Source organism: Oncorhynchus kisutch, linkage group LG3 (assembly GCF_002021735.2).
Source record: "Oncorhynchus kisutch isolate 150728-3 linkage group LG3, Okis_V2, whole genome shotgun sequence".
NCBI lineage: Eukaryota > Metazoa > Chordata > Actinopteri > Salmoniformes > Salmonidae > Oncorhynchus > Oncorhynchus kisutch.
The window spans coordinates 40,122,546-40,245,050 of NC_034176.2; the positions used below are offsets into that span (position 1 = coordinate 40,122,546).

At 42.2% G+C, this 122,505-nt stretch overlaps 5 protein-coding genes across 9 annotated transcripts; 2 read left to right on the forward strand and 3 right to left on the reverse strand.

The window, feature by feature from the left end:
• Nucleotides 1–10,485: 10,485 nt before the first annotated feature.
• LOC109882759 (A disintegrin and metalloproteinase with thrombospondin motifs 12) lies at nt 10,486–62,720 on the reverse strand. Its single transcript, XM_020474851.2, has 25 exons — nt 61,895–62,720; nt 61,229–61,590; nt 36,290–36,473; nt 35,949–36,078; nt 34,419–34,512; nt 34,221–34,304; nt 33,483–33,607; nt 33,148–33,297; nt 32,866–33,009; nt 32,457–32,601; nt 32,273–32,365; nt 32,003–32,148; nt 31,695–31,864; nt 31,316–31,449; nt 30,502–30,622; nt 27,388–27,632; nt 27,126–27,267; nt 26,638–26,764; nt 17,145–17,355; nt 14,177–15,430; nt 13,198–13,350; nt 12,421–12,597; nt 12,134–12,280; nt 11,796–11,946; nt 10,486–11,611 (listed from the first exon to the last, which is right to left on the reverse strand). Exons 1-25 carry the CDS (start codon nt 62,007–62,009, stop codon nt 11,496–11,498), a joined length of 4,920 nt encoding a protein of 1,639 aa, XP_020330440.1. The 5' UTR covers nt 62,010–62,720; the 3' UTR covers nt 10,486–11,495.
• A 4,414-nt stretch (nt 62,721–67,134) lies between these two features.
• On the forward strand, nt 67,135–88,528 carry LOC109882767 (glycerol-3-phosphate acyltransferase 3-like). The gene is made up of 14 exons (XM_020474859.2): nt 67,135–67,271; nt 79,282–79,449; nt 80,138–80,204; nt 81,740–81,888; nt 82,987–83,132; nt 83,366–83,440; nt 83,578–83,667; nt 83,852–83,945; nt 84,982–85,097; nt 86,685–86,740; nt 87,015–87,100; nt 87,230–87,358; nt 87,444–87,523; nt 87,688–88,528. The coding sequence occupies exons 2-14, from the start codon at nt 79,306–79,308 to the stop codon at nt 87,800–87,802; spliced, it is 1,347 nt and encodes a 448-aa protein (XP_020330448.1). The 5' UTR covers nt 67,135–67,271; nt 79,282–79,305; the 3' UTR covers nt 87,803–88,528.
• A 2,513-nt stretch (nt 88,529–91,041) lies between these two features.
• LOC109872399 (myosin regulatory light chain 2, atrial isoform-like) lies at nt 91,042–94,371 on the reverse strand. Its single transcript, XM_020463609.2, has 7 exons — nt 94,289–94,371; nt 92,183–92,284; nt 91,934–92,009; nt 91,733–91,837; nt 91,562–91,640; nt 91,424–91,472; nt 91,042–91,254 (listed from the first exon to the last, which is right to left on the reverse strand). The coding sequence occupies exons 1-7, from the start codon at nt 94,289–94,291 to the stop codon at nt 91,150–91,152; spliced, it is 519 nt and encodes a 172-aa protein (XP_020319198.1). The 5' UTR covers nt 94,292–94,371; the 3' UTR covers nt 91,042–91,149.
• Nucleotides 94,372–95,452: 1,081 nt separating this feature from the next.
• LOC109882794 (hexokinase-4-like) lies at nt 95,453–103,859 on the reverse strand. 2 transcript variants are annotated; one of them, XM_020474878.2, is made up of 10 exons: nt 100,506–100,688; nt 99,653–99,815; nt 99,244–99,398; nt 98,988–99,107; nt 98,755–98,850; nt 98,505–98,604; nt 98,139–98,322; nt 97,179–97,334; nt 96,776–97,009; nt 95,453–96,683 (listed from the first exon to the last, which is right to left on the reverse strand). In XM_020474878.2, exons 1-10 carry the CDS (start codon nt 100,584–100,586, stop codon nt 96,536–96,538), a joined length of 1,437 nt encoding a protein of 478 aa, XP_020330467.1. In that variant the 5' UTR covers nt 100,587–100,688; the 3' UTR covers nt 95,453–96,535. The 2 variants fall into 2 exon arrangements, with proteins under 2 accessions (XP_020330467.1, XP_031661870.1); XM_031806010.1 differs by lacking the exon at nt 100,506–100,688 and adding an exon at nt 103,528–103,859 and having other exon boundaries at nt 95,785–96,683.
• A 3,155-nt stretch (nt 103,860–107,014) lies between these two features.
• On the forward strand, nt 107,015–112,580 carry LOC109882802 (synaptobrevin homolog YKT6). 4 transcript variants are annotated; one of them, XM_031806025.1, is made up of 9 exons: nt 107,075–107,130; nt 107,169–107,177; nt 107,556–107,726; nt 107,939–108,021; nt 108,113–108,213; nt 108,383–108,487; nt 109,677–109,742; nt 109,932–110,033; nt 110,236–112,580. In XM_031806025.1, the coding sequence occupies exons 3-9, from the start codon at nt 107,623–107,625 to the stop codon at nt 110,269–110,271; spliced, it is 597 nt and encodes a 198-aa protein (XP_031661885.1). In that variant the 5' UTR covers nt 107,075–107,130; nt 107,169–107,177; nt 107,556–107,622; the 3' UTR covers nt 110,272–112,580. The 4 variants fall into 4 exon arrangements, with proteins under 4 accessions (XP_020330476.1, XP_031661883.1, XP_031661885.1 ...); XM_020474887.2 differs by having other exon boundaries at nt 107,015–107,260; XM_031806023.1 differs by having other exon boundaries at nt 107,020–107,177.
• Nucleotides 112,581–122,505: the final 9,925 nt, after the last annotated feature.

Sequence of the window (122,505 nt, forward strand, 5' to 3'; positions counted from 1 at the left end):
TTATTTTATTTTACCTTTATTTAACCAGGCAAATCAGTTAAGAACACATTCTTAACTCTTTAGTCATATCACAGTTGACCTATTTGCTTATGGTTTTGCCTACACCTGCTTTTTAAATTATATGAATAAAAAAAGATACCATTTTGTTTGGAACGGCAAGCCAGACAAAATTAAAAGGGCCTCTTTATATAACGAATATGAATTTCGGAGGGCAGAAATTATTAAATATTAAAGCATTAGACCTCTCACTAAAGGCATCAGTCATACAAAAGTTATAGTTAAATCCAAACTGGTTCTCTAGTAAATTGGTAGGAATGTCTCATCCTATGTTCAAGAATGGCCTTTTTCCCTTTATTCAGATTACACCTGCTCACTTTCGGTTGTTTGAAAAGGAAATAATATATAATTATAATTATAATAATATAATTAGTTTTTAAACAAGCCTTAGAAAGTTGGTTGCAATTTCAGTTTAATCCACCTGAAAAGACAGAACAAATAATACAACAAATATTGTGGTTAAACTTAAATATACTAATAAAAAAATTGTTTGCGTATTTTTCAAATACATTTTTAAAAAATGTATCATTTTAGTGAATGATATCATAAATAGGAGTGGTGGAGTTATGTCACACATGCAGCTAACACAGACATATGGAAATGTCTGCTCTACCCAAAATTACAACCAATTAATTGCAGCATTACCACAAAAATGAAAGAGGCAAGTAGAAGGGGTAAAAAGTAAGGAACTTGTATGTCGGCCCTGTATTAAAGAAAATAAATGGTTAAAGAAAAGTGTGATAAATAAAAACATATACCAATTTCATTTAAGGACCAAAAAACTGACAGCTGTGCCATATAAATTGTAAAATAGTTATGAAGAGATTTTCGATGTACCCTTTCCATGGCACATGGTTTATGAATTGACACGCAAAACAACGCCGGATTCAAAACTTCCAATTTTCAATTTAAATTACTACACAAAATTCTTGCAATCAATATAATGTTATATATATGTGGGATACAATCTTCCCAGCTCTGCAGATTTTGCTGCAAGGAGGCAGATTCATTAGATCATTTATTTTGGTATTGTCCATATGTAGGTCGTTTTTGGTCACAGGTCCAGGGATGGCTGAAGAATTGCAACATTTGCCTATAGAACTAACGCAGCAGATAGCAATACTGGGTGATTTGAAAATAAATAGTAAATCAATAATATAATAATTATTTTAGCAAAAAAATATATTTTTAATTTACAATCTGTAGAAGCTATGAGAATAGAAAGGTTCATAACTTTTGTGAAGCATCATAGCACAGTTGAAAAATATATGGCAAATAGAAATCCAAAATGGATGATGTTGAGAGACAGATGGGTGGGGTTCAATGGAGCTGAAGGGTGGGACTAATAACAAGATAACCAATGTGAAACATACAGGGTCTGTAAAATGTATATAGGTTCACAAATTTTGTGAAATGGCACAGTTGCAAATAGAAATCAAACTGGATGGACAGAAATAGAGGAAGGACTAAAAACAAACAAAATATAACTATTGTAAAATAGATTGTGTCTGTAAAATGTATATAAGATGTATAAACTGAAGGTAGAAGCCTAAGTGTTTATTAGTTTACTCCAATTGGGGGAAGGGTGGTAGGGTTTGAGGGGAATAATAAAGGTACATTCTTAAAAAAGTATGTGTATGTATATATGTGTATATGTATGCATACGTGTATGTATATGGATTTATATATTTACAAAAAATATATATGGGGGATTGGAAATGATGCAGACAATTACATTGATGGAAGCAACAATCTTTCCGCAATATTAAGCTGATCCACCCCCTAAAAAAAGTTTCAAAAAGAAGACTCTAGGCTGTAATCGCTGCCAAAGGTGCTTTAACAAAGTACTTGGTAAAGGGTCTGAATACTTATGTAAATGTGATATTTCCATTTATTTTTTAAAAACATTTTGGCCCAAAAAAATCTAAAATCCTGTTTTTGCTTTGTCATTATGAGGTAATGTGTGCAGATTGATGAGGTGGAAAAAAATCAATTTACTCAATTTTAGAATCAGGCTGTAACCTAACACAAAATGTGGAAAAGGTCAAGAGGACTGAATACTTTCCGAAGGCACTGTACCCTGGTCTCTGGTGGGCATATCTCTTTTTCTAGGTAAAGGTGACGTTTTTTTTAAAGTATGGTGATACTCCTTTCTATCGAGTGTTTTTTCTTCCCCTTCAGACAGAGGACACTGTCCTTTGCAGGTGCATCCGAGCTGAGAAGCGGAAGAGCAAATTCGAAGAGCAAATTCCTTGTAAATGCCACCATGCCTGTGTTTTTTTCATCCTATAACAATATAAGTAGGCTTTGGAGTTACTGGAGAACGGCCAGGGTCTCATCTCTCTCCCTGGATGTAGTGTTTAACCCTATCTTTATTGATCCATCTCAGAGTATTGCTTTTGAAGTTCAAAAAGCAAAGACAATGCAACAGGCCAATGTGTTTCTGATCTCCAGCTGAAGGCTGCAGCAGCTGGCCCTGTACCCTGCAGAAACAAAAACACCATTACAAAAGAACACCGAAATGGAAAACCACCTTAGATACACATCAAATAGGATTTGAGTTGACACGTTCCTCATACCAAAAGTGGATTTGAAATCAGAGCGGAGCATTTATGGAATGATTCCGATGGACTGTTCAAAAGGACAATGTCAGCGATTTGACAGGTGGGCAATATGTTCTCTTCGCTAAAGGAACAGGGCTGGTACAGTACAGTACAGACAGGGATGCCTGTGTTACTGTGTAGGTACACAGTCTGATTGGCCCAGATGGGAGGGACTGGGCTACACCTCGGTGTCCAACGCATCCATTCCTATACTCACCTCACCTTGATAGGCGATGGATCGGCCTGTGAAGTTGGCCCCTAATTGGTTTCCATTCATTTTGAACAGAAGACACTTCCCTTGGCAACTGTTCTCCTATGTTTGTAGGTGACCTGAGGCCCCTTTTAGCCAGTCATCAGATGTAAATATTTGATGTGTCCCAGGCCGGTGTGCGGCGGTTGGGTGTCTGGTAACCCAAATGAGGTCCCGGTCTTATGCTGAGCGATAGATGCTTGCCATGTTATCTCACATCCAGGATGGGACACTTACATTATCAGCATGGCCGCCGCCCACATGCAGCAGGCCAAAGGAGTTTATTTACAGGTCAAAAACTGGATCCGCTCACCTGTAACGAGCGGTAGTGGTCATTACCTCGGGTAACTTTATTTTATTTATTTATTTTACCTTTATTTAACCAGGTAGGCAAGTTGAGAACAAGTTCTCATTTACAATTGCGACCTGGCCAAGATAAAGCAAAGCAGTTCGACAGATAAAACGACACAGAGTTACACATGGAGTAAAAACAAACATACAGTCAATAATGCAGTATAAACAAGTCTATATACAATGTGAGCAAATGAGGTGAGAAGGGAGGTAAAGGCAAAAAAGGCCATGATGGCAAAGTAAATACAATATTGCAAGTAAAATACTGGAATGGTAGTTTTGCAATGGAAGAATGTGCAAAGTAGAAATAAAAAATAATGGGGTGCAAAGGAGCAAAATAAATAAATAAATAAAAATTAAATACAGTTGGGAAAGAGGTAGTTGTTTGGGCTAAATTATAGGTGGGCTATGTACAGGTGCAGTAATCTGTGAGCTGCGCTGACAGTTGGTGCTTAAAGCTAGTGAGGGAGATAAGTGTTTCCAGTTTCAGAGATTTTTGTAGTTCGTTCCAGTCATTGGCAGCAGAGAACTGGAAGGAGAGGCGGCCAAAGAAAGAATTTGGTTTTGGGGGTGACTAGAGAGATATACCTGCTGGAGCGTGTGCTACAGGTGGGAGATGCTATGGTGACCAGCGAGCTGAGATAAGGGGGGACTTTACCTAGCAGGGTCTTGTAGATGACATGGAGCCAGTGGGTTTGGCGACGAGTATGAAGCGAGGGCCAGCCAACGAGAGCGTACAGGTCGCAATGGTGGGTAGTATATGGGGCTTTGGTGATAAAACGGATTGCACTGTGATAGACTGCATCCAATTTGTTGAGTAGGGTATTGGAGGCTATTTTGTAAATGACATCGCCAAAGTCGAGGATTGGTAGGATGGTCAGTTTTACAAGGGTATGTTTGGCAGCATGAGTGAAGGATGCTTTGTTGCGAAATAGGAAGCCAATTCTAGATTTAACTTTGGATTGGAGATGTTTGATATGGGTCTGGAAGGAGAGTTTACAGTCTAACCAGACACCTAAGTATTTGTAGTTGTCCACGTATTCTAAGTCAGAGCCGTCCAGAGTAGTGATGTTGGACAGGCGGGTAGGTGCAGGTAGCGATCGGTTGAAGAGCATGCATTTAGTTTTACTTGTATTTAAGAGCATTGGAGGCCACGGAAGGAGAGTTGTATGGCATTGAAGCTTGCCTGGAGGGTTGTTAACACAGTGTCCAAAGAAGGGCCGGAAGTATACAGAATGGTGTCGTCTGCGTAGAGGTGGATCAGGGACTCACCAGCAGCAAGAGCGACCTCATTGATGTATACAGAGAAGAGAGTCGGTCCAAGAATTGAACCCTGTGGCACCCCCATAGAGACTGCCAGAGGTCCGGACAGCAGACCCTCCGATTTGACACACTGAACTCTATCAGAGAAGTAGTTGGTGAACCAGGCGAGGCAATCATTTGAGAAACCAAGGCTGTCGAGTCTGCCGATGAGGATATGGTGATTGACAGAGTCGAAAGCCTTGGCCAGATCAATGAATACGGCTGCACAGTAATGTTTCTTATCGATGGCGGTTAAGATATCGTTTAGGACCTTGAGCGTGGCTGAGGTGCACCCATGACCAGCTCTGAAACCGGATTGCATAGCAGAGAAGGTATGGTGAGATTCGAAATGGTCGGTAATCTGTTTGTTGACTTGGCTTTCGAAGACCTTAGAAAGGCACGGTAGGATAGATATAGGTCTGTAGCAGTTTGGGTCAAGAGTGTCCCCCCCTTTGAAGAGGGGGATGACCGCAGCTGCTTTCCAATCTTTGGGAATCTCAGACGACACGAAAGAGAGGTTGAACAGGCTAGTAATAGGGGTGGCAACAATTTCGGCAGATAATTTTAGAAAGAAAGGGTCCAGATTGTCTAGCCCGGCTGATTTGTAGGGGTCCAGATTTTGCAGCTCTTTCAGAACATCAGCTGAATGGATTTGGGAGAAGGAGAAATGGGGAAGGCTTGGGCGAGTTGCTGTTGGGGGTGCAGTGCTGTTGTCCGGGGTAGGAGTAGCCAGGTGGAAAGCATGGCCAGCCGTAGAAAAATGCTTATTGAAATTCTCAATTATGGTGGATTTATCAGTGGTGACAGTGTTTCCTATCTTCAGTGCAGTGGGCAGCTGGGAGGAGGTGTTCTTATTCTCCATGGACTTTACAGTGTCCCAGAACTTTTTTGAGTTAGTGTTGCAGGAAGCAAATTTCTGCTTGAAAAAGCTAGCCTTGGCTTTTCTAACTGCCTGTGTATAATGATTTCTAGCTTCCCTGAACAGATGCATATCACGGGGGCTGTTCGATGCTAATGCAGAACGCCATAGGATGTTTTTGTGTTGGTTAAGGGCAGTCAGGTCTGGGGAGAACCAAGGGCTATATCTGTTCCTGGTTCTAAATTTCTTAAATGAGGCATGTTTATTTAAGATGGTTAGGAAGGCATTTTTAAAAAATATCCAGGCATCCTCTACTGACGGGATGAGATCAATATCCTTCCAGGATACCCCGGCCAGGTCGATTAGAAAGGCCTGCTCGCAGAAGTGTTTCAGGGAGCGTTTTACAGTGATGAGTGGAGGTCGTTTGACCGCTGACCCATTACGGATGCAGGCAATGAGGCAGTGATCGCTGAGATCTTGGTTGAAGACAGCAGAGGTGTATTTAGAGGGGAAGTTGGTTAGGATGATATCTATGAGGGTGCCCGTGTTTAAGGTTTTGGGGAGGTACCTGGTAGGTTCATTGATTATTTGTGTGAGATTGAGGGCATCAAGTTTAGATTGTAGGATGGCTGGGGTGTTAAGCATGTTCCAGTTTAGGTCGCCTAGCAGCACGAACTCTGAAGATAGATGGGGGGCAATCAGTTCACATATGGTGTCCAGAGCACAGCTGGGGGCAGAGGGTGGTCTATAGCAGGCGGCAACGGTGAGAGACTTGTTTTTAGAGAGGTGGATTTTTAAAAGTAGAAGTTCAAATTGTTTGGGTACAGACCTGGATAGTAGGACAGAACTCTGCAGGCTATCTTTGCAGTAGATTGCAACACCGCCCCCTTTGGCAGTTCTATCTTGTCTGAAAATGTTGTAGTTTGGAATTAAAATGTCTGAGTTTTTGGTGGTCTTCCTAAGCCAGGATTCAGACACAGCTAGAACATCCGGGTTGGCAGAGTGTGCTAAAGCAGTGAATAGAACAAACTTAGGGAGGAGGCTTCTAATGTTAACATGCATGAAACCAAGGCTATTACGGTTACAGAAGTCGTCAAAAGAGAGCGCCTGGGGAATAGGAGTGGAGCTAGGCACTGCAGGGCCTGGATTCACCTCTACATCGCCAGAGGAACATAGGAGGAGTAGAATAAGGGTAGGCTAAAAGCTATGAGAATTGGTCGTCTAGAACGTCTGGAACATAGAGTAAAAGGAGGTTTCTGGGGGCGATAAAATAGCATCAAGGTATAATGTACAGACAAATGTATGGTAGGATGTGACTACAGTGGAGGTAAACCTAGGTATTGAGTGATGAAGAGAGAGATATTGTCTCTAGAAACATCGTTGAAACCAGGAGATGTCATTGCATGTGTGGGTGGTGGAACTAATAGGTTGGATAAGGTATAGTGAGCAGGACTAGAGGCTCTACAGTGAAATAAGCCAATAAACACTAACCAGAACAGAAATGGACAAGACATATTGACATTAAGGAGAGGCATGCTTAGTCGAGTGATCAAAAGGGTCCGGTGAGTGGAGAGGTTGGTTGGTGATTTAGACAGCTAGCCAGGGCATCGGTAGCAAGCTAGCATAGGATGGAGGTCTGTTGTTAGCCACCTCCTGCGCTCCGTCAGTAGATTAGTGGGGTTCCGTGTGGTAGAGGGGATCAATCCAAATCACACAACAACAAAAATAAAAACAATAGATATAGTTATAGAGGCCCAAGAAGAAAACATAATAATAATAATAAAAAAATACAAAAAATACAAAAAATGTCCGATTGTCTATTCAGATAGCAGCCGGTAAGACAGCTAACGGTTAGCAGGCCGCAGATGGGCGTTCAGGTAACGTCGCGACGGAGGAGCCAGCCGAATAACTCCTTCGGGTAGATAACGTCGGCAGTCCAGTTGTGAAGGCCCGGTGGGGCTCCGCGAAGGCAGCAAACCGGGTCCGGATAGGCGACTGCAGCCCAGGTGCGATTGATGGAACTCAGGAGTGATTGACGGAGCTTGCTAGCTCCGGAACAATTGATGTTTGCTCCGGAATCGACGAAGGCCGATAGTCACACGGATAGCAGCTAGCTAGCTGTGAGATCCGGGCATGAATGTCCAGAGAGCAGTCGAAATCCAGGGACATGGAGAGAAAAATTGGTCCGGTATGCTCCGCTCCGAGCCGCGCTGCGCCGTACAGAATTGGCGATAGACTTTCGAGCCAAAGGATAGCCGATGACCACAAACCGTGGTTAGCTGAACACCAACGACTTGCCAGTAAAGGAGCCAACTAGCTTCTGAACTAGCTTCTGGATTAGCTTCTGGCTAGTTTCAGGCCAGCCTCCTGGAGTTTCTGGCTAGCTTCTTGGAGGATTACAGATCTGAGGTAAATAATACTTTTTTATAAATATACATTGGTGAGGCGGGTTGCAGGAGAGTGTTTTGAAGATGAGTTGATGGAAAATAAAAATAAAATGTATGTGAAAAAGTTGTAAATATATATATATATACAGGACACGACAAGACGAGGACAAAAGACGTCTGAACTGCTATGCCACCTTGGATAGAGGACAAGAGGTAATAAGAGGTAATGACGCAGTAACATTAACACAGACCCCAAACATGAATCGCATCATCAGAACTAAAATGGACAGGCCAAGGTAGGATAATATTATTTACTGAAAATGAGGTATGATGTGCAGTAATAATGCACAAAAGATGATAACATCTACAAACTAAAGACAATATCTAACCATAACGGGCTGGTTCCCAGAGCCAGATTAAGCCTAGTGTCACGTTCTGACCTTTATTTCCTTTGTTTTGTCATTATTTAGTATGGTCAGGGCGTGAGTTGGGGTGGGCAGTCTGTTTGTTTTTCTATGATTTGGGTATTTCTATGTTTCGGCCTAGTATGGTTCTCAATCAGGAGGCAGGTGTCATTAGTTGTCTCTGATTGAGAATCATACTTAGGTAGCCTGGGTTGCACTGTTTGTTTGTGGGTGATTGTCTATGTTAGTGGCTTGTGTCAGCACAGGTCTCATTTGTAGCTTCACGGTCGTCATTGGTTTATTGTTTTTGTATAGTGTTGCAGTGTTCAGTGTTTTCTTTATTAAAATTCACTATGAACACATACCACGCCGCAATTTGGTCCTCTGATCCTTCTCGCCTCTCCTCTTCAGATGAAGAGGAGGAAGACCGTGACACCTAGTCCTGGACTAAATGGCACAAATACATTTTGCAGGTCAGGACTAGGCTTTTAAGATGGTTCTCGTATTCGCTTGGAGTGCTAAAGTGTAATTAAGGTTAAAAGGAAAACAGACAGAGTTTATTTCCATTTTGCAATTACTAGCCTACTGACTCCAATTAGACAATGAACTATGGCATGACGTCAGTAAGAGACGTGGTTAGGTAGTAGGCCTAATCACACATGAAGAGTTTACTTCTAAAGTGCTATAAATGCTATAGCCACTTTTTTTTTCATCAGGAATGATTGCTGGGTACCTTCGTGTGTGTACAATATTACTGTTCTCAGATTTGGATTTTCTTTCGCAAAACGCTATACATTCATTGAGCTGGAATGTAATGTTTGTATCCTGTATGTTTGACTGTGATGTGGTTCTCTCACCTAGCTTTCTTAAGATGAATGCATTTTAAGTTGCTCTGGACAAGAGCATCTGCTAAATGACTAAAATATCAAATGTACATGTTTTACAGATCTCATCTTAATGTATTGAATCAAGTCATAACTTTAGGAACAAATACAAATATGTCGTTGAACAACCTCATGCCATGATTAGATAATGAAAAAACACAGCAATCTCTTTCCCCAATTTTTCTGAAAATGGATATATAGCATTTTGGAATAAAACTCCTCTCACTCACCCACCACACACACACAACACTGTGCTCCACATTGGGCCGGTGTTCCATTACTGCTGACTAATTCGTGTGCGCGTGTGTGTCAGCAGCAGAGAGCAGTTTTCCAGGTTATCTGGGCCAGTTCAACATGATCCCTGAAACATAAGCTGGCACTACAGTACTGAGTGTTATACAGCTAGTAGCTAATCACCCGCTGGGAATATTCACCTCTCCACGGACATAGGCCATGTGTGGTGTGGCTGAGCTGAGTACGGGCTCCACATCAGTGGTGGGTGTGTTACCTTTTTCTCTAAAGACGTGTGGTAAATCGGTCCTATCCAATATCATGCTACAGCATGTAGACCAAGCGGAAGGTATTTACATAGTCAAGTGCACATACTATATACAGCGGAGTCCTAATTGCACTTTTTCAGATGAATGACAGCTTCGGTCCCAATTTCATCACGTTAAAGCAGCAATCCGCAGTAGAAACAATAACAACGCGTCCTCTCCGTCCCCGTGTCAGTAAAAAGGGATGGGGCTTGAGAAATGTAACCACTCAAATTCGTAGACATAGCATGTTTTGAGGCTATTCAGTGTTTGTTTACACTTACTTTTGTTTACAAACATTGGAGTAAAAACAACAACAACAAAACACATTTTGGGTTCTGATGGGGTGCGACAGTTGAACTGAGCTCCCGGGGCATTTACAAGTTATATTCTTCAAGAATCAAGGGGTACATATCATGAATGTAGAAGTTCAAAGACTGACGTGGCAACTTCTGATTTGCCTCTTTAACCACTCCTTTTTAGCATGCAAAGTCATTGCAGTAAATTATACTAGACAATGTGCCACGCCACAAAACACCTCAGTGAAACAGAAGAGGGGAGGAGCCATGTCCTATAAAGTATCTGCTTACGTTACCAAGTATGAAGCCAGTTTTGGTTGATAAGAGTAGCTGGTAAGAGTGTTAATTCCCGACTGTTTGAGGATATTACCACCATGTCTTGCTTCTCTTCATTTCCTCCTACAAAAAAAACATTTCCCACTACACTCACGTTAAAGGCTGCGTCGTCATCTGAACTAACACCTACTGAGGATGTACTGCAGGGGAATAACAGTGCAAAGTGATGATACAATCTCGTTGGACATTCAAAGCAAGAATGAGTCACGCCGCATGCTTCTTTCATCATTGCATTTATTGCTGAAAGCTTTTTATGAAGACGATAGCATCTGTACACTATCATATCAACACAGTGTCCATCTTAACTGAGGGATGACCTGCAACGCCTCGTTCTCATTGGCCAGCCTAATAAAGGGGAGGAGCACCACTGAATAGACACACAGCACCAGAGTAGGAGGAAGTTACCCCTGGTCAGGTGTATGATTTCCCCTTAATGTTAAAGTTAGGATTTGAGGTGCGTAAGCTGATCCCAGATCTGTGCTTGAGGGAAACAACTGTCCAGAGTCACACTACCCCCGAGAGCTCTGAGAACAAGAGCAATAAAAACACAATAACACAACAACAAAAAAACACTACAATTAAAAACAAGAATCTTTATTGTAAAGTCTACTATTTACCAAGTATTTTCTTAGAAGTGTCATAGTAAAATGTTCATTACATAATAGTTACCGTATCATTAATAATTCATGTTTTGGGGGATTCATTAAATCCAGCACCATTAAAGTAAGCGCCAGAAAAGACCCATTGTCACCACATAATTTATGTGTAAATACCAGGCAAATACCAGCTGAAAGGGGGTGTTACTGGCTGTCACCATCATTTCTGTATTAGTGGGGGAACTTAATGCACGCCAAACAGGCTTTTACACAGCTTGACATTCTGACTGACATTCAACCGTATTGGAAAGCAGGTGGGACATGGGTGAGAAGTTCACATAACTAAGTCTTTAGAGGCTGTTGGAGGCCCGATACCCTGGGATACACAGTATGAGCTGGGAAGGTGCAAGGCTCAGACCAACTGCATACAGCAGCAATATACAGTACTTTAGCTTCTCGAATTCCCACCCCATATAGGTAACGGTCTGCGGATGTTATGACGATGATGAGGAAGAAGAAAAGGCTGTTGCCAGCTGATTGCACTAGAGATGAGATCCACCAATAGGATCGCAGTGTGGATGCCCTGTATGTATGCGTTTGAGGTCCATGAGGCAGGTAGTGCGTGTCAGAGTTACCCTCTACAGGTGATACAGCACTGTTTCTGGATGGACCTGAGGGAGCATCGGCCCAGCAGCTTCAGCTTGTCACAGAACCGAGACGACATGCTGTTCTTCCTACACAGCGGACCTACACAATCACAACGCAGGAGAGGACAGGACAGACCACTGGCTCAGTTCAACTGCAATATACGGTACGTCGATCAACAGCATACATCTCAAACAAATATAGCTTCAGTAGGAACTATTTCTTTATCTTATGGTGAAATGTCTTTGCTAAATAGCCAACAGGGAGGGATGGGTGTTTGTCTTACCGGTGTTAGTCTGACACTCCTGCATGTGGCATTTCCTGAGTGTGTCAGGCCTGCTGCTCGGCTCACACAGACTGTTCTCCACAGAGTCGGAGTCCTCAACAACACACCGCACCACACGATGCTGCAACCCCTCACCACAACTCACAGAGCACTGACACACACACAGAAGACCACCGACATTACTAACACACACAGACACACTAGTCCCCACTGACAAATCGCACCATGCAACGCACACTCTGAACATGCAACAGTCACAGAGTCTGCACATACTGTAGGGAAATAAATATGCTGCAAGTCATGAACTGTAAGTAAATATGTTCCCCGGGAACCTTTACCTCCTCCCAGTCCTGTGGGTCCCAGTAGCTGCAGGGCTGCAGGTTGCAGGTCTCTGTGTCGTTTGGCCTCTGGGTGGCGCTACAGCGCTGCAGCTCAGGGCAGTATACCAGCCGCTCCCTCAATCCACCACTACAGCTACGTGAGCACTGGCGATGAAAGGAGTTCATATCTACAATCATATTCAAACTCATTTATTCTTATTAATACTAGAAAATAGCATATGGACCAAAGCCAGTCAGCATGTGTCAATATATGTGTGTCTGTGTCTGTGTGTGTGTATATGTACCTGACCCCAGGGGGAGGTTCTCCAGGGCTGGCAGGGTTGGAGACGACAGGACAGGGTGCTGGGCGGCCTGGAGGACAGGACTTGGCAGTGGAACGGTCTCAGTGGACGCCCCTTCTGCTCGTCCACACACTGCACCTCACGCTGCCTCCTCCCCGCCACCTCACACCCCTTTGGACACTACAGAGAGAGAGGGAGAGAGAGAGTGAGAGTGAGAGAGAGCGAGAGCGAGAGAGAGAGAGAGAGAGAGAGGGGAAAGAGAGAGAGAGAGAGAGAGAGAGAGAGAGAGAAAGAGAGGGAGAGAGTTAGTATAATACCTTATCTGTTCTTCTTATTATGTGATTTGTAGGTTTTTATTTTAGAGTGGTCCTCGCCTCGGGATGTAAAGGACATCGCATTTCATATGGCTATTCAATAATGTCACTAATACACATTTCATATGGCTATTCAATAATGTTACTAATACACATTTCATATGGCTATTCAATAATGACACTAATACACATTTCATAGGGCTATTCAATAATGTCACTAATACACTTGCTTCTGCTGTAGCTGACGTGTTGCTGTCTTGCGTAGTTTCACAAGGCAAGTTGTAGAAACTTGTAGAAAAGTTACCCACAGGATTGTGGGTAAAACTCCCCGGGACCAGCCATATGTAAAATATATGCACACATGACTAAGCCGCTTTGGATAAAAGCGTCTGCTAAATGGCATATTATTATTAGATGAGCTATAGAAAGCAGAGACAGCCAGGTACTGTGTATCCAGGCTACTGACCTTGCTCCAGTCGCCACTCAGCCAGGTGGCACAGGGGCGCAGGTGGCAGGTGCGAGCTGGTTCTGGTCTCTTCAGGTTGGCACAGTCCGATTCCTGCTGGGAGCTACACAGCACTGGCCTCCACACTGCCCCCAGGCCACATGACGTCGAGCACTGGCCCAGACAACAGGTGAGAGAGGAAGACGGAAAGTATGTAGTACAGCATAGAAACATTTCTGCCTTGGGATTGTTCACTACAAGGGTGTTGATTGTTACATCAGCGATTCTAATAACCAAAATGCATTGTATGATTATAGCAGGGATGGGCAACTGGCGGTCCACCCCACCTTTTGAAGGCCTTCGGGTCAATTCCCACACCCCCAGGAATAAATCAATTATACAAATAAAAGAAATGTAGCAACTCAGTCGGTGTCTCAACTTACTGTTGTGAGTTAGAATAGTAGAATACGTAAGGTGCCATTTAGAAACATGTCAGCAGTTTTTCTCTTATTATTGCCGGTCACTGACAGTCATGTCAACTAAATATTTTTTAGATTGCTAAGTTAGTTTAGTGGCCAGCTATCTAAACTTTTTATCATGGTCGAATTACTGACCGGGGCCCCCGTTGATTTTATTAGCCAGTTTCACTCAGATATCATATTTAAAATGGCAACCTATATCAAAATGTTTAGAATTGCATGAAATTTGTTATACAATTGCAAAATCTTCTTTCCGCCCCATTTAAAAATGTGTAGAATTGCAGCAAACTTGCTTTAAAACTGCAAACATTTTCTCTACAGCCCATGGCAAAATGTGTAGATTTGCACGAAATTAACTATGGTATGGGCGTGGGTACGCAGATCCACCAGCAACTGCGGCCCCTCATGATGAGTTCAGATTTTTCTTGTGACCCCCCATCCCCATCAAAGTTGCCCAACCCTGGCCTATAGGGTCATCAACAAGCTCATAAACACAGAGGGTTATTTTCATCTGTACTCACCTCGCTCCAATTACCCACCAACCAGAACACCTCCATGCTGATTGGCTCTTGGGCGTTCAGGTAGCCATAATCACTGGCGAAGGTCACTACGGGACTTCCTGGTCTCTGCTCCTGACCTTTTCCCTTTGAATGTGGGCCTGGCTTGGGGGGTGCAGCGCTGCCAGTCTTGGGGGTCTTAATGGGCTTCTTCCATTTAATGATCCTCACAGTGGGGCTGGGGGCCTCTGGGGTTGGGCTGCTGAAGTACGGGGCATCGCTAGTGTGGAAAATGCCTTCTGTATTGGGATACAGTCCTTGTGTAGTGTGGTAAGGTGCTATAAGTGTACTCCTCATCTCCGCTGTGTGTGCCCGGGGTATAGGGGTGGTGTGGGGCACCCTGGTTGTCCGTTTGGTGAAAGGGTTGATAGAAGGGGCGGTGTTGGGGGGAGTGAGGGTGTAGTGGCTGGTGTTCATAGCCCAGTGCGCAGTGCTGGTTTGTGGGGTTGAGGGGGAGGTAGTGAGGGGTACTCTGGTTGTGTGTTTGGTTGTACGTGATGTTGTTGGGACACTTGTGTGTGGTATGTGTGGTGTGGATGTAGGGTGTAACCTGGCGGTGGTCACGGTGGGCGGTGATTGGATGGGGGTCCTGAGAGAGGATTCCGTGGTAAAAATGTCCAGATCTGTAAGCCCCTCCTCTTCTGCAGTCACATCCTCCACTACATAGTCATACCCCGGGGTGTACGTAACCCCCACATCTGGAAACACAAAATCAGCTGCACTCCCCTCCTCCTTTTTCTCATCCTCCTCTTCTTTCTCTCTCATGTCCCTCTCCCTGTTCTCCGTGTCAGTAGGACTGGTCGTAATAAATGCCCCGTCCTTGTCCTCCACACGGCCATTCTTCACCACATGGTCATCGACGTCAATGATATCAGTGGCTGTGGAGGACCGTGGGAGGGGCTTGGTGGTAGAGGTGGTGATGGGGGTTGTAGTTCTCTCAGTCACTGTAACAGTGCTGGTCCCGGGTGTAGCGTTGCTGGTGCTTTTGGGGCTCCAGGTGTGTGTAACTGGCTGCCTGGTTGGGTGTCTCTTGGGCAGGTAGAAACGGCGGTATTTAGGGGGTGGTCCCGGGCGCCGTCGGAGGCCTGCGCTTGGGCAGCTCTGCAGGGCACACAGCGACTTGGAGCGAGGCATGGTTTTGATGTCACACTTTTTTGGGGGTGCGGTCAGGCAGGTGACCTTCCGGGTGCGCACACTACCACCACATGTCACTGGGCACTGAGAGAGAGAGAGAGATTAAATAGGTTATTAACACAACAAGGAGAGAGAGAGAGGGATTAAATAGGTTATTAACACAACAAGGAGAGAGAGATGGGGATTAAATAGGTTATTAACACAACAAGGAGAGAGAGATTAAATAGGTTATTAACACAACAAGGAGAGAGAGAGATTAAATAGGTTATTAACACAACAAGGAGAGAGAGATTAAATAGGTTATTAACACAACAAGGAGAGAGAGAGAGAGAGAGAGAGAGAGAGAGAGAGAGAGAGAGAGAGAGAGAGAGAGATTAAATAGGTTATTAACACAACAATGAGAGAGATTAAATAGGTTATTAACAGAACAAGGAGAGAGAGATTAAATAGGTTATTAACACAACAAGGAGAGAGAGATTAAATAGGTTATTAACACAACAAGGAGAGAGAGAGAGAGAGAGAGAGAGAGAGAGAGAGAGAGAGAGAGAGAGAGAGAGAGAGAGAGAGAGATTAAATAGGTTATTAACACAACAATGAGAGAGAGATTAAATAGGTTATTAACAGAACAAGGAGAGAGAGATTAAATAGGTTATTAACACAACAAGGATAGAGAGAGAGATTAAATAATTTATTAACAGAACAAGGAGAGAGAGATTAAATAGGTTATTAACAGAACAAGGAGAGAGAGTTTAAATAGGTTATTAACACAACAAGGAGAGAGAGAGATTAAATAGGTTATTAACACAACAAGGAGAGAGAGACTAAATAGGTTATTAACAGAACAAGAAGAGAGAGAGATTAAATAGGTTATTAACAGAACAAGGAGAGAGAGATTAAATAGGTTATTAACACAACAAGGAGAGAGAGTTTAAATAGGTTATTAACACAACAAGGAGAGAGAGAGATTAAATAGGTTATTAACAGAACAAGGAGAGAGAGATTAAATAGGTTATTAACAGAACAAGGAGAGAGAGTTTAAATAGGTTATTAACACAACAAGGAGAGAGAGAGATTAAATAGGTTATTAACACAACAAGGAGAGAGAGACTAAATAGGTTATTAACACAACAATGAGAGAGATTAAATAGGTTATTAACACAACAAGGAGAGAGAGATTAAATAGGTTATTAACACAACAAGGAGAGAGAGATTAAATAGGTTATTTTTAAAACAACAAGGGGAGAGAGAGATTAAATAGGTTATTAACAGAACAAGGAGAGAGAGAGATTAAATAGGTTATTAACAGAACAAGGAGAGAGAGATTAAATAGGTTATTAACAGAACAAGGAAAGAGAGAGATTAAATAGGTTATTAACAGAACAAGGAGAGAGAGATTAAATAGGTTATTAACAGAACAAGGAAAGAGAGAGATTAAGTAGGTTATTAACAGAACAAGGAGAGAGAGATTAAATAGGTTATTAACAGAACAAGGAGAGAGAGATTAAATAGGTTATTAACAGAACAATGAGAGAGAGAGATTAAATAGGTTATTAACAGAACAAGGAGAGAGAGATTAAATAGGTTATTAACAGAACAAGGAAAGAGAGAGATTAAATAGGTTATTAACAGAACAAGGAGAGAAAGATTAAATAGGCTATTAACAGAACGGGGAGAGAGAGAAATTAAATAGGTTATTAACAGAACATGGAGCGAGAGATTAAATAGGTTATTAACTGAACAAGGAGAGATAGAGAGAGTGGCAGAGAATGGTAGAGAAAGGAGAAGAAGAGAATAGTACCATGCTCCAGTTGCCCGCGGCCCAGTCGGGTCCACAGAGCTGGTCTCTGTTGCAGGGAACTACAGGTTTGGGTTTGAGCAGCTGTTTACAGTCCCCAGGGTGGAGCACCCTCTCCTCCCCGGCCACCGTGCGCACACACAGCACTGTGCGATTCCTCACCCCTCCCGAACCACAGGTGGCAGAGCACAGCTGCCAGCCCCCCACCCACCACCTACACAGGGGGAGAGGGGAGAGAGTGTGAGATAAGGGCCCTGAACAAATTTGCGTTGGTCTGATTTGCTTCTGAAATGAATAGCTGTCAAAAGACAACAGGGCCAACAGTCATAACAGACACTAATAACACCTGTTGAGTTACAGCGCTTTTTAACTGTATTTATTTGAGATCAGCATTAATATTGCAGATAGATTGTGGGTTCCATCAGTTTAATTGTTTGCGTAATTTCTAATCACATTTATTTACATGTTTTATTTGTACTCCCCTCCAACCCTACCATACCTACCCTGATTGGAGTAAACTAACGGACAACAATACTTCTACTGCTACTTACAGCTATTTTCGCTCACATCTACGGTACCTGTAGTTAAATAATTATACATACAGTGCCTTGCGAAAGTATTCGGCCCCCTTGAACTTTGCAAACTTTTGCCACATTTCAGGCTTCAAACATAAAGATATAAAACTGTATTTTTTTGTGAAGAATCAACAACAAGTGGGACACAATCATGAAGTGGAACGACATTTATTGGATATTTCAAACTTTTTTAACAAATCAAAAACTGAGAAATTGGGCGTGCAAAATTATTCAGCCCCCTTAAGTTAATACTTTGTAGCGCCACCTTTTGCTGCGATTACAGCTGTAAGTCACTTGGGGTATGTCTCTATCAGTTTTGCACATCGAGAGACTGTCATTTTTCCCATTCCTCCTTGCAAAACAGCTCGAGCTCAGCGAGGTTGGATGGAGAGCATTTGTGAACAGCAGTTTTCAGTTCTTTCCACAGATTCTCGATTGGATTCAGATCTGGACTTTGACTTGGCCATTCTAACACCTGGATATGTTTATTTTTGAACCATTCCATTGTAGATTTTGCTTTATGTTTTGGATCATTGTCTTGTTGGAAGACAAATCTCCGTCCCAGTCTCAGGTCTTTTGCAGACTCCATCAGGTTTTCTTCCAGAATGGTCCTGTATTTGGCTCCATCCATCTTCCCATCAATTTTAACCATCTTCCCTGTCCCTGCTGAAGAAAAGCAGGCCCAAACCATGATGCTGCCACCACCATGTTTGACAGTGGGGATGGTGTGTTCAGGGTGATGAGCTGTGTTGCTTTTACGCCAAACATAACGTTTTGCATTGTTGCCAAAAAGTTCAATTTTGGGTTCATCTGACCAGAGCACCTTCTTCCACATGTTTGGTGTGTCTCCCAGTTGGCTTGTGGCAAACTTTAAACGACACCTTTTATGGATATGTTTAAGAAATGGATTTCTTCTTGCCACTCTTCCATAAAGGCCAGATTTGTGCAATATACGACTGATTGTTGTCCTATGGACAGTCTCCCACCTCAGCTGTAGATCTCTGCAGTTCATCCAGAGTGATAATGGGCCTCTTGGCTGCATCTCTGATCAGTCTTCTCCTTGTATGAGCTGAAAGTTTAGAGGGACGGCCAGGTCTTCGTAGATTTGCAGTGGTCTGATACTCCTTCCATTTCAATATTATCGCTTGCACAGTGCTCCTTGGGATGTTTAAAGCTTGGGAAATCTTTCTGTATCCAAATCCGGCTTTAAACTTCTTCACAACAGTATCTCGGACCTGCCTGGTGTGTTCCTTGTTCTTCATGATGCTCTCTGCGCTTTTAACGGACCTCTGAGACTATCACAGTGCAGGTGCATTTATACGGAGACTTGATTACACACAGGTGGATTGTATTTATCATCATTAGTCATTTAGGTCAACATTGGATCATTCAGAGATCCTCACGGAACTTCTGGAGAGAGTTTGCTGCACTGAAAGTAAAGGGGCTGAATAATTTTCAGTTTTTGATTTGTTAAAAAAGTTTGAAATATCCAATAAATGTCGTTCCACTTCATGATTGTGTCCCACTTGTTGTTGATTCTTCACAAAAAAATACAGTTTTATATCTTTATGTTTGAAGCCTGAAATGTGGCAAAAGGTCGCAAAGTTCAAGGGGGCCGAATACTTTCGCAAAGCACTGTATATTCCTCATTTCTTATTTCTTCAAGTGCTCGATTTTCACCCACAGCGGCCAATCCACCATTCATTCTGATTTTAACTCCAACCCTCCCGATGTCCACAGACGAACCCATCTTTCCCAGTATAATGTAATTTTGTTATTTCATTTTTAATACATTCCTCCATTTTACTATGATGTCTTATTAGGGTACTGAACCTCCTTATTTGTAACATTACCGATATTGCCCTAAAAATAAATACTTTACCCAAGAGTATAATAATATTTCCCATTGACGGATCGTGGTTTTTCGGATCCTGTAACAATACAGTCTGCATGTTGATCTGAACCCTGATATTACGACATAACAACCATGCTTGGACCTGACTCTGCAGAGTCTGCACAAGGCTGACTGTTCAATGGCCCATATATTGAACATTATTTTTGTAGCAAGTATTTTATATAATAGCGTAAATTAAAACAAATGGAATTGTGTCAATTGTTGATTTATATGTCAGTTCATAGACGTGTTTTGCCAAGGTATGACAACATCAAAGACCTGTTCCCAACTGACTTGAATGTTATACAGCATTGCTATAAAACCTTTTGACTTTAAGTGATTTATGCTAATCATTTTTTGCCATTTATGATTTTTAATGGAGAGACAATTTGTCAGAGAGATTATTATTTATTTAATTATTTAATTCCTTCTTTAAGTAACAGTCTCTTCCAATCAATCAAATGTAACAATCAATCAAATGTATTTATAAAGCCCTTTTTACATCAGCAGATGTCACAGTGTTTATACAGAAACTCAGCCTAAAACCCCAAAGAGCAAGCTATGTAGATGAGTTGATTATAATGTATTGAGCATACACATCTATACACTGTTGTTAGTTGCTTGTATGACATCATTTTACCGTCCTTGTTTAAAATGTTCTTCATAAATATTATCCCCTTCTTGTACACTTTTGTCCAATATATATATATATATATTTTGCCATATTATTTGCTGTAATACTTTTAAACATAGGATGGGCCTCTCTTTGTAGCTTGCTTGAAACCCAGTTTGGATTTAGATACAATGGAGACTTTAAGAGAGAGGTTTAATGCCTTAATATTTAATAGTTTTAACTCTCCAAACCCTTATGTTCGTTACATAAATATGTTCGTTTAACTTTGTCTGATTTGCCATTCCAAAAAAAGTTAAATATTTTTTCCTGATTTGAAAAAAGATTATTCTGGAGTTGGTAGTGTCACGAATCCCGTTTCCTGAGTCTGTTTTTTTGCCAGTGTTCTGTCCTGGAGTGTTTTTTCCGGCGTCCTGGAACGCACCCTGTCTGGTTGCCGGGCAATGTAGCCAGTTGGGAGTTCTGATTACCCGCACCTGTATCCCATCAGCTATCTGCACACCTGGTCCTGATCATCATCTCTCCTCTTCATAAGCCCGGACCTGACAACCATTCCCTGCCGGATCGTTAGCCATGAACAGTATGTTGTGCCAGAGTGTCAGCCTCAAGTTGGATAGAATTTGTTTAGTTGTTTTTTTACGTATTGCTTGCCTTAATCTTACCTCCGTTTGTTCTGTCTTCAGTTACTCACCCGGATCATTTACCCCATTCCCGCCTGGTCGTCGGAGGATTCCGCTAACCCATTGGATCCACCTATTTACTCCCATCAACTCACCACCGCTGCCCGCTACGCCACCTGGATATATCTACCCATTCTCATTCACTTCATAAATACTCACCTTCTTCCTACTCTCCTTGTCCTGGTCTGCTTCTGGGTTTGATTTTGAAGAAACGTGACAGAACGATCCGGCCAAGGATGAACCCAGTGGACCTGGATTCCGTTTGCCATGCCATTACCCAGCAGGGGAAGACACTGGGACAACACAAGACGGCGCTACAGGAGATAGCGGGTGCAATCCAGAATTTATCTGCTAGCTTGACACAAATCCAGGATCAGCTCAGTTTGCTGGCGATTCATTCACCACCTGTTTCACCCATCTCACCTGCCGTGTCTGATGCGGTTTCCTTCCGTGAACCCAAGGTACCGACGCCTGATAAATATGAAGGGGATTTGGGAAGATGCCGTTCGTTTCTTATGCAGTGTGGGTTAGTGTTTGATCTGCAGCCCCATTCTTACGCCACTGACAAGGCTAGGATAGCCTTTGTTATTGAACTGCTGCGTGGAAGAGCTCTGGAATGGGCTTCAGCCGTTTGGGAACGACAGGAGACCTGCATGGCTTCATACCAGGAATTCACGGGAGAGATGAGAAGGCTTTTTGACCATCCAGTCCGAGGTAAGGACGCAGCTAAACGTTTGTTCACTCTTCGCCAAGGAGCTCGCAGTGTGGCAGACTTTATGATTGAGTTCAGGACATTGTCTGTGGAGAGTGGTTGGAATGAGGAGTCACTACAAGCGGCTTTTTACCAGGGGTTGTCGGAGCAACTCAAGGACGAGCTGATATCTTATCCAGAGCCTAGTGACCTAGACAGTTTGGTCACTTTATCTATTCGGGTAGATAATAGAGTCCGAGAGAGGAGGCAGAAGCAGTGGGGCCCATCCAATCAATCAGCAACTCGGTTACCATTCGGTTCAGGAAGTGAACCAGAACGTATTGATCGTTATTCCCCACACGGGATTAGTGGAGGGGTCTTGCCACCAGATCCTGAACCAATGCAAGTGGGGAGACACAGGCTAACTAAGGAGGAGCGCCAACGTAGACGTGACACCAACAGCTGTCTCTACTGTGGTAGCTCAGGACATTACATCTCCGCTTGTCCACAGCGCTCGTTAAATTGCCCGGCTCGCTAGTTTTAGGAGGAATTTTAGCGAGCCAGTTTCAACCTCTCAAGAATCCTGTCAGACCCCGTTTTCCTGCGACCCTTATGAATAAGGATCAGAGCTTAGAGAGGAACGCTTTTATCGATTCAGGTGCCGATGGCAGCTTTATTGATGCCGACTTGGTGGAACAGCTGGGGCTTTCCAAGGAGCAATTGCCGGAAGCCATTGAAGCAACCACTCTGAACGGCAGTAGTCTGGCACGGATCACTATGAGGACTGAACCGGTTAAGATGTTGTTGTCGGGGAATCATTCAGAGTTTATCTCCTTCTTCATTCTGTCCTCGCCCCATGTTCCTCTGGTTCTTGGTTACCCCTGGCTGAAGGAACACAATCCCTCGTTTGATTGGGTGACGGGTAAGATAACTAGTTGGAGCATTGATTGTCATGCTAACTGTCTTAGGACTGCCTGTTCTCCTGCCGTTTCCAGTCAGGTCAGTGCCTCTGCTCCTCCTGATTTGTCCCTGGTTCCAGAAACATATCACGAGTTGGGTGAAGTATTCAGTAAACAGAAGGCTCAGTCCCTTCCTCCCCACCGACCTTATGACTGTGCGATTAATCTGTTTCCTGGAGCCGCCTTTCCCAAGGGACGGTTATACAGTATCTCTCGACCTGAACGTGAGGCCTTGGAGACCTACATCAAGGAGTCTCTAGCTGCAAGTCTCATTCGGCCCTCGTCATCACCTCTGGGAGCAGGATTTTTTTTTTGTGAGCAAGAAGGATGGCTCTCTTCGACCGTGTATTGATTATCGGGGTTTGAATGATATTACGGTCAAGAACAAGTATCCCCTGCCCTTGATGAGCTCGGCTTTCGATTCTTTACAGGGTGCTACGGTTTTTACGAAGCTTGATTTACGTAATGCTTATCATTTGGTTCGGATCAAGGAGGGGGACGAGTGGTTGACTGGGTTCAATACTCCGATGGGACATTTCGAGTACCAGGTGATGCCGTTTGGACTGACCAACGCTTACCTGGTTGATATCCTCATCTTCTCGAAAAAGCTTTCTAGCCACGTTCAGCATGTCAAGCAGGTCCTGCAGCGGTTATTGGAGAACCGTCTGTTCGTGAAGGCTGAGAAGTGCGATTTTCACGCCCACACGACGTCCTTCCTCGGGTACATCATCTCCAGGGGAGAGATCAAGATGGACCAAGAGAAGGTTCGGGCGGTTCGGGATTGGGTCCAGCCCGGTACGAGATTGCAGCTCCAGAGATTCCTGGGGTTTGCAAATTTTTATCGGAGGTTTATCCGTGATTACAGCCGGGTGGCCGCCCCTTTAACTGTACTGACGTCTTGCACCAGAAAGTTCTGTTGGTCTCCTGAGGCAGACCGAGCATTTCTAGATTTGAAGAGCCGATTCACCAACGCCCCGATTCTCTCTCAACCTGACACTTCCCGTCAGTTCGTTGTGGAGGTGGATGCGTCTGATGTGGGGGTGGGCGCCATCCTGTCCCAGCGTAGCTCCACTGACGGTAAACTCCATCACTGCGCCTTCTACTCTTGTCGTCTTTCTCCAGCTGAAAGAAACTACGATGTGGGTAACCGGGAGCTTCTCGCTGTGAAGCTCGCCTTGGAGGAGTGGCGTCACTGGTTGGAGGGAGCGGAGCAACCGTTTGTGGTCTGGACTGACCACAAGAATCTGGCTTACGTGCAATCGGCTAAACGTCTCAACTCCCGTCAGGCCCGGTGGGCTTTGTTTTTTGGACGCTTCAATTTTTCCCTGACGTTCCGACCTGGGTCGAAGAACGGGAAGGCGGACGCCCTGTCCCGGATGTTCTCCAAGACGGAGGAGAGTGGGGCCAAGACTGAGACGATTCTTCCCCAGAACGTTGTCGTGGGAGCCGTTACGTGGAGGATTGAGGAGGAGGTGATGGCGGCTCTTCGGACACAGCCCGGGCCCGATAACGGTCCACCCGGTCGGTTGTTCGTGCCTGAGTCGGTTCGTTCTGCTGTCCTTCAGTGGTCCCACGCCAGCAAGATAGCTTGTCACCCTGGTGTTGCTCAGACTGTGGCGTTACTGCGCAGACGATTTTGGTGGCCTGCCATGGGAGAAGATACCCGGAGGTTTGTTGCCGCTTGTCCTGTTTGTGCGCAGAATAAGAGTACCAATCGGGCCAGCTCTGGGCTTCTTCACCCCCTACCTATTCCCCGGCGACCTTGGTCGCATCTGGCCCTGGATTTTGTCACGGGGTTGCCCTCTTCTGTTGGTAACACGGTTATTCTGACCATTGTGGATAGATTCAGCAAGTTTGCCCACTTTGTTCCCCTCTCCAAGCTGCCTTCTGCCACTGAGACGTCCGAGATCCTGGTTAGGGAGGTGTTCAGGGTCCACGGGTTGCCCTGTGACATTGTTTCTGACCGTGGTCCTCAGTTTACCTCTGCTGTCTGGAAGTCCTTCTGTTTGGCCATTGGAGCTACAGTCAGTCTCACATCTGGATTTCACCCCCAATCTAATGGTCAGGCGGAGAGAGCCAACCAGAAGATGGAGTCCACGCTGCGCTGTCTTGTTTCCTCTGATCCCACCTCTTGGTCCTCTCAATTACCCTGGGCCGAGTATGCTCATAATACTCTCCCTTCATCTGCCACTGGGATGTCTCCCTTCCAGTGCCTGTACGGTTACCAACCTCCCTTGTTTCCTTCTCAGGAGCGGGATCTCTCGGTTCCTTCTGTCCAGACCCACATTCGTCGTTGCCACCGCACCTGGCATCGGGCCAGGAAGGCCCTCCTTAAGGTTTCTGACCGGTATCAGATCCAGGCGAATCGTCGCCGTATTCCTGCCCCCGCTTATACCATTGGAGATAAGGTTTGGTTGGCTACACGGGATCTTCCTCTACGGACTGAGTCGAGGAAACTGTCACCGAAGTTCATTGGTCCGTTTGTAGTGGAGAAGATCATTAATCCTGTTGTGGTCCGACTCAAGTTGCCTGCTACACTAAGAGTACATCCCACCTTTCATGTCTCCTGCCTCAAGCCGGTTCTCCTCAGTCCTCTGTTGCCCCCTCATCCTCCTCCTCCTCGGATGATCGGAGGTGGTCCTGTCTACACGGTGCGCCGCATCATGGACTCCAGACGGCGGGGTCAAGGGTTCCAGTATTTAGTGGATTGGGAAGGATATGGTCCTGAGGAGAGGAGTTGGATTCCTCGGCGTCAGATCCTTGACGATGACCTGCTTCGTGACTTTTACCGCCTCCACACTGGCGCTCCGGGTAGTCCGCCCGGTGGCGTTCGTCGGAGGGGGGGTACTGTCACGAATCCCGTTTCCTGAGTCTGTTTTTTGCCAGTGTTCTGTCCTGGAGTGTTTTTTCCGGCGTCCTGGAACGCACCCTGTCTGGCTGCCGGGCAATGTAGCCAGTTGGGAGTTCTGATTACCCGCACCTGTATCCCATCAGCTATCTGCACACCTGGTCCTGATCATCATCTCTCCTCTTCATAAGCCCGGACCTGACAACCATTCCCTGCTGGATCGTTAGCCATGAACAGTATGTTGTGCCAGAGTGTCAGCCTCAAGTTGGATAGAATTTGTTTAGTTGTTTTTTTACGTATTGCTTGCCTTAATCTTACCTCCGTTTGTTCTGTCTTCAGTTACTCACCCGGATCATTTACCCTATTCCCGCCTGGTCGTCGGAGGATTCCGCTACCCCATTGGATCCACCTATTTACTCCCATCAACTCACCACCGCTGCCCGCTACGCCACCTGGATATATCTACTCATTCACTTGTAAATAAATACTCACCTTCTTCCTACTCTCCTTGTCCTGGTCTGCTTCTGGGTTCGATTTTGAAGAAACGTGACAGGTAGAGCCATGAATAAATATATAAACTGCGATATCTCTAGAGAATGAATCAGTGTAATCTTCCCGGATGTGGATAGGTGTCTATTTTCCTAAGTTCGCTAGTTGCTAGATCGCTCAACTTTTCCTGGATATGTACACCAAGTACATAGACTTTACTATCCACCCATTTCATCAGGAGGCCACATGGCAATTTAAAAGTTTATATCTTTTACAACCCATAATATAGTACACTTATCATAGTTGGGTTTGAGTCCAGAGAAACTGGAGAAATTATCCAGGTCCTCAATGAGGCCCTTCAAGGTTGAAGACTGAGGACTCAAGAGAATCACTTGAATCATCGGCGTACATTGATACTTTCGTCTCTAATCCATACATTTTTAGCCCCTTAATGTTATCATTAGATTTTTAAAGCTAACAGTTCATAATAAATAGGTATGGTGACAGAGGGCAACCTTGTTTAATGCCTCTTGACAATTCAAAGTTCTCAGAGAAGTAACCGTTATTTCATATTCTACATAAAGGATTGTTGTACATTACTTTTGCCCATGAGAGATTATCCATAGTTATTAACAATGTAACTGAGTTAGTGTTAATAACATAGTACTATAGTAGAAATAAGACAGGTGTTATAGAGTATTCGTCATAGTAATCAGGAAACTAAGGAACCTGGCGGGGCAGTCCATGTTCTTGCACTTGCGGTGTCGGTCCTCCGGGCGGCTCTCTTGGTCACAAAGAGCCTCATCGACCACGCCCACCTCCAACTCAAAACACCTGACAGGCTGCTGCTGCTCACCTGGACGTCACAGAACACAGGCAGGGAAAGTTTTCGGTAGATGCTAAGTGGGATCCGTGGGATGACCCTACCTTAAACCCTGACCTTAATCCCTACCTTTACCTAACCCTAACCTGTTAAATGTAAACTTCAATGGGGTTTGTGCGTCCCAAGCATCCCACTTAGCATATATAGCAAAAGGTTTCTGTCTGAATAATCACACTGTATGCTCTGACACTCAATACTGCTCAACTGTCTGATTAGAATGTAATAAGTCCAGACCATCAGATTCCAACATCCACAACTCTCAACATATGACAAGTTAACACAGGGACTAGAAATAAAAAGCATATCATAAGTTGTTTAAAAGACAACCCCTCACCAAGCCCACAGGTGGTGCTGCAGTCTGTCCAGGCCCCATGCCTCCACCTGTACTCTGACTTGATGACCTCATTTCCTGTCTGGCGGTTCCTCTTGATGGTGTACTCATACTTTATACCTGGATTCTTTTCCTGGTACAGCAACTGGACAACAGGAAACACACACTAAACGGTTAGGCTGTGTGTATCATATCTGAATCCTGATCTAGCTGGTCAATATCTAACTGGATTTTTTCATGTGTATAGTGTGTATGGTGTGTATACCTGGATCATGACTGGTTGTTTGGTGGGTCCAGGGGAGGTAAGGTTCTCCAGGTTTCCGCTGCGTTCGTAGTAGAAGGTAGTTCCGCCTGCCTTGTACTCTCCATTCCATTGGATGATGTACTCACCATTCAGGAAATACTCCTCTGACCCCTGACCCCGCAGAGCCAGAAAGTTCCCCGCCTCCTCCATTTCCTGGACCACAATGTCACGTGCCCCCTCTGGGATCACTCCCACGTCCACGTAGCCTGTGACAGGAGGAAGGAGAAGAAGGCAAATCAGTTGTGTTAGTGCTGGGCTGGAATAAAAGCCTGAAAACCCTGTGGGACCCTAAACCTACAATGGTATCAAAGCTAAAGAAATGAAATGCAAGCAGAGGCATGACAAATACACTGTTAAACACAGAATGAATCATGGTTGCAGGTCGCAACGTGGGAGAGGCCAGAGCTTACAGAGAGGCCACCATGGCAGCCAGCTATATGGTTACACCAACATCCAGACTTCCAGTCTCTCTGTGATCTTTAATAGAGGGTGGGAGAGTGGCGTGTGTGTGTGTGCCTTGGGTGGCGGGGTGGGGTAACCCTTTCTCTCGTCTGTAACAGTGTGTGTGGGAGGGCACTGCTCTGTTAGGGTCCCTGGTTTTTTAATAGTGTGTGGATGTGTGGGGGAGGTGTTGGTGTGTGTCTGTTTGTGAGGGTAAAGGGGGGGGGGGGAGCATTACTTTGGATCTCAGCTCTGCCCTTTGAAGTTTCATACATCTGAGCCGGAGGGTGTCTGTAAAAGGGCACTGGAGACACACACACACACACACACACACACACACACACACACACACACACACACACACACACACACACACACACACACACACACACACACACACACACACACACAAACACACACACACACACAGTGGATGTTTGGGAGGTAAGGTTGAGATCTGGGTCTGCATTCCAAACATAAAGCTCACTCCCTTCTCCCAGCCCTGGATGACTTGTCCTACCAGATATGAAGGGATCATGCGGCCAGCACTGGAATGGATCTGCCTACTACCTGCAGGTTGAAAGCTTATGTCCTGCAATTCTACACTTTTTGCCATGGGCAGAGAGAAAAATGTGCTGTTTTATAGCTCATCTAACGCTATTGTTCACATTTTGCCATGAGGCTGAGAGAACATTTTGCGGTTTTAAAGCTAATTTCATGCAATTATACACAATTCTATATGCTATCTGGGGGGCCCACAACCCAACCCGGGTCTAAGGGGTCAATTGGGGACTGGGCCCTCCAAAGTGCTGAGTGGAGTTGTCGCCATATATTCAATGCTTGAATAACATCTGAATGTGACATATGAGGAACAGCTGCTTGGAGATTTATTATAAATAAAAACGGTGACTTCAGGTGAAGGGGGCAGATCAGGAATCTTTGTTGGAATGTGGCCCTCACAATCAATTAAAATAAATAGAGCAAATAATCAGGGAATGATTCTATTCTGTCATGGATGATAATAATGAATACTGACATTTGGCGGTGTGCAAACATATGATCATAATCCTTTTCAGTTATTTTATTCTATTTTTTTGCAAACATTATGATCATCATTTTCACTATCATAAATCAGTTCATCTATTCATTTCATACCTGCTCCCAAAAAGGCTATTAAATTTGCATCTTTATTTACAAATCAAAACAAATGACATGGATGGACATTGACAGGAATAAAACCTAATATTGACACGGTTGTACAATTCTAATGCACCCTCACAGGGCAACTTTGATCCACATAGATACTATAATCATCAAGGCCACAGGGATTGGTGGAAGTCATTTTGGCATTCATGTAATGATGGCACTGAAGTGGACACATTGAGCGCAAATTTGGCATGCCAAAGCTTGTACTAATTACATACACCACCAACAAAGGTGATGGACACAATTTTGGATTTGAACTTTCCTGACTGGGACAATCACTCAGTACTGGAATCTAAAAGAAGTCCAGAAACCCTGGACATGTGAGTAGATGTGAGTGGCTTTTGACAACTCAGTAACTGAAAGTATGGGTGCACGTCCCACTGACAAGAGATTGCATGTGTGGTGTAACGTTACTCATTCAAATAACCCATGGAATGTCGTAATAAAATGACAGGGATTATATTAATTATAAGGATAATAGATTGAAGATAGTATAAACTGCTGATAGCCTCATATGGGAGCAGGTAGCACAAATCTATCGATTTGTGCTAATGCTAGCTAGGTAGGTTTTGACATTTTTTGTCGGGCCGTGCCAGTTCTAGCTAGGTGGCAGTCGCTGGCTAGAAATGGTGTGCGTGTGGTACAGATTCAAAGAAACCATCAGATTAAATCTCGGAATATAATTCATTATAGGGCTAATAGATTGAAATTGGTATCAATTGCGGATCTCCTCTCATCGGAGCAGGTAGCATTGTTAGTCTATGTTCGCTAGCTAGTTAGTGTCATATAGGTTCAATTGTATCACTTTCAAAATAGAATGATATGATACCAAGGTAAAAGGCAGTAAATGCTCCATTTACCTTGGTTTCACAGTAACTTCTTGCAGTTACTGCTAATATGACCCCCATTTTCTTCAAAAACACAATACAATAGAGGCAGGATACTAGTCCACATGATTAAGCATATATTTTATGTAGCGAAAATGACAACAACTAATTTTTCGACCATATGAGCAGTTACTGCCTTTTTGCTTGGTAGGACAGTATAGTAAGCTACAATAATGTCCTACTCTGAAGAGAACACCTATCAATCTATCTTTCTCTCTGGCTGTGAGGTCACGGAGGTCACTAGTGAGTCATTCTCTCAAAAATGTAGTTGTACTGGAGTCAGACAGTGAAATATGCCAAAGACAGCAAGACAAATAACTGTACACACACACACACACACACACACACACGGAGGGTAGCTGCCAAAAACAGCAGAACAGCTGTATACTCCCATACAGAGCGCTGCCATGACAACCACATGGCAACAACACAATGACAATCTTGTGACCAGTGCGTGAAGACGTTGTGGGAGATGTTTTGGGGGTATGAGAGGAGAGATGAGATCTCATGGAGATATTTAGGAAGGAGATAGGAGACTCACCGAAGCTATCCCCCCCATCGAAGGTCATCTGGACAGTCTCACAGGAGGAACCATCGCCCAGGCACACTCCACAACGATCCTCTACAGCGTTAGAGTCTATACCATAGTCACAGCCCACCTCCTACACACACAGGTCAAGAATGATGCATGCGTGCGCACACACACACACAGACACACACACACACACGGATAAGGTAAAGATTCAAGGTCATCAGATCAGGTACACACAGAGATACACAGACGGAAGGGAAAAAACGAACAGATTACCTCTCAACTCCAACAGGCATAGACCCTATCTTAAATCTATCTCAGGCCCAAATGCTCTCTACTTGCAGAGCCAGGACTTATGCTGCGGTCATAACATCTCGTAAATATGAGCATACGACTGGGAAAAAAAATCCCTCCAAATCGTAAATACTAGTGGAAAACTCATCTATCATCCCTGAGCGCCGACTTCTCCCACACGCTGACCTCTGACGTCACCTACTAAGGAAATGACCTCAGCAGTTAAATGCAACAACAAAACATTCTTTATAAAAAGCATAGTATTAATATGGTTTTAAACACTATCATTTGTTTACAAGCATGATAGCTGTACTTCTAGTTTATGGTTGAAGAGGCGTGTTTGCCATTAGCCAATCGGCATTTCTCAACAGGTTCAAAGAACGTGAATGCATCCAACTTGGATTTACGACTTCACAACTGGTAATTACCACATTCCCACATGGTTATGAAGGCAGCATAATACCTACTTTCTTCCACCCTCCCCTTTCCCCCCTTCCCTCTGTCTCTCTCTCTTACCCAGCCACACTACCTTGCACACTCCGTTGACACAGAGGCTTCTGGAGTTGTTGTTCATGAAGCAGGGAGTTCCATCTGTCACAGCATCCAGCATCTTCTCAGAGAAATGCTCATCCACAGGACGACAATGCAGCTCACACGGACTCGCTGGGCAAGGCACGGAAGAGATAAGAGATGGAACCAGGGAGGGGGGGTTGGATCAGTCGAAGTATTGAAAAGTTTAATTCCCTTTTCAGTTTTGGAATAGTATTGGAAATGCATGTATATGCTGCCCCCTGCTGCTAGATACATATAACCACAACTCTTGGAATGATGTCTGTGTATATATATATATGTGTGTGTGTCTCGGTGTGTTTACTGTGGTATGTGTGTGTGATGATTTTAGCTCTTACATAGGCTGGCCACAGGGACCCACTCGTAGAGTTCGTTCTGGTAGGCCACTGTGTCAAATTCACTACACAGCATTTCTCTGAAGGTGGGTTTGGCCTTTTGGCATGGTTTGGTGTTACAGATATGGTAACGCCTCCTCTCGCCTGTACAGTACTTCCCACCAAACTCTGGTCTGAGGGAAACAAAGGACCACACATTTGAATCAAATATGGAAAGACGGGAGGTGGAAAAAGGAGAAGAGGGAAGAGGAGATAGAGGAGAGAATAAGCGAGGATAGGAAAGGAGAGACAGATGTGGGATCAGTTCTTACTTGGGGTGGTTACACTCCCTGTGAGCAGACTGCACCCCGGCCCCACAGGTCCTGGAACAGTGAGACCAGCTACTCCACTGTCCCCAGTTCCCATTCACTGTCTCCGGTAGCTTCCCTATGATAACACAATCCCCTGAGATACACCACTGACAGAGAGAACACATACACACATAAGAGAGGACATTCTAAACACCATCGCAAACTTGCCAGTGAAACAGTGCCCCACAACACACACGTGTACAAACACACAGATACACAGTCTCAACCTACCTTCTCAGGGCCACAGCTAGTGCCATCTATGGGGGAGTCCAGTTTAGAACGGCAGGACCCATTCACTGAACACCACAGGATCTGGCACACATTCTAGAAGGAAGACAAACCCAGGCTAAGTAAGTTCCCATCCAGACTAGGAAGTGCTGGTGGTGGTGTGTATGTGTGTGTGTGTGTAACTCACGTCGATTTCGTGGCAGTAGGTGGCATTGGGGCCGTACTGTAGTTGACACTGATGCTGTGTGGTGTAGCGGACCCCCAGACGGGCCAGTGGGGTGGTCAGATCCTTCTTCGAGGGACGGTCGTCCAGACAGAAGCCCCAACCACGACTAGGGAATCAGAGAGAATCACCTCATCCACGTTAGCATCAACAAACTACACAGAGGTGAGAGGGTGAGACAAAGAGAAGGAGAGAGAGAGAGGAAGAGAGAAAGATAGAGAGAGACAGACAGACAGGGAGGGAGAGAGCCAGACAGACAGCAGACAGGGAGAGAGACAGACAGACAGACAGCAGACAGGGAGAGAAAGAGACAGACAGACAGCAGACAGGGAGAGAAAGAGACAGACAGACAGGGAGAGAGACAGACACTCACTCTAGGAAGCGTGTGATGTAGTCTTTAGAGCAGGAGGACCAGGTAAGTGGGGAGGTGTCGTACATTAGCTGTCTGGACATGATGAAGGGGTGTCTGCCGTCCAGCTCACAGTCATTCCCCTGACCATCATGGTGGATCCCAAAGCTGAGGAAAACAAAGACGAGAAGGTCCTTTTGAATTTGACCTATCGAAGCAATAGGCTTAGATAAGAAAATAATTCTTAGACAGTCTTGACTTAGATCGAAGTAGAAATGGGTAATAAACACACACACAGCCACAAACCTGTGTCCCAGCTCGTGTGCAACGGTGAAGGCTACAGGTAGTCCTGAGTCTTCGTTGATGTTGCAGCTACGGTGAGGCTGGCACATCCCTGACAGATGGGACAGACCAAGGGTCTCACACGGCTCGTTGAGCCCTGCACAGATGTCCTTCCTGATGGTCAAAATTCACACACACACACACACACACACACACACACACACACACACACACACACACACACACACACACACACACACACACACACACACACACAGGGACCTTAGCATCGTCATACACAATCCACAGTTGTACAGTGTAGTGTATGGGTGTACATGTGCGTACGGCTGCAGTCTTGCCTGGTGACCAGCACTGCCACGTCGTGGTGAGCAGGGTGTGTGTCACTTAGTGGGTTGAGTTTCTTCTGCCAGGCACAGAAACTGGCCAGAGAGGTGTCTGCATGGTGGATGATCTTCAGCCCTTTCTAAAGTAGACAACATGAACAACACCATCATCATAGAGGCACAGATAAAAGGCAACACAACACATCAGCTGAAGACTTGGATGTTTGAGTTGTTTTTGATAGTGTGCATTTCCATTTGAGTCATTCAGCAGACACTGTTGTCCAGAGCGTCTTACAAGAACAATTAGGGTTAAGTGCCTTGCTTAAGGGCACATAAAACATAATTTTTTTCTAGTCAGTTAATGGATTTGAACCAGCGAACTTTCGGGTTACTGGCCCAAAGCTTTTAATTGCAAGGCTACCTGCCACCCTGGTGCACTCCTCTTATATGAATTATGTAAATCCTAGAAATGTAGGATTATATGTCAACAGACATATGCTGAGTTCTAATTTGCTAACTGGCTAGCAAACCTAGCTGGCTAAAAACCTGGTAACTTGCCCAGTACGGTTTAAGAAAGCACTGGAAGAAAGAAAAGGGGCTGGATAGCTAGCTCAAAAGATGGGATTCCAAAAGACCTAATACATTTTTCTGGTGCACCTATAGGCTACCGTTTGGTGCTCCTAACTTTTTTTTTGTTGCCAATGAAAAGAGCCTTCATCGTATGTCCGGGTTAACGTGAAGTGTTGATTTTACCTCCTCGCCCTGCAGGAGGATCAGGCGGACCAAGGTGATGTGGATGGCATTTCCTATACTGGCATCATGGAATATCCCTGCCACCTGACACAGACAGACACACACACACACACACTGCTGTCATGACATGACACTGTTGCTGTGTATATGTCTTGTGTGGACGGAGTGTCAGGTAAAGGGTTGACCCTCCCTATTCACCATGTTCATGATGGTGAAGATGTAAGACTCAACGTTGTCACTGCCGTGGTAGTCGATCAGTTTAGTGTCTGCCACCACCATGGTCTCTACCCACCTTCAAACAGGACAGAGAAACACAAAGAAAGAGAGGTTGATTTCAGTTACAGACGATTATCAAATCAAATCTAACAACAGGTAGACCTTACGGTAAAATACTTACTTACAAGCCATTAACCAACAATGCAGTTTTAAGAAAAATACCTAAAAATATAATAAATGAAAAGTAACAAATAATTAAAGAGTAGCAGTAAAATAACAATGGCGAGGCTATATACAGGGGGTACCGGTACAGAGTCAATGTGCGGAGGCACCGGTTAGTCAAGGTAATTGAGGTAATATATACACATGGGTAGGGTTATTAAAGTGACTATGCATAGATAATAACAGAGAGTAGATGCAGCATAAAAGGGGTAAGGGGGGGGGGGGCAATGCAAATAGTCTGGTTAGCTATTTGATTAGATGTTCAGTAGTCTTATGGCTTGGGGGTAGAAGCTGTTGAGAAGCCTCTTGGTCCTAGACTTGGCGCTCCGGTACTGCTTGCCGTGCGGTAGCAGAGAGAACAGTCTATGACTAGGGTGGCTGGAGTCTTCGACAATTTTTAGGGCCTTCCTCTGACACAGCCTGGTATAGAGGTCCTGGATGGCAGGAAGCTTGGCCCCAGTGATGTACTTGGCCGTACACACTACCCTCTGTAGTGCCTTGCGGTCGGAGGCCGTGCAGTTGCCATACCAGGCAGTTATGCACCTCGATGGTGCAGCTGTAGAACCTTTTTAGGGTCTGAGGACCCATGACAAATCTTTTCAGTCTCCTGAGGGAGAATAGGTTTTGTTGTGCCCTCTTCACGACTGTCTCGGTGTGCTTGGACCATGCTTGTTTTTTGGTGATGTGGACACCAATAACTCGAAGCTCTCAACCTGCTCCACTACAGCCCTGTCGATGAGACTGGAGGCGTGCTCAGTTCTCCTTTACCTGTCCACAATCATCTCCTTAGTCTTGATCACGTTGCATGAGAAGTTGTAGTCCTGGCACCACACGGTCAGGTCTCTGACCTCCTCCCTATGGGCTGTCTCGTCGTTGTTGGTGATCAGAACTACCACTGTTGTGTCATCGGCAAACTTAATGATGGTGTTGGAGTCGTGCCTGGACATGCAGTCAGAAGTGAACAGGGAGTACATGAGGGGACTGAGCACGCACCCCTGAGGGACCCCCGTGTTGAGGATCAGCGTGGCGGATGTGTTGTTACCTACCCTTACCACCTGGGGGGGGGGGGGGGGGGGGGGGGGGGGGGGGGGCGACCCGTCAGGAAGTCCAGAATGTCGGAAAAACAACACATTCCAAAAAATGCCTCATTTTCAAAGAATTCCAGGGGAAAAAAAGATGCACCAGTCACCTAGTTTGATTCCTACTGGCATAAAATGTGTCAATAGAAGCCAAACTCTTTTCTGCCACCCGACCCGCCTATACAATGGTAGGAGAAACAATGCTGTGCACCTATCTCTGCTGATGGAGCGTTGGGAGCGATGTTGAGCCGTCTCCTCCTCTCTCTCCCTCTCTTCTTCCTGCTGTTCCCTCTCCCAGTCCTCTCTTTCCCTCTCCACCACTAGGGAATCACCTGGTGCGTCTGCAGGATGGACAGCAGCACAGAGATATGAGATAAAACAATCGACTGTATTAGACAAGAGGAAAAATAGGACCTTGAGCACTCCTCATGCTCGTACAAAACATTTACAAAAGCCAAACCAATCTAACAAAACAAACTCTATTCAATTATATTATATTTCATTGTGTTCAAGTCTATTTAATTGAGTTATGTTCTAATATATTCTACTCACCTCTGACCCCACAGAGGCTGTGTGTGTCCCGGGCCTCAGAGCTGCGTCGGTATCTGTGTGGTGCCGTGGTTACGCTGGGATAGACCACATGGAGCCCTGGTCCCTCCCTTTCGACAGCCCCATCAGTGGACCCCTGGACTGGTTGAATGAAGTGGGGTCCTTCAGGCAAGGTAAAGAGTCCTTTCTGTGGGGGGGAAACACAAACAAACGGTATACAGTATATGTACACTGCGTGTGTGTGGACAAGCTAAACACCTTCTTCGCCCACAGTGCCACAGACGCATCCCGTTACCAAGGACTGTGGGCTCTCCTTCTCTGTGGCCGACGTGAGTAAGACATTTAAGCGTGTTAACCCTTGCAAGGCTGCCGGCCCAGACGGTATCCCTAGCCGCGTCCTCAGAGCATGCGCAGACCAACTGGCTGGAGTATTTACGGACATATTCAATCTCTCCCTATCCCAGTCTGCTGTCCCCAAATGCTTCAAGATGGTCACCATTGTTCCTGTAGCCAAGAAGGCAAAGGAAACTGAACTAAATGACTATCGACCCGTAGCACTCACTTCTGTCATCATGAAGTGCTTTGAGAGACAAGTCAAGGATCGTATCACCTCTACTTCCTTACTTGTCACCCACCTCAATTTGCATACCGTCCCAATATATTCACAGAAGATGAAATCGCCATCGCACTGCACACTACCCTATACCATCTGGGCAAGAGGAATACCTATGTAAGAATGCTGTTCATTGACTATAGCTCAGCATTCAACACCATAGTACCCTCCAAGATCATCGTTAAGCTCAAGGCCCTGGGTCTGAACCCCGCCCTGTGCAACTGGGTCCTGGACTTCCTGACGGGCCGCCCCCAGGTGGTGAAGGAGGGAAACAACACCTACACCTGCTGATCCTCAACACTGGGGCCCCACAGGAGTTCGTGCTCATCTCCCTCCTGTACTCCCTGTTCACCCATGACTGCGTGGCCACGCACGCCTCCAACTCAATCATCAAGTTTGCAGACGACACAACAGTAGGCTTGATTACCAACAATGACGAGACAGCCTATAGGGAGTATAGGGAGGAGGTGGGGGCTCTGGGAGTGTGCTGCCAGGAAAATAACCTCTCACTCAACATCAACAAAACAAAGGAGCTGATCGTGGACTTCAGGAAACAGCAGAGGGAGCACCCCCCTATCCTTGTCGATGGGAACACAGTGGAGATGGTGGAAAGCTTCAAGTTCCTCGGCGTACACATCACGGACATACTGAAATGGTCCACCCACATAGACAGTGTGGAGAAGAAGGCGCATCAGCGCCTTTTCAACATCAGGAGGCTGAAGAAATTTGTCTTGGCACCTAAAACCCTCACAAAATTTTACAGATGCACAACTGAGAGCATCCTGTCAGGTTGTATCACCGTCTGGAACGGCAACTGCACTGCCCACAACTGCAGGGCTCTCCAGAGGGTGGTGCGGTCTGCCCAAAGCATCACCGTGGGCAAATGACCTGTCCCCCAGGACACCTACAGCACCCGATGTCACAGGAAGGCCAAAAAGTTAATCAAGGACAACAACTACCCAAGCCACTGCCTATTCAACCTGCTATCATCCAGAAGGCGAGGTCAGTACAGTGCATCAAAGCTGGGACCAAAAATAGCTTCTATCTCAAGGCCATCAGCCTGTTAAATAGCCTTCACTATCCCCTTAGAGGTTGCTGCCTTATATACATTATCTTGAAATCACTGGCCACTTTAATAAATGGAACACTAGCCACTTTAATAATGTTTACATATTTTGCATTTAAAAATGTAAATAAAGGAGAGCCGCACACTCTAGGAGCTCAGATGCAAAAATATTTATGTCCAACGTTTTGACAGATAAGCTGTCTTCATCAGGGTATGACAAACACTAGAGGATGACTCATTTATATAGTGTCAAAAGACACACACAGGTGTCTGTGATCATGGCTGGGTGTTGCCTGATATCATTGGTTAATTCTCATGTTTTAAAATAGAAAACCAGCAGCACCTAGCCAGCACCTCACCTAAATAGGTGTGCGTTTCTTTCGCCTCTACATATTTTGCATTACCCATCTCATATGTACAGTGAGGCAAAAAAGTTGTTAGTCAGCCACCAATTGTGCATGTTCTCCCACTTAAAAAGATGAGAGAGGCCTGTAATTTTCATCATAGGTACACTTAAACTATGACAGACAAAATGCGAAAAAAAAATCCAGAAAATCACATTGTAGGATTTTTTATGAATTTATTTGCAAATTATGGTGGAAAATAAGTATTTGGTCAATAACAAAAGTTTCTCAATACTTTTTTATATACCCTTTGTTGGCAATGATAGAGGTCTTCACAAGGTTTTCACACACTGTTGCTGGTATTTTGGCCCATTCCTCCATGCAGATCTCCCCTAGAGCAGTGATGTTTTGGGGCTGTTGCTGGGCAGCACGGACTTTCAACTCCCTCCAAAGATTTTCTATGGGGTTGAGATCTGGAGACTGGCTAGGCCACTCCAGGACCTTGAAATGCTTCTTACGAAGCCACTCCTTCGTTGCCTGGGCGGTGTATTTGGGATCATTGTCATGCTGAAAGACCCAGCCACGTTTCATCTTCAATGCCCTTGAGTGAAAACCTCCTTCCATCAGCAAAATCTCACGATACATGGCCCCATTCATTCTTTCCTTTACACGGATCAGTCGTCCTGGTCCCTTTGCAGAAAAACAGCCCCTTAAGCACGATGTTTCCACCCCCATGTTTCACAGTAGGTATGGTGTTCTTTGGATGCAACTCAGCATTCTTTGTCCTCCAAACACAACGAGTTGAGTTTTTACCAAAAAGTTATATTTTGGTTTCATCTGACCATATGACATTCTCCCAATCTTCTTCTGGATCATCCAAAGGTTCTTTAGAAAACTTCACACGGGCCTGGACATGTACTGGCTTAAGCAGGGGGACACGTCTGGCACTGCAGGATTTGAGTCCCTGGCGGCGTAGTGTGTTACTGATGGTAGGCTTTGTTACTTTGGTCCCAGCTCTCTGCAGGTCATTCACTAGGTCCCCCCGTGTGGTTCTGGGATTTTTGCTCACCGTTCTTGTGATCATTTTGACCCCACGGGGTGAGATCTTGCGTGGAGCCCCAGATCGAGGGAGATTATCAGTGGTCTTGTATGTCTTCCATTTCCTAATAATTGCTCCCACAGTTGATTTCTTCAAACCAAGCTGCTTACCTATTGCAGATTCAGTCTTCCCAGCCTGGTGCAGGTCTACAATTTTGTTTCTGGTGTCCTTTGACAGCTCTTTGGTCTTGGCCATAGTGGGGTTTGGAGTGTGACTGTTTGAGGTTGTGGACAGGTGTCTTTTATACTGATAACAAGTTCAAACAGGTGCCATTAATACAGGTAACGAGTAGAGGACAGAGGAGCCTCTTAAAGAAGAAGTTACAGGTCTGTGAAAGCTAGAAATCTTGCTTGTTTGTAGGTGACCAAATACTTATTTTCCACCATAATTTGCAAATTAATTAATTAAAAATCCTACAATGTGATTTTCTGGATTTGTTTTCTCATTTTGTCTGTCACCTATGATGAAAATTACAGGTCTCTCTCATCTTTTTAAGTGGGAGAACATGCACAATTGGTGGCTGACTAAATATTTTTTTGCCCCACTGTATATACTGTATTCTATACTATCTACTGTATCTTAGTCTATGCCGCTCTGTCATTTTTCGTCTGTATATTTAGATGTTCTTAATTACATTCCTTTACTTAGATTTGTGTGTATTTGGTATATGTTGTGAAATTGTTAGATGTTACTTGCTAGATATTACTGCACTGTCGGAGCTAGAAACACAAGCATTTCGCTACACCCGCAATAATATCTGCTAAACACGTGTATGTGACCAATAACATTTGATTTGATGTGTGTGTGTGTGTGTGTAGACAGAGTACCGATCCAACACATTGTAACTTGCTATGACTAAAAAGGAAAATGTGAGGTACGACATTCCTACAACTCTGATATATAATCTCTGAGCCATGAAAGTCAGTAAAGAAGCTAGTGCTGCAGTTCTGTATCTTTGTCTGTATTCTTCACGGTCCCTCATTAAACACCTACAGCTAAGGTCAGGGCAGAGTTATTCACTCGAGGGAGGCATCCACCACTGCCCTGGGGCACATTCCCTCATGCAGAGAGTGCAAAGTGTGTGTGTGTCAAATGTATGTAACTAACAAGCCCAAACTGAACATGGGTGTGCCCTTCTCTGCATCTCCAATTCAACATGCAAAAAGAAAAAGAGGGCGCGAGAGAGAGGGGGGGGGGGGGCATCCACTTATGACCAATGGAGGGCAAGCGTTGCCATCCACTCAAGTCCACTCATCCAAGTGCTGTGCTGTTCTGCTCTTACGCATCCTGCAGTCTACTGCACGCCTCTATCTAGAAAATCTGCTACTCTCTCCAGCCAAGTTTATGTCTCAGGAGGCAAGGTTTGAGTTTTCTAGTTCCTGTGCGCTGAGGGTTCCGCGAGTGCAAAATACTTTAGGCAATAGTCCTTCAGCAACCACTATGTCAGAGCACCTGGCTCTGTGCTTATGGCGGATCCCCCGGTCAGGGACACAACAAACACAATCACAGGTATCACAGGTGAACCATGGTCAGAGAATCCTATAAAGGAATAGCAATCCATTCACCCATTCACAATGATTGCTTCAAATGTATTTCTGATTCTAGCGGTTCAGGTGTCCAGTTTGGTTGCCAATTCTGTGAACTGCTATTCGTCAAAGTTAACCAGAGAGGATGCAGCCTGGTCACCTGTGATACAAGTCAGTATTAGACGTCCATCCATGTCCGAGGACGTCGGGAGATGACGTGGAAACCGGCTACTAGGGGCAAGCGCTGTTACCTTCAAATAGGTTTCCGTTTAGCTAGGGTGTTGTGGACAGGAATAAAAAAATAAAAAAATAAAGATCCATTATTTTACCAGGTAAGTTGACTGAGAACACGTTCTCATTTACAGCAACGACCTGGAGAATAGTTACAGGATGAAGGAGCCAATTGTAAACTGGGGATTATTAGGTGACCATGATGGTTTGAGGGCCAGATTGGGAATTTAGCCAGGACACCAGGGTTAACACCCCTACTCTTACGATAAGTGCCATGGGATCTTTAATGACCTCAGAGAGTCAGGACATGTTTGTTGCATGTTGCATGTTTGTTTTAAGCCTATCCCAGACCTTAACCCTTACCTTAACCATTCAGAGTTAATGCCTAACCTTAAGATTTCAGAGTTAGGCCTCCCGAGTGGCGCAATGGTCTAAGTGCTAGCTGTGTCACTAGAGATTCTGGGTTCAAGTCCAGGCTCTGTCGCAGCTGGCCGTGACCAGGAGACCCATGGGGCGGCGCACAATTGGCCCAGTGTCGTCTGGGTTAGAGGAGGGTTTGGCCGACAGGGATGTCCTGTGACTCCTGTGGTGGGCCGGGCGCAGTACACGGTTGCCAGGTGTACAGTGTTTCCTCTGACACATTGGTGCTTCTGGGTTAAGTGGGCATTGTGTTAAGAAGCAGTGCAGTTGGGTTGTGTTTTTTAGAGGACGCACGGCTCTCGACCTTCACCTCTCCCGAGTCCGTACGGGAGTTGCACAGATGAGACAAGACTGTAACTACCAATTGGGGGTATAAATAAAAGATTTCAGAGTTAATGCCTAAACTTAACTTTGAAATTTGACCCTTTGAATTTTTACATTTGTGAAACATGGATGATTGTCTAATTCTGACGTGAGTCGGTGAGAGCTTTTTGAGGCACGAACATGGCTCTCACAGACTTGTTTGATGTCATCTGGCACCATAACACTTTTTGATTGGAATCACAATGGCCAAACCATAGATACCTTTATCTTTATACATTTCTCTGAGCCAAACCCTCCATGTATATTTGGCTCTGACTGTGTTCTCTCTGATTAGTGGTTAGATCAGCATTTCCCAAACTTGGTCCTGGGGATCCCAAAGAGGCGCACATAGGTTTTTGCCCTAGCATCACACAGCCGATTTAAAAAAATGAACTAGTCAACTAACCCCACTTCTTGGAGTCCCCAGGACCGAGTTTGGGAAACGCCGCAATGGTTAGATCATGGGAGTGATTCAGTTCTACCAAGAGCTCTGCAACACTGAGCCAAAGAGAGTGGAAGCAAGCCAGGGCTCTCACAGCTCAGTGGACTCATTGAGAAAGCATGCAGTGACTCAGTCGGTCATAGTTATATGGTCAGTTACGAAGCCCAGATGAATGCTGGTGTTTTGACTGTTTCTCTGTGTTGTATCTATTTCTATAGATACCAAAATAAACACTTTATAGACTAATACATGCTTGTTTGTTTTTTTACCTCCAGCACTCCATATCAATCTGGGTTATGGATTGGAGGCGGTTTCCTCTAGATGTTTCCCTCAATCAGTTATTATTTCAGTCCCAAAATAAAAAACTAGATGGAGGGTTGCAGATCAGCTGGTAAGGAATCAAGAGAGGCCCATCCAAACATTCACCCTGACTCAGAAGTGATCTGCATAGGGATCAATGCATGGTACTACCTGTAATCCTTAAACTACCATCCACAAGCTGTCAAGGCATCTATTACTCTACTAACATTCAACAACACAGAACATGAAAGGAAGAAATAATAGCGATGTTCCTCATTCAAAGTGCCTTCAATGTACTTTAAGAGAATTTCAGGAAACAAACATGGATATTGAGAACAAACAAACAAAGAGATCAACTCAGAAAGTCCTAAACTCATTAGGACAGACTGGGAGTCCTAAATTGCTCATAGTAAGTTCTGCCAACTGACCCAGCCTGCCTTCTCTAAGCCTCACCATTTCCTCCTCCTCTTCCTCTTCCCCCTAATCCTCCTCCTCCCCTTTGAGTATCTGAGAGGAAGTGTGTGTGTTAGTGTGAGGTGCCAGAGCCAGGGAAGCTGTAATACAGTAGCCATGTGGAACTGTTTTAGCTCTGCTTCCTTCTTCTGCTGGGCTTTGGAGTGCAGGCCAAGAGGGACGGGCGGCCAGGGGTAAGCTGCCTCCTGCCTGGCTGGCTGCTTGACTGCTGTAACAGAGTGTGTCTGTGGCCTTCCACTCCTTACTGGGACACATGGGGAGGGGGAGGTGGGGACTGGGGAGGGATGGTGTGGACGATGATTAAACACACAACTTTTCTTTCCAGCTCACCATACCCAGCTAGCACATTAAGTTATGAGAACTATATGTTTCTTAGAGCTTGGCGAGAGTGTGGTTTTCCTATGGTTATTTTGCATACAACCTTCCAACAACTTTCTGGGAATGGTGCAGGATAGTTGCTTGACAAAAAAACTTTTGGTATTTCCTATTGTCCTTACTTTAACAGAACGTTTCCTAAAAGTTCAAACATTTAATTTTGGTAATGTTCTAGGAACGTTCTCCAACTAGTTTGACATTGGGAATGTTGTCTGTCACACCATGATCGGTTTCACCTGTCTTTGTGCTTGTCTCCACCCCTCTCCAGGTGTCGCCCATCTTCTCCATTATCCCCTGTGCATTTATACCTGTGTTCTCTGTTTGTCTGTTGCCAGTTCTTCTTGAGTCAATCCTACCAGCGTGTTTTTCTTACTCCTGTTTCTTTGAGCCCGTTTTCTAGTTTTCCCGGGTTTTTGATCATTCTGACTGCCCTGAGCCTGTCTGTCGTTCTGTACCTTTTGCCACTGCCCTGGATTACTGACCTCTGCCTGCACCCGACAGACACTGAGTCTGCCTGCCGCTCTGTACCTTTCGGACTCTGACCTGGACTACCGACCCCTGCCTGCCCTTGACCTGTCCTTTGCCTGCCCCCTGTTTATATAATAAATGTCCTTTATTTGAACAGTTTGCATCTGGGTCTTTTCCTTAGCTGTGATAGTTCTGAGAACTTTAAGAAACTTTATTCTGTTGGAATTTCAGTACTTCCAGGTTTCCGCACAGTTCTATTTCAAGTCATGTTCTAAACATGTTCCTAGAACGTTAAGAAACAACGTTCTTCTGTGGGAATTTTAGTACTTCCACAGAACATTCCACACAAGTTCACATGTGGTTCTGTTGAATGTAATTTTGGGAAAGTTCTCAAGTGATATTCTCCGAACGTTCAGGGAATGTATGGTTCTCTTTTATGTCTGTTCTTGCCAATATTATGGTAATGTTCAAAAAAATGTAAATGTCCACAGTAGCCCTTTATACTCATAGAGGGTATAAATAGCATATTTTGACACTGATAAGCACCTTCATTTGAATGTTGTAACAGAGTGTGTACTTGAGAAGACTGAGCCCATAGACTTCCTGCTAAAATGCAAAAAGGGGTACTTCAGGGGTGCTCCGGGCAGTACTTCGGGTACTCTGGTTGGGAACCACTGCTATACATGACATCAGAGCTTAGTGTCTCCACGCTCTATATGGGTTTTGACTGACAGCCGTTCTGAACTTGAGCACTGCGCGTGACAAGAAGTTGCCCTCATCCCTCCGCTAGGCTTTTGCAAATGTTTTGTTGTCCGAGTGAGGGAAATGCTGTAAATTACAAGGATTATAATAAATACCACTTTGATGTCATAAAGGCAAGCCAAACACCCATGAGTCCAAATGTGCACTTCACATTTCCATATCATAAAACTCAAGTAATATAGAGTGTTAATGTTTATGATAACTATGTTTGATGTACAGTTACAAGATGGGATGGCATTATACCCTGGGTTGTCCTGAACAAAATGAGCCTGTTTGTTGTATTGTATAGAAAATACGGCGCAGACCACACATCTGAATGAACTCATGAGCACCAAAATGACCTGCTTCTCTGAATTGCCTTGTGAAAGCCTAACACTATAAGATCATATTTTATGAATGTCGCTAGTCATGTTGGCCATAGAAAAAGCTTTCAAATTATGCCCAACTGACCCAGATTGCAATTTATAATGGACTGTTCTTTGGATCGCATAAACAACAGTAATTGTGTACAAGCCTTAAAACAACTCCAAGTGTGCTTTCACTAGTTCCGCAATAGCACAACTAGGGGAGATCAAAAAAGCACCTTATAGTTGAAGACTCTTAGGGAACAACAACCCCCCCCCCCCCCCCCCAGATGATCCCACAATGTCCACTGGTGGACATTCCTGCAGTCAGCGTCCAATTGCACGCTCCCTTAAAACTTGAGACATTTGTGTCATTCTGTTGTGTTACAAAACTGCATATTTTAAAGTGGCATTTTCTTTTCCCAGTACAAGGTGCACCTGTGTAATGATCATGTTGTTGAATCAGCTTCTTGATATGCCACACCTGTCAGGTGGATGGATTATATTGGCAAAGGAGAAATGCTCACTAACAGGGATATAAACAAATGTATGCAAAACATTTAAGAGAAACAAACTTTTTGTCCATATGGAACATTTATGGGGGGGTTTTCAGCTCATGACACATGGGACCAACACTTTACATGTTGAGATTACATTTTTGTTCTGTGTAATTTCTACCATGGTTATGCTTTCCATATTTCTTCTGTAAGAAATATTTCAATTTAACCCTATCCATATAGTCCAATTCGCCAATTCCCACGAGCGTCAATAAGAACTTAATTACGTTCTCAGAACATGAAGAAAACCTTACATTAAAACCACAAGAAAACTTTAACATTCAGAGAACATTCTAAGAATGTCATTAAAAAGCATATATATTCCATTCTCAGAATGTGAATAAACACAGACCTAGAAAACAACAACAGATGCTATGTGAACTGATTCCACCATTGAAACCAAAAACAAAGAAAATAAATTGATAATAAAACTATATGTTGAGATTCAGGTTGGTGATTTTGAGGTGAAAATTCTAAACTTCAGAGGACTTTTAACCTTGAATACATTGCAAGTTTGCCCTTGCAGTGCCACCATCAGATCATGAATTTATATTTAGGTTTAAAGTCATAGGCTAACCCTAACCTTAACCACACTGCTAACCTTATGCCTAACCATAAATTAAGCACATTTTTGTTTTCATTAAATTTTACAATAGCCAATTTGGACTTTGTGACTGTGGTAACTAGTGACAACCGTGAGAAAGTGAGGATGATTTTGATAGTTGGCACTGGTCTGAATGACTCGTCTGCCACTGCATGGAGAAAAAGAGAACATTTCAATATATCTAAATCAAAATAGCCCACCCATTTTTACCTACCTCATCCCCATACTATTTACTTTTCTGCTCTTTTGCACACCAATATCTCTACCTGTACATGACCATCTGATCATTTATCACTCCAGTGTTATTAATCTGCAAAATTGTAATTATTCGCCTACCTCCTCATGCCTTTTGCATACAATGTATATAGACTCCCCTTTTTTTTCTACTGTGTTATTGACTTGTTAATTGTTTACTCCATGTGTAACTCTGTGTTGTCTGTTCACACTGCTATGCTTTATCTTGGCCAGGTCGCAGTTGCAAATTAGAACTTGTTCTCAACTAGCCTACCTGGTTAAATAAAGGTGAAATAAATAAAAATAAATTTAAAAAAAGGCTCATTTGAATTTCCTGATGTGCAGGATATTTTTCTCTGACAAAAGAGTGTTCAAATTAAGATCTGACATCTGTAGCTCCATCCTGGTGGAGCAGTATAATCATTCCATGGATAGAGAACACAAGATCATACGTTCGAATCTCACTTACGCTGTGCCACAATAAAAAAAAATATGTTTTTGCATGATTCATATCTAAGGAAATTAATTTCCATGTGTACTATCTGTGCTTAGAGTTCAAAAAGGTTTCCCAAAATAATCTAGCAGTGTAATTAAGTCTCATTGAAAGATTTAGTGTCACGCCCTGGTCTTAGTATTTTGTGTTTATATATTTATTTGGTCAGGCCAGGGTGTGACATGGGGTTATTTTGTGTTGTGTTGTGGTATTGGGGGTTTTAGTAGGTATTGGGATTGTGGCTGAGTAGGGGTGTCTAGCATAGTCTATGGCTGCCTGAGGTTCTCAATCAGTGTCAGGTGATTCTCGTTGTCTCTGATTGGGAACCATATTTAGGTAGCCTGGGTTTTACTGTGTGTTTGTGGGTGATTGTTCCTGTCTCTGTGTTAGTTGTCACCAGACAGGCTGTATAGGTTTTCACTATTCTGTTTGTTGTTTTTGTATTGTTCGTGTTCATCGTTATTAAAGATGTCTTGATTTAACCAGGCTGCATTTTGGTCCGACTCTCCTTCGACGGAGGAAAGCCGTAACATTTAGTTAAAGTATTAAGGAAGTTATTCAAAAACCTCCAAATGACCTATAATTTGCAGGGAACGTTAATAAAAACCTCCCAGCAACCTAAAATAAACATTCCCAGAACAGGTGTAATTTTCTTTTCTGTTCTCAGAACATTTAAAAAAACGTAAAATTTTACCGGTCAGGAAACGTATGGCTTCATTCCAACAACCAATGTCAAACCAAAAACATACGTTCCCATAATTTCCAAGGAACCAAATGTGCTAGCTGGGGAATGACTATGTGGCTTTAGACAGCATGAGGAGATAGGCATTTCACAAAAGATAATGTGCCGAAATAATGGCACTGAACATGCAAATACTTGTTCCTTGTAGTGCCTTGGGGCGACCAACACCTCCATTGAAAAAGCATTAGGTTTGGTTTGACTACTGAGCTGGAACACAATTTTTTTTTCAACGGCTATGTCTTGTGATTTTCTCTATATGACATTGCCTGCCTTTACACAGACAGTCCAATTCTGGTCTTCTGCCCAACTATTGGTCTTTTGACTAATCAGATCTAATCAGATGAAAAATAAACGTACCCTGGCAACCAACTCCTTAATTGAAAAAGTATTCTGATCTTTTTGCCCATTTATTGGAAAAGATCAGAATACTTTTTGGTTGCCAGGGTACGTTTAATTTTTAGGTTGCAGGGAGGATCTGAGAACATTTAACTGGTTCCTTCATAGCTTTCCTGAGAAGTTATATTAATGCTCTCAAAACGGAAATTATAGTTTAAAAAATAAATAATTCTAACTTCAATATGACTTAATAACACTGCTAGTTTACAACTTTTTTCAACTCTAAGCACAGATAGGACACATGGAAATTAAGTTCCTTAGATATGAATCATGTTATACTAAAACCCCCTCAACTGCTAGTTCAAGTTGGTTGTGCCCATTTGACCAGCCTGGCCTCAGAGCCATACAGAACATATTTGACGTATTTCTGAGCACCGCACTTGCACTTGACCCCCGCCCCCACCCCCGTCTATGCCTGTGATATATGGTTGTCCCACCTAGCTATCTTAAGATTAATTCACTAACTGTAAGTCACTCTGGGTAAGAGCGTCTGTTAAGTAATAAAATGTAAATGCCAAATGTATGTAGCTAACCCTTCCCCTAACCCTTATTCTAAACTTAACCCAATTCACCTAACCTGCTATGTAAATTATCCTAACCTTTGTCATTAGTTCACCTAACCACCAATGTAATCAAGCAACCTGGTCTCATCCAAGATGTATGATAACTTACATCATCCAATTTGTATGTTATTGTAAGACCGCTATTCATAATGTAACCTAACCTAACGTAACATATCATAATAAATGGAGTGTCCGAATTACATACAGAAAAATACAAATTGCCCTGAGACCATGTGGATTTGACTTCATCTGGTCATTATGTGCTCTACCAAAAGAAGTGGGCTGGAATTAGAGGTTGCAGGGTGTTCATTTAGTAACCACGCTGTAGCTTTTTTTCATCAATCCAGAGGCATGTATGTCCCTGTGCTGTCGCCTGGGCTGACGCCTAGTCCATGCCAAGCTACACACATTCCATTCAGTTCACCAATCACAGCTAACCCTCAAAAGCCTTACAATCAATAAGCATAAAGAAAAACCAGGCCTTCTCTTACTGTAGGTCAAGGCAGGTATGTACCTATTTCCTAGGCAGTTGTGTTATGCAAACATAGCTCAGGGTGATGTGGTTTACCATGGTGGAAGTGCACACTATGAGTACCTTAACATTACATGCTGACTACACCAGCCACGCGCGGGGCCTCCGCCATCATGCACATGTTGATTTTTGTCAATACCCACTAGACGTGATAATGACACTAAGGTTTAAATACCAAAATCAACTGTGAATCAGTGATATTAATTTGGGGGCAGGTGGAAACACACAGACTCGTGGACATTTAGCTAGGTAGCTGTTGCTAGCTAGTTTGTCCTGGGAGATGAGCATCGGGTTGTTATTTTAGCTGACATGCACATGGTCCTCTTTTTAGCTGATTCTTTGTAGAATTTTTTAACCGGAGTCATACAAAATCGTGTGTTTGTCTACTCTGACGATTAATGCACAGATAAAAATGGAAACCTAGCCAGTTTTTTAGAAACATCTTTAATACCTCTCCTTTGTTTATTTTTCCAGCATCCACACGGGTTTGTGTCTTCCTGTTATCCAATATTGAGTGGACTTGTGGAGCGTCTCAAATAGAAGTTATATTTTAGTGCTGGATAATGCAGTTGTGCGAGCAGTGTAAGTGAATAACATGTATGTGTACACTTATTTTGCAAGGCTCGCCCATTCAGCGTGGCCGGTGTGGTTTCCTTGAGACTTTCTTGATAAAACTGTTTCATTGTTTTCTTTCCTGAAAACAGAAAATAAAATTGGACAGTGGAGCAACCGCTGTTAAATCTGGCCCATCATTTCATACTTGGAGAAGTGCCTCTAGTGCCTCCGTGTCTCTGGAGAGTGCTCATGGCCTCTACTGCAGCTTGGACCTGGCAGTGTTTCCTCCCACAGCTGGCTGCCTGCCCTGTGGTCTGGTCATTCACTGACCTCCTTCCTTACTAAGGAACACTATAGTAGATTAGCCCTGAGGATTAGTGCAGTGTATTCCAAATGGTGGCTGAAGACTAGCTGTAAAAAAAAATTTATTAAAGTTCCACACCCTATATTACTAGTTTATTTGTTCGCATAAACATTTTGGCCAAACAAAAACCACTGATTTCAACATTTAACAAACTAATCATCTCTATGTACAAGGACTACTTTGAACCATTTACACAGACCATTTCACAAAACCACATTTACTGGAAGAACTGTGCAGACGCAAAGTTTGGTAACAGAATTACGGTAAAATCTCCCTCTGTTTTTTATTGGGAACACACTTTCCCAAAACGCTGTTAAATATCTGCTCCGAATTAAAGGCCAGGTTGCACAATATATTACCACAAACCTAAAAACGTAGATTGATGATATTCAATCGAAACGGTCTTTATGCTATAGTACATTTTTTATTATACAGTTCTATTTTCGCAATTTTAATTACGTTTATCAAAAAATCCTATACGAACAATACATTGCGGCTTTGATGTCAAGAGTGGAACGGCCTGGTGGTTGAGGCAGTGCACTGTTAACCAGCATGCATGTTTGGTCAAGATGGGAAGAAAGACTTACCGCTTCGGACAGACTGCGCCAAGGGTACCCCTGGCGCTTTGTCCCAAATGATTACCAACAGTGCAAGAATGTTTTTGCCATGTAGCTGAGGCTAAAACCGGTTCTTTGCCTACAGCAGACTCCAAGTCCACTGACACCATCGGACTTACAGCACCACGGGGGGCGGTTTCGGTGATGGATGTGAACTGGGTAAGTACTAAAGTGCCTAAAGAGTTTTGTTATATTAAGTTCCTAGTAGATCATTATCAAAAACGAAGATCTAGCATGGTGTTTGGGGATGAAATATACTAGCTAGCAAGCAACCTAGCTACAACAATTCCATTAATAGAATACTGCACGTTTTGCAGAAATGAATGGTCAAATATCAAATCGGATTAGTGTTAATTTTTATTTCAAAGTATTTCTTTAATTTTGCTGTACTGCCTATTGGCTGATATAATTTACAGGATATCATATATCATGGTTAAAATTAGGTTACGGTCAGGGTTAAAGGTTTGGTTAAGGTCTGCACAACGCATCACCGGGGGCAAACTACCTGCCCTCCAGGACACCTACACCACCCGATGTCACAGGAAGGCCAAAAGGATCATCAAGGACAACAACCAACTGAGCCACTGCCTGTTCACCCCGCTATCATCCAGAAGGCGAGGTCAGTACAGGTGCATCAAAGCTTGGACTGAGACACTGACATCATACTGACTCAAATCTCTAGCCACTCTAATAATTAAAAATTGGATGTAATAAATGTATCACTAGTCACTTTAAACAATGCCCCTTTATATAATGTTTACATACCCTACATTACTCATCTCATATGTATATACTGTACTGTATACCATCTACTGCATCTTGCCTATGCCGTTCGGGCCATCGCTCATCCATATATTTATATGTACAGTACATATTCTTATTCATTCCTTTACACTTGTGTGAATAAGGTAGCTGTTGTGAAATTGTTAGATTACTTGTTAGATATTACTGCACGGTTGGAACTAAAAGCACAAGCATTTTGCTAAACTCGCATTAACATCTGCTAACCCTGTGCATGTGACCAATAAAATGTGATTTGATTATAGCATATTTCGAGTGAATGGAATGTCCTCACAGCCATGATCAAAGTGGTCACTTAAGTGATAATACCCTCAAAGCCGGTGTTTGGGGGATATATTAGCATGGGTGTTGTTAGGCCTGCAAACCATGCCAATATATCCTCCAAACCCCGGCTTCAAGGGCATTATCACTTCTTTACAACGGGCTACCAAAATATTCAAATAATGGTTGACATATTTTTTTTAAATATACTATTTCATCCTTCCACAAGATATAGTCCCGACACACATCTAGGGTTGCTATCCAAGCCGTCTGGTCGTTTGTTCTATTGGTTCGGTTGCCAGAGACGCGACCCAGTCGTTCAGTCTTTTTGTTCTGTATCTATGGACGTGACCCAGTCGTTCGTTCTAAATGTTCCATTGCCATACTGGGTGGCAACATTATTATCCCTTGCTTTCTAGCTAGCCAACAACAGTCACGTCAAACAGTGCAGCCAGAATAACAACTGTAGCTGCCTTTGCATTTGTTTAAGCTGTTTTTTGGATACATCCAAAACAATGAGCTAATGAAGCGCAGTAAACTAGCTGCACTTTGTTTCATTTGACCTTTTTTCAATTGACATTTCTTTGTATATATCCATAAAAATTATGCTGATTCGTGATTTCGACTGGCTGAGACAAGCTGCCTGACTGTCTGTCTCTTCCCGACACCTTCATTACTATGGTACAGCTGGAGATCGAATTTGAATACAATGTTGTAAATGTCGGAGAGACAGACAGAAAGGTTTATACAAATCTCTGCTGTTGAACACTAAATGTTAGTCTAAAAGAAATGTGAGATAATGTCTAGATGCTTTTTATAGTGGAGAGCAAGTTTATAAATTGCCTGGCTGGGCTGATAAGACAGTGGATTGCACAGTCAGATGGAACAGATGGAACGTCATATATTTAGCCGGTGGTAACTTGTGGAATAGACACCGACTGGAATGCGGTTTTAACCAATTGGCATTCAGGATTAGAACCACACATTGTATAATTAAGCAATAAGGCCAGAGGAGGTGTGGTATATGACCAATATAACACGGCTAAGGGATGTTCTTATCCACGACGCAACGCGGCGTGCCTGGACACAGTCCTTAGCCGTGGTATATTGGCCATATATCACACCCCTGAGGAGCCTTATTGCTATTATAAACTGGTTACCAACATCATTAGAGCTGTAATACTAAATGTTTTGTCATACCCGTGGTATATGGTCTAGAATACCATGGCTTTCAGAATTTAGGGCTCAAATCACCCAGTTTATAATGCTTAATAGAACTCTGTGGTACTGCTCTGCTGCAGAACGGCACTAATTTTAGAACGTCAAGTAACAAGCTGCAGATTTGTGAGTGAAAACATGGGCTGTTTCTAAATGAAATCCGCTGAATACAAAACTATATAGGAGACTAAATATATATTTATTTACAAAGCTAAACAGACTGAATTTCAGGATCCACCCTCTGCAAAGACAATCTGTTCCTGTTTTCATTGTGTATGCCTGAGTCTTTACCTTTAAATCGCCATAGAAATGGCCCCTCTCAATGTAAATTGATCGCGATTATAGACAATGAAAGCCAAGGATCTGGAGGTGAAAATGACGAAGTATGAAGCTGATTTTGAATGGTCCAATCAGCGGAAACACCTCCAAATGGTACCACCTCACAACACCAAATATGGAAGAGATACAACCAAGAGAGGCGCAGTCTAAACTAGCAACAATCACAGCAAATAACATTTTAATTTCATCAACACTGTCAAGTACAAATATATTAAGGTTATAATATTTCAGAGAACAATCTAATGATTAATTCAATGTAATTTATGACATAGAGCAAATAAAACTACATTATGAAATACATTTCATAGCAGCCTCTTGAATTAACCCATTTTTCTCTACATTGTACAGCTGTGAGTGAATGCCCTACATACACTACATGACCAAACGTATGTGGACACCTGCTCATTGAACATCTCATTTCAAAACCATGGGCATTAATATGGAGTTGGTCCCTCCTTTGCTGCTATAACAGCCTTGCACTCTTCTGGGAAGGCTTTCCACTAGATGTTGGAACATCGCTGCAGGGACTTGCTTCCATTCAGCCACAAGAGCATTAGTAAGGTCGGGAACTGATGTTGGGCGATTAGGCCTGGCTCACAGACAGCGTACCAATTCATCCCAAAAGTGTTCGATGGGGTTGTGGTTAGGGATCAGTGCAGGCCAGTCAAGTACTTCCACACCAATCTCAACAAACCATTTCTGTATGGACCTCGCTTTGTGGAAGAAAGGGCCTTCCCCAAACTGTTGCCACAAAGTTGGAAGCACAGAATCGCCTAGAACGTCATTGTATGCTGTAGCATTAAGATTTCCCTTCACTGGAACTAAGGGGCCGAGTCAGAACAATGAAAAACAGCACCAGACCATTATTCCTCCTCCACCAAACTTTACAGTTGGAACTATGCAATCGGGCAGGTCGCGTTCTCCTGACATCCTCCAAAACCAGATTCGTCCGTCAGACTGCCAGATGGTGAAGCGTGATTCATCACTCCAGAGAACGCTTTTCCACTGCTCCAGAGTCCAATGACAGCAAGCTTTACACCACTCAAGCTTACGCTTGGCATTGTGCATGGTGATCTTAGGCTTGTGTGCGGCTGATCGTCCATGGAAACATATTTCATGAAGCTCCAGATGAACAGTTATTGTGCTGACCTTGCTTCCAGAGGCAGTTTGGAACTCGGTAGTGAGTGTTGCAACCGAGGACAGACTATTTTAACGCGCTACGCACTTCAGCGGTCCCGTTCTGTGAGCTTGTGTGGCCTACCACTTCATGGCTGAGCCATTGCTGCTCCTAGACGTTTCCACTTCCCAATAACAGCACTTACAGTTGACCATGGCTTTGTGCTCGATGTTATACACCTGTCAGCAACGGTGTGGCTGGAATAGCCAAATCCACTCATTTGAAGCTGTGTCCACATACTTTTCTGTATATAAAGTGTATATGGGTATTATTCTACACACAGGCTATTATTCTACGCACACACACTGGTCTCTACCTACACACTCACACATACTTACACTGACACACACACACACACTACGTACAAAAATACATACATAAATACACTGCTGCTACAGCTCAGTCTATTATCAATCTGTTATCTGTCCTGTTGCCTAGTCACTTTACCCCTACCGAAATGTACATACTGTAGCTATCTCAATGACCTCGTACCCCTGCACATCGACTTGGTAATGGTTTTTATTCCTTGTATATAGCCATGTTATTTTTGACTCGTTATTGTTTTTCACTGTGTACTTATTCCTCCTGCCACTATTTCATATTTAACTCTACATTGTTGAAAAAGGACACGTAAGTAAGCACCGGACCATAAATCTACAAAAATCTTCAACTACTTTTCAACGTCCATGCTCGTCTGGTGCTTAGTGGGTGCGGATACTGGTTACAGTAAATGGAAAGAGAGGGGGCTCACATGGGTAGGTGCCAGTAAGCCGGGACAGGTAACATTAACTGGAGAGAGAGAAAAGAGAGAGGAGGGAAGGAGGGGTTGTCCAGACTGTTTTTACACTCTCGCTTTGACCACCAGATGACAGAAAGAGAGAGAAAACATTTATGAGCTGAACATAACATTATGCCAGTGGAAGGGAGGACCGTAAGCAGGAGACCCTATGAGCTGAACATAACAGTATGCCAGTGGAAGGGAGGACAGTACCAGGAGACCCTATGAGCTGAACATAACAGTATGCCAGTGGAAGGGAGGACAGTAGCAGGAGAGCCTATGAGCTGATCATAACAGTATGCCAGTGGAAGGGAGGACAGTAGCAGGAGACCTTATGAGCGGATCATAACAGTATGCCAGTGGAAGGGAGGACAGTAGCAGGAGAGCCTATGAGCTGATCATAACAGTATGCCAGCGGAAGGGAGGACAGTAGCAGGTGACTCAACTGTGGTTTGTGACTACTATGAATTCCCATTGTAGCCAATTAATTGCAGTAATTCCGTTACTTATAATTATGTTGCCGAATTACAAGTTTTAATCACTTAATGACACATAAACAAAAACGGATATCAGTAAAAACACTAATTGGTAGGTCTACCTGAACTTGAATTATCCTCCCTCCTCAAGAGGGAGAGAAATGAGAAAATATCTTAAAGATATGTGTGTTTTGTTAATTGAATTACAAGTCACAAGCGAATGTTTCTTAATAAATCCTTTTACGGCTGCTGTCCCTGTACAGGGACCAAATCAGCGGAAATTTCAGAGCGCCAACTAATAGTACTCGATACAACTCAAACTTTCATTAAAACACACATGCAGGGTACTCAATTAAAGCTACACCCATTGTGAATCTAGCCAACATGTCAGATTTGTAAAATGCTTTTCGGCGAAAGCATGAGATGCTATTATCTGATAGCATGCAACCCCCGAAATACCCAAAGGGGACGTAAACAGAAATAATTAGCGTAGCCGGCGCTACACAAAATGCAGAAATAAAATATAAAACATTCATTACCTTTGACGAGCTTCTTTGTTGGCACTCCTATATGTCCCATAAACATCACAATTGGGTCTTTTTTTCGATTAAATCCGTCCATGTATACCCAAAATGTCCATTTATGAAGCCCGTCTGATCCAGGAAAAAGCACCTTTTCAAAACGCAACAGCGTTTTTTTAAATGAAAAAAGTTGCCTATAAAAACTTTGACAAAACACTTCAAACTATATTTGTAAACCAACTTTAGGTATTAATAAACGTTAATAATCGATCAAATTGATCACGGGGCGATCTGTATTCGATAGCAGCAAGTCTTGACATCATCGTCCATATTCTCCCTTTCATAACTTCCTTTGGTGGAACCCAAGACAGGAAGTGCCTATTCCTCATCCCACCAAGGATAAACTACAACTGAATTGCCAGTACTGGCGACATCGTGTGGAAGCTGTAGGCATTGTAAACGGGGCTCTATCTATTTTCCCTTGCCATAGACAATACAGAGACTGGCGGATGGATATTTTTTTGTGTGTTTTTGGTGAACAGTTTTCCTTGGGATTTTGCCTCCTAAACACGTTCTGTTATAGCCACAGACATGATTTAACCAGTTTTAGAGACTTCAGAGTGTTTTCTATCCACACATACTAATCATATGCATTTACTATATTCCTTGCATGAGTAGCAGGACGTTGAAATTTTGTGCGATTTTTAACAAAAAGCTGCGAAAATTCGCAGCCTCCCTAACAGAAGGTAAATAATTTATTCAAATTATTAAAGTGTTCATATTAGTTGGCAGGGATCTTTACTTCAACATTATTGTGTTTTGATGTATTTCTAATACCTTTTAAGACTTTTCCTGGTAGATGTTTTCTGTGACCCCTTTTCCATCCGTTTGACCAAAAATCCAAGCCATTACTTAAGCCTAATTTCTAAGGAAAATGGTTGAAAAATGTATCTATGCCTTCATTTCCCAGAAATATATACTCTTAGCTTTCATTAGACACACAATTGAATATGCTTCTATGAACTTCACATATTGGTTCTCATGGGTCCTTTACATGGAAATGAGTAAAAAAGTCTATGGGTGAAGTGAAAGTAGGTAAGAGTTAAAGTTGTTAAAGCAGAAGAAAGTTGACGGTTATGCATAAAATAAACTTAACGGTTAAGTAATGGTTAAGGTATGGGATAAGGTTAAAACGGGAAGAAAGAACATTACGATTACCCGCCACCGGGATTGAACCTGCGATCCTCAAAGCCGAAGCATATGGTTTAAGCCCATCCTCTATCCCCATCCACAACACTGTAGCAAGCCGCGAGCCTACAAGATGGCAATACGCGCTCACATTGCCCCTAGTGGACAGCATTGACGGCATCTCCTAACGTCCTGAGGACCTGGAGAAACGTTGAATACTGAAGTCGATCTGGTGTGATCTCACTGGGGTCACAGCCTAGGAAACATTTAGGAGCAACTGGATAACAAATGCAGGGAGGTCTTTGCACATTCCCTGTCTCTTTGCTCTAACCCAAATGCATTCACAATCACAACAGCTGTATATACTCAATGACATGTATTTACAAGGTTTGGCTTACTGAGCGACTGCAAACCAAACATGACTGACAGACACTGAGACAAGACCTTGCAGCAGAGGCATTCCTGATGTGACAAGAGTAAACACTGAGAGACATCCATCACAGGCCATTTACTGACAAGTCTGATCAAATACAGAGGGAAGTTCCTCCTCTTCCTTATCCTCTTGGTAATTCCACTACAGTAAATAAATCAGGGACAATACGGAAGTCTCCCCTTTGTCGCTCTCTGCTGTCCAGCTGTTTTCTGGTCAGCAGACAGAGAGAAAAACTCAACTGTCATTGTGATAAAAATGTAAGTCTTCCTTTCCTTTGTAGATAAAAGTAGGTTTCTTATAAGAAACATACAAGAATTCTAAAAATACTGCTGCCTTGTGTTTGTGTGTGACACTAATCCAAGTTTTATTTCAGCCTCTTTGTAAGTAGTAGCCATAGAAGCCACATTCTCAAACTTACTCTCTGTGGTCAAACAAAGAGAAACATAACACTGCAGATTCAGGGAGAGAGAGCTGAGAGTAGAAGACAAATGTGGGAGAAGACGGGTGAGAAGGGAGAGAAGGAGGAGAGAAAGAGCATGCAAGTGAGCCAGAGTCTCCCAGTAGACCGAGAAGAGGCGGCGGATGCAGACGTTTGGGGGCTACGAAGCTAAAGACCTTCTGCAAACAGTCAGGAAATCTTTGAAGGCCGGACCAACAGACGAAGTACTGTCAGTCTGAGGGTTTGCTCAACTGTGACCAGCCAGACCACATCCTCTACTGCATATTTTACTACTTCTCTGATGTCTCTCTCCTGTATATTTTAAAGAAGTTAGTCTGACCTTGGGGAGGCAGCCGCTTCTATAATATGTGAATGGTAAACAGGGCAAGAAATTACACATACAAAATGTCCTATCTAAATCAATGTGGCTAAATCATATTGAGGGTACATATCTCCTTATTTCAGTTATCTTTACTTGCTTCTCAATGTGGTTCATTTGTGAAGCCTTATATTGATCACTGAATGACAGAGAAAAGTATTAGGATGCATTGGAGAAGGATTACACTGGCCCAACTACTCAGACAGCGCACATACACCTCGCCGATGTCGGCCTGACAGTGGTATATTGTTAGTAGATTACGTTCCATTTAGAAGGTTGGCGGGAGGGCGGCTGTGAGTGTAGGAGGTTGAAATGCATTCGCGCTGCACCATCACATGGCCGCTCAGCATCACAGAGTTGGCCGTAGATCTTGTAGACTTCAAAATTGGGACCCAGATAGCACACATACCAGTACCAGTCAAACGTTTGGACACACTTACTCATTCTATGGTTTTTCTTTATTTTGACTATTTTCTACATTGTAGAATAATAGTAAAGACATCAAAATGATGAAATAACACATATGGAAACATGTAGTAACCAAAAAAATGTTAAACACATCAAAATCTTATTTTATATTTGAGATTCTTCAAAGTAGCCACCCTTTGTCTTGATGACAGCTTTGCACATTCTTGGCATTGTCTCAACCAGCTTCATGAGGTAGTCACCTGGAATGCATTTCAATTAACAGGTGTGCCTTGTTAAAAGTTAAGTTGTGGAATTTCTTTCCTTCTTAATGCATTTGAACCAATCAGTTTAGTTGTGACAAGGTAGGGTTGCTATACAGAATATAGCCCTATTTGGTAAAAAGCCAAGTCCAAATTTGAGATTTTTGGTTCCAACTGCTGTGTCTTTGGGAGACGCAGAGTAGGTGAACGGATGATCTCCACATGTATGGTTCCCACCATGAAGCACGGAGGAAGAGGTGTGATGGTGCTTTGCTGGCGACACTGTCAATGATTATTTAGAATTCAAGGCACACTTCACCAGCATGGCTACCACAGCATTCTGCAGTGATACACCATCTCATCTGGTTTGCGCTTCATGAGACTATCATTTATTTTTCAACAAGACAATGACCTAAAACACACATCCAGGCTGTGCAAGGGCTATTTGACCAAGAAGGAGAGTGATGGAGCGCTTCATCAGATGACCTGGCCTCCACAGTCACCCAACTTCATCCCAGTTGAGATGGTTTGGGATGAGTTGAACCGCAGAGTGAAGGAAAAGTATCCAAAAAGTGCTCAGAATATGTGGGAACTCCTTCAAGACAGTTGGAAAAGCATTCCAGGTGACTATCGCATGAAGCTTGTTGAGAGAATGCTAAGAATGTGTTTAAGATTTGTTTAAAAAAAGTTTGGGTTACTACATGATTCCATATGTGTTATTTCATAGATTTGATGTCTTCACTATTATTCTACAATGTAGAAAATAGTAAAAATAAAGAAAAACCCTTGAATGAGTAGGTGTGTCCAAACTTTTTACTGGTATTGTATGTCTGCCCAAAGTAGTAACGGGGAAGCTGTAGTATGGAGAGCGTTAGCACATTGACAAGATGTCTTGCAGATGTTTATATGTCGGCCAGGCATCAACATTCTATTCGAATGTCTCGGGTGTTGTCTTGCCAATGTGCAAAAATGCTCTCTAAACGATATATTCCCTACACATTTTGATACCTCGGCTAAAAGTGTGCACGCTGACTGGGGACAAGTGTCACAAAAGAGCAGTTGTTTTTTTCTTTGTATTATCTTTTACCAGGTCTATTGTGTTATATTCTCCTACATTAATTTCACATTTCCACAAACTTCAAAGTGTTTCCTTTCAAATGGTACCAAGAATATGCATATCCTTGCTTCAGGGCCTGAGCTACGGGCAGTTAGATTTGAGGTTGTCATTTCAGGCGAAGATTGAAAAAAAGGGGCGGATCCTTAAGAGTTTTAACATGGTATAGCAATAGCCTAATAAACTTGAATCTTCTCTCTTCAGTTTACCCCCAAACAAAATCACGTATAGTCTAGTATAGTCCCATGTAGCTCAGTTGGTAGAGCATGGTGCTTGTGGGTTCGATTCCACGGGGATAAGTATGAAAAATACAAAAATGTATGCGCTTGGGTCGGCTAAATGACTAAAATATAAAGCTTATTGTTTTTCATTATTGCCAGTATAATTTAACAGCGTTGACATGCATCCTCCAATCCGCGCCTGAAATGTTATCTAATGCCGACACCTCGGTGACATCTTGCCAATGTGCAAACGCTCTCCATACTACATTTCATTTGTATTTATTTATGTCAAGCTTATTTTACATCAGCGCGATGTATCATGTTACATCGTGCAGACATTGGCGAGACGTATACGTCCTGTCTGGATATGTCTTAAAACCAGTGAAAACAGTTAAAGATGACATGGAGTTAAATTCCAATCATGGTCAGTATCCTGGTTTCTTACCAAGCCTTCACAGGTGCTGATGGCGGCTGTCCCGCGCGCATTAGTAGGATCCGTCACGGTGCCGATCAGGTGGCACGCATTCTCCCCAGTGGTACGGTGCTCAGTCCGGTTCAGACTTCCGTTCCGCCACTCCAGAACATATTTGTTCGACACCAAATAGTTGTTGACTGTTAGATTAAAAAACAAATTGCGACCTTTGTAGGTCACCTTATAATAAACGCGTCCCTCCAAAGGCCCCAAGTCTCGTTTGTGCCGCACGCGCTCAAAGCGGTGTGCTAGAGAGTGGGAGAGAAACTGTCCATCGCTGTCAACTTTGACTGGATGAACCATGGACACATCCGACTGGGACTGGAGAAAGCGACCTGCGGATAACATGGAAAAGTAATAACATTAGGCCAGTTGGATACAAATAACCACTACACTGAATTGATCCAATACTTAAATTATAATTTCCAGATCAATCAGTTAATCATTTATCAAATTATAAATTAATTGATCAACCTGCCACTTGGCTAAAATTATGCACAAATGCATGCACTAACCTTGTAATGGCTAACTACGATGTGCGCTGTTTGTTGCATTGAATGTGAAATTGCAACAATAAAATCGCAACATTGTTGCAGTAATTATAGACTAGGCTAGTTGTAACAACTGAGACACACTGACCTTGTTCTTCGTCTGGAGAGAGGCTACCAGGCAGCGAGAACTCGACATGGCTGGCAGCCAAAAACAAAACAGAATGTAGCAGAAAAAGAACCCGGCTCACACGCGGACATCGCATATTTCATCTAACCAAAATCAAGAGATTGAAAAAATGTCACTGGCATTGATGTTTCGATTGTGCTTTAGATGCGGTCCAGCGACCTGTTTGTTCCATCAACAGCCAGCCATGATAAGGAGGAAAACATAGGCTGCATCGAAGAAGACCGGGTATAGGCTACAGAAGAACATGGTAAAAGTGGGAGAAAGCTCCAAGTTTGAGAGGGAGGGGAGGAGTGTTGTGAGGATAGTGTCTAATTTCTTTCCATGGGCGAGAGGGGAGCAGGAGCAGTGTGGTTTGCAGCTGCGACGCAGTGGGAGACAATTCAAACTGAATAGGCCACAGGCGGCCCCAGGCCAAAACCGTCCCAATATTGTTTTTTTTTCCTTCACCAATAATTTAGTAAATCTGTAGTTACAAGTATTCCTACGAATAAAAAGAGAGACTTACGTGATCATGTCTCAATGTAATCAAGTTATGAAATGTTTATGTTATTTTCAAATACAATCTCTTTTTGGGTTTACTTGTGGTCAATTTGCTGCAAATTTCTATAAATATGTTCAGGCCCTCTGACCATGCGCTCAGACAAAAATCGTCCTGTGACTGAATCTAGTTGCTTATCATTGGACTATGCCATCTTCTCCCTAGTCTAATAATGTACTACAGTAGCCTAACATTCCTCCTTATAGTCCTAGGACCTTACATGTTTTGTTGAGAGGCGAAATGGCTCTGGAAACCAAAACAGCCAAATAGTCCATCTAAACGTGAATAGATTCACAATTGCGGTATGGTTCTAGAAACATAAAGCCCTCTACTTAAATATCACTTTAAAATAACTTCACAAAATGCCAACATCTGTCTCGGTTTTAACACAGTTGCAACCAATAGTATTTTTCAGTGACAACACATTTGTTCTGAGACGCAGATAGCTAATTAGCAAAGTTACACCTCTGTATTACGTCAGTTTTTCTGTAAACAAGGGCTGTAACATGGAAAAATGACCGTGTGGGAACATTAACCCTATAAAGGTGTGTAGTAATTTAACCTTTAAAAAAATATATATTATTATTATTTCTTACTGATATTAAAGATACGTTCCTTATGTTTCCAAAACCATACCGCAAGCGATGCATTTTAACGTTCAGAACGAGCGTCGGGGCTCTTAATTAACAAAACTCCCCCGCCAGAAGATACTTTCATCAATAGGCACTAAAGGTAGTTAGTCTATGAATGGGTTATCTTTTAGAAAGTAACCGCTGGAAACTTCACGATCTAAACTGTTTATTCAATATTTCATTTGATTTCGATGTCTTGGTAGGCCTATAATTGGTATTATAACTGTGTAGAATTGCTTCCCTTTTCATTCTCAGTAGGCTTTGCTGTTAAGTTTCTGCAGAGTTTAATTTGAGAGCTACTCCTCCACCCAATCAAGAGTCAGAGTGGTGTTTTATGCAAATTGATACGTCCTGGCCCAGACTACACAGTGGGATGTGCTACATTCCCAACATACTCACCTGTTTGTCGAGCAAGAAGCCCTGTTAATTGTTACATTTATGGGGTCTGTCTGGAGGAGTGTGGGGGTGGGGGTGGAGTGTTTGTGTGTCTACTCCGCATGCATACACACACACACACACACACACACACACACACACACACACACACACACACACACACACACACACACACACACACACACACACACACACACACACACACGCACACATGCACACACACACCTCTCAGTAAACCACTGGGGGATTCCAGTCCACAACAGCCACTAAACAAATATACATCTGTAGTAATAAAGCAATTTTATTGAGACGTTTATGTAATGACAGAAATAGCAACCTCCAGCTATTTCAGTCCTGGTAAGTAGTGGAGTGGTAGCCTACCACACCCACATACTCAAAGCTGGGCAATAGAGATATATAATCTATTATACACTTCAAAGAGAGATGGTGTGGCATTATTGTTTTGTAATGTCCTGCTGATTATGACGTTTGTCATAGGCACAGGATACACATTGTAAAGTACACTGAAAGGCTTACTTGCAGGTTCAATACATTCAATATCTAGTTTAACTGATTATAAATTGAGTTGGGGCAAGGGGCCAACTTGGTGAATTTGTTGGTTTGATATGTTGTTTAAACTTTAGACTAAATAACCTATGATCAATTGCTTGCCTAAACAAATAATTGTATGTGTTTAGGCTGCTTTCAAGGAAAACCATTATTGTTTGATGTCCATGGAATCTCTTGTACTGTAACGATCTAAATGGAAGCCATACTTGGAATTCAGTTGAAACTTGATCCTCTGCCAAGGCACCAGATTCTGTCTTATCCCATAGAAATGTATCTAAATATATGTATCTGTTATCCTATAGCAATATATCTAAATATATGTATCTGTTATCCTATAGCAATATATCTAAATATATGTATCTGTTATCCTATAGAAATGTATCTAAATATATGTATCTGTTATCCTATAGCAATATATCTAAATATATGTATCTGTTATCCTATAGCAATATATCTAAATATATGTATCTGTTATCCTATAGCAATATATCTAAATATATGTATATGTTATCCTATAGCAATATATCTAAATATATGTATCTGTTATCCTATAGCAATATATCTAAATATATGTATCTGTTATCCTATAGCAATATATCTAAATATATGTATCTGTCTTATCCTACAGCAATATATCTAAATCTATGGCTCTGGCTTATCCCAAAATGTTTCTTAAATCAGAATTATGATCACAGTATTTTTTAAATTATCAGTCCCAGAGCTGTTTCCCAAACAGACCTCCAAAAAGCTGCTGTTTATTGTGAAACAGACTGTAAAAAGTGTAGAAGTGTGTGTGTGTTAAATTAATGAATGAAATACATTTTATTTTTGTGTCAAATCGGCAGTTAGTGACCCATCCCTTTCAGGATTAATTGACACATAAACAAATATTAACTGATACAACATTACAAGGATTCACAGTAATAACTCTTCTGGGGCTTCATTTATCAATCATGCATAGGCACAAATCTGTGTGTAAGCCATGTGTGAGCTCATTTCAATGCAAAGTGTGAGATTTATCAGAGAGGAAGAGAGAGGCCCAATTCGGGGGAAAATCTGTCTCTCTCCAGCGTTTTTGTTGTTTCACCAACCAGTTTTTGTATGGAGGTCAATGAGAGTGTTGAATTTGGTCAACATAAAAATGTAGGGCTTATTTGCTACTTTAGGTTTATTTGATCGAATAGAATTTTCGTAATGCTTAAGTTGTTACAAGTGTACTGACATACTGTAAGTAGGACACATGACATCCCAGAAACTTTGAGAAAAAAACCTTTATATCAGAGTCGTCTCAAGATGGTTATGCATATTCATGCCATGAGGCTAGTAGCAAAGCCTCTCCCTCCATCGAATACAGTCGGTTGGCATCAACATCCCTCATCCAAACAATTATCACAATAATGAGATGTATCCACCAATCCAAAGAAAGGATAGGCGGGAGCTAGACAGCCTGCTGTGCCGCTTTGTGGACAATGACTCCCATTGTTAGGGCAGAGAGACATTCATCTTGTCAGTATATCCGTAATCTTTGGATTTATCAATATAAATGTTTGCTTGAGTGTGTACGTACAGACATTACCATGTGTACGCACAGTACCAAGTGGTGGAATGAAGGAACTGCTTGTCAACTATAGAATAGGGAAAATATATTTTGAAAATGTGTGAAATTGTGAGACTAGGCCTAATAATTTAATAATTTTCCGATTTACTTGTATTCTCAATCAGTGAATTTTTACGATAATAATCCATATAATGTACAGTCATTTGTTAAATAACAGGGCACGTGTGAAAGTGAAACCATTGTGTAAATACTATAAAAGACTGAGATAATGGGAAATCGAATGAGAGATGCCTGATTTTGCCCTGTTGGAAGATTTGGAACAAGCTGCATTTCGCAGAGAGCACATTTTCTGAGACAGGAGGGACTTTTTTGCAGAAAGTACAGATTGGTTTTGGGAAACGATATCTGACGAGCCAATTTTATAGGATCTTTGCGAGGATTAAGACATACTTTAGAAAGGCAAATGCATGCCATTCCGGTGCACATCAAAGTGCTATCCACCCTCAGGTTTTGGCAACGGGCACTTCAGCAGGAGCTTGCCGATAGGCACTCACATCCCTCTCACATCCGCCAACAAAACAAAGGCGCTGATCGTGGACTACAGCAGACAGTAGAGAGAACACACCCTTATCCACATCGACGGGCCGCAGTGTAGAGGGTCAAAAGATTCATGTCCCTCGGCATGCACATCACTGACAACCTGAAATGGCCCCTTCACACAGACAGCGAGGTGAAAAGGTGCCTCTTCAACCTCTGGAGGCTGAAGAAATGCGGCTTGGCCCCTATGACCCTCGTAAATTTCTACAGATGCACCATTGAGAGCATCTTGTCAGACTGTATCACTGCGTGGTATGGCAATTCCACCGTGTGGTGGTGCGGTAAGCCCAACGCATCAGCGGGGTCACACTGCCTATCCTCCAGGACACCCCTGCCAGCCATCTACCGTATCACATCCGGTATCACAGGAAGGCCAAGAAGATCATCAAGGACCACAGCCACCCGAGCCACTGCCTGTTCACCCTACTAGCATCTAGAAGGTGGAGACAGTACATGTGCATCAAAGCTGGGAACGAGAGACTGAGAAACAGCTTCTATCTCCAGTCCATCGTACTGTTAAATAGTTACCACTATTCGGCCTCCGCCCAGTGCCCTGCCCTGAACCTAGGTCATTGTTCTAGCCGGCTACCACCCAGTACTCTACCCTGCACCTTAGAGACTACTGCCCTATGGGCGCTACATACTACATACTGCCCTATGTGCCTTGAGTCATTGAACACTGGTCACTTGAATCATGTTTACATGCTGTACCCATTTTGTATGCATTTACTGTATTCTAATCATGGCTCATCCTTCATAACGTATTTGTTTATTTTTATGGATTGCATGTATATATTTTTTTATTGCTAGGTATTACTGCACCTTTGGAGCTAGAAAAACAATCATTTCGCTGCACCTGTGATAACGTCTTCAAATATGCGTATATGACCAATAAACGTTTATTTTATTTGGCCAATGGATGGCGCTGTTCTACATGAAGGTGCGCTTTCACTACAGCGGTGGCTTGCCGTCTCACCCTCAGTCACAGTTATTTGTATGAGTTCTACAACAGGGAAGGGCATGGTAGTATGGACTGAAGTTTGAAAGGTAAGATCCACTACGCGCAGGGCTGAATATCAAGGAAAAACTTTGTGATTGTCCGGCCAGGTCTGGAAGATTCGCCCACGGTTCTTTGTTTAGGGATTTGGTGAAGTTGTATATTAATTTGACTGTTAATTAATATGATTGACTATTGTTGTTGAATTAGGTTTTTGATGACGTGCGTATATGTTGTTCAAGCTAAATTAAGTTGGTAGGCTTTCTTTTAAATGTCATTGACCACTCAGCCTACCAACATTTCTGATATAATTAAACGTTGGGCTTTTTTCTATTGATTTTGAAATCGTCACGTGTTGCTGTTTTAGACATGCGCCTTGGATGTGTTGATGAACGCTCATTTTGCGTTTGGTCAAATTGAACCTTGCTATGTTATTTATGTTTGTTTCGTTCAGCTTTACGTAGTCACATACGAACCTTCTGTGAGCCCATGTTCTGTGTTCTTCCTGAATCTTAGTTGTATCATTTTCTACCTTATCTAGCCTAGAGTTAAAGGGATAATTCACCCCAAAACCAAAATGACAGGTTGGTTTCTTTACCCAGTAAGCAGTCTATGGACAAGGCAGCGATCTATGCTTTTGTGGAAGAGTCAATTTGTCTATTGGTATTTTTCACATTTCATGTCAAAAGCTAGCCCAATATGTACTGTTTAGGAGTTGGCGTTGGCAGCCAAGACAGCCATTACTTTGTCTAAACTTGAATGGATTCTTAATTACTATACGGGTTTAGAAACATAAAGGCTTATACTTTCATATCACATCAAAACATTTTCACAAATGCTAAATATACACGTATTGTACACTGTTGTAATACAGTTGCAGCCGATTAGTACGCACAACACTTGTTCCAAACAGGTATTCGGAGACAAGATAGCTAATTAGAACAGGTGGTCTCGCCTCTCTTCTGTAAACAAGCGCTGTAACATGGAAATATGATCGTGTGGGAACCTAAACCTTATAAATGTGTGTAGTAATTGAACCTTTTGTTTTATGAAACATCTTTCTTGATTTTTGAAAGCAAACTTTCAAAGGTTTCCAAAACCGTATCGCAAGCGAGGATTATTAACGAACGTGTAGACAGAGCGTCAGGACTGTTGCACAGTACACAGTCCCACGCCGTCGTTAATGCTTCAACTGAGAGGGAGCCCTCTTTGCTGAACAAGAGCTAGTCCAAAGCATCATTGTTCAAAGCATGCCCATAGATAGGGTTGTGGAGTAACCGATTGCATGTAACCCGTTACATGAACTGTAACTAATGCGTTATGTTACCAGCAAAAATATTGTAATCAGATTACAGATACTTTTGAAAAACTAGATGATTACTTCGAGGATTACTTTTAAATTCAGAAAGGATGTTTGCGGGAAAAAATCTTTGACACTTCTCGGTTTTCTCTGACATTCAAATCAACCTTGAAAAAAAGGCTCACGTTTTTATGTTTGTTTCACCTGAGCAAGTCTGACCACAAATCAGAGACCACTATGATGACATCCCAAATGTGTTTGATGGATCATGGGAAAAGAGCAGGAATATGCTTTTGTAGGCTTCAGTCCAAGCTATGTCTTCCAATGGTGCGACTGGTATCGAAATCCAAAGATTATCCAACTTGAATAAACACTTCGAGGTAAGGTTGACAGCAGTGTTGTATTCTATGGCGATACGGATATCACTTATTTTTTTATTGAATCCAAAACATACAATATACTTGCAGTGAAGCTGCTCAACAACTACACCACACCAGTCATCCAACAGACTCCCATTCAGAGCGACACACAGAAGTATCCATGGTCAATGCCCTGCTCAAGGGCATGTCGACAGATCTCCCACAAGGCCAAAAACGGGGAGCCGAACCCCCCAATACCCCCCCCCCCCCACTGTTCCCCAATAGCAGCCCATCAACCATCCGAGACCCCTCCTGCAGTCCCCCCAAGAACGTATTTGTTTTATTCCATTCCCCACCCCCAAGAAACCTCCCAATGCACCAACAACCAAGAAAATGAACTAAATAGGGAAAAGACAATGGAAAACAGAAAAAAAACAAAGTACATCAAGGACAACTGTATATGTTTGAGTGCATGTCTGTCACTATTTACATGTGTCCGTGTATGTGTGTATATGCATGTGTACAAACCTCTGCACGGCATCAGCATCAGGCAAACCGGCATTAGCTGTAAAAACACTGTCATTCAAACATACTTTTTATTATGTTATATTTGTACTTTTTTATACTTTTATCTTTGACCATCATTCTATCTTCTGCCCAGCAACTCCACTCCCACTTGTCTTCAATTCCACATCCCAACCCTCAGCTTCCCTCAGCTCATCCCACCTATCTCTGCTGACCACCCTCTTTGGATTTCTACGCATCATATATCTTTCAACTATGCTGTGATATTTCACGTACAATTAGTATCTATCTAATCAAATAGAATCCACAGATTGCGAGTTGAAGATAAATACTTGTACTAAGAGTATTAGTAATTGACTGACCTGGTCTCTCCAGATCTCCTAACAGTACTATTTCTAGGGTCAATTTTAGATAAATGCTATGCATTTTCAGCCATTCCTGAACCTGAGACCAGAAACAGGCTACCTGAGGGCAATACCATAATAAATGGTCTATTGATTCTCTATCCTCACAAACAAATCTGCAGAGTTTCGATGATTTTATGCCCTAAATATTTAACATTTTGTTGGTGGCAAGAATTCTATATAATAATTTTAGCTGAAAAGCACAGTCTTGAATCTTATGTTGTTTTATATATCAACTCATACACCTTGTACCATTGAATTGGTACGTTATAAATCTCTTCCGAACTATTTTGCAATCTGTATGGCACAGTTGTCAACATCCTGGTCCTCAAATGAAACTGGTATACTTTCCTATTTATGCTATTTTTATTCCTCAACCACCTCATCCTGCTGCCTCCTCCATTTTTGGGGTAATGCTGTAATCAATTGGTTGTACTCTTGGTTTGAGTAGACCTTCCTGTACAATTCTGATAACTCCATGAAAGACATAACTCTACCATTCCAATTTACAATATCATTGTAACGTTTGTCGTCGGAAGGAGACCAAGGTACAGCGTGGTAAGTGTTCATGATTCTTTAATTACTCAGACCACCAAACAAAAAACAACAAAAGAATAACGAACTTCTGCAGGCTTCACAGAGCTAACAAAAACAAGATCCCACAAACACCAAAAGGAGAATGACAACTATTATGTGATCCCCAATCAGAGACAACGATAAACAGCTGCCTCTGATTGGGAACCACACTCTGCAAAAAAACAAAGAAATAGAAAACCCTTTTCAAACATCTTTCCCATAAAAACAGGTATGTTATCAACCAGCACATTTGAGTTCAGCCATAATATTTGTTGTAATATTTGTTCTATCTTTTCAGGGGGATGAAGTTGAAATTGTAGCCAGCTCTGCAATGCTTGTTTGAAAAAGAGAGATACTTTGAAAAAAGTGTAATTTTTCAATTAATCAAAAATTAGACATGGCAATCTGCACAAAGGCAAAAAGGCCAATTTAAATCAATGGATGAGCTTTTCTTAGTAATCTACTTGAAAACCATTTAGGGTTCAAGTAAAACTTTTGAATAAGTGAAACTTTTAAAGAGATGTTCAGTGCTTTTATATTTTATACTCTCAACCAACCCTATTGATTATATAGATAGGCACACTTTATTTTGTCTGGCTTAGCGTCCCAGATAAAGCAAAATATTTTTTGCTCATATGGTTTGAAAAACGAATCATCAGGAGTAGGCAGTGCCATAAGTGAGTATACTGAGATATGACTAAGGAGTTCATCAGGGCAATTTTTCCATAAATAGACAGGTGAGTACCTGACAGACTACCACCTCTTTATGGTTGCAGGATCTTGTCAAAGTTTTCTATTGAAATTCATTGTGGAGAGCTTATTTATATATTTTGTGAAATGAGTACCAAGTATGTCTACTTCAACGTCAGCCCATTTTATAGGTAAACTGCAGGGTAATGTAAAAGTTGTATTTTTTAAAGATCCAATATATAATATTGTACACGTACCATAATTAGGTTTTAGTCCAGAGAGACCAGAAAAGTTATCTAGATCTTTAATGAGACATTGCAGGGATCTTGCTTGTGGACTTAATATAAAACTTGAGTCATCGGCATACATGGACACCTTTGTTTTTAAGCCTTGGATTTCTAATCTTCTAATGTTGTTATTGGATCGGACTTTAATAGCTAGCATTTCGATGGCCATAACGAATAGATACGGTGACAGCGGACACCTTTGTTTAACTCCTCTTGACAATTCAAAACTCCCTGAGAACTAGCTGTTATTTATTATTTTACACCTGGGGTTGCTAAACATTACTTTTACCTATTTTATAAGAGAATCACCGAAATCTTTTAAAATACAGGCATTTATAAATAAAATCCAGTCTTACTTTATCAAATGCCCTTTCAAACTCCGCTATAAATACCAGGCCTGGCTTTTTATATGTTTCTTGGTGTATATTATATCCAATGTATCGTCCATGTAAAAAACCTGCCTAATCAGGATGAACAATACCTGGTAAAACCTTTTTAATTCTGAGTGCATTTCGCTAGTATTTTTGCATCACAACATTGAAGTGTAAGGGGCCTCCAATTTTGTTTAAGATAGACTGGATCTTTATATTTGCCATCTGGGTCTTGTTTTAATAATAGTGCAATCAGACCTTCCTGCTGAGTACCTGACAGACTACCATTTCTATAGGAGTAGTTAAGACAATCTAACAATGGAGCTTTTAGTATATCAAAAAAGGCTTGATATACCTCTACCGGAATGCCATCAAGCCCTGGAGTTTTTCCAGACTGAAAGGATTTAATAGCCTCAAAGTTCTTCCTCTGTAATTTGGCCTTCGCATTGATCTTTCTGTACATTTGTTAATTTACATTTTTTTTGTATTATTTGGAACTAATTCCTTACCGTAATCTTCATTCAGTGGGAGAGGATGAGACGGAAAAGAGAACATCTATTTAGCTTCATTTTTTTAATTATCATTCGGAGAATCATAGATGACTCAGTCTTCAGTAACGAGTTTCTGTAAATTATTTTTGTTAGCATTCCTGTGTTGGAGATTCAGGAAGAATTTTGTGCATTTTTCTCCATATTCCATCCAATTTGCTTTATTTTTATAATAGATTACATTAGATCGTTCTTGAATAAGCCCCTCTAGTTCTTTTTGTAGTTCTTCTTATTTTGTATATCTGTAGTATTGTTTTTGTTGCTATCTACCTGTACTATTAGTTCATGTATTTCCCTTGTTAGTCCTGTCTTTAGCCAGAAACTGCCCTTTTATTATTGATGAATATTGAATTTAATGACCTTAATGAGCTCTGAAGGTACATTTGAAATGTTTCCCAAAAAATAAGGGGATTTTCTGAACTTATATTATACTGGAAAAATTCAGTTATAAATGATTATGTCTTAGTTAAAAATAAGTTGTCCTCCAGTAAACTTTGATTACATTTCCAATATCCCCGTCCACATGGAAATTCTATAAGAGTTATGTGAAGGCCAATTAGATGATGATCCAATCGCATTCCGTCTCCTATGAAAACTTTTTAAACCTTTTGACGTAAGAGTGAAAGAGACAAAGTAGTCAAGACAACTAGCTTGGCTAAGTCTCCTCCATATATATCTCACTAGGTCTGGTTTTTTAGTCTCCAAATATCCACTATTTCTAATGTGTCCATAATATTTGTAATTTCCTTAAGGGCACGGTCGTGATAATTTGTAGGGTGATTTCCTTTACGGTCCATTGAGATACTTAACACTGTGTTAGTCTCCCACTTGAATGATTTGATAATTTGCTGCCTGTAAGTTCAATAAATTGGTAAAAATATTTTCGAAGAAGTATGGATCATCCTGATTTGGACCATCTAGATTAATGAGCCAAATCTCTTTTGCGTCCACTTTCATATTCAAAAAGATCCACATTCCTTGCGAATCATTCCTGACAATTTGTGTCACACCCTGGCCTTAGTTATCTTTGTTTTCTTTATTATTTTGGTTAGGTCAGGGTGTGACATGGGGGATTTATGTGTTTTTACTGGTCTAGGGGTTTTGTATGTTTATGGGGTGTTCCCTTGTCTAGGTGTTTATGTAAGTTTATGGTTGTCTAGATTGGTTCTCAATTAGAGGCAGGTGTTTATTGTTGTCTCTGATTGGGAACCATATTTAGGCAGCCATGTCCTTTGGGTATTTTGTGGGTGATTGCTTCCTGTGTCTGTGCGTCACGGGACTGTTTCGTTGCCAGTTCACTTTATTTTGTATTTGTGTTCATGTTCAGTTTTCCCTATTAAAACATGGACACCTACCACGCTGCATATTGGTCCGATCCTTGTTTCACCTCTTCAGAGGAAGAGGAGGAAATCTGCCATGACAATTTGCACATTCAGATTGAAATTTTTGTTAATTAATATCATCACACATTTTGAGTTCCTTTGTCCATAAGAGAAAATTATTTCACCACCCATACCGCTTTTCTACGTATCTTAATATAAGGATGTAGAGTGAGTTTCCTGTAAACAGCATATGTTATATTCCTTTTCTTTTAGCCACGTAAAGACTGATCTTCTTTTTTTAATAATCTGATAAAACATTACAATTATAACTGGCTATACTTATTTCACCCCTTACCATAATTAGATCACTTATTGTTGATATCTACAGTGCCTTGCGAAAGTATTCGGCCCCCTTGAACTTTGCGACCTTTTGCCACATTTCAGGCTTCAAACATAAAGATATAAAACTGTATTTTTTTGTGAAGAATCAACAACAAGTGGGACACAATCATGAAGTGGAACGACATTTATTGGATATTTCAAACTTTTTTAACAAATCAAAAACTGAAAAATTGGGCGTGCAAAATTATTCAGCCCCTTTACTTTCAGTGCAGCAAACTCTCTCCAGAAGTTCAGTGAGGATCTCTGAATGATCCAATGTTGACCTAAATGACTAATGATGACAAATACAATCCACCTGTGTGTAATCAAGTCTCCGTATAAATGCACCTGCACTGTGATAGTCTCAGAGGTCCGTTAAAAGCGCAGAGAGCATCATGAAGCATCAGCCGTATTCATTGATCTGGCCAAGGCTTTCGACTCTGTCAATCACCACATCCTCATCGGCAGACTCGACAGCCTTGGTTTCTCAAATGATTGCCTCACCTGGTTCACCAACTACTTCTCTGATAGAGTTCAGTGTGTCAAATCGGAGGGTCTGCTGTCCGGACCTCTGGCAGTCTCTATGGGGGTGCCACAGGGTTCAATTCTTGGACCGACTCTCTTCTCTGTATACATCAATGAGGTCGCTCTTGCTGCTGGTGAGTCTCTGATTCACCTCTACGCAGACGACACCATTCTGTATACTTCTGGCCCTTCTTTGGACACTGTGTTAACAACCCTCCAGGCAAGCTTCAATGCCATACAACTCTCCTTCCGTGGCCTCCAATTGCTCTTAAATACAAGTAAAACTAAATGCATGCTCTTCAACCGATCGCTACCTGCACCTACCCGCCTGTCCAACATCACTACTCTGGACGGCTCTGACTTAGAATACGTGGACAACTACAAATACATAGGTGTCTGGTTAGACTGTAAACTCTCCTTCCAGACCCATATCAAACATCTCCAATCGAAAGTTAAATCTAGAATTGGCTTCTTATTTCGCAACAAAGCATCCTTCACGCATGCTACCAAACATACCCTTGTAAAACTGACCATCCTACCAATCCTCGACTTTGGCGATGTCATTTACAAAATAGCCTCCAATACCCTACTCAACAAATTGGATGCAGTCTATCACAGTGCAATCCGTTTTGTCACCAAAGCCCCATATACTACCCACCATTGCGACCTGTACGCTCTCGTTGGCTGGCCCTCGCTTCATACTCGTCGCCAAACCCACTGGCTCCATGTCATCTACAAGACCCTGCTATGTAAAGTCCCCCCTTATCTCAGCTCGCTGGTCACCATAGCATCTCCCACCTGTAGCACACGCTCCAGCAGGTATATCTCTCTAGTCACCCCCAAAACCAATTCTTTCTTTGGCCGCCTCTCCTTCCAGTTCTCTGCTGCCAATGACTGGAACGAACTACAAAAATCTCTGAAACTGGAAACACTTATCTCCCTCACTAGCTTTAAGCGCCAACTGTCAGAGCAGCTCACAGATTACTGCACCTGTACATAGCCCACCTATAATTTAGCCCAAACAACTACCTCTTTCCCAACTGTATTTAATTAATTAATTAATTTTACTCCTTTGCACCCCATTATTTTTATTTCTACTTTGCACATTCTTCCACTGCAAAACTACCATTCTAGTGTTTTACTTGCTATATTGTATTTACTTTGCCACCATGGCCTTTTTTGCCTTTACCTCCCTTCTCACCTCATTTGCTCACATTGTATATAGACTTGTTTATACTGTATTATTGACTGTATGTTTGTTTTACTCCATGTGTAACTCTGTGTCGTTGTATCTGTCGAACTGCTTTGCTTTATCTTGGCCAGTCGCAATTGTAAATGAGAGGAACACACCAGGCAGGTCCGAGATACTGTTGTGAAGAAGTGTAAAGCCGGATTTGGATACAAAAAGATTTCCCAAGCTTTAAACATCCCAAGGAGCACTGTGCAAGCGATAATATTGAAATGGAAGGAGTATCAGACCACTGCAAATCTACCAAGACCTGGCCGTCCCTCTAAACTTTCAGCTCATACAAGGAGAAGACTGATCAGAGATGCAGCCAAGAGGCCCATGATCACTCTGGATGAACTGCAGAGATCTACAGCTGAGGTGGGAGACTCTGTCCATAGGACAACAATCAGTCGTATATTGCACAAATCTGGCCTTTATGGAAGAGTGGCAAGAAGAAAGCCATTTCTTAAAGATATCCATAAAAAGTGTCGTTTAAAGTTTGCCACAAGCCACCTGGGAGACACACCAAACATGTGGAAGAAGGTGCTCTGGTCAGATGAAACCAAAATTTAACTTTTTGGCAACAATGCAAAACGTTATGTTTGGCGTAAAAGCCACACAGCTCATCACCCTGAACACACCATCCCCACTGTCAAACATGGTGGTGGCAGCATCATGGTTTGGGCCTGCTTTTCTTCAGCAGGGACAGGGAAGATGGTTAAAATTGATGGGAAGATGGATGGAGCCAAATACAGGACCATTCTGGAAAACCTGATGGAGTCTGCAAAAGACCTGAGACTGGGACGGAGATTTGTCTTCCAACAAGACAATGATCCAAAACATAAAGCAAAATCTACAATGGAATGGTTCAAAAATAAACATATCCAGGTGTTAGAATGGCCAAGTCAAAGTCCAGACCTGAATCCAATCGAGAATCTGTGGAAAGAACTGAACTGCTGTTCACAAATGCTCTCCATCCAACCTCACTGAGCTCGAGCTGTTTTGCAAGGAGGAATGGGAAAAAATGTCAGTCTCTCGATGTGCAAAACTGATAGAGACATACCCCAAGCGACTTACAGCTGTAATCGCAGCAAAAGGTGGCGCTACAAAGTATGAACTTAAAGGGGGCTGAATCATTTTGCACGCCCAATTTTTCTGTTTTTGATTTGTTAAAAAAGTTTGAAATATCCAATAAATGTCGTTCCACTTCATGATTGTGTCCCACTTGTTGTTGATTCTTCACAAAAAAATACAGTTTTACATCTTTATGTTTGAAGCCTGAAATGTGGCAAAAGGTCGCAAAGTTCAAGGGGTCCTAATACTTTCGCAAGGCACTGTACATAGCGCATTGATGTGAATCGCACTGCAGCTCTCTCATTTAGCTATTTGTGCCTTACGAATTGTGCTTGTTGTGGATGGCTGTTCACAAATCTAAATGTGTATTTGAACATTCAACCAATGATGGTTGAATTCAAGAAGTTTAAGCTGTCAATCAATCTTTGTTTTTGAAACCCGTGGACAGTCAGTGAAAAATGCGCTCTTGAAACAGCTGCGTAATGCGGATCCCAGCCTATGGAATAAAAGTGGGGCTTTTGTTGCTCAGTCTAATTCATGTGGATAAAAAAAATAATTAATAGGTCCAATTTTTTAAATTGTGTGTGTACATATATATATGATTCTTGAAGAATATTACTTATAAATGCCTCATGAGCTTAGTTCAACTGCTGCACCTCATGAGAACCCAAAATATAAGCTTGTTTTTCTCCAATGTTTGTAAACATAGTAAATGTAAACAAACACTGTATAACCTCATAACATGATTTAAACAATTATTTTTATATCATGGACAGTCTGTCCTTGCATCCATAGCTCTGTCTATTAATCTGAGTGTGGTTATATTTCTCCGGGCCCATCCCTCAGCTTTTTACCAAACAGAGGCGGGGTGGACATTTGGTTATTGTTTCATCTGTGGATTTGTCCTTTTAAATGGCTGCATATTATCAAGACATCAAAGTGTCACCAACAAACAGGTAAACAACAGGCCTATAGCAAATGCAGCTTATGGAATTCATTTTTCACATGTAAACAGCATTTTTCAGTAGTGCTCAAAGCATGTCATTCCATGAGTGCAGCATTTATTTGTCAACTCGAATCAAGGAGCCCAATTATTCCTCCATGACAACAAAATCATAAACAACAGAGTAGGGCTGGCTAATATGTCCTTAGTTTTGGGGTCATGCTCAGGTAAAACAATTTGGCTAATCTATTCTTCCATATTTCCAAGTCCTATTCTTGAAGATCAAGGGTTCTAACATTTATTGGAATGACTGGAATTCTGATAGACTTTTTTTAATGTGAAGATATAATTTCATTGTATTATGATATGTAGTTGAAAGCCATGGGTTAGAAGAAGCCTACATAACCAACCCATACAGTAAAATGTAACATCCATATATGGCCCGCTATGTAAACTTTAACATTGATTTATCCTGCAATAGATGTCATTCTATTTGGTAACATTTTTGTCTTCTGATGCCTCTTTAAAAGGGGAAAGTCATCTAAAAGTAACAATGTAATCTGATTACATTACTGAGTTTGGGTAATCCAAAAATTACGTTAGTGATTACAATTTTGGACAGGTAACTAGTAACAACAGATTACATTTAGAAAGTAACTACCCAACCCTGCCCATAAACTGCTTACAGGGTATGTAATTTGGGTGAACTATATCTTTAACTGTAGCAATTGAGGTAGTTCTGTCAGATATTGAACCAAACAACATCCTGAACTCCTGTGTCATAAAAGACCAGTCAGCATGCCAGACATGGGCTAAAGTACACTTACATACGGAGAGGTAGTTGCTCTTAGCAACACTAGTATTTACACACTAGCATTGCTGCGAATTAGCTTGAAAAAAAAGGAATCGTTTTCCAGAAGTTAAATCAAATAAAATGTCAACTTACTCTCTCGATTGCCTGTAGGCTCGGTCCTTATGCAGGGGAGAATTTGAGGAAAAAACATCTAATGGAACGTATAATTACAGGAGGGTCTGTTGTAGACCCATGCAGTTCCTCAGCATGGTCAGTTTCTCTCTGCTTACCTCATTCCAAAATAAAAGTCCCCCACAAGTTCTTGCTTTTTTTGCAGTTATGGTGCACGTGCCGAACTTCTGTATTTTGACATAAGGTAAACGGAGAGGAAGTGGCTCTACAACAGACCCACATTTGGAAAGTCTGTTTAATTTATGCTAGTCTGTTTAATTTATGCTAATTTATGCTAGATGTTTTTTCTCCATTTTCCCCCCTGCACACGGACCAACCCTATGGACAATTGGCGGACTTTTCCGTTTTTTTGCAAGCCAATTTCTAGCAACGCTCGTGTGTAAATACTAGCATTGCTAAAATCAGCTAAAAGGAAGGTTACTCTGACACCCTTGGTTGAATGTTGTGTGTATTTATGTCCCCTAGCCCCCTATGTGTACACTACTACTACTACTACTACTACTACTACTACTACTATCTTTCTCCTGTTGCTATTTCCGCAGGGTGACAGAGAGAGATCTGTAGCGATGGAGGATTTCTGGGCCATTGTCCTCGCAGGGCTGAAGGTGTGGGTCTGCCTCATTGTGGCTCTTCTCATGGTGCCTGCAATGTTTGGCTTCTCCCTGGGCATCTCCGAGACATACATGAAGATCCTGGTCAAAATGTTGGAGGTAAAATGCGTCTGTCCAGATGTTGCCATCCATCAAACATTTACTCGCACAATGGTACAACAAATGGGAAAGAGGAATTCTAATACCTACACACTGTTTAAAGGCTGGTAAACTTCCTCACTCAGACAATATGAGGTGCACAGCTGCATGTGTCTATAATTGTCTTAAATGTTTCTTATGCATCATGTTCTAAATATAAGCCTGGTGTCCTAAATGTATGCTGTTTTCATACTACACAATATAATAAGATACAGTACACATGGCTTGGCTAGGCATGGTCCTTAATTTTATTTACATTGGCAATTGTATCAGTTTCAGGAATGCGGGAACAAGAAATGCATTGTCACTGCGCTGTCATGATCAGCTGTCACATATTTACTGTAGGGGAAGTCTACTGTACACAACAATCAATTAGCACAACTCTGCACATGTGACGTACAGACATGGAATGTATGTATGTTTTTTGACAGAAAAGCATGTATGTTCTACAGTGTAATATTTGTTCTATTTTTTGTAATTGTCCTGTAACCTTACGACCTTCTGAATAAGCCTCTGGACAGTGATTGAAAGGTTTTCTGGCATGAGAGTTCAGGGGTAAATGTGTGTGTCCTTTCTCTACTGTCCTTGTGTGGGTCAGGGAGTGAGAGGTCAAAGGCTAAAGGTGTTTCTCATTTCTCCTGTCCTCCAGTGGGCCACGTTGAGGATCCAAACAGTCAACAAAGCGCAGCGGATAATCCAATCCTCCTCATTCAATAGTGAGTCAATGAGCAGAGCTCTCACACCGATCAATAGATTCATTTGATTGGTTTATTGGTTGAATGATGGATAGCGAGATGAAGGGATTGATTGATTTATTCATTGCTCTCTGATAATGACATCCACTCACATCCACTCTTGTTCATCTGCTGTGTTCAGAAGCTCAGGTGTAAAGTGCCCTAGAATAAATGAAGTGTGTTAGTGTAGTTAGAAGGGTTGAGTGCATGGAAATCAGTCCTGACATGAGTTTTGCTCAGGTGTCAATGGTTGACTGCGAGTTGATAATAGGTTGCATTTGAAGTATACAGCTTCTCAATGCGCCCAAGCCACGTTAAACGATAAGGGAGTGGTACATATATATAAAACGATACCTCTGAGAACCTAGAGACCGTGTAAACCTGTTTATAGTGCTGGGCAGGGGATTGCAGTGGAGATGGCTTGGAGCAGTGTTTGTTGAATAGAAGACGGTATTTGGTCCAGCTCAGTCCTCAGAGCATTTCCGATGTCATATACGGTATTATGTGGCGCTGGGCTTGCTGCCTATCTGTCGGGCTGACGCAATTCCTCCCATCACAATCAGCAGTTATATAGGCTAGTCGGGGGGCAATTCAATTAAACTCGCAGTGCGGTGTTCACTAGCTAGCACAGCACATCAATGTGCTCTTTTTATTTGTTAGCATATCAACTCGCAGGATGGTTTCTGTATTATATGGATACCATAGACCCCTCACTTGTACTGTACTGAAGTTTTCCTAAAATAAAGAGTTTGCCTAGTTTTCAAAGAAAGCAAAGGGTGGCTTGAATTCAACACAAAGTCAGTCAGTCACTCAGTCTCTCTCTCCTGGACTTTGTCCTGTGTTATCAGATAGTGTATCCTTAGCTGATCCCACTGTCTTCAGACCTGCTGGAGGGAGGGATACACTTTGGGTTGGAGTTGAGTAATCTGATCCTAGAACTGTGATTACCTCGATGATAGACACACAAAGGGAGGCCCTTTTAAGGAAAGAAAGGAGCCTCATTTATCAGTGAACACTGCTCTCTGATAGCTGTTATCTGAAGTGGTCCCAGTTTGTAAAGTGCAAGGCCACTGACATTTTCTCTGTTTGATGGCCTGTCATTTAAAATGGATTCTGTATGACAATTCTATTGGTGAGGCCTTGCCCACAGTGATAAACTCTGGATTTCATTGATTTAAATAAGTTTAAATAAGGATTACTCAGATATCAGCCCAGGATATCTTGTTTTCTCAATATGGGGTAACAGTGTGAGAGTTAGTGACACAAGTGCGTTGCAATCCTCTGATTCATTTCCTTCCTCACCAGCTCCTAACAAGTCCACAGTGGTTTGACCAATTTGTCCTCCTTTCATTCAAAATGTATGAAAACTCTAGGATTTGTAACACTGTCAATGTTGTCTTTTATCAATGGTAAAAGAACACGGAATCATCTTCCTTATCAAATACAAGTATGTGGTACGATACAATCCAATCTAAAAATGATGAGGTGGATTAGTTGAGCGTGTGTGTTTTCCCCAGGCCTCGTCCAGAGGGATGATGGTTCTATGGAGGAGGAGCTGAGGGGGTTAAGGCGCAGTCGCCCCAAACCACCAGTGGGGGGAAACTTCACCCTCAGCGACTGTTTCTACTTCTACAGACGAGGCATCGAGGATATCGTAGAGGATGAGGTGAGTCCACAGACTAGAATAAGATTGATGCCTAATTCCAAATGTATCCCTAACCCCAGACATTCCATGATGGGCCCCTAATAGAAATGAGTCAAACCTGTAGCTTCACCTATCCCTCTGGTAGTCTAGGATGAGTTTTGTAATTTATTGCCTACTGCACACCCCTCCAGTCCTTTCAAATCAATGATCACGTTTACATGCACACCAATATCCTGTTGTTATTCGGGATACTCAAGTATTCTGTTGTGAGTTGACGCATACAAATGTCATAATCCCGTTTGCAATAACCCGAATAAGCTTGTATCCCAGTTTTGAGAAACCCGAATAAGATGCCTGGGATATGCTGGTCTTGGACGGATACTTTGGCATGTAAACATCTTATCCCGTTTACTGTTGTTTTCTTGCAGTAAAATGATAGACCAAATGTATATTCTGTCTCAGTAACAGGAATCGAGAAATATTATTGATTTATTTCATCTTGAGGAAATGTGAATGTGCAATTTTCTTCTGCGACATAAAAGCTGAAAGTATTTCACTTTCAACTAAAATAAGATTCCAAAATGGACTGAGTTACTTATCAGAAACATGTTGGATTGTTATTACATCTTTTAATTTCCCTGAAACTGGTCAACAAACCGATGCCATTTGGACATATTGTGTGGAAAATCTTCCCGGGCCCTAAACTTCTTCTCTACAAGAGAAGCAGAAATGAAAGAGAACTTTACCGCTTTCCTTCTATCGATTTATTACATTATTCTGGTGAGCAAGGCTTTATTTAGCATTCTAGAGGATCAAGTAATGACAGAAGCCGACCTAATGCCGGAAATTATAAGCAGAACAATATCTAAATAAAGGCTTAGCTTTATTTTCAGCACCCCCTTCAAAAAATTGTTCCATCATCACTGGGAAAACTGGACAGCATCCTCCCCTTGTAAACGTGGCAGTTGAATGAGTATCAGGAAGTGCTTAGGGCCCAGGAAATAGGCATTGATTCAGGATTGGGCAAAAGAGCACAACATCAATTTAAAAAATCCAGACTTACTTTCTGTACAGGTAGGCCTACTAAGTTGTTTTTCATGTTGTTCATCTGACCTCCAGGTGACCCAGCGGTTTTCGTCAGAGGAGCTGGTGTCGTGGAACCTGCTAACTCGGACCAACATCGACTTCCAGTACATCAGCCTCAAACTGACCATGGTCTGGGGCCTGGGCGTGTTCATACGCTACTGCATCCTGACTCCGCTCAGGTCATTACTGAGAGTGTGAAATCAGTCATCATCACTGTGCTCACCTTTTTTAATAAGGCCTTAGCTCTCTTACGGTTCACATCCATAAACCAAGCACTGACTGACATTTATGTTGCTGAATAGACATGATTTACAGCCAGGATTTAAACCACGTAGCGTTCGACAGTGCGTTAATCCAGGACCAGTGTTGTCGTGTCTCGTGTATGTTTCTGAGTCCGAATGTTTTCTTTCAGGATCATGCTGGCGTCTATAGGCCTGACCTGGCTGGTGATAGGAACCACTGCTGTAGGATTCCTCCCTAACTGGAGGTACAGTAACACTGCTTTGAATCTACAGGTTCACACGGGATTGTTTTTAAAAACCCGAGACGTTTGTCTTGTGTGATTTTTGTATTTAATCAGCTTCATGGTAGCTTCTTACGTGCGTGCCCGTGTGTGTTTTCTAGGCTCAAGTCCTGGCTGAGTGAGTGGGTCCATGTGATGTGCTACAGGATCTGTGCTCGAGGCCTCTCCTGCACCATCCACTACCACAACAGGTCGGTGAACGCTCCTCTCCTCTGACACATGCAAACACAGCAGGCTTTCACACACACCGTCATGTCCCCCAGTGACTCTACGGGAGGTCCTCGTGATATGTGCACAGAGCTTTGTTTTGACGGAAGACGCACGTCTGCCACTTTACCGTGTGTCTGCGTGTGTTCTCTGTCTTGTGTTTTACAGAGAAAACAGACCCAGAAAAGGAGGAATCTGTGTGGCCAATCACACCTCCCCGATTGATATTGTCATTCTCTGCAACGATGGGTGTTACGCCATGGTATGTGAAATAAAGCAGAAAATAAGCCTAACTTGAAATAGCTCAACTTTTAAATATTTTTTTATACCTATATAATCAACGTTCCTTCTAAGCTGCACACATGTTTGGGCACGCAGCTCCCCCAGGACTGCCGCGCAGAATAAATATCAACCTGTGCAGAGAAGCAGGAGATTGAACTACACTCAACTTTCTAGAGTTTTCCGCCTTAGTTAACACCATCAACATTTCCCTTTACTGTGTGCATCAAATCAATGCAATATTAGCCACTTTCAATACAATGTACCAAAACAAACTATGCAAGAGATTTTGTTGTAGGCAGAATGCATCGGGTAGGATTCTATTGCATTGACACACACCACTCAGCCCATACTCTACACAGACCAGTGCAGCATAACCAATCAGAGCTGCAGTAGGCCTATATACAAGTAGACCATTGCCATATATGAATCTGTGCCATTCACATTGAACTGGACTGTCTTTACAGCGTGAGTGGTCGTGAATAGATGCACTTGTTTTGCGATCAAAGCCAGAGCTGCATGTAGTCTAATTCTGGAATGTTCCTGAGATGGAAGTATGCTGTTTTGGATATGCGTTGTCAAAAGTTAGACCAGGCTCAAAGGTAAAACCAAGGTTTTTAACAACCGTGTTTGGTGTAATGAGGCAACCATAAATGTTTAGAGTGAGGTCTGACACTTTGTGAGTTTCTTGTAGCCAAGTAGCTTCATTTCTGTCTTGTCAGAGTTTAAAAGCAATAAGTTGGTTGTCATCCAGTGTTTGACGTAAGTGGGGCATGTCTCAAGGTGGGCTGACTGTAAAGTATTGTCTTGTTTAAAAGATAAATACAATTGGGTGTCATGATCATCACCATGGCAATGAAAGTGCATGTTGTGCTTATGGATGACATTGCCAAGGGGTAGCATGTATAAAGAAAGTGCCGTCTCAGTTTATCTGTTGCTAACTTTAATCCTGTTCAGATGATTTGTCTGTGAAATGTATTATGAGGGCGTTAGATGTGATTTGATCTGATGTGTTTTAGGTGGGCCAGTCACATGGGGGTCTGATGGGAGTGCTGCAAAGGGCCATGGCGAGGTCCTGTCCTCACATCTGGTTTGAGAGAGCTGATATGAAAGATCGCCACCTAGTGACCAAAAGGTGAGCTTATCTGTTTGCTATCTTATCAGGCAGTGGGTTGGACATGTTCCTGGCACCAGACACTGGTATTCTGACTGCCAACACTCTTCAGACAAGCACTGATATGCCTGTGGAAAATTGCTACAGACCAATAAACAGTGGTGGAAAAAGTACCTAATTGTCATACTTGATTAAAAGTATTGATACCCTAATAGAAAGTTACTCAAGTAAAAGTGAAAGTCACCCAGTAAAATAGTACTTGAGTAAAAGTCTAAAAGTATTTGGTTTTCAATATACTTAAGAATCAAAAGTAAATGTAATTGCTAAAATATACTTGATATGAGAATTTCATTATCAATGATCATAAACTTCAATTAACCTACTCTCTGCAACCCAGAGTTTGTAAGGTTCTGGTTTAAATGAAACAGACAGAGTTCCCAGCTTACAATAGTCAAAATGTTTATTGATCACTCTCCACGCCATTATACAAAGACATCCATTTTATACCATGCTCCTTACTTACGCACATACATACACACGAACAGTCGGTGAGTTATATTCTTCTCCAGAGTTCTCACCACTGTATATCACTACCCAGCCGACAGTTCCATTCCCCCGAGATTAGGGACACCTTGAGGAGTACTCCCTGTCCTATCATAAGTTTCTCAGAGTTCTAGCCGGGTCGGGTCAAACACAGTTTAATTGTGCTCAGTATTTTCTTAGGCACACACATTTCTCTCCCTTACAGGTCTCTTCTGATCCTTGTTGGACTTACGTTTACGTTAATACTTTAATTATTTCTTATACCTGCTACATAAACTATAATCCCTAATAGTTAGGCTTCAGTGTAATCATTATCTTTAAACATATAAATGATTTTATCAATACTTAATTATATACTTAATACTTAAGTATAAATCAAATTCCTTATATTAAGCGATATATTTTTACATTTACAGATAGCCAGGGGCACACTCCAACACTCAGAAATGATTTACAAACCATAGGCAGTAGGGATGACCAAGTGTTCTCTTAGTGCGTCAATTTCACAATTTCCTTGTCCTGCTAAGCATTCAAAATGTAATGAGTACTTTGGGTTGTCAGAGGAAAATATACGGAGTAAAATACAATATTTTCTTTAGGAATGTAGTGAAGTAAAAGTTGTCAAATATAAATAGTAAAGTACAGATACCCCCCAAAAAAACAACTTAAGTACTTTACACCATTGCAAATAAATCTGTCATATCTTTTTTATTTAACCTTTATTTTGACAGGATGTCAATGCTGAGACCAAGATATCTTTTCCAGATGTGCCCTGTTTAGCGCAATAATACACATCAAATACAATCAGAAGTAAATACCTATCTTATTTCCTTATCCAGATAAAACCCTCATGCCAGTCCGATGACATTGTTATATAGGTGCTTGTCATAATCCCCAACTGTAGAACATTCAAGCATAAATGTCATTGCCATTTGACAATTGGTGATATAATTTAATACTAAGATTTCCTGGTATGGACATAGCTTTAACTAAAACCATATAATGTATGTTCACGCTCCTCCCAGATATAAAGTTAGGTTTTCTAATTGTTGTTCATGTTTACAGGTTGAGGGATCACGTGAATGACAAGACTAAGCTTCCTATATTGCTCTTTCCGGAAGGTAAGTGCTACAATGGAGTAGAATGAAGTCAGTGAGTTTAGCATTGGTTCGGATAAGCTGCATTGGTGTTGCATTGGTTATGTACAGTAAGGTCATACCTGTACATATGAGTAGCATCTGCTAGAATGCATTTCTCCCCCTTATCTGTGATTTTGGAGAGCGTTATTGTTATCATAGAGATCCTATCTGACCAATGCAATTTGATTTGATCTTTATATATCTCTGGTCGTTCTGGTTATGGCTTAACTGCAGTCCATATTTCTGGTTTCCTCAGGGACCTGTATCAACAACACATCTGTCATGATGTTCAAAAAGGGAAGTTTTGAAATCGGAGGAACGATATACCCGGTAGCCATCAAGGTAAGGTACTCTGTAAGGTACTTCTGTTCAGTATTTGACTTTTCCCTAAATCATGCAAAGATGACATTGGAAAAGTTGCGTGACAAAGTCAGCATAGATTTGAAGAGGTTTTCTGTCTCCCTCCCTCAGTATGACCCTCAGTTTGGGGATGCGTTCTGGAACAGTGCCAAGTACAACATGGTGAGCTACCTGCTCAGGATGGTGACTAGTTGGGCTATAGTCTGTAACGTCTGGTACCTGCCAGCCATGCACCAACAGGTGTGTATACAACACCACACACACACACACACACAGTACCTACCAATTAATCACTAAGTGCCACTAACTTATTGCATGTTTTCAGGAAGGGGAGGATGCTGTCCAGTTTGCCAACAGAGTCAAGTCTGTCATCGCACATCAGGGGGGACTAGTGGACCTGTCCTGGTAAGAATTTCCTCCCATCTTACTATGAATGGCATCCTGACTGTCTCATACTGGCCCTCTGCTATGCATCTCTTACACCTCAGAATGGACACATTTGCAGTATCTCTTGCACACAGATTATTTTGTGTTCGTATCTCCTAGACCACGTGTTTGTTCCCCTGTAGGGACGGAGGCCTAAAGAGGGCTAAGGTGAAGGACACGTATAGAGAGGAGCAGCAGAAGAAGTACAGCAGCATGGTGGTGGGTAGCGAGGAGGACCGCAGCGGTAACAGTGACTGACGCCCTCCTCTAACATGTGAAAAGGGCAGCTCGTTCTCGAGCAACCTACATCGCGACCGCTGGAGACGGGAGTTTTACTTTGGCAGGGGTCGCGTCGCATTTCGGTTTCTCCCATGATCACGCGGCGTGAATACATTTAGCTTTCACAGTGTACAGAAGGTGGGCGTAGGCCCATCCAAAAGCTCTTATCTGGGAGTTTGGAAAGGAGCTTGGCCATCACTGCCTGAATACCGCACTGCTGACGACCCCGGACTAGACTGCCATCGAGTGAATGAACCGTTTTAAAGTACGTTGCGGACTGTAGAGGGTTATAACTGATTAGCCAATTGCATTACAATTACTCTCGTCTACTGTGACAACACAGTGAAGCGGAACTGTAAAGGAGATGAGGTGGCAGGTCCAATAGCATCCGTTTGGGATTTTGAATAGCTCTTTCTTGTTCTGCTATAAAACACTGTTCTAATTCTCTGCTGGAAAATTACTATAAAATCTTTGTGAATAGTGCAATTGTGACTGTAGTGACTTTTTGATCACAAACTTCTAAATGTCAGTGTTATGCGATGACTATCTGAGGTTATTTTATTTTGTCTTCGTGTTTTTTTCCCCCCTGTCGTTTATGATTGTATGAGCTGCTGAAACGTTCAGAGCCAGTTGACCAATCCTGTCGATCAATCATTACTGCTAATCGTTTGGAAATAAACATGAGCCCACAGCTGTTCTCCCTTTTTTAGTGGTGTGTTCATTAGCAAGCTAAGCTACCAGAACAAGGTAGTCAGAATCAGAAAAACACTTGTCAGTTGACGTTTTGAAAGGTTTTGCTTACTGTACTGTTGACACGAGTCGTACATAGGTTATGAAAGGGAGCCAAACAGTACAATAATAACAAAAGGCTTTTGTTCGGTAGGCAAAGTGATAGGCATGGATTGCAGTTACACAGTCATTCCCCTCAAAACATATATTCTCCCTATGTTGTTTCTATGATTCATCACAGTAACAGGCAAGGAAGAGAACTTGGGGTGATCATAAAGACTCAATACGATGGGATTATATGGCACTAAGTAAAACGTGGTGTTGGGCATCCCATTCAAAGTGCTGTGTCTCTAAAGAAGGGTACATGTTTGGGATTTTTTCGAGCTCTTCTCGTTGGTTTGTTTTCCTGAGGCTTTGCCTTCGTCACTGCCTCCATTCTTCTGTTGCGTGTTAGGATCTCTGCTCACACCTGGAAGAGTTGAACCAATTAAGTCATTCATATTTCGGTAAAAATGTATGTTAACACTAGCATATAAGGTGCAAGAAATTCCCTCTTCCTTACTAACTTACCGGGTGAGAAAGTGTCCATGTTCTCTCCATCTGGACCAGCACGGTGTTGACTGGTATCCTGCTTTTAGATTAAGCAAATGTTATTTAACTACGTGAAAACACAGAACAACATCTAAGCAAATGTTATTTAACTACGTGAAAACACAGAACAACATCTAACGTGTTGATGTATTGCATCAGTTCATGTAAATGTATATTTGGCCTGTTATTAACAATGATGACACTTACCCACAAAATGGTGCTATTGTGCTCTTTCTTCCGTGCCTGGCTTTCCAGATGCCTGTTAACATCAGATCAGACTCACTAAATGTATTGCATTTCAGAGTAAGTGTACTGTCGCTACCTTGCAGTCCAACCAAGGTGCACAAGTAATTGAAAACAAACTGTGCAAGAGAACTTCTATCATTGTCTGAGGGAAGAGCTTGACCAGTTGAAACATTAAGGAGCCTGTTTAGTGCCTGACATTCCTACGTCCTGCTGCATAGTTCACATGTAAGAGAGGGTACTATCGGATGGACGGTGAGAGGCAGCACTAAAACAGCTTTTGTTGACCAGAAATAAAATGCCTTCAGATGATAACAGCAAAGTTATTGAAATAGTCTAAAATTATGTGATGCATGAATTCATTGCATTTTTTTATATATATTTTTTTACTATTGTTCTTAATGTTAATTGTAGCGGACACATGGACATGAATACAATATGGTGTTTTTCATGAGGATGCAACATTTGTTTTAAACCAAGATGTCACTTTAATTCAACAGAGTAAAGATCAATCCACCCACCTTCTTAAATAGGAATCACAGTTCTTGACCGGTTTTGCCTCTTTCTTCACCCCATCTGGTGTCCACGCTATGGATGTATCTATCCCCACATCTACTCTACCCTCAGCTCCAGAAGATATAGGCATCTCTGCTTCTTCTGCAACAACTACATCTCACATGGCAAAAAACTACACAAATCTTACAAACACCTAACCGTAGGGACTTAGAAGCAGGGACTTAGGTAGTTTGTATCCCCAGCCTGGCTTAGAAATTTGGGTGAACCTTGTCTGTCTAGCTCTGTTTGACCAATAGATGTGGTGGCTGTTTGGCAGTGGAGTTAACGGGTTTGTTGTTGTATCCACGGCAACCGAGGCCTAAATGACTGGAACCAGAGCCATATATTTAGAATTGTATTCTAAATGCATAGCTCTGACTGGAACTACACAGGCTCATTGCAGTGTGCCCTTTCTCCTGGATGCACCTTACAGTTCACATTTGGGGTATTAAAGGCCCAGTGCAGTTAACAATGTGATTTTTCTGTGTTTTAGATATACTGTATTTCCACGCTGAGGTTGGAATAATCTGTGAAATTGTGAAAATGATGATAATTCCCTTTTAGTGTAAGAGCCTGACATTTCTGGCTGTTTTGGTGGGATAGAGTTTTTTGATCTGCCTGGTGACATCAAAAGGCAGATCCTCACAGCTAGTTTTCAGTTTTCCACTCCCCACTCAGACCACGCCCAGACAGTCCTAACAAAATTCTTGCTTGAGAAATGGCTCTTGCTAAGAAACTATTTTTGTTTCGTTTTGACCATTTTAATTGAAAACAATCACAGCAAGGTACCTAATTGTGTCCCAGAAATGATTTGACATTGATATAAAAATGGCTGCATTAAACCTTTAATCTAAATCGTGCTGTGTTTGAGGGGGAGATGGATGTGGGGAGGTAATTAGGTTGACTTGAACATGTTTTGTAGTGGTGAAGTGTAGTTTGTGAGTGTTCTGGTCCCAGTATCGGCAACAGCTGTCAGAAACAAGAGTTTATATGACTGTAAAGAGGACAACACTTTCATTCAACAGTGTGATAGTACAGTACAGTTAGTATTTGTATCTAAATGTAACCACAAATAAACAAAAACATTTTACAGACAGGTGTTGATTTGATTTCTTTACTGGATTGGCAAAAGACAACCACAGAGGAGATTCCAGTTCTGCCCTATCAGGGGTTATGGGTCGGGGGTCAGGGTTTTTTGCTGAGAGCCTTTAGGACTCCTCCTTCTCGTCTCCGTGGGTGATGATGTAACACAGTGACTTGTAATCGATGTTGCCGGCCACGTCAATTGGCGCCACAGAGAACGCCTGGTCCACCTGAGAATTTCATCAAAAGACAGAGGGGGATTAGGCAACAATGTGAATTGACCAAAGGCCTACTTTCTATGTAGGACTGCTGATAGGATGGTTTATCTCTCTCTCAAGTAATGTCAACTGTGAGAAGAAAGAAAAAAAGTAGGTTAAAAAGAGAAAAAATAATACCAACCTCCTCTGCTGTGAATTTATCCGCCTGGTTCATTAGTAACCGTTTAAACCTTTAAAGAATACACAGCTAATTAATAATTCATTGCCCATATTGTCATTGCATATTTTGGCAATCTGTAGAGGTTCAAATTATACGGACTCATCCTTGTTGACGAAACCTGTGCCGTTTGGGTCGAAGAGCTTGAAGGCAGCGAGGATGGTGTCCTCGGGGTCTGTGCCTGTAAAGGGAGGGTTATAGTTCCGTTAACATGAACCGAAACCAAAGAGGCATGCAGCAGAAGGATGGAGAAGCAGAGGGATGGGGTCTTACCGTTGAGTTTCTCTCCAAATAGAGTGAGGAACACAGTAAAGTTGATGGGACCCTTCCCCTCGTTCAACATCTCATCCAGTTCCTCATCCTTAACGTTCAGCTTCCCTGGTACACAAAAACATAAATCGACATACACACACACACACACACACACACGCATGCACATACACACATTTTGTAAAGTGAGACAATTTAAAATACCTAGCTGTCCATAGGTTTCTCTCAGGTCCTGTTTTTTGATCACACCATCTCTGTCTTGGTCAATACAGCCGAAAGCCTGGAGATAAACACAGTACATCCATTGTTAATAGATCCCCCCCCCCCCCTCAGAATTTGACCTTCATCGTAAAATAAATTACGAATATCCAAAATGTATGTATGTCTAATATTATGAGACGTTTCCTCTGATGTCTATGGACCAGCCAGTGTAAGTGTACTGTAGCCACGCACCTCCTTGAACTCCTGTATCTGACACTGTTCGAACATGGAGAAGACATTGGAGCAGCTCTTCTGGGCTCCTCTCTGTCTCTTATTACCAGCCTTCTTACTGGCCTGAGAAACCAGGAAAATAGACAGGAGGTTTACGCATGGCCATATCACTGTCACCAGTCGTAAACGAATGAGAGCAGAGGAATCCAAAAAAGAATAACCAAGTCAACACGTAACAATGGAAACCATGTATTCTATGTGAAAGAATAAAAATGAGTAATATGTCACATACATTTAACACATATTTTTACAGTAAAACGCCCAGGTTTGCTTGACCAAGGTCATCCGGAGATAGTATGATTTCAATATAAATAAGTACTAACGACTTTCTAAGGAATTAGTCATTTCTAATTTCTGATTAAAATAGTAGGACACATACTAAACGTATCAAAAAAAGATACTTCCCTTTTTCAGGACCCTGTCTTTCAAAGATAATTTGTAAAAAAATCCAAAATACTTCACAGATCTTCATTGTAAAGGGTTTAAACACCGTTTCCCATGATTGTTAATTAATTAATTAATGAACATGCACCTGTGGAATGGTCGTTTAGACACTGCGTGAACGTGCCTTAGGCATGCTGCAATGAGGCATGAGGACTGCAGATGTGGCCAGGGCAATAAATTGCAATGTCCGTACTGTGAGACGCCTAAGTCAGCGCTGCAGGGAGGCAAGATGAACAGCTGATCGTCCTTGCACTGGCAGATCACGTGTAACACCTGCACAGGATCGGTACATCCGAACATAGCACCTGTGGGACAGGTACAGGATAGCAACAACAACTGCCCGAGTTACACCAGGAACGCACAATACCTCCATCAGTGCTCAGACTGTCTGCAATAGGCTGAGAGAGGCTGAACTGAGGGCTTGTAGGCCTGTTGTAAGACAGGTCCTCACCAGACATCACTGGCAACAACGTCGCCTATGGGCACAAACCCACCGTTGCTGGACTAGACAGAACTGGTCAAAAGTGTTCTTCACTGATGAGTCACGGTTTTGTCTCACCAGGGGTGATGGTCGGATTTACGTTTATCGTCGAAGGAATGAGTGTTATACTGAGGCCTGTACTCTGGAGCGGGATCGATTTGGAGGTGGAGGGTCTATCATGGTCTGGGGCGGTGTGTCACAGCATCCTCAGACTGAGCTGGTTGTCATTGCAGGCAATCTCAATGCTGTGCGTTACAGGGAAGACGTCCTCCTCCCTCATGTGGTACCCTTCCTGCAGGCTCAACCTGACATGACCCTCCAGCATGACAATGGCACCAGGCATACTGCTCGTTCACTGCGTAATTTCCTGCAAGACAGGAATGTCAGTGTCCTGCCATGGCCAGCGAAGAGCCCGCAACTCAATCCCATTGAGCACATCTGGGACCTGTTGGATCGGAGGAGGGGGGCTAGGGCCCTTCCCCCCCAGAAATGTCCAGGAAAGTTGATTTTTTTTGTTGAGTTTATAAACGTGTTTTTGACTGTCGAAGTCGTACTTTTTAGTTAAAATTTGAAACCTAAATCTAGGCTTACTCTCTACAGTCCAAAACATTCTAGGGTCGTTCCACCAATTCAGTGCCTTTTGAGAAGTGTAACTTGGTCAAATATTTTTTATATTTTTTATTTCACCTCATTTTAATATTCTGTCATAAAGAGCACATGTTCAACTTCATAAAAAACGTTTTTCAAGAGGTTAAATAATAATAATTTTTAAAAAGGACTATAGAAGTGCCAAATAAGGTAACAGGGTTGTGCGATTGGGTTGTGACTGGGGAAATGGAAGCTTGTTGTGTGCAACAGGGAATGGCAATTGAATGCATGTTTTAACAATGTAATTGTTAAAACATTTCTAGCCTATCTATGGGTAACAAACAGGGTTGACGTCTTATGCTCCACCCACTCAATTTTCCATCACAAAATACAAAAATATTGCTGCAAATAGCACAACCAGCTCTATGATTTGACTATTCAATGTTTCTTTTGAAAGAAAATATTTAAAAACAAATAGTTTCACTATATTAAAACAATGAGTAAAGTCAGATGGCAAATGATGTATAATATTGAGTCATTGTTCTAGTACTCACCATGTCTGTGTGTGGTATAGTGGCTCTCTGTGCCCAGGACTAGGTGTGATGCTGGGTAGAGTTTATGTATGGCTCATGTTATCTTCTGCCCTCTTATAATAGGCCTGCAGTGTGTACCACAGTCCCATACATGGCCACATTCGCTCTCTCTCTCTCTCAATAAGGACCAGGATTCCACTGGGGGTGGAAAAGGGAGATAGGGAGAAGGAGCAGGAAAGGTGATAGGATGAGAGACGAGAAAGAGACAGGGAGGGAGGTGGATTTGGACAAAATGGTGTGAGAGAGGATCCAGTGGGATATGGCAAGAGGGGAAGTGAAGATACCATGTTACCCATGAGTATGGGCAATGGTGGAAAAAGTGCCCAATTGTCATACTTGAGTAAAAGTAAAGATACCTTCATAGAAAATGACTCAAGTAAACGTGATAGTCAGCCAGTAAAATACTACTTGAGTAAAAGTTTTTAAGTGTTTGGTTTTGAATATATTGAAGTATCAAAAGTAAAAGTATAAATCATTTCAAATTACTTATATTAAGCAAACCAGACGGCATACATTTCTTGTTTTTTAAATTTATCGATAGCCAGGGGCAGTGGCGGTTCTACCTTATATGGCTTCCTCGGCGATTTTTCTTAACAATTTCGCACAAAGCAGAAAAAAATGCAACAATATTTCTGTGAAACTATATATTCACAATATTATGTGGCTTATTTGGTAACATTTCGTATTGTGACTGATTTTACTAATTGTATTAGTACTGTACAAAGTTAAAGGTGCGCTATTTGATGGTCATGGTTCCCACTCCGACAAGGTTAATTGACCCACAGTCACACAAGGTGACATGATATCATTGAAGTAACGTGCAAATGAGCGATAGAAAACCGATTGCTCAAATGTCACAAATTCTTTTGTGCAGGTGCCCCGTGCCTCCCCCGGCAAGATGTTGCCCTGGGCGGCTGCCTAAATCCGCCACTGGCCAGGGGCACGCTCCGACACTCAGACATCATTTACAAATGAATCATGTGTTTAGTGAGTCCGCCAGATCAGAGGTATCAGCCATGACCAGGGATGTTCTCTTGATAAGTTTGTGAATTAGACCATTTCTTGTCCTGCTAAGCATTCAAAATGTAATGAGTCCTTTTGGGTGTCAGGGAAAATGTATGGAGTTAAAAGTGCATCATTTTTTTTAGGAATGTAGTGAAGTAAATGTAAAAGTTGTTAAAAATATATATAAGTAAAGTAAAGTACCGATACCCTAAAAAACGACTTAAGTCGAACTTTCAAGCATTTTTACTTTACACCACTGAGTATGACTGTAGTTCACAGTCCTATTTAGTTGCATTGGGTGTTTGCCTGGGAAACTTTGTGTGAGTTGCTCACTTTACTAAACAGAAACAAAAACTTGACAGTTCTTTATGACAGGATATGGTCATGTACACTAAAGCCACTTCAGTTATTTGGCCCCTTCAATTTCAAATGATGATAGGCACACAACTCAATATTTGTATGATACAGCAACTTTACTTACAACAATAAAAAATTGTCACATTACAAAGCACATTATCATTCTTAGATATACATAATAGGAATTAAGACCTTTACGCTCATCACAGATACATAACTTTTATAAATACACTATCAAAGAAATATTTAATTTCCCACGAACAGTAAGTGAAAGACTGCACTGCAATACATTTGAAATGGATAATCCCTTAAATTTTAAATTATATACGGTAACATCTCTGGATTAAACAGACAGCATCAAACTAAAAAAACATACTGATGCTATAAATCAATGCCAATCTTTTTCCCTTTAACATTATATTACATTATTAATCAAGCTTAAAATACCTGCAATCAGTGGAAGCTTGAGAACATGTTTAAACAAGGGTTCATTGCTTTCTGGGACTCACCACTTATACATTGTGGGACTGCAGGGAATTGTCAGAGGCTCATCAGTTCAAAAACACATCTGTATAATACTGTACACTGGGAAAAGTGATGATTGAATCTGTCTCTGTGTTTCCCATGTTGTGTGTGCTGCGTGGTGGGGTTATTTTTTATGTACAGTGAGTTATCCACACCCGTATTGCTTCTCTCACCAATGAGGAGTTACAGATTACTCTGTGAAAGCTTCAAGAGGAGGCCAGAGCTGGATCACCCTAGATGAGGTATAATTTACTGTATGAGGTCAGAGTTAAGCCTGGTTCACCTGCATCGTCCCCTATAGGTGGGAGGCTGTTACGACTCTCAGGGTGTCAGCATGCAAGCTGCCATCTTACAGGCTACTGCCGAGATAAGTGCCGCCCCCCGGCCACTCCCTTCCTCTGATTGGATGAAGGTGATGTCACAGTGAGGCGTCAGCTCCCGCACAACTTTGTGGAACCTGTCCTGGAAACTGTGGAGGGAGATTAATATCAGAGTTAGAATAAAAAACATGACATTGACGCTAGATATGACGAACATTATACTTGGTGACTCCCTCCTCACCAGGGGTGGAGTTTGTAGACGGAGCCGTCGATGCCCACAGTGATCTTCAACACCGCCTGGCTGCGGCGTTCTCTCATACGGTTGATGACGCCGGCTAACCCCGCCCCACACATGTGTGCTGCCCGCGTGGACACGCTCTCACAAGCTAGACGCACTATGTCACAGTCCAGCTCCGACGGCAACACGCCCAGCGTAGACAGGATGTTGTAGATCTGCTTCCTGTCTCCAGAGTCACTGAGGAACACACAGGGCGAGAACACACACTTAGACTTAGTGAGGGAAGCTTTGACTGGCTCGGAACAGAAGACAGTCACTGACACAAAGAGTTGGAACTGTGTCGATGGCATTGTAATAGTGTTGACAGTTGTAATTCTAATGTCATTGTTGTGTCGTGACCCCTCACCTCTCTATCTGGGAGACGTAGCGCGTCTCAAAGCTGCCGCGAGTCTTCAGCAGGTCAGAGGCTTCTCCGTTAAACAGCAACTCCTCGTTCACCAGCTTCAACAATACCAGCCGCACCAGCTCTCCCATGTACTTCCCACTGATCAGCTTTTCATAGCTACGGGAGCGATGGCGAGGAAGGAAGAGAGAAAGGGGGCAGAAGGGAGAGTTGAGTGAAGCAGCGGGGCAGAGCAAGTGGATTGAGGAAGAGAGAAAAAGAGCTGTGCGTCACACAACACGTGAACCTACATCCCTGTCATCATCATTTCCCAGCTAGGCCGGGGAGAAACAAGAAAGTGAGAGATTGAAAAGCAGGAGAGCGATCTCTCGGTGTGGTCGCTGTGGGGCGGAGAGAGAGATAAAGTGCTAGGGTGAGTGAGGCTCAGCTCAGCGGTTGCCCGTGTCAAGGGCCTGTCAGAGTAGACGGTAAACAGCCATTAGCCTGGCTGACATTAGCTAGCGCTGGACAGGAGCTCATTAATCTGACCCTGATGTGTAGTGACTGGGCTGCCACTAGCCTCGACTTGGAAAACAAGAGGGTTACCTAGTGACCACACATAGGCTGCAGGTTAGTGTCAGGTGAGTGTTGTAGACAGGTGAGAGAGAGAGGCACGTTTTCATCTGTACTCATCCTCAGGCTGCATGTGCATTGTGTCACAGGAAAGTACAGGTCTTTCAGAAACTCTTGACTCTCACATACTTTGAGCTCTAAGAATGGACACCTTTATACATGTCTGGATATACATGCAACCAGTACTGCACAAGATAAACTAAATTTCTGCAAATTCCTGGAAAGTAATCAATTCTTTTAGCCACTTTATGCCAATTAAAGGTAGTTTTATCACCAGTGGAGATTCCTAAACTTAGGAAGGCCTAATTAGGTTATTGTGCTGAGATAAACAGTGTAAGGCCCAATACTCACAGTTGTTGTCCAGGGTTGAGTGATGTCTCGTCCACCACCCTGTCGTACTCCAATCTAAACTCCTCCAGCTCTCCGTTGGCTCCGAAGGCCCCCCACTCTGTGTTCACACACATCCTCCCCTCTTCCCCCTCCACCAGCTCCACTGTCCGCATCTCCTCCATGTAGCAAGCATTACACCCAGTACCTGAGGACAGGACAATGCTCATATTACATTTGATTTGTGTGTCGTATTACAGACAAATAGCAACATAGTAGGCTTTAAGGAGAGGTAGAGAGCTGGTAGGTAACATGAGATAAATTGCTGATAAACCTGTGTGTGTGTGTGTGTGTGCGTGCATCCGTGAGCGAGTGCGTGTGCATCCTTACCCACAATCATTCCCACTTCGCAGCTGCGGTCCTCATAGTAGCAGGATATCATGGTGGCAACTGTATCGTTCACCATGGCAACGACGTCCATCTCAAAGTCCTGAAGAGTAAAGGAACATTTCAGTACGGCTCTATTTGCATGAATCTAATACGCATGTTTTACAAATGTATCATAGCATGTCTATCACAACATATCTATTATTCTATGTATCATAAACATAGAATCCTAATCCTGAAGTGAAAATCCTACCCCTCTCCTCTTGATGGCATCTCTCAGTAGTCCCACCACGTTGTTACCCTCTGCTCCAGACGCCTTGAACCCTTTGGTCCAGTTCAGTAGAATGCCCTGGGAGGAACACAGAGGGTTTGGGTTGGTAGCAGAACTAAGACACTAACTCAGATACTCAGATAGTCACTTGCGTATCAAATCTCTAATCTGAAGTCTGTGCCCTGTGCAGATCTTGTACTTAGTCCATCTCCAACCTTGTCTATGTTTTCGTGTCGTACAGGAAAGGAGAAGGTGAATCCCAGAGGAAGCTTCTTGTGCTTGATGTGTTGTCTGTTCAGGAAGTCTGATATACACTCAGCAATGTAGTCAAAGAGCTGAAAAGAGAGGGGAAGGAGGGAAAAGGATGAAGGGAGAGAGAGGATGGTGAGTCATGATGATTTATGGGGGACACTACACTAGTCGATACAGTGCAGTTCTGGGTGAACACTTCTAAGTACACTGCACTCTCACCATCTCAGCCGTGCCTGTCATGGCGTCCTCAGGGATGGAGTACATCTGGTGTTTGGTCTCCACCTTCCATCCCCTCTCCTCATCCTCCCCCACCTTCACCAACATCACACGGAAGTTAGTCCCCCCCAGGTCCAGGGCCAGGAAATCACCCACCTCTGACACAGCGCAACACACAGAACGGTGTCATATAGGATCAAACACACACAGCAGGGGTTTCTGGAATAAGAACATTGTTCTATCTTATTTTTTGTTTTTTAAAGCACTACAAATTGAATGTCAAATAACTCTAATAAGAAATGTCATGTTCTTTCATGTGCCATCCCCCATTTAGTACAAATAGCCTAGGTATCATGCATTTACATTGTTATTTCACAAGAAAGCATTATATTAACGAGGTATATGCCTCTACCTGATCCTTCAGGGGTAGAACAGACGTAGGTGGGCAGCATTTTGACACTGGCCTCCTGGTGCGTCTCTACACGCAGTCCCCGGTCCATCTCCCTCATCATCCTCTTCATCACCTCCTTCAACTGCTCCTTCTTCAGCCTGAACTCCGACAGGATCTGCTCCACCTGGGGAGGGAGGGACAGAGCCCTCACAAGTAACCATCATAATATTCATTCCTAGAATACCTTGAGAATAGAATAACATGATTTACCCAACGGAACTTCAGGTGTGGCATTTCTCAAGTCCAAGGACACTTTACATACGCACGTCATGAGTAGAGTACAGAATTTAAAGCACAGTAAAGGAAAGTGTGAAGAATGACAGTAAGGGTAAGGATAAGGAAGATCTATTTCATGTTTAACTTCAGCCCTTTTCTCTCTCTCTAATGTTTATTCATCTAAAATGTCAGCTGCGGAAACAGAAGCGTTGAAAACCAATTTTTTAAAAATTGAATCATTTCAAAGACATAAAAGTTGCGTCATGCCGTATGCTCTGTGTTATGGTGGCTCTGAAATACATTTCGCCACCAAGATACATAGTTTCATCCAGGTATGAAGAGAGGACAAAGTAGTAAACTGAACGTCTGACAAAGCTTCTCACCCATAACTTCCTCTCAAACAACATGGAGCAGTATATGTGTGAAGACTTGAGTTAATTCAGACAACATTCATGCAGAGTAGAAAGTCAAATTATAACATTGTTAAGGCAATAATGTTCAAATAATTTTTTGAAAACTTAATCAACCCAAGTAAACCAAACCCAAATGAGATTATTCAGAATTTCTGACCTAAACTCTTCAGAAATGTGTGTCTTACCATGATGACTGTCTCTAGCACAGAGCTGAGGCTACAAGGCATCTTCCCCATCTGGCCCATGAAGGAGCTGACGCACAGCATCTTGTCTAGCTCTCTAAATCACTCGCGTGTGTATCTAGGTGTGTGGTAAGTGTGTGTTTGGCATGAGTGTGTGTGTATGCAGAGTCAGTGAACTGTAAATGTAGTTGAATGAGGACCTCTGCTGTTTTTATGCTCTGGTAAAGGGGGCTGGCCGGGGGAAGATGAAGGCCCACACAAATGCCCACCCCCTAACCCTTCACCCCATCTAGCCAAGGACATGTGGTCAGATGATATCTACAATTTCTGAGACGATATGACTCTAGTAATACTGCAAAAGAAATTGACAAACCAATTTTAAAAAATTCCTGAATACAAAGTGTTATGTTTGGGGCAAATCCAATAGAACACATTACCGAGTACCACTTTCCATATTTTAAAGTATAGTGGTGGATGCATCATGTTATGGGTATGCTTGTAATCGTTAAGGACTGGGGAGTTTTTCAGGATAAAAAATAAACAGAGTCAGCTAAGCACAGGCAAAATTCTAGAGAAAAAGCTGGTTCAGTCTGCTTTCCACCAGACACCGGGAGATGAATTCACCTTTCAGCAGGACAATAACCTAAAACACAAGGACAAATTTTCAGAGGACAGAGGTTTTACCAAGAAGACAGTGAATGTTCCTGCGTGGCCTAGTTACGGAGTTGACTTAAATCTGCTTGAAAATCTATGGCAAGACCTGAAAATGGTTGTCTAGCAATTATCAACAACCAATATGACAGAGCTTGAAGAATTTTTTAAAGAATAATGGGCAAATGTTGAACAATACAGGTTTGGAAAGCTCTTAGACTTACCCAGAAAAGCGCACAGCTCTAATCAAAGGCCAAAGGTGATTCTAACATGTATTGACTCAGGGGGTTGAATACTTACAGTATCTAATCAAGATGTATTAGTGTTTGATTTTTCAAACACTTTTTTTTATTTTTTATTGTCCACTTTGACATTACATAGTATTTTATGTAGATTGTTGACGAAAAAGTTACAATTCAAACCATTTCAATCCCATTTTATAACACAACAAAATGTGGAAAAAGTCAAGGGGTGTGAATACTTCCTGAAGGCACTGTAGCTTGCTACGCTATAGAATGTGAATTATCACCACAGGTCAATTTGAACAGCAAAGTATTGCAGTGAGAAAATCTTTCATATGCGTAATGACAAACCCAAAAGCAGGCAAAAAAAGACATTTAATCAGACAGGGTAAGGTTGATCTAAACTAAAACCTTTGAAAAGACATACAGCTAACTATTACTGTTGCTATTTAACAGAATTTCTAGTACAAGTAACTCTGTATCCCATTTGATGGCATGAATGACCAGACTTGGAAGTTTGTCTGTTTAGTAGAACAGGTAACATGGTCATTTGAGCTTAGTCATTGACATATAAATAGTTGACATTCATAGATGACTGTGTTTGCTTAGAAAACGTGGCAAAGGTGTGACCTATTTCATTAGGTTCAACAGAAGCCTCTTACAGGAACATGATTTACAGTAGGTCTGTATATATGTACCTACAGTACTAAGATATCTTCACATAGGGAGGCAGATCAGACACTGGTATAAAGAGTGTAATATTGCTGTATTCAAAGTCTTAGTCATTGTTTAACTAGCTCAATATTAGATGTCAAAGCATCTAAATTTAGCGCACTGCAAGTTGAATGACCGACAAAATCAATAATGAAGCTTTGTAGGCAAAGGTCTCCTGTGCTTATCACCCGAAAAGGTTTAATTTTAGACATGACCAATGGTACTGTCAAAAACAACTCCAAAAATAGCTGTGGTGACCCTTTCCTGAGTGCCCCCATCTCCTGATTTCAGAATAAATACAACAGTAACTCTTACCAACAGGCTGACACACACTTTGTCAACTACAACTCGCCTTATCGGGAGATTAATCATGGATTTAATTCAAATAGCATTTTAATTTATATAGCACTTACAGGGAGAATCTCAAAGATAGAAACTGAATTAGCTAAATGAATTGGTAGCTCATGCATGTACAAAACTGCATGAACAAAGATCTTCAGTAGAGGCTGGCACAAGTCCAGATTATATTTGACTCGGCCTGTTTCCACAATAATAAGAGATTGAGTTCATTCAAACATTCCATATTCTTTATTCTTTATCAGTATAATCTTGTGTAATAAATCATTGTACTGTATTATGAATTCAAACATGAAGAATATGTTTTATTGTGTGTAAAGTTTGATTGAATAGCCACCCCCCCCAACATGCACATGTGCAACATAAATCAGAAAAGAGGTGAGGATCTTAATTCAACCTTCCTGTATAACCCTGGGCAATGATGCTATAGGTGTTACTGTAACACACACACACACACACACATGCATGCTGCTGTTTGACAAATCCATCCATGTTTGATTGGTGTCAGGTCCTTTTATGGATGGAACTTGAATGTGTGCCAAGTACTTCTCCATAGCTGACTTTGACGGCTAATTTAACCCAGTTAGAGCTCTCCTACTGGGCTATTTGCTGAGAAGGCCTGATGGGCAAGGCTTCCATTCACCTGCCTCACTCCTCAGATGAGACCACATAAAACCACCCACTTTTTATTCATAACAACTGTCTACAGTCATTCAGCTAACACATCCACATTCTTAAAAAACAAAAATTGCGAAAGTCATCTCTCAAAAGTAAAGCAAAAATAGTACTACCTGTACAATGCCACATTTAGAATGTTAAATGCTGTAGGCAAGTAATCTAAATAGCCTGATAATTCATTTTTCATATACACCTTATCTGATACCCTGTTTCATGCTTTCATGGACTTTGGCAGTGATTTATTTTTATGCTTCTAAAACTCAGTTTGCTAGAAAGTAGGATTTTCCATTGCCCTGGAATGAGACTTTCTAAATAGGACAACTTAAAGCGGCCCTTCAGGGAATCTTCCATTAAATGGATAAGATTATCCCAATATTTTTTACCTTATCCATCGTATGAGGATCCATATCATACATGTCCTGCCCGGTCATGGGTGCTGTCTTCTGTGGAACAGTAAGCATGTTGTCCAGTTGGGCTACGAGAGCAGGTTGGAAAGTAGCAGTTGGTCTTGAATCTTCATCTGTGAATACAGGCCTATTGAACATATGTTTGAGGAGTGTCCAAATTATTTATGTCCAACCAGTTCCTCAGTGGACAACATTGTCTGCTGTTAGGCTAGTTATTCTGTCAAATAATACACACTAAAGGCCTATATAAATAAACAAACACTTTTTCAGTTAAAAGTGTTCACTCAAATGCCTGGAAAAGTCTGCATAGGCTAGTCCTAAAATAAACTTTTTTTATTCATTTGTGCGCTTTTGTAGTTCATGACGCATCCACTGCGGCCATCAATAACAGAAGTGCACTGGCCAAAAAAAAACGATTCAACCTCAGATAAAATCAAGTCCTTCTCACCATGGTCCTCAGATCCCAAAATGTAGCAGTAACATTCAAATAATCTCCATCCAAGTAACCTCAATGTATATCCAAAAATAAATGTTGTATTGCTTTTCCATTTGAGAAAACAATCTCACATTCACCTCCAAAGCTCTTAGCCTACATTTCATTAACTAGGCTGCTATTTTTTTTCTCAATATCTATGGCAACCAAAACTGTCAGATTAAAGGGGGGGAAACACCCCTTATCCTGCCACAACCGACCCTGTCAACATATGCTCACAATAGCTTTCTTTCACAGTCTCCGTGCCCAACGTTTTCAATTCGCTGCCCTGGGAGTCAATAATTTATCTGCACACTTCTAGTATGGAAAGCACTTAGCACCGAGTTAAGTGGCCAGGAGGAAATTGTTAAATTAAGCAAAATTACTTAGGAAAACAACAAATGAGAGTGGTGAGAAATCAGAAGTGGCAAGGCCTATACCCGATCGAAAGGTCCCTGTCTACTCATGACCTGTCCTAATAAGCCTAATAATAATAATTTGTGGGGGTTTTATACACTCCTTTACTTATTTATACTTATTTATTTGGACAGTGAAGCTAAAACGTTTAATCTGGATATATACTCCAGCATTTTGGATTTGAGATCAGGGAATTTTTTTGCTATCAGTCAAGTCAAATCAAATTTTATTTGTCACATGCCCCGAATACACCTGCTGTAGACCTTACAGTGAAATACGTACTTACAGTAAAAGCCCTAACCAAAAAAAAATTTTTTTTATTTTTTTTATTTTTACAAATAATTAAAGAGCAGCAGTAAAATAAGAATAGCGAGGCTATATACAGGGGTACCTGTACAGATTCAATGTGCGGGGGCACCGGTTACTCGAGGTAATATTAAAGAGTTATTAAAGTGACTATGCATAGATAATAACAGTGAGTAGCAGCAGCGACTGATGTGGTGTACTCCTCAATGCCATCGGAAGAATCCCGGAGCATATTCCTGTCTGTGATAGCAAAACAATCCTGTCTGCTTAAACTGACCACTTTTTTATTGATCTAGTCACTGGTGCTTCCTGCTTAATTTTTGCTTGTAAGCAGGAATCAGGAGGATAGAATTATGGTCAGATATGCCAAATGGAGGGCAAGGGAGAGCTTTGTACGCATCTCTGTGTGTGGAGTAAAGGTGGTCTAGAGTTGTTTTCTCTCTGGTTGCACATTTAACAAGCTGATAGTGATTTGGTAAGACGGATTTAAGTTTCCCTGCATTAAAGTCCCCGGCTACTAAGAGCGCCACCTCTGGAAAAGCGTTTTACTGTTTGCTTATGGCGGTATACAGCTCATTGAGTGCGGTCTTAGTGCCAGCATCGGTCTGTGGTGGTATGTAAACAGCTCCAATTTTTTAAATGAAAACTCTCTAGGTAGATAGTGTGGTCTACAGCTCATCATGAGATACTCTACCACAGATGAGCAAAACCTTGTGACTTCCTTAGATATCGTGCACCAGCTGTTGTTTACAAATATACATAAACCGCCACCCCTTGTCTTACCAGGGGTTACTGTTCTATCGTGGCGATACAGTGTAAAACCTGCCAACTGTATGTTGTTCATGTCGTTGTTTAGCCACAACTTGGTGAAACAAAAGATATTACAGTTTTAAATGTCCCGTTGGTAGTTTAAGCTTGCTCGTAGGTCATCAATTTTATTGTCCAATGATTGCATGTTTGCCAATAGAACATATGGCAGTGGGGGCTTACTCAGTTGCCTACAAATTCTCAGAAGGCAGCCTGACCTCTGCCCCCCTTTTCATTGTCTTCTCTTCACGCAAATGATGAGGATTTGAGAGAGAACTTGAGACAAATACATGCAGCTGTAAGCCATGGAACACTTTGATTGGCCATTGAGCCAACACCAGCTATTGCGCTAATAATTCCGGCTGTACAAATAGCAAAAAAATATTTCAGACACACCCCCTGATTTATAGCTCTACCGCCAGCCAGTGCTTAGATTTACCATTGCATTAAGATTGTCAAAATAGAACCCCAAATGTTTAATATGAGGCAACAGTACAGAATGTCACCTTTTATTTGAGGGTATTTTCATCTATGTCTGTTTTACCGTTTAGAAATTAAAGTTATTTTGTATCTAGTCCCTCCCATTTGAAGGTGTTATAAGTATTTGGACCAATTCACTTATAGTGTATTAAAGTAGTCAAAAGTTGAGTATGGTCCCAAATTCCTAGCACGCAATCATTGCATACATCTCCAAACTTCTTGGATGGATTTGCAGTTTGTTTTGGTTGTGTTCCGGATTATATTGTGTCCAATAGAAATTAATGGTAAATCATGTGGCATTTTGGAGTCACTTTGAATTCTAAATAAGAATATAATATGTTTCTGAACACTAGTACATTAATGTGGATGCTGCCATGATTACAGATAATCATGAATGAATAAATCGTGAATAATGATGAGTGAGAAAGTTATAGAGGCTTAAAGATAATATATCCAAAACATGCTAACCTTTCATTATTACCAATGGGGGGGGGTACCCTCAGAATCTCTACTTCCCAGAGCTATGCCTGTGACACCAGCAGGGAGTGGGGTCACAGCCAGGGTACCCATTATCAGCTACCTTTCGGTTACTGGTCCAATGCTCTAACCTTGAGGCTACCTGCAGCCTATGTTGTTGACATGTTACAGTAGGCCTATAGAAAAGATATGCATGAAAACATTAGGCATCATAATTTAGGCCAGTACCTATAGTAAACTATTTATTATATAGTCACAAATACATCTGTACATTTGGTTGTGTTGCTGGGATTGTAGATAATATGGGAAATAAGAATAGTCTACCTGCTGCTGGCTGAAATTGTGAAAACTAGGCCTATGCATAAATCAGTTATAAAACAAAATATACATTGTGTCCTATGTATTTATTTTATTGTATTAGAACCGCTCAGCAAATAGACGTAAAAAAAATGCTGACAGTAAGCCTACACGCAACACAACATTTTCCTATGCTTACTTTTTCACACCTCATGCACAAGCGATCTGGAAGTAGGAACTGTACACAGAATTGTAATGAGGCCGTGTTGCATTCCGGAACAATTACCCTGTGGGACATTGCTTCGATCGTGACGTGGTTGGTGTGGCTAGAAAGAGACGAACTGGTCATAATACTGATAACTTCCTACAGGTCGTTCACTAAGTTATTATGGAATAATTCAGTTGGTATTTTATTCTCAACAGTTAATAAACCATTTATTGCAGTCTTCTCTGGTAAGTAAGTACGACAAGGGAACTTGAGCTAGCTCCATCGTTCTTGGCACTTAGTTTAGCTAACAACAATTGTGCTAACGTTAGCTAGCAAGCAGAACAAAAATATAGCGAGAACGGTAGCTACATGTCGATAAACGTTAGTCTATCGTGGTAGCGTTAGTTAGTTCGGCAATCGTTTGGATTGTAGAGTATGTGTGTAGTAGACAGTAAGCTACCTTGCAGCTTATGTATTGTGTGGCTGTACGGATGGTTTGGCTCATGTGATTTGAATTTGTGTCCCTTCCTTGACATGTAGGCATTGAGACCTTTAGGCTGCTGCGCTGGGACACGCCAGTCATAGCCCCGGGACTGTCTGCGTCATCATGAAGTTGTACAGCCTAAGCATTCTCCACAAAGGAGCGACTAAATCCAATCTCCTCAAATCCGCATATGACCTCTCCTCCTTCAGTTTCTTCCAGCGCTCCAGGTGGGTATTCCTCTTGGCACATTGGCTGAAGTGCATCTCAATAGTCTAAGGGGGTTCCTTCCCTCCATCTTCACTGATTTGAACAGATGAAGAAGTTAACACCCCTGTCATTAATAATAGCCTATCTTAAACCTGTCATGGGTTTAGACTTCATTAGAATTGACAAGAACACCAACAATGTTTTCACGATTGTTTGTGTTTGGTTTTGGCAGTGTCCAAGAGTTCATGACCTTCACCAGCGCCTTGATTGTGGAGCGTTCTGCACACGGCAGCCGAGCCTCAGTCAAAGAACAAGGTTAAGCCCTGATACATTGCGCTATAGCATATGGGAGTTTTTTATTTGTTATGTGAGTACACCTATAATTTCTACCCTTTCCTCCCTCCAGAGTACCTGTGCCATGTGTATGTGAGGAATGACAGTCTGAGTGCGGTGGTGATAGCAGACAGCGAGTACCCCCAAAGAGTCGCCTTCACACTACTAGACAAAGTGGGTACACTGCCAAGAGGTGCATTACCTCCTTAGCAACAAGTGAAGAATATTACTCTCTGTTCTTGTTCCTCTCAAGGTTTCTTCCAAAGTTATTGCTCCTCGCCAGGCCCTTTCGGTTTTATTTTTTATGTTTTCAGCTGTTCTAGATTGATGTTTGATCATGTAGGTGCTAGAGGAGTTCTCCAGGCAAGTGGAAAGTATAGACTGGCCATCTGGAAACCCAGACACCATCAACTACAAAGCCCTGGACATCCACCTGGCCAAATACCAGGTACACATGGCATCCTGTCTCTGAAATAGACACATAAAATGCACTACCATTCAAATGTTTGGGGTCACTTAGAAATGTCCTTGTTTTTGAAAGAAAATCATTTTTTGTTAATTAAAATATCAAATTGATCAGAAATACCGTGTAGACATTGTTAATCTTACCCGCAAAACACCAGTCTCAACATCAGCAGTGAGGAGGCGACTCCGGCATGCTGGCCTTCTAGGCAGAGTTCTTCTGTCCAGTGTCTGTTCTTTTGCCCATCTTAATCTTTTCTTTTTATTAGCCAGTCTGAGATATGGCTTTTTCTTTGCAACTCTGCCTAGAGGGCCAGCATCCCGGAGTCACCTCTTCACTATTGACGTTGAGATTGGTGTTATGCGGGCACTATTTAATGAAGCTGCCAGTTGAGGACTTGTGAGGTGTCTGTTTCTCAAACTAGACACTAATGTACTTGTCCTCTTGCTCAGTTGTGCACCGTGGCCTCCCATTCCTCTTTCTATTCCGGTTAGAGCCAGTTTGCGTTGTTCTGTGAAGGGAGTAGTACACAGCATTATACGAGTTCCTCAGTTTCTTGGCAATTTCTCACGTGGAATAGCCTTCATTTCTCAGAACAAGAATAGACTGATGCGTTTTCTCAGAAAGTTATTTGTTTCTGGACATTTTGAGCCTGTAATCGAACCCACAAATGCTGCTGCTCCAGATACTCAACTAGTCAGAAGGCCAGTTTTATTTCTTCTTTAATCAGAACAACAGTTTTCAGCTGTTCTAACACAATTGCAAAAGGGTTTTCTAATGATCAATTAGCCTTTTAAAATGATCAACTTGGATCAACACAGTGTGTCATTGGAACACAGGAGTGATGGTTACTGATAATGGGCCTCTGTACACCTATGTAGATAGTCCATTTGTTTTATTTTTTATCAGCAGTTTCCAGCTACAATGGTCATTTACAACATTAACAATGTCTACACAGTGTTACTGATCAATTTGGTGTTATTTTAATGAACAAAAAAAAAAGCTTTTCTTTAAAAAACAAGGACATTTTAAGTGACCCTAACTTTTGAACAGTAGTGTACATTGCACATGGATTAATAAAATAACACTTGAATAACCAACCCTACTTTGAGTCCTTCATGTTTTCTTCTTGGATGATTGTGAAAGTTTGACAGAATTTGTGTTCTCTCCTCAGAACCCCAGAGAGGCAGATGCGATGACCAAAGTGCAGGCTGAGCTAGACGAGACAAAAATCATTTTGGTGAGACACTTTAGTCGACACTCGCGTACAACTCCAAAACATCTCCCATAATGGGGAAACTTTAGATAAGCTTAGAACATTTTCCCCCCTGTGTAGGAAGCTTGCACTACTGCATGCCTGACACTGTTAGTGCCTGTGGTTGGTAGGATGCTGTATATGAAGTGGACTGGGCTGTGATTGTCTCTGCAGCACAACACCATGGAGTCTTTGTTGGAGAGAGGGGAGAAGCTGGATGACCTGGTGCAGAAGTCTGAACACCTGGGGAACCAGTCTAAAGTCTTTTATAAGACTGTGAGTGGTGACTGAACTGCGCTCTCCAGTTCAAATAATCACAGCATCTTAGATTAAACTTGGGCTACTTTTATCCCAATTTAATTGCTACACTTCATCAAAACTGGTTTTATTAAGGCTAATTTCCATTACATATGTATCCTTCTCGGTGTGAAATTGATATTGTAATCGCTGATCTTTGTCTGTGTTTTCTATCCAACAGGCACGGAAGCAGAACTCATGCTGTGAGGTCATGTGATGTTGCTGACTGTCCTCTTGGATATATCTCTCTTGGCCTTTCTGCTCATTCTACAACTTCCATCGTGCCCCAGCCTCCAGGAGACCGAATGGCCTCCACTCAGTCTCTGGGAGGGCGCAAGGGAGGGAGGACGTTGGATCTCTGGAATTTCTTTACATGCTTACTGGGGAAGAGGAGAGGATGTGGGGCTGCGGGACTGGTGGGGTTTCATCAGGAAGATATCATACGTATTAGCTTCATTGTAACAGTTCAAAAGGTGTTTTGAGGAGGTTCATAGCCAGCCAGGACTTGTTTGTTGTTCAAAATGTCTTAAACCGTTTCCTGAATTCAGACTGTATCAGAGTCTTAATCTGAGTTTGAACTCAGCTTTCTGGGAGTTTTCATCTTATGCTTGGCGTTAAAGAAACCCTGACAATCTCCCTCTGTACTCAATGCAGTAACTCGCAGGATGCTGGTGATCTCAATAAGGTCTGGTAGTGACATTTTATTTCCTCTGCCCTGTAGATGACACGGTTTCCTCACATTCGTGGTTCAGGGCCTGAGACAACAGAACTCCATAATCAAATCCTCTTGAGTTTGTTTTCAAAGCTCATTTCTACAGGACATTAATTGGATTAGTGTTTTGATTATGTAACCTAATCAAAACAACAATATGTAACCCATTGATGTTTTGTTGTTCTCTATGAAGATGTGAAAACTTTGAAACATTCCCAGGTTTTTCAAATTCATAAAAGTTGATTGGTATTGTAGCACAAGCGGGTGAACTTATGTTGAACTAAAATGGGGAGCTTATGTTGAACTAAAATGGGGTGGCCTGTACTTAGAGCATTGTGTAGTGATGTCTACAGATTCTCATTGATAGACAAAGCCTTATTAAAATATGGGGTTAGATTGAAGTCCCCCTACGTATGAGTATGTGTTTGGAAAGTGTCCTATTGGAGGGGCTCTCTGATTTTGTAATTCTAAAGCTGTTGTTTCTAGTCTGGACAAAGGCGTAAGACATGGCACACAATGAATCAGCCACGACCCACCAATGGGATTTGCTCCACCATTGGGTGTTCTGATGCAGCCTTATGTCTGCAGCTCTGCCCCCTGTTGGCAGTGTGAACATAATACATCTGGATTGGATTTCAATTCTAACTGAATGATCATGACAACATATGTTGGGTAGTTAACTTCACTTTTGGAACAAGGAAATTACTACATGCGGTTATTATTTCATGGTGAGCAATGCTTCTAATGTTGCAGGTAGAAATGTAATGTATAGAACAGACAAGATTCCCTTTTCAGCATAACACTGAATCGTGTGCGTTTTACAAATATTTTTATCAATGTATTCTGTTTCATTTAACAGGCTCAGCTTTGTGTGCACAACACACTCACAGATCACTCATTTTGTTGCGCTCAGTATTAAACATACCCATTTGATTTTCTTTTTTTTGTGCAGAAATGGCTTCACCAATAAGGCCCCTGAGGACTGGAGTTGCCCATCCCTGCCTTAATGCATACTGTAAAATTATACTGAACAAAAAATATAAAAACGCAACATGTAAAGTGTTGGTCCCATGTTTCATCAGCTGAAATAAAAGTTCCCACACAGTTTCCATATGCACAAAAAGCTAATTTCTCTAAAATGTTGTGTACAAACTTGTTTACATCTCTGTTTGTGAGCATTTCTCCTTTGCCAAGATGATATGCCACACTTGTCAGGTAATTGATTAAGAAGCTGATTAAACAGCATGATCATTACACAGGTGCACCTTGTGCTGTGGACAAAAGGTCACTAAAATGTGCTGCATTGTCACAACAATGCCACAGGTGTCTCAGTTTTGAGGGAGCGCACCAAATTGGCATGCTGACTGCAGGAATGTCCACCATAGCTGTTGCCAGATAATTGATTGTTCATTTCCTTACCATAAGCCGCCTCCGTCATTTTAGAAAATTTGGCAGTACATCCAACCGGCCTCACAACCGCAGACCATGTGTAACTACTCCACATCCGGTTTCTTCACCTGTGGGATCGTCTAAGACAGCTGATAATACAGAGTATTTATGTCTGTAATAAAGCCCTTTTTTGGGGAAAACGAATTCTGATTGGCTGTGCCAGGCTCCCCAGTTGGTAGGCCTATGCCCTCCCAGGCCAACTCATGGCTGCACCCCTGCCCAGTCATATGAAATCCATAGATTAGGGCCTAATGAATTTATTTCAATTGACTGATTTCCTTATATGAACTGTAACTGGGTAAAATCTTTGAAATTGTTGCGTTTTTGTTCAGTATATATTATGAACTAAACATCATATGTAAAAACATTTTTCTTGAAGTAGAATTTCTTTGAAAGTATTATAATGTTACTGTCCCCACGACAAAAATATTTATATACATGCAATTAAATACTGTAGAATTCCATTAATTCATAAGGAGGACTGCTTCTTCTGACTGCCAATATGGCAGGTCATGTCTAGATGGGGTACAGCTTTTGTGAAATTGACATAAAACTTTCTTCTTTTTTTAAACATTTTAGCTAACCCTAACCCTTCTCCAAACCTTATCCTAATGATCATAATCAGCTATGTTAATTCTACTAACCTGCTGCGTAGGTTTTCTTAAACCTGCTATGAAAGGACATTTTGACAATGGCTGTGACAAAAAACATATGGATAAGTCTATGAAATGCACAAACAAGAAGATGCTACTGAACGCCACTGGTGTGATTTTTCCAGGAACTTTTGTGTGTGTGTGTACTGGGATTGTGTTTGTGTGTCCTATATGCTTTCTCAATCACTGTGTTATCACATTGCAAGGCTCACGATAACTTATGATAAAGTTGGGTAGCTGATATTCAGAGCTTAAATAGTCACATTTATCAGTCACAGGAATCAGGACTAATAAAGCCAATGCAACTGCCTGTTCTACAAATGGTGGGCCTACAACATGGATGGGCATTCATAAAATTCCGTTGAGGGCTGACATGGTAGGCTACACCCCAGTAAGTACGAGCCAACGTCTTTTTTTGGTCCTGTCTGAGACCGGACGTCTTTTTTTGTGTGTTTTACAAATGGTAGGCTTACCTCATACTGTAGATGGGCATTCATAAAATTTCAATTCAGGCCACACTGTAGTAAGCACTGACCGACTGCACCTTTTGGACGTCTTTTTTTGGTGCAGTCCAGACCGGCCTTGTTTTCCACATCCACGGACATTGGTTTTTGGTCTGGTCTGGACCAAATCTAAACTAATCATAGATGTCTATGTTTGGTTCAGATTTGGTGCGGTCTAGACAGGCCTTGATTTCAACGTCATAGAGTTTTGGTCCAGTGCGGATCTCAACTAATCATATTCGTCTACTGTATGTTTGATTCAGCTTTTGTCCAGTCTGGACCAGCCTTGATTTTGCCCAAACATAGACGTCTATAAATTTCATATTTTCAACTTTCATTCAGAACCAGAAATGAGCCTGATTTCAACATCTGGAAAATAGATATTCTTCAACATCTGGAGAATAAGTATTTTTTCCACTTTCATGCAGAACCCGAAAATGAACCTGATTTCATTGTCCGGAAAATACTTATTTTTCTACACCCGCAAAATATATATTTTCAACGTCCAGGAAAATACGTATTTCAAACTTACGGAAAATATGTCTCTTCACCTTTCATTCAGAACCTAAATCAAACTGAATTTCAACGTCTGAAAAATATGCCTTTTAGACATATTTTCAACGTCATTTTGCTTAGTTTTGTGGGGTAGTTTTGGTCTCGCCTAGGGCGACAGAACAGCAAGGACCGGCCCTGCACACAGCATATATGCGTCTAAATATTATTCAAGTATGTATTTTTTCAGATTCTCAAGGTTCAACGGCCCTTCCTCGTCCCTCGAACACAGATGACTCACCGGCCAGAGGCAGTGGCATCATCCCAGGTGACACACACTCATCACTTGTTTGCATTGACAAAGGCATGTCTGTGTTGCCTATGTGAGACGTAGATGACAGTTTCATTGGTGCATTGATCTGTCAGGCAGATTAAACAAGCCATAGCTCAGTTTGGTTCTCCTCTCACACTTTCTGTCTCTCTCTTGCTATCCTCTTATCTGATTTTAAGCTTTTAGTTGGAACATTCTCAATGTTTCCCTGATGGGTTCCATTTCATTTCAGCAAGTCACCATCTCAGATTGTTCTGAAATGGTTTCTGTACTCAGAAACAGATAAGCATTCCTGAAACATTATTTTGTTGTAAGATCATTTGAAATTAAGCTAATTGGTTGAACCCAAATTGGATATTTAAATTGATAGGATTCATATAATATTCAATAAATATAGTATCCAACATCCGATTTGTACCACACGTCTTCTAAACAATGATTAAGATGTGAGGAATCCAAACAAATGAATGGTCTAAAGTCACCCACGGACCCACCAAGCACACTCCAGTGGCCAATATACAGTATCAATTCTCTATTTGACAACTAGTATGAAGCTGCATCTTGGATTAATGTATATTCTTACTATGTAATGTATTCTCAGTGAATTTGGTGATTCCCCCCCCCCCCCCCCCGTTCAAAGCAATTAGCTATTGAAATTGCTGGCGTTTCCACCTATTAATTAATGTGAAAGTGCCCAGTTTTGCCAAATAGATGCTGCTGTAGATCCTGCCACACAGCTATATATATTTGGTTGGTCTCTTGTGTTTATCAAATGTATCTCATCATGACCTTTACAACTTTGTGTAGAAAACCAATTGTTACTACATTTTGTGGTCAAGCCAGTCCTCCAGAAAATAAATTAAGTTGTTTCTTCTCTTAGCAACCTAATCATTCAACCCAACTCTCCTTGAATAGCTCAACAAGTGACAGCTCTCCGAGAGGGCTATCCCTATGGTGCCATTCTGATAATAGGCCAAACAATTTGATGGAGAAATGGGCTAGTGACTAAAATGTTGTGACAACCCTATTTAAAATAACACAATTATAAACCATTGCATGCCAGCCATGTTTTTCAATAAAATTATTAGAAAACATCTCTATGTTACAGTTGAAGTCGGAAGTTTACATACACTTAGATTGGAGTCATTAAAACGTGTTTTTCAACTACTCCACAAATTTCTTGTTAACAAACAATAGTTTTGGCAAGTCGGTTAGGACATCCACTTTTGCATGACACAAGTAATTTTTCCAACATTTGTTTACAGACAGATTATAACACTTATAATTCACTGTATCACAATTCCAGTGTGTCAGAAGTTTACATACACTAAGTTGACTGTGCCTTTAAACAGCTTGGAAAATTCCAGAAAATGATGTCATGGCTTTAGGCATCATTTGAGTCAATTGAAGGTGTACCTGTGGATGTATTTCAAGGCCTACCTTCAAACTCAGGGCCTCTTTGCTTGACATCATGAGAACATCAAAAGAAATCAGACAAGACCTCAGAAAAATAATTGTAGACCTCCACAAGTCTGGCTCATCCTTGGGAGCAATTTACAAACAACTGAAGGTACCACAATCATCTGCACAAACAATAGTACGCAAGTATAAACACCATGGGACCACATAGCCGTCATACTGCTCAGGAAGGAGACGCGTTCTGTCTCCTAGAGATGAACATACTGTGGTGCGAAAAGTGCAAATCAATCCCAGAACAACAGTAAAAACGAGTCCTATATCGACATAACCTGAAAGGCCGCTCAGCAAGGAAGAAGACACTGCTCCAAACCCGCCATAAAAAGCCAGACTACAGTTTGCAACTGCACATTGGGACAAAGATCGTACTTTTTGGAGAAATGTCCTCTGGTCTGATGAAACAAAAATAGAACTGTTTGGCCATAATGACCATTGTTATGTTTCGAGGAAAAAGGGGGAGGCTTGCAAGCAGAAGAACACAATCCCAACCGTGAAGCATGGGGGTGGCAGCATCATGTTGTGTGGGTGCTTTGCTACAGGAGGGACTGGTGCACTTCACAAAATAGATGGCATCACGAGGAAGCAACATTATGTGGATATATTGAAGCAACATCTCAAGACATCAGTCACTAAGTTAAAGCTTGCTCGCAAATGGGTCTTCCAAATGGACAATGACCCCAAGAATACTTTCAAAGTTGTGGCAAAATGGCTTAAGGACAACAAAGTCAAGGTATTGGAGGGGCCGTCACAAAGCCCTGACCTCAATCCTATAGAAAATTTGTGGTCAGAACTGAAAAAGCATGTGCGAGCAAGGAGGCCTAGAAACCTGACTCAGTTACACCAGCTCTGTCAGGAGGAATGGGCCTACTTCTGACCTACTGGTAATGTGATGAAATAAATAAAAGCTGAAATAAATCATTCTCTCTACTATTATTCTGACATTTCACATTAACTGACCTAAAACAGGGAATTTTTCTTGGATTAAATGTCAGGAATTGTGAAAAAACTGAGTTTGAATTTATTTGGCTAAGGTGTATGTAAACTTCCAACTTCAACTGCATATGTCCGGATTAGTTAGACCGTTAGAGACCATATCATTGAAACCATTATACCTGCTGTAGCCTAATGGTTTGCATGTTCAATGTTCACCAGGAATGGTCCAACTGTTCCAGACCTTTTTTGATGTGAATAAACCACACACACAGGGGCCGTTTCCTGGACACAGATTAAGCCCAAGGGAATGACAAACTGGATTGTTTTCATGGAGGACTGGCTTGAATTGTGAGGACAAAACCTGACGCTTTAACATTCATTCGTGGGGGAAAATGCTAGCAACTTAGAAAGCTAATTTCTCCGAACAGGAGATAAACCCCATCACCAAATTCACTGGGAACACATTACATAGTATGAATAAACAATAGTCCAAGCTGCAGCTTCATACTACTTGTCAAACATGGAGAATTGATACTGTACACTGAGAGTACACTTTCCTAATATTGAGTTGCAACCCCTGGGAAACGGTTGAGCATAAAAATACCGCAGCATTGCAGTTCTTGACACAAACCGGTGTGCCTGGCAACTACTACCATACCCCGTTCAAATGGTTGTCTAGCATGATGATGGGGCGGCAGCGTATTGACTGTTTTCGTTATATGCGTGTTGGACTAGTAACCGGAAGGTTGCTAGTTCAAACCCCAGAGCTGACAAGGTACAAATCTGTCGTTCTGCCCCTGAACAGGCAGTTAACCCACTGTTCCCAGGCCGTCATTGAAAATAAGAATGTGTTCTTAACTGACTTGCCTGGTTAAATAAAGGTTAAAAAAAAGTGTTTTTTAAAACAACCAACTTGACAAAGCTTGAAGAATTTTTAAAGACTAATGGGCAAATACTGTACAATCCACCTGTGCAAAGCTCTTAGACTTACCTAGAAATAGTCACATCTGTAATTGCTGCCAAATGTGATTCTAACATGTATTGACTCAGGGGTGTGAATACTTATGTAAATTATGGAGATTTCTGTATTTCCTTTTCAATAAATGTGCAAAAAAACATGTTTTCACTTTCTCATTAGGGTATTGTGTGTAGATGGGTGAGAGAATATATGTAATACATTTTGAATTCAGGCTGTAGCACAACAAAATGTGGAATAAGTCAGTATGTATAATATAATTATTATATATATAATTTAACCAACATAAATATTCCTGTTAGTGGTGACGTTTGGGATCATTAACGTTTAGAAAAAAACATACTCTTTTTACAACATTTTAATCACAGTACAGTTATCACAAAACAACCACTAACAGGTCCCGATCATCATCAAAAAGGCAACATTCGGCCGCGACCGGGAGGTCCGTGGGGCGACGCACAAGTGGCCTAGTGTCGTCTGGGTTAGGGAGGGTTTGGCCGGTAGGGATATCCTTGTCTTATCGCGCAATAGCAACTCCTGTGGTGGGCCAGGCGCAGTGCACACTAACCAGGTCGCCAGGTGCACAGAACACCGACACATTGGTGCGGCTGGCTTCCGGGTTGGATGCGCGCTGTGTTAAGAAGCAGCGTGGCTTGGTTGGGTTGTGTTTCGGAGGACGCATGGCTTTCGACCTTCGTCTCTTCCGAGCCCGTACGGGAGTTGTAGCGATGAGACAAGTTGTTAACTACTAACAATTGGATACCACGAAATTGGGGAGAAAAGGGGGTCAAATAAAAAATATATAAAATAAATTTTAAAAAGGCAACATTTAAAAACTTAACAAATGCCTAACGCCTAGTGCTGTAAGTAGGAGGAGATATGAATCGTTCAAATGATTTGCCACAGATATAAAGTGCTTTGCACGTCATCGGCATTAACAGTTGGAAAAATTGCACCAGAAAGACTATTTAAGGTTGTGATGATTGTACATTTACTGATTGACAACCATGCAAATTACCCAACAGTGCTAGGAAAGGAGAGGTTTGAAGTGAATCAGATCAGCTCCAAATTCGCTCTGTCAAATACTAATACTTGTACACGTCCTCTTCAAACTGTCTTGTTATAATTAAAGGAGCATGTGCCTCAAAGACCACAAAAGAGGGCTGTTGTCAATATTTGGTCTCAGCTGTGTTTAGCACAGTGTGGGTGCACAGTGTCTGGGGAGAGGGGTTCCTACAGGACAGTGGGAAGTTTATCTTGGTCTGGTGTGGATCTTAAAGGGGTGTGGTGTTCTTGTGGCTCCTTCAAGACTCAGCTCCACTCCATCCAATGAAGATAAACTAAACTTCTGGAATAGGCTGACGAACTGTTCTGTTCTGTACTGGCCAGACCCACCCCCAGACACACACACGTACCCGAGGAGGAGACATGCATACCTTAGGATTGTTACATGCAGAGAATATCATGAATGGGTCCTGCCTTCTAAAGTGTCCCTCAGCATCCAGGAAGTGTTGTGGGTTGAAGGTGTCTCCCATTCAGTCTGATCAAACTGCACTGAGTTCAGGTTGGTCATCAACATCGTACCCTAGAAGCAACATCTCGTAATGAATCATTTGGAAATTGAGCAAATTGAGGGGATTAAACTGCTTGGAGTAACTCTGGATTGTAATTTGTCATGTTCAAAACAAAATGATACAACAGTAGCTAAAATGGGAAGAAGTCTGTCTATAGTAAAGCGCTGCTCTGCCTTAATTCAGGATTGGTGAGCTAAAGTAGGCTAATGTGATTAACATGAGGTAAGTAAACAAGAACATTTCCCAGGACATAGACATATCTGATATTGGCAGAAAGCTTAAATTCTTGTTACTCTAACTGCACTGTCCAATTTACAGTAGCTATTACAGTGAAATAATACTATGCTATTGTTTGAGGAGAGTGCACAATTTTGAACTTGAAAAGTTATTAATAAAACAATTAGGCACATTTGGGCAGTCTTGATGCAAAATTTTGAACAGAAATGTTCATACACTGCACATACACTGCTGCCATCTAGTGTCCAAAATTTAAATTGCAACTGGGCTGGAATAATACATTATGGCCTTTCTCTTGCATTTCAAAGATGATGGTACAAAAAAAAATATAAAGAAAGGTATTTTTTTTCCCTATGTATTATCTTTTACCAGACTAATGTGTTATGTTCTCCTTACATTCCTTAAACATTTACACAAACTTCAAAGTGTTTATTTTCAAATGGTATCAATAATATGCATATCCTTGCTACAGGCAGATCCATTTGGCTATGTCATTGTAGGCGAAAATGGAAAAAAAGGTGTGGATCATTAAGAGGTTTTAACAACACTATCAACAAGGCAGGTCCTAGTGGCCCTAGTTTTGTCGTACCTGGACTACTGTTCAGTAGTGTGGTCAGGTGCCACAAAGAGGGACTTAGGAACATTACAATTGGCTCAGAACAGGGCAGTACAGCTGGCCCTTAAAAGTACACAGAGAGCTAAACATTAATGATATGCATGTCAATCTCTCATGGCTTAAAGTGGAAGAGAGATTGTCTTCATCACTACTTGTTTTTGTAAGAAGAGGTGACAAGCTGAATGTCTGTTTAAACTACTTGCACACAACTCGGACACCCATGCATACCCCACAAGACATTTCACCAGACGTGAGAACAGACTATGGAAGGCACACAGTACTACATAGAGCCATGACTACATGGAACTCTATTCCACATCAAGTAACTGATGCAAGCAGTAGAATCAGATTTTAAAAAACAGGCTAAATACACCTTATGGAACAGTGGGGACTGCGAAAAAGAGATGCACACAAAGTTATAGACACACACATACGCACAAAAGTGCTATCACACGCACTCTACACACATGTACGTTGTAATATTGTTGTATGGTGGCATTATACATTTTGTATTGTACATTCTGTATTGTAGACATGTAGTGGTGTAATAATGTTATATGATGTACTGTTTTATCTTTTGTTTTATGTGTGATTTAAGTGCCTGAATGTGTTTCGAACCCCAGGGAGAGTAGCTGCTGCCTTGGTAATGAATAGAAATACAACAACAAACACACATAAGAACAAACTCCAAAAACTGCCCTACACATAACAAAACACATACACACCTTTGGTATGAAGTACCACCACACAGCGTAGTGTCTTTGTGTGCCATCCTGGGTGCGTTGAGAGGTACCATGTTGCCCATCCTCTGGATCTCGTGGATGACAGTGTCCGTGAAGGGCATCTTGGCTCTGTGTATATTGGACTGGAGGGACAGGCCTATCGCTGTCTATCTCAGCCTGGACCTTATCCGCGTGTCACAACAGAGGGCTTAACCAATCAATCAAAATCAATCAATCAGTGGTTCTCAGGACCTTCTCTGTGGAGGAATATCAGCTTCTGTTCTGATAACTGTCAACCTTAGCATAAATCTTAATGAGGGAGACATACACTGAGTATACCAAACATTATGAACACCTTCCTGAAGTGGATTAACATCAATAAGGGATCATAGCTTTCACCTGGATTCACCTGGTCAGTCTGTCATGGAAGGAGCAGGTGTTCTTAATGTTTTGTATAGTCAGTTAAATGTCTATCAGGCGCACACCCTGTATGTGTGGGTGTGTGATCATGTAGAGCAGGGTGGTGGTCTCTGTGCCAGGCAGGAACAGGCCTTGAATTGTGCTGTCGGGGGAGGGGTTCATCATCTCACGATGTGAAGGCCTCAATCCCAAATTAAGGTTTTAAAGGTTGGTGGCACCTTAATTGGGGAGGACGGACTCGTGGTAATGGCTAGAGGGGAATTAGTGGAATGGTGTCAAATACAACACACGTGGGTTTGATGCCATTCCATTCAATCTATTCCAGCCATTATTATGAGCCGTCCTCCCCTCAGCAGCCTCCTGTTTTAGAGGGTCTGCTAAAAGACCCAAATGTAATAATTGGAAGGAAATAGCATCAGAGTAACAGCCTTACATTCCCCATCTCTATGAGGAAGGTGTCTATGTGTTCTCGCGGTGCGCAGGGATCCAGGTCCCACCTGTGTCTCTCCACCTCCTCCCCGATGAAAGCCTCCATGGCCTTGCGATGGCTGGAGATGGCATTGTGAGGTCCTGGGAGGTGCTTCATCATGCCAGGGAATGCCTCGTACAGCTACAGGGATAAAACATGGAGCTTCAGTGGGATTGTTTGAATCACTGAGGAGGGACACCACCTTCATTAAAGGTGGAATCTGTCAGTAAACTTTACGGGCAGAAATAGACTCTTCTGAGTGGGAGCTGCCCCTGAAACCTGGTGGGGTCCTACCTGGTGGGGTCCTACCTGCTAGTGTGCTACAGTTACTGTTCTACTGCTGGTGTCCAACCTGTTGGGGTCCTACCTGGTCAGGTCCTACTGCTAGAGTCCTACTGTTTGTGTTCTACTGCTGGTGTTTTACTGCTCATGCCCAACCTGGGTCCATAGGGATCTCACTATCAGCATGGCCCCAGATAGGTAGTTTAGGTCTGGAAGCTGTGGTCACTGTAGTCACTGCGCCTCCCAAACTCCAGCTGATATTAGACATAGCAATAGTTCAGGAGAGACACAAAAGGCTCACCTGGGTAGAAGGAGAAGGGCGATTGTAATAAAAAGTAAACGTCCGCTCACTGCTACTGCTGTCTGTTGTTGAAACTTGGAAATACAAGGTTGACAAACAGCATTCATATTTAATTACCAGAGCCAACTCCTGTCGGAAGTTATTGATGTCAGCGATGAGGAGGAAGAGGAAAACAAAATCCAGACTCACCTGAAGATCATAGAGCCACATCAGGTACCACTAACTATTAGTCATGTATCAGCTCAACTAAGTCCACAGTGGACTTTCACTGTTTACTTTTAGGGCTGACTGACGCAGCCTGCCTG

What these genes read in the sequence shown, in the direction of transcription:
- LOC109882767 (XM_020474859.2), top strand. Translation starts at nt 79,306, where the DNA reads ATGGAGGATTTCTGGGCCATTGTCCTCGCAGGGCTGAAGGTGTGGGTC. An exon ending in CCAATCCTCCTCATTCAATA is followed by an intron (nt 80,205 to 81,739) that starts GTGAGTCAATGA and finishes TGTTTTCCCCAG; the next exon opens with GCCTCGTCCAGAGGGATGAT. An exon ending in TGCCAGCCATGCACCAACAG is followed by an intron (nt 87,359 to 87,443) that starts GTGTGTATACAA and finishes GCATGTTTTCAG; the next exon opens with GAAGGGGAGGATGCTGTCCA.
- LOC109882794 (XM_031806010.1), bottom strand. Translation starts at nt 103,689, where the DNA reads ATGTTCAATAGGCCTGTATTCACAGATGAAGATTCAAGACCAACTGCT. An exon ending in ATCCTCATACGATGGATAAG is followed by an intron (nt 99,816 to 103,527) that starts GTAAAAAATATT and finishes CTCCCTCCCCAG; the next exon opens with GTGGAGCAGATCCTGTCGGA. An exon ending in GACACGAAAACATAGACAAG is followed by an intron (nt 98,851 to 98,987) that starts GTTGGAGATGGA and finishes TGTTCCTCCCAG; the next exon opens with GGCATTCTACTGAACTGGAC.
- LOC109882759 (XM_020474851.2), bottom strand. Translation starts at nt 62,009, where the DNA reads ATGCGATGTCCGCGTGTGAGCCGGGTTCTTTTTCTGCTACATTCTGTT. An exon ending in CCGCGGGCAACTGGAGCATG is followed by an intron (nt 15,431 to 17,144) that starts GTACTATTCTCT and finishes TCTCTCTCTCAG; the next exon opens with TGCCCAGTGACATGTGGTGG. An exon ending in GAACCTCCCCCTGGGGTCAG is followed by an intron (nt 12,281 to 12,420) that starts GTACATATACAC and finishes TTTCATCGCCAG; the next exon opens with TGCTCACGTAGCTGTAGTGG.
- LOC109872399 (XM_020463609.2), bottom strand. An exon ending in ATTTGGAGAGAAACTCAACG is followed by an intron (nt 91,641 to 91,732) that starts GTAAGACCCCAT and finishes CTCCCTTTACAG; the next exon opens with GCACAGACCCCGAGGACACC. An exon ending in GGTTTCGTCAACAAGGATGA is followed by an intron (nt 91,473 to 91,561) that starts GTCCGTATAATT and finishes TATTCTTTAAAG; the next exon opens with GTTTAAACGGTTACTAATGA.
- LOC109882802 (XM_020474887.2), top strand. Translation starts at nt 107,623, where the DNA reads ATGAAGTTGTACAGCCTAAGCATTCTCCACAAAGGAGCGACTAAATCC. An exon ending in AGTTTCTTCCAGCGCTCCAG is followed by an intron (nt 107,727 to 107,938) that starts GTGGGTATTCCT and finishes TGGTTTTGGCAG; the next exon opens with TGTCCAAGAGTTCATGACCT. An exon ending in ACGAGACAAAAATCATTTTG is followed by an intron (nt 109,743 to 109,931) that starts GTGAGACACTTT and finishes TTGTCTCTGCAG; the next exon opens with CACAACACCATGGAGTCTTT.